This window comes from Osmerus mordax, chromosome 4 (genome assembly GCF_038355195.1).
Source record: "Osmerus mordax isolate fOsmMor3 chromosome 4, fOsmMor3.pri, whole genome shotgun sequence".
NCBI lineage: Eukaryota > Metazoa > Chordata > Actinopteri > Osmeriformes > Osmeridae > Osmerus > Osmerus mordax.
Genome location: NC_090053.1, coordinates 11,008,796 through 11,148,011, shown reverse-complemented (window position 1 = coordinate 11,148,011; position 139,216 = coordinate 11,008,796). Strand labels below are relative to the sequence as shown.

At 47.0% G+C, this 139,216-nt stretch overlaps 9 protein-coding genes and 1 pseudogene across 13 annotated transcripts in view; 5 read left to right on the top strand and 5 right to left on the bottom strand.

The window, feature by feature from the left end:
- Window positions 1-2,624: 2,624 nt before the first annotated feature.
- On the top strand, window positions 2,625-3,939 carry LOC136941699 (putative nuclease HARBI1). The gene is made up of 4 exons (XM_067234250.1): window positions 2,625-3,057; window positions 3,149-3,258; window positions 3,382-3,493; window positions 3,566-3,939. The coding sequence occupies exons 1-4, from the start codon at window positions 2,625-2,627 to the stop codon at window positions 3,937-3,939; spliced, it is 1,029 nt and encodes a 342-aa protein (XP_067090351.1).
- Window positions 3,940-24,841: 20,902 nt separating this feature from the next.
- Window positions 24,842-28,571, bottom strand: cers3b (ceramide synthase 3b). Of its 4 annotated transcripts, XM_067234462.1 has the most exons (12): window positions 28,543-28,569; window positions 28,258-28,306; window positions 27,586-27,774; window positions 27,368-27,485; window positions 27,027-27,145; window positions 26,875-26,932; window positions 26,534-26,584; window positions 26,296-26,388; window positions 26,013-26,141; window positions 25,798-25,904; window positions 25,347-25,500; window positions 24,842-25,241 (listed from the first exon to the last, which is right to left on the bottom strand). In XM_067234462.1, the coding sequence occupies exons 3-12, from the start codon at window positions 27,756-27,758 to the stop codon at window positions 25,125-25,127; spliced, it is 1,119 nt and encodes a 372-aa protein (XP_067090563.1). In that variant the 5' UTR covers window positions 27,759-27,774; window positions 28,258-28,306; window positions 28,543-28,569; the 3' UTR covers window positions 24,842-25,124. The 4 variants fall into 4 exon arrangements, with proteins under 4 accessions (XP_067090563.1, XP_067090564.1, XP_067090562.1 ...); XM_067234463.1 differs by lacking the exon at window positions 28,258-28,306 and having other exon boundaries at window positions 28,543-28,571; XM_067234461.1 differs by lacking the exons at window positions 28,258-28,306; window positions 28,543-28,569 and having other exon boundaries at window positions 27,586-27,894.
- Window positions 28,572-29,649: 1,078 nt separating this feature from the next.
- Window positions 29,650-30,764, bottom strand: LOC136942510 (erythroblast NAD(P)(+)--arginine ADP-ribosyltransferase-like; annotated as a pseudogene).
- Window positions 30,765-32,872: 2,108 nt separating this feature from the next.
- On the bottom strand, window positions 32,873-46,982 carry ano2a (anoctamin 2a). The gene is made up of 29 exons (XM_067234249.1): window positions 46,929-46,982; window positions 45,042-45,214; window positions 44,172-44,483; window positions 42,912-43,010; window positions 42,500-42,672; window positions 42,331-42,385; window positions 42,148-42,199; window positions 41,387-41,442; window positions 41,213-41,260; window positions 41,028-41,092; window positions 40,312-40,446; window positions 39,995-40,155; window positions 39,723-39,805; window positions 39,290-39,301; window positions 39,018-39,095; window positions 38,875-38,922; window positions 38,170-38,244; window positions 37,860-38,061; window positions 37,662-37,773; window positions 37,336-37,393; window positions 37,047-37,147; window positions 36,716-36,867; window positions 36,367-36,519; window positions 35,852-35,904; window positions 35,375-35,553; window positions 35,040-35,145; window positions 34,432-34,867; window positions 34,246-34,389; window positions 32,873-34,126 (listed from the first exon to the last, which is right to left on the bottom strand). Exons 1-29 carry the CDS (start codon window positions 46,957-46,959, stop codon window positions 33,492-33,494), a joined length of 3,987 nt encoding a protein of 1,328 aa, XP_067090350.1. The 5' UTR covers window positions 46,960-46,982; the 3' UTR covers window positions 32,873-33,491.
- Window positions 46,983-47,350: 368 nt separating this feature from the next.
- On the bottom strand, window positions 47,351-70,713 carry vwf (von Willebrand factor). Its single transcript, XM_067233902.1, has 52 exons — window positions 70,579-70,713; window positions 70,415-70,466; window positions 70,096-70,239; window positions 69,407-69,509; window positions 69,049-69,257; window positions 68,536-68,657; window positions 68,155-68,374; window positions 67,200-67,322; window positions 66,950-67,061; window positions 66,815-66,861; window positions 65,775-65,911; window positions 65,288-65,426; window positions 64,952-65,052; window positions 64,659-64,854; window positions 64,228-64,443; window positions 63,893-64,139; window positions 63,472-63,572; window positions 63,202-63,353; window positions 62,919-63,022; window positions 62,692-62,830; window positions 62,437-62,571; window positions 62,209-62,355; window positions 61,852-61,992; window positions 61,404-61,659; window positions 57,558-57,725; window positions 57,327-57,462; window positions 56,883-57,192; window positions 55,554-56,721; window positions 55,284-55,400; window positions 55,010-55,153; window positions 54,768-54,911; window positions 54,424-54,588; window positions 54,291-54,337; window positions 53,787-53,964; window positions 53,299-53,540; window positions 52,895-53,084; window positions 52,427-52,768; window positions 51,992-52,230; window positions 51,727-51,829; window positions 51,316-51,387; window positions 51,062-51,166; window positions 50,737-50,942; window positions 50,488-50,637; window positions 50,253-50,369; window positions 49,740-49,920; window positions 49,310-49,350; window positions 49,092-49,208; window positions 48,741-48,839; window positions 48,533-48,661; window positions 48,399-48,438; window positions 48,134-48,231; window positions 47,351-47,718 (listed from the first exon to the last, which is right to left on the bottom strand). The coding sequence occupies exons 1-52, from the start codon at window positions 70,582-70,584 to the stop codon at window positions 47,518-47,520; spliced, it is 8,598 nt and encodes a 2,865-aa protein (XP_067090003.1). The 5' UTR covers window positions 70,585-70,713; the 3' UTR covers window positions 47,351-47,517.
- A 1,138-nt stretch (window positions 70,714-71,851) lies between these two features.
- On the top strand, window positions 71,852-82,190 carry cd9a (CD9 molecule a). 2 transcript variants are annotated; one of them, XM_067233900.1, is made up of 8 exons: window positions 71,852-72,046; window positions 77,894-77,996; window positions 79,267-79,364; window positions 79,929-80,003; window positions 80,106-80,207; window positions 80,735-80,824; window positions 81,376-81,459; window positions 81,715-82,190. In XM_067233900.1, the coding sequence occupies exons 1-8, from the start codon at window positions 71,978-71,980 to the stop codon at window positions 81,778-81,780; spliced, it is 687 nt and encodes a 228-aa protein (XP_067090001.1). In that variant the 5' UTR covers window positions 71,852-71,977; the 3' UTR covers window positions 81,781-82,190. The 2 variants fall into 2 exon arrangements, with proteins under 2 accessions (XP_067090001.1, XP_067090002.1); XM_067233901.1 differs by lacking the exon at window positions 71,852-72,046 and adding an exon at window positions 73,379-73,523.
- A 1,213-nt stretch (window positions 82,191-83,403) lies between these two features.
- Window positions 83,404-85,785, bottom strand: bbs10 (Bardet-Biedl syndrome 10). Its single transcript, XM_067235299.1, has 3 exons — window positions 85,595-85,785; window positions 84,561-85,463; window positions 83,404-84,415 (listed from the first exon to the last, which is right to left on the bottom strand). Exons 1-3 carry the CDS (start codon window positions 85,783-85,785, stop codon window positions 83,617-83,619), a joined length of 1,893 nt encoding a protein of 630 aa, XP_067091400.1. The 3' UTR covers window positions 83,404-83,616.
- Window positions 85,786-88,811: 3,026 nt separating this feature from the next.
- On the top strand, window positions 88,812-91,661 carry syt1b (synaptotagmin Ib). Its single transcript, XM_067234523.1, has 8 exons — window positions 88,812-88,965; window positions 89,163-89,341; window positions 89,731-89,856; window positions 90,120-90,287; window positions 90,402-90,569; window positions 90,753-90,870; window positions 91,105-91,238; window positions 91,334-91,661. Exons 1-8 carry the CDS (start codon window positions 88,812-88,814, stop codon window positions 91,538-91,540), a joined length of 1,254 nt encoding a protein of 417 aa, XP_067090624.1. The 3' UTR covers window positions 91,541-91,661.
- Window positions 91,662-92,364: 703 nt separating this feature from the next.
- LOC136942035 (otogelin-like protein) lies at window positions 92,365-116,678 on the top strand. The gene is given in 61 exon segments (XM_067234775.1): window positions 92,365-92,437; window positions 92,761-92,803; window positions 93,075-93,153; window positions 93,326-93,404; window positions 93,484-93,576; window positions 95,062-95,216; window positions 95,812-95,829; window positions 95,831-95,887; window positions 95,889-95,935; window positions 96,042-96,112; window positions 96,115-96,246; window positions 97,062-97,109; window positions 97,112-97,185; window positions 97,447-97,553; window positions 97,683-97,789; window positions 97,876-98,001; window positions 98,155-98,263; window positions 98,355-98,401; window positions 98,895-99,040; window positions 99,222-99,348; window positions 99,538-99,715; window positions 99,814-99,938; window positions 100,119-100,328; window positions 100,915-101,083; window positions 101,273-101,347; window positions 101,532-101,575; window positions 101,833-101,992; window positions 102,166-102,273; window positions 102,405-102,543; window positions 103,192-103,326; window positions 103,476-103,622; window positions 103,747-103,866; window positions 104,058-104,174; window positions 105,234-105,390; window positions 105,726-105,752; window positions 105,932-106,111; window positions 106,197-106,475; window positions 106,588-106,705; window positions 106,884-106,963; window positions 107,246-108,135; window positions 108,564-108,741; window positions 108,946-109,088; window positions 109,675-109,698; window positions 109,805-109,897; window positions 110,179-110,368; window positions 110,594-110,811; window positions 111,067-111,208; window positions 111,348-111,533; window positions 111,687-111,899; window positions 112,048-112,152; window positions 112,295-112,402; window positions 112,528-112,629; window positions 112,724-112,828; window positions 113,212-113,252; window positions 113,370-113,433; window positions 113,581-113,759; window positions 114,033-114,137; window positions 114,264-114,383; window positions 114,484-114,529; window positions 116,233-116,312; window positions 116,478-116,678. Coding segments are annotated over 61 exon segments (7,839 nt in total).
- Window positions 116,679-118,765: 2,087 nt separating this feature from the next.
- The window catches only part of LOC136941697 (phosphatidylinositol phosphatase PTPRQ-like), a 30,642-nt gene continuing 10,191 nt past the window's right edge, over window positions 118,766-139,216 (top strand). The window contains exons 1-37 of the mRNA XM_067234248.1: window positions 118,766-118,772; window positions 119,150-119,196; window positions 119,311-119,455; window positions 119,599-119,874; window positions 120,175-120,392; window positions 120,753-120,933; window positions 121,080-121,409; window positions 121,532-121,840; window positions 121,949-122,245; window positions 122,349-122,654; window positions 122,745-122,875; window positions 122,992-123,121; window positions 123,250-123,403; window positions 124,476-124,573; window positions 125,353-125,450; window positions 126,040-126,205; window positions 126,285-126,545; window positions 126,656-126,816; window positions 127,875-127,986; window positions 130,122-130,230; window positions 130,365-130,479; window positions 131,049-131,118; window positions 131,590-131,789; window positions 131,959-132,187; window positions 132,498-132,626; window positions 132,726-132,872; window positions 133,244-133,407; window positions 133,615-134,143; window positions 134,522-134,683; window positions 135,001-135,180; window positions 135,426-135,533; window positions 135,628-135,909; window positions 136,071-136,352; window positions 136,776-136,896; window positions 137,054-137,208; window positions 138,644-138,789; window positions 139,024-139,192. Coding sequence (XP_067090349.1) covers window positions 118,766-118,772; window positions 119,150-119,196; window positions 119,311-119,455; window positions 119,599-119,874; window positions 120,175-120,392; window positions 120,753-120,933; window positions 121,080-121,409; window positions 121,532-121,840; window positions 121,949-122,245; window positions 122,349-122,654; window positions 122,745-122,875; window positions 122,992-123,121; window positions 123,250-123,403; window positions 124,476-124,573; window positions 125,353-125,450; window positions 126,040-126,205; window positions 126,285-126,545; window positions 126,656-126,816; window positions 127,875-127,986; window positions 130,122-130,230; window positions 130,365-130,479; window positions 131,049-131,118; window positions 131,590-131,789; window positions 131,959-132,187; window positions 132,498-132,626; window positions 132,726-132,872; window positions 133,244-133,407; window positions 133,615-134,143; window positions 134,522-134,683; window positions 135,001-135,180; window positions 135,426-135,533; window positions 135,628-135,909; window positions 136,071-136,352; window positions 136,776-136,896; window positions 137,054-137,208; window positions 138,644-138,789; window positions 139,024-139,192 — 6,724 coding nt within the window. The remainder of the gene's footprint in view (window positions 118,773-119,149; window positions 119,197-119,310; window positions 119,456-119,598; window positions 119,875-120,174; window positions 120,393-120,752; window positions 120,934-121,079; window positions 121,410-121,531; window positions 121,841-121,948; window positions 122,246-122,348; window positions 122,655-122,744; window positions 122,876-122,991; window positions 123,122-123,249; window positions 123,404-124,475; window positions 124,574-125,352; window positions 125,451-126,039; window positions 126,206-126,284; window positions 126,546-126,655; window positions 126,817-127,874; window positions 127,987-130,121; window positions 130,231-130,364; window positions 130,480-131,048; window positions 131,119-131,589; window positions 131,790-131,958; window positions 132,188-132,497; window positions 132,627-132,725; window positions 132,873-133,243; window positions 133,408-133,614; window positions 134,144-134,521; window positions 134,684-135,000; window positions 135,181-135,425; window positions 135,534-135,627; window positions 135,910-136,070; window positions 136,353-136,775; window positions 136,897-137,053; window positions 137,209-138,643; window positions 138,790-139,023; window positions 139,193-139,216) is intronic.

The following is a 139,216-nucleotide window of genomic DNA, read 5'->3' as shown; positions in this document are numbered from 1 at the left end:
GCACAACTCCTAAATATCTGTGGCATAAATAACAAGAGCACATGAAAAAGGTACTTACAGATTCAGGATAGCAGTCTTCTGCTTGTAAATGTGTCAGTACAGATCGCGGTAGAAATCTATAAAAGTCATGCACAAACATTCAACTGTAACCCAAGCTATCTGCTATGATGATGTCATCGTGGACCCCCATTGTGACATCATCAAACATAGGCAGGAGCAGAGCCATATATTTTTCTATGGCTCTGGGCAGGAGGAAGAAACAGAAATCCTTCACACTGAAACTGTCAATCAATGGTCCAATAGTACAATATAATTATTGGGTGTGCTTGGCCTTCGGCAAGGGCACAACCTTTGTTCTCTCACATATATATTATTGGGTGTGCTTTGCCTTCGGCAAGGGCACAACCTTTGTTCTCTCACATATATATTAGTATTGGGTGTGCTTTGCCTTCGTCAAGGGCACAACCTTTGTTCTCTCACATATATTTATTTATTTTTATTATTCTTTATTTTCGCTCCCCTAAGGATCAGTCAATATTTGGACTACATACACAACGGCCGTGTCAAAAGGTTCGTCTTGGTAGCGATTGCGTTGGTTGTATTTTTATTTACGTTCCGTTGCATGGTTTAAGTAGAAATTGCGTTTTTGTGGTGAAAAGTGAAGCTAACGGTGGCTAATTTGCTAGCCACAGTCACTGACGTTACTAACGTCACTAACGTCACGAAAACACGCGTGACTACCTGTAGCAGAACATTCGTTTCACGTCTGTTAACTTGGGGGATAGCTAGGCTAACTATAGCTTTACTGCAAGGCAGCTGCAGAAACGCCACAAGCAAAGAGGCCAGGGTGATAACTATTTACTCATTTTACTTTGTGATGTGAAACACAATTATGAAATGTAATGTACAATATTAGCTGATATTATTAAGGAAGTAGACCCACATCTACTTTTGGAAACGGTAGTCTACTATTTCACTGAAGCATTAGCATCATGACATTAGCCTCTGTTGCCCGGGCAACACATACTACAGTGGTCTATGATGCATCTGTTTTCAATCTTTAAAATAAACATTCCTCACAAATACATTTTCGTTTTAGGATTTATTATGACATTACATTACTAGTAAACGATTTGTGGGTGAAATTATCATTACCTGTGGTTTCAAACCAGTGTTGCTCACTGCTGTAGCTTACGCGAGACACTACAAAAACATCTACACAGCTGTTTAGGAAGTCAAACGGTGACAGAACATGTTCGGCACTCCCCTTACTTAAATCAAAAGTCTATCTAACTACTAACCTGAACTTCATCGCCACAGCCTAAACGTTGTCAATCTGTTCATGAAAATAATTAATTTCAGCTTAAACCGTACAACGGAACGTTAAATCCAATTCAACCAACGCAATAGCTACCAAGACGAACACAGCAGTAGTCTAGTACTGTACCGTAGTAGTACAATTTACCGGGGCAGCTTCTCCACACAGGGCTATATCGCATTTTGCGTTGTTACTGACAATGATCGCTACCAGTGAGCTTTTTATGAATGAGCGATTTTCCACTAAATAAATGTCAAGCTTATTTACGTTTTGGGGGGCATATTTTCAGTTAGCAGATGGTACTGTTTGAATCGCGATTCCATCTTCTACTGCCGGGTAACGTCGTAGAATAATCTTCAAAGGGGGTTCTTTATTAATGAATGAATGCAATGAGTAGGCTAAATGCCTGAAAATATCATGAGAAGGGAAACACTTAAAATGACGTTTAAGTCATAGAGATTAGGTCAATTTTTACACCGGTCTGCCAAATTTATTCGTTTTGATTCAACGATGAGGCTGCCTCTTGCAGGGGAAATGAGAAGACATCTATTTCATTCTACACTTCACTCGTATTTTCAGTTGTAAATGAGCAGCAAAAAAAAAAAAATCATTCAAAAACGGACCCCTGTGCAACCGACGCAAGCAAGCACACCCTACAATTTCCCCAGAAATTGTACCCTCTCTAGTTGTATTTATAATGCACTTTATATTCAGCTCTCAAAGTGCTACAGGTTAAAAAAAAGGGTGCGAATAGTGACAGTTTTCCACTCAGCCGACTTTCTTATGTTGCTAATACCTGATGACAGGCCGACAAACAGGAGAAATGTTCTCGCCTCCACCTCTGTTGTTAGAACCTTGATCAAACAGTCTGTGATTTTTCGTGTTGTTTCGTGTTTAGCCATTTTAATTCAGACAAAGAAATGAACTCAGGAGCGCATTTATAGGCCATCTGCACAGAACCTGGCGTATACCGGTTTTATGCATGTGAATATTTCTGTGCGTAGGTACTTTTTAAGTTTTGGCCACAGCCATCTTCTGGTATGAAAGCTGCGCAATCTTTTATACATGAGGCCCCTGGGACCTGTACTACGAATCAAGATTTGGCGTTAGCGAGGTAACTTCAGGTTCAACCCAGGGTTTTCTGTACTATGACGGTGGATCACTTGTTACCGGGGTATATCGCCATGGTAACACAGGCTGAACGGCTAACCTGGTCGGGAGCAGGTTAAGTTGGAGATCAGAGATCAACCGGTATAAAAACCCCGCCCACTAACTCATTGCCCACTAACTCATTCTTGAGAGGATAATGGCGTTACCGTTCGTAGAAGACCCCGTGGAGCTTGGTGCGCGGAAAGTGAGAGGTGAGCTCAGAAGAGCCAGAACTTTTAGAGACCGACAAAACCCGTTGGCATTCCATGATGACCATCTTTATGAAAGATATCGATTCTCAGCTGAGGGAATGACTTATCTTTGCCAGCTTCTTGAGCCGTATGTTGCCAATGCGACACATCATAGCAGTGCGCTCACAGTCCCACAGACTGTATGCGTAGCGTTGCGTTATTTTGCTACGGGAACTTTCATGTACAGTATGGGTGATGCGGAGAACCTGAGCAAGAACACGGTCTGCTGCGCAATTCGCAAGGTGGTGCTTGCTTTAACACATCTCTTGAACACATTTGTTGTGTTCCCAGGGCACCTGCCCATGAAGGCAATTAAAGAGGGATTTTATGAAATAGCAGGTAAATATTCACATACATTTTAACTTCTTCTATAAATAATCTAGGCCCCATGATGTTCACAGTTGCATATGAAATTCATCATACTCCTTAGGCTTCCCGAGGGTGATTGGTGCCATCGATTGCACCTATATTTCTGCATCGCTGGGGGAGAATGAAGTCGATTACATTAATCGCAGGTCATTCCACAGCATCAATGTTCATGTAAAGCTTAAAAGCTACACATCTTTGGTCATACTGGTAAAGGAGTCCTTCTAATGCACATTGATGTATCCCTCACGTTAATGCTGTTATGTGGATGGATTTTAACACAAGATTATTTTGCAGATGACTTGTGACCATCAATGCTTGGTTACCAGTGTTGAGGCAAAGTGGCCTGGGTCAGTTCATGACTCCCGGATCTTTAGAGAGTCTGCACTGTGCCACAGACTAGAGCAAGGTATGGCAATTGTAAGTAACATTTTGTATTGCATTTTGTTATACTGATTATGCTAATATTAATTTTCTTCAGGGCTCTTCAGTGGATTGCTGGTAGGGGACCGAGGGTACGCCTGCCAGCCCTGTTTGATGACCCCCTATCCTGACCCCAACACACGGCCACAGACTGCTTTTAATGTGGCCCTGAACAGAACAAGGGTCAAGATAGAGATGACCGTTGGCATCATCAAGGCACACTTTAACTGCCTGCGTGGCCTCCGAGTGACCCCAGACCGGGCTTGTCAAGTCGTGACAGCCTGTGTCGTGCTCCACAATGTGGCCTCCATAAGAAAGGAGAGAGCCCCACCTGTCAGCCAGCAACCCCCAGATGTGGTAGACACCATCACCCTTGACTACCCTACTGGCAGGGCCGTGAGAGACGCTATAACGCAGCAGTTTTTTGTTTAAGGGAACACAGGCTAAGCCATTATTCTTTACATTTAGTCATTTAGAGACATTCTTTACTTTTTACTTGGGCTATTTTGGTTCCATAGCATTTGAGCTATATATATTTTATTTGTGTCCTTGGACAAGGCACTTCACCATACTTGTCCTGGGGGAATGTCCCTGTATTTTAAGTCACTCTGGATAAGAGCGTCTGCTAAATGACTAAATATAAATGTATTTAATGGCTGTTGCCACCGTATTCTGATTATGGAGTGATGAAAGATATCCAAAGTGCCTTCGGTAGAAACTTTGGACTCTAACATGTTGACAAAATGAAACAAGGATTTGCATTCTGTCTGCATCCAATGTTCTGATTTCCATTCTGGAAATGTATGCAAATTTTATAATATTTACTTAACTTATTGCATCATTTGCTCATTGAAACATACTAGTATTGAAAACAATATTTGACCTAATATTAGTTATCAACTGGAGAGGTTTCACTGGGGTGTCTCCCCTTAACCCCTTCTGTTTGTCCTTGGGTTGCTTTGACCCATTTTCTAATCATTTCCATATCAGATATTTGGGTTTCCTTCAACCAAAACATTTAAAAACAAAAAGAACGTGTATGGTACCGTGCAATGCTATTCACAAGTTAAATAAATGATAATTTCACTACTTAATTGAATTTGGATGTTTTCACATTTCAATTTTCAAAAACAATAAATAGAACATTGAAAGAAACAAATGTTGAAAACCCCCTCAAAAGACTAAGGCACAAAAGAAATCTTTGGGACAAGCCACAAAAAGGTATAAAAAGACCAAAACATAGAAAAGAAAATACATCCTCCTCATGCGTTCTCCCTTTCCTAGGAACACAGAAAAAGAATGTCAGTGTAATTGTAAGTTTATTGTAGTTCATTCATACATTCAGTCATGTACTACCTTCTCATATTGAAGTTTCTCTATCTCCAGCCTTGTTTTCTTTATTAACAGCCTCTTATGCTCAAAATCAAGCTCCAGGGTCCTTTTGTAGAGAGCCCTCAATTTTTTCTGCTCCAACATGAAACAAATAAAGAACATTGTCCCTTTGCAAGGCACACTTGGAGAAAGTTGAAGGTGTCCATTTGACTGTGTTTCAAGGTTCATTGCTTACCCCATGTCTTGACTTGGCCTTGAGGTGGAGACCCTAGGCTCAGGGGGAGGAAGTAGTTCCTCTTCCTGCTGAGTTTAACACCATAGCAATTTAATCAATTGAGTAGGGCTGAACGATTTCGGCAAATAAGATAAATGCGATTAATTTGCAATTGCGATTTAATATGCAATTATTATGATGCATAATTAATATGGCTAGCTACCGTTTCGGAAAAATAACTTGCGCTGTGGAAACGGAAATATTTAGAACTGACGCATCTAAAGGTTAAATCTTAAAAGAAAAAGAGACACTGGGTGTGTCTATTACCGAACAATTTACGAAGTGCGCTGCAATACAGTGCGCTGCAATACAGTGCGCTGCAATACAGTGCGCTGCAATACAGTGCGCTGCAATACAGTGCGCTGCAATACAGTGCGCTGCAATACAGTGCGCTGCAATACAGTGCGCTGCAATACAGTGCGCTGCAATACAGTGCGCTGCAATACAGTGCGCTGCAATACAGTGCGCTGCAATACAGTGCGCTGCAATACAGTGCGCTGCAATACAGTGCGCTGCAATACAGTGCGCTGCAATACAGTGCGCTGCAATACAGTGCGCTGCAATACAGTGCGCTGCAATACAGTGCGCTGCAATACAGTGCGCTGCAATACAGTGCGCTGCAATACAGTGCGCTGCAATACAGTGCGCTGCAATACAGTGCGCTGCAATACAGTGCGCTTACATCTGTAGTGCACTCCGTCGCTGATTAGTGCTGTCTCAAATGGAACACTTACGTTAAAGATCCTGTAAAGTCAATTCCATGAAGACACTGGGTCTTCAGAGGCTCGGATGAAGGAAGATCATCTCCCATGGCTTCTCCTACCACTGCTACGCTGACGACACGCAGCTGTACCTGTCGTTCCCCCCGACCGATCCGGGGATCTCAGCTAGGATTGAGGCCTGCCTCACAGACATCTCCGCCTGGATGACCGAGCACCACCTCCAGCTGAACCTCGCCAAAACAGAACTTCTCATCATCCCGGCTAAACCCTCCATCTCCCACGATCTCTCAATCACCCTGGGATCTGCGACGGTGACCCTTTCATCCTCTGCCAGGAACCTTGGGGTTACCATGGACGACGAGCTCTCCCTCACGGCCCACATTGCTGCGGTCTTCCGGTCGTGTAGATTCACCCTCTTCAACATCCGGAAACCCAGCTGCTAGTCCAAGCACTTGTCCTCTCCAAGTTGGACTATTGCAACTCGCTGCTCGCTGGTCTCCCAGCATGTGCAACCCGCCCTCTTCAGAGGATTCAGAACGCAGCGGCCCGCCTGGTCTACAATCTACCCAGACGCTCCCATGTTACCCCGCTCCTCATCTCTCTCCACTGGCTACCTATCATGGCCCGTATCAGATTCAAGACCCTGGTATTGACCTTCCGAGCAGTGAACGGGACTGCACCCGTCTACATCAAGTCTCTCCTGCAGCCTTACACCCCCACCCGTCACCTACGGTCTTCTTCAGACAACCGCCTGGTGGTCCCACCGCTCAAGACCGCCCGGTCCCAACACAAGCTCTTCTCCTGTCTGGCCCCCCAGTGGTGGAATCAACTCCCCACCTCCATCAGAGACACTGACTGTCTCTCCACCTTCAAGAAAAGGCTCAAGACGCACTTGTTCCGGGAGTACAACGGTACTTAGAAATGGTTCGCTTGACCCGATGTTAGTTTCCTCAAGGATCACAATGACTCTTGCTCAGAGACTTGTTGCTCTTGTGGTTAGTGGTAACTGATTTAAAATTGTTTGTACTGGCTGTGATATATTGTTTTTATTAGTGTTGCTTTTTTTTTTTTCACAGCACTTGGACTTATAGCAGTTCATGTTGTTTAATTGTAACTTGTTTAACTACATGCTCTTATGGTTCTTCCCTTTGGCACTTACTTTGGTTGTTCACAATGTGTGCTTCATGTTTTGGCTACTCGCAATGTTTTGTGGCTATCTTGTTGTTATGATCAGTGACCTATGCACTTTGTAAAGCTCTCTCTTGGAAGTCGCTTTGGATAAAAGCGTCTGCTAAATGAATAAATGTAAGTATGTGTGTGAATACATGCTGTAACATGAGTGTTGTACACTTCTTTGTTATTTGGATAACCGTTCTGCTGTTGGTGTTATGGCGCGCGCGATATCCGCCTTTCCCTTCATTGAAATGACAGTGTGTACCTCTGCAAACCAGGGTTATCAGATTAGAATGGGCAAATTCGAGGCATCTCACAGCAACGGGGCTACAGCCATTGCGATACATCCATTGTAAACATTAGCGCATGGTGCCGCCCCTCCGCTCCTCATTAGCATTTAAAGCTACAGACACCATAACAGCACGTTCTGAGGAAGGAGGAAGGAAGGAATTTCGGGAAAGAGACTTCTGATACAGTATTAGGGGACCACTAAGGCCTATATAAAAGCATCCAAAAACAGCATGTCATGTCAACTTAAAGGAAAGTACTGCAAAACAATCTGTGCTTTCACGTAAGAGTCTCTAAAACACCAGCAAGTCTCCAACTATAGTGGAAAAGTCGCTAAATTTGTCGCTAGTCACTTTTGACAATAAAAGTCGCCAGGAGTGTTTGGAAAGTCGCCAGAGCTAGCCCGAAAGTCACTATATTGGCAACACTCCCCTGCCTCCACCCCTTTCCCTGATTGTGGGTCCCTCAGCTCAACCCGGTAGTGATGTGTCGTTCGTGAACGATTCGTTCATTTTGAACGAATCCTTACAAGGACTCGGGAGTCACGAGTCCTCTCAAAGAGTGATTCGTTCATTTTCTCGTGGCCGCGCATCGGGACTGTTGCATAGGCTCTTCCAAGTAAACAGAAATTATTTGTTCATTTCCCGACTCGGTCTTCGGGTACGATTCTTTGGATCATTTTTCCCGTGACCTGCATAGGCTCTGTAGTGGTAGCAAGAGGAAACGAACGATTCGTTCATTTACCGACTCGGTCTTTCTACGAGTCTTTGGATCATTTTTCACGTGACCTGCATAGGCTCTGTAGTGGTAGCTAGAGGAAACGAACAATTCGTTCATTTCCCGACTCGGTCTTTCTACGAGTCTTTGGATACTTTTTTCACGTGGCCCGCATTGTATTTTTTAGTAGAGGAAACAGTTTCCTCATTCCCTTTCGCGTGGCCGCTTTTTTAGTAAGACGTGAATGATATTCGCTCAAGTCATCATACTGACTGGTTTTGTTATTTTCACTTTACATTTACACTTACAGTTTAGTGCAGTGTAATTGTTTGCCGTGATAATTAAATGCTAGTGTGATAATAAATGACCAAATCATACAAACTGTCATGATACATTATTTTAATGCAGGAATTTCTTTTAAAATAGTATCTGCTGGTGCACAAGTCTTGAACTAACCTACATGAGAATATGATACGTGTTTGCAGTGGACGGATAGCCCCCCCCCCCCCCCCCCCCCGTTGAAATGAACGAATGACTCGAAAAAAGATTTGTTCATCTTACTGAACGAGATTCAAAGAACCGAATCAGTAAAATGATCCGAACTTCCCATCACTAGAAGAAATGAAGTCATGAACTACCTGAGGTCAGCCTATGACCTTCAGATTCTGCATCAGTTTTCAAACAAAGAAAATGTTCTTGAAGTATAACACTCCAACCCCATCAAGTGCTCCTGTGGAGCGAGTTTTCAGTCTGGGAGGTTTGCTGCTCACTCCTAGAAGAAATAGACTTTCTGACAAGAAGTTTGAGAAGCTTCTGTTAATGAGGTACAACCACTGGTTTACTCACCCCACTCAACTGTTTCACTCATAACATGCAGTTTTACAGTGTTGACAGTTAAATAAGTCAGGTCGATAAAGACTGTCTTTATTTTATTTTAGAAAAACTAGTATTTATTTTAGAAAAACAAGTATTTATGTTAAGTGAAGTCAAGAAAGGCTGTCTTTAATCTATTTTTTATTTTTTTATTAAAAAATACAAGTATTTATGTTAAGTGAAGTCAAGAAAGACTGTCATTTAAAAAATAAAAAATAAAGTATTTATGTTAAGAGTAGTCAAGAAAGACTTTATTTTATACATTTTTGTTGTGTACATTACTGAATAAAATGCACTGAACTGAAAGTGCACTACACAGGCTACTTTACAGTATTCAAAAGTAAACCTCAAATACACTAAGTGTACTTTAAAGTGTACTAAATGACCTAAAAAGTGGGCCCATTAAGTTTACTTCGAAAAAAAAAAAAAGTATATAAATAAGTACACTGCTAGTATACTTTGAGTACCATCATAATAGTATACTTTTTATACTTATGTATACTTAGAAATTAAACTTGAAGTATACTTCTTTTTCGTAAGGGCTACCATTGTCATAATTCTCTTAACCCTCGTGCTGCCTTCGGGTCACATGACCCAAAGGTTCATAACGAACCATCGTTGTGTTTACCCAATTTTACCCAATACAAAAAAATAAAAAATAAAAATTATTTTAACCTTCGCAATGTGGGGGGTCTGAGACAGCCCAACAGTTAAAAGAAAATGCTTCACTTTGTTTTTGTATGCGGTAAAGTTGTCGCAATACGACGGTGGGTCACAATGACTGATGGGTCAGAACGACCCGAAGATAACACAAGGGTTAAATGGTCTAGTTGCAAAAGCTAAATCGTCTTTAGGACTTCGAAGCACATCCAGGAGTATTAATTATGGTTCCTCAATATACATTTAACATATTACAATGTAGGCTGTGTTACAGCAGTAATTTTGGTGTCCCCCTCAGGAATGGGGGGACAAAATTGTCCCCCCCCAAAGTTGATAGCAGATTTTCGCCACTGCGCAAACCTACCAGGAAGCTATAACATCAACCAAATCAAGACAATGTAAGAATGCTATGAATAAAGAAATGCGATCACAGAAGAAAACAAGAACTTCACACTCACTCACTTGCCACCAGGAAAACAACCAGTCGGGGGCAGATGGGTTTAAACACTTAAAAGAGACTTTGATGGAACAGAGAAATACAAGCCAAGATTCGTTGCAAAAGGCTACAGTCAGAAATCAGGGACTGACTGGGATAAAACATTCTCACCCACAGCAGATATGACCAGTGTGAGAGTGGTTATGCAGAAGGCGACACAAGAAAATTTGACCTGGCATCACCGGGAATCGAACTGGCAACCTTCGGATTACTAGCCCGATTCCCTCACCGCTCAGCCATCTGACTCCCTATCTAGGGACCACAGCATGCTGCAATTTACCAATCAAAGTCATGCATTGCGGAGGGTTGTGTAACAATGTACCTTAGCTAATGGTCATGCATACAATATGTCAGAATAAGTGAAACCTAGCTTTAAAAGTCAAATTTACCTGTTGTATACATCGTGCGGACCTCCCACCGGTCCCAGTCAAGGCTAGGAGCCATTAGGTTCTTGACGGCCTGGTGGAGGGCCATGCCCCTCAAGTTTGGCCAACCACACTGGCCATTCTCCTCCCAAATTGCTGGGACCAGCTCCACCTCATGAGTTTCCAAAAACTCAACTATTTTAAACATTCTGTTTGAAACAAATCTTAGTTATTGCAGGTAGGTATGGTACCAACACAAATAACTGACAACATCTGACCAACGTGAAAACAAACTATTTACAACCTCAAGTAAACAAAATAGCTGTGCTTGAGTATACAGATCTCAGCATACATGCAGCCCCCTTAACAAAGTAGCACTTGTGTAATGACCGGCTTGTTTGATGTTTGTGGGCTTTTTACGTCATCACGTAGGTGCGTGCAGCTGTAAAATGCTAAATGACTTGAATGGAAAGAAGTTCAATGCAGACGTTATGAAAAGAAGCAGCATTTCGTTTATAAATAATCGTGTTTGGTGAACAGAATAATGCTACATTTGGTTTCCCTTTGGAAAGCGGAGCGAGGTAATATGTATATGCGTTGAACTTGTCAAACTTGTCTTATTCTCATTCCTTTGTAATATTTTACCTCCGCACATGCTATGTATGTAATTGCTAGCAGCACACGTTCGAGACATAATTCCTTTGTGCTATAACCTGTGTGTATTTACATTGTTGTATTTGTGCATTCTTTTGTATAGTTTTACGGTGTCTACGTGTACGATGTATCTTGATGCAAAGAAATCAACGTCGAACGGCGATAGCTAAGACATCAGTGAGAACCCTCTGCCCCCTCGTGCTTCCACCAAGGGGTTGCTAACAACTAATGTTAACCACAAACCGAGGCTATCCAAAATCCAAGCACCAGAAGTCCACATGATATTAACTTTAGCATCAACCAGTCAACGGCAAAACAACCTCCCAAATTCCAGGGAGTCTCCAATCAAATTCTTGGCTAGCCTCTATATTTTACAACCAGGCTCAAGACATCAAGCTTGTAAAGGTAATTATGCAGCAGAGGTAAAAAGATAGTGGAGATGCTACTGGCTTTTATATCCTGCTCAGTAGAATGGTGAAGAGATTGCAGACTACAACATTCCTATCTATGCGTTTTTTGGTGCTACATAAACAACTGACTCTACAGAGAACCAAATGGGGAAAGGACTGTCTTTATCCTGCTGAAAGGGCTAAATTAAATCACTGACACAAGTGCAGTAGTGGCACTGCAACAAATTTGTCTTTTTTTGGTAACCTCACATATTTCTCAACATGGGCAAATAACTCAGTGATTTTCAGGGTTGATGAAATGTTGCCAACCAGGAAGATACCCAACTTACAAGAATTCAGAGGATACTCAAAAAATGGTTCGATTACTTCATATTCCCTATGAAGTACAATATGTATCTTATCCTGACACTAAAGGATGTTGTCAACCAAAACAATGCAACCACCAATCTTAACGCATCTGTCTCCTTCACTTGATACATTAATTTTGGTACCACCTATGAAAAGCTCCTGGAACTGAAGTACTGGCAGGCCCACTATAGAGGGTGGAACTGGGCCACGGTCATGCTCCTTCTGCAACTTTCTCTTTCAAATGTGAAGCTTCATCATTCACTGTAAAAGGGGCCATTTCTGAGATCCGACGAATAACCTGGGCTAGTGGATGATGCGGGGTTCTTACCATCTTTTTGATTTGACCTAAATAATCCTCAAACGGAAATCCCGATATAAGGTCCAGATTGCCGTGTATCCTAACATCCTCGGAAAGATGGGTTAGCCCATGAACATTGTAAGTAACAAATTCAGTACCATACAATTCACCAAAATGTGTCACAAATTAAACAAGTAATGTGTGTGCAAAGTCATGAAGATTTGCTGACAATGAAGGACTAGCAAGGATGAAAATGGCAACCGATAACAACATGAAATTATTGTAGACTGAAGCTGACAACACATTTCGGAGAACCACTGGACCTGTGTACAACAAGAACTGTCGCAACTCTGTGGCTTTCCACCTGAGCCTCTCTGAAAGCTGTCTGGGTTTACGAGCAAAATCCATGGGAATGAAGCTTCTTAAGCCTACAAGTTCGTTTGAGATAAGCTGCATCTGATGAGAAGACAAGCGGCAGAGTAAGGGCCCTGATGCAATCCACAAATCCAACAGTCTATGTACTACCCCAAGACAGACGAGATGCATGTAATCATGAGGAAAAGAAGACACCATGCCTATGCCTGCATCAACTAATGGTGACTTCCTCATATGATGCTCATCATCAGACATCATTTCAAACGACAGATCAGTTCGGACTGGGCTATTGACTTCTGGAAATGTCATCCTATGTTTAAGATAAACGCCTGTTTGGAAACACTTGTCACAACCTGAGTAACCAGTGTGAGATTTTGTTCCTTTAATGTAAGCTCTTGCTGGGGCATCACAGATGACAGAAGTGACCTTAAGGAAGCATTGTTTCCCCTTAATAATGAATCCTTTGCTCAGCCCTTGTAACTCACTGACAAGATCTTTTAGATACTCAACCAGACAACGTGGCTTTGAGTTGCCACAAAACAGAGCAATGACAACTGGCTTTTTGACAACACCCTTTATCAAGCCAAGGATTGGCCAGAACTGGACTGAGGAACTCTTAAACAGAGGTAATCCATCAACATTCAGCTGCAATTTGAATTCATGTCTGTTAGGAATGTGACACCAGATTCTTTCAAAGCTTTTTGCAAAAGCTTTTAAAATGCCAATGTAGTGGTAAGTACCACCAGCAACAACTTGGATGGTGTTGGAGGTAACCGTATTAAGTAGAGTTCTGGCATCCTTTGGTAGAAAAGGATGATACACTCTCAAGATGGCCAGAAGTGCAGTCAAAGCTACTAAAGACACCCTGAAATGAACTGCCCAGTCACATAGAGAATCAGTAAGGGATGGACTAACATTTTCCATGTCATCATCATCCTGGGAATCATCTTCGCTGTCATATTTTAGTCCCTCATCAGCCTGATCCTGGTATTCCTCTGAATTACTAGCATTATCTGCAGGTCCACAGGCCTGTGGACCTGTGGAGGCTAGATCCACAGCTGCAGACTCACCAGGAAAGGAAGAAAATGTAGAACTCACCCTTTTAACTGCTCGTTTTCTAAGACTACGCCTATCCATGTTTTACCTGAGTTGTTTTTCTTTCTTTCTACTTTCGTTTTCTTTCTCCAACCTGAGGAAACAAACAAGTGAGAAATCAACATGATGGTGTTGCAGTATAAACATGTATTTTTCTGTTTATATTATAAAATACAGCATGTGGTAATCAATTAAATATAGATAGATATAAAACACTCAAAATATTGAAAACAAATGAGTTAATGGTTTATAAAAGTTGTTTAAAATCTAAGCAGAACATAGTGAATGGCATATTCAAAATGTCAATTTATTAAACGACAAACATGACATGATTTACTGATGACTTATTTGTAGAAATGTTGCCATTACGTTACGTCCATTCATATTTCTGTTATGAAAAACTTCTCCCATGCCGCCTTTTCCATACTCTAGCGCTCTACGTTGATCAAATTACTGTAGCATTCTGAAATCTGACACAAACTACTACACAAACTTACTGTAGTCTTAGAGAGAAAATTATTGATCAATACATTGAATTCCAACTTTATTTAATGACCCCATTCTAATTTAGTCATACATAAATCGAAATTACTATGATTTGTATAGCTGGGATATATATATACTTCTAGTGCTTTAAAAAAAAAAAGACAATTTACTAACGCCGCTAGATGGCGCAACACTTGCCGCCGTTTTGAACCAACAAGTGCATGCGCGCTAAATCGAAGTAGAAGTCTTAGTGAGTTTGATAGTATCGTTGACATCGTTGGTCTCCATTATTACCAAGATGCCTCAGGAACATGGCAAATTACCCATAGCATTGGATTTACTGATTAAATACAAGTTTTTAAAGGGTTGTGAGTAGCCTATCAACATCAAAACGTTTAGTAGCTCTAAATTACTTCTAGACAAAAATGCATGACCACATTTCTGTAAAACTTGCTAAATAAACATTATTTACCAACACTATATAGGCTACCTTTTAAGCTATGCTAAATATCTTGTTTAGCCAGTGGTCGATTGTGAAAAGAAGATACTGTAGACTACCTACTAACGCTAGCTACTGTAGAGCTAATGCTAGCTATTTTTTAATTTGTGGAAATTCTGTTCTTTACCTCCTATAATCACTGGATGGTCATACCTTTTAAACAATAGATTATATTTGTAATCTGTCCGCTATTCTACATTGCTGACAAAATAATGTAGGCTATATTTCACACACTATCTAGCTAGTTAAAATGTGTTAATAATTAAAGGGTTAATCAAGGCTTCACTTACCGGTTCTGAATTCGAAAGTGAGCAGTTTCGCGCTCTGCAGTGCGGGATGGTCAGTAACACACAACAGTAAGTGTATTTTTAACTCTAAATCGTGTTACTCCCTTACTCTGTAAGTGTTAATTTAATTCGTTCAGTGTTATTTTATGACACTTTAAATAGTATTTTTAACTCTAAATCGTGTTACTCCCTTACTCTGAAAGTGTTCATTTAAATCATTCAGTGTTATTATAACACTTTAAAGTGTATTCATGACAGTTGTGTTACATTCAATGTTCTGAAAATGTTTTTTTCACTACAGGAAAAAATAAACATACAATGAATTCGTCTTTTTTAATGAAGACAACAATATCCAAGCACCATACAACTTAAGTCTATGCACATGTACAGAGAAAATAATGGTACAATATAAAGGCTATCATCACCACCATAAGCACTTTGTAAGTCAAAAGGCTTATACATTTGAATAGTCTGCTTTCACCACATCTTTTTCATCACTTTCAAACACATTGTCGGCATGAAAGTGCTCACTGAAATGGTCAACCATAAGCTTGTTCACCATGAAGTAGATCACACTGTTAACTAAAAGTATTTTTTTAATTCTGCAAAACAAAGGTATTTCGTGTTCCGTGCCACTGCAAATGACTAACCCGGCTCTGTACTCGACCCCACTGATCCTTACCCAGTTAGTAGAGAAGATGTCTTTTGCTACAGCGGGCAGGGCTTGGGTGAACATTTCACCATTTTCATCATTGTCCACATTAAATGTTTTCAAAGGTGAAGAAAAGTGTAGAAATGGACCAGGGACTCATCATAAGACAAGTTGAAGATGTAGTGGGATTTAAACAGTTCATCAAAAGCACCCAATGAGCTGGTGGCTTGGCAGAGGATGAGCTGTTTGTCAACGACGATGTAGAAGGTATCAACTGCCTTCTGGGTTCGGCCAATGGCAAGGATGTATGGTTGTTTACCCTCTCTTTCCTGAAGATATTCATTGATGCTGCAGCATGACTACAAGAAAAAATATATATTGTAAATGTGTACACCTTCAAGTGAATCTGGTATTTGCTGGTCCATGTTAATGTAATACACTGTGTATACTGCCCCTGTGATTTGAGATAATTTGCTTCACTGGAAAAACATTCCTCCCAAATAATTGGGACACACTGGCCTGTAATACCCATTTATTTGGAAGGAACGCACTTAAAAGCAACATATGGACAGGAAAAGCAAGCAAGTGCATAAAACAAAAAAATTGTCTTGTGGAATTTTGGCATATAATGTACCTTATGAAAGAGCACCACTTTGTCCACTGCATCACTTGGACTTATTTTGGTCCTCTTCCGTCCAGCTGTGGGTGGCAAGAGATTGAGAAGCAGCAGCATGGAAGCGATGTCACTGTCCCAGTCTATCAGGAGAAAAAAAACAAGACATTAATGTCTAATAGGAAAAGATAAAACTAGCTAACTAATTTGTAATATGAACCATGCATGCTGTGTAGCTTACCCGTTTCATCGTTCTCTGTGAGTTTCTCAGCAGCTTTTAGAAGTCGGCACAGCTCAGTTGTCTGAGTCAGTTGTTTGACTATAAAAGAGGGAATGTAACCAGATAAAGTCAACTTGAGCAAATTGTATATCATCCTGCTTAACTTTGTATTTCCTTATCTTGTAAATGTTAAACAAAAAGAATCTGCAGCAAAACGTATACTGCCATGTACTACTAATGTTGATGATTCCACTATGTACTGTCATTAAAAGTAAAGCCCTAAAATTAAACTAAAATTTGATACATTTTAATAACATAATAACAACATATTTTGTTGGGACTTTAAAGGATAGCTATTTACCTTCCCTGATGAATACTGAATAGGTGAAGCCTGAGTGCAATTTGATGTACTTCTTGATACTACGGTATTTCACCTTCAGCAACATGGTACATCCTGAAACTGCACCTAGTGAAGAAGAAAAAACAACAAGCAGTGAGATGTTAGCTTATATTTAAGTGGAAACCAACAACAGTGAAGATTGCTTATCATATGCAGGAAAAAAATCTAGTAATCTACAGCAGCGCAATTAAACATGGACGCAAACGGCGCGAAGCGAATATGGCCAGAGTGAAGACGCCAAACGCCTTGTGCAGGCCATCATCACAAACACTACCACCATTAAAAAAAAGCCGCCTGCTTCACTGCACGCGGACGTGCACAAAGCATTTTGAACCTTACAACGACGACGCCACATTAAATGACTTTCATAAACGTTAGCTACGGTAGTGTAAAACACTGACTAGACCAGAGATTTTCTTAAACATCGTTAGCTCTAAACACATGTTTTAACGTTATATTAAAACATGCTAACCTCATTTTACCGTTTTACAGTTGCTGTACTAACTTAACTTAGACAGTTAGGTAAAGACATTCTTTATCATTTGATAAATGATATTTGATAAATGATATTTGATTTGATAAATGTGGTTCTCACCCTTTAAACCGAGTATTCCTGACAGAAATGTTCTCACCCACCAACCGTAAATTTGTCGCAATACGACGGTGGGTCACAATGACTGATGGGTCAGAATGACCCGAAGATAACACAAGGGTTAACCCATTATACAACAGTTCAGGGACGCAAGTTTGATATCAGCTTTGGCAGGGACATCAATGAGAGCGCACACATTTTTTCTCATTCATTTGAGCCCAAATACTGTTTTTTTTTAGCTTCATGTAATAATGTTTTTATGTTTCAGTCAAAATAAGATGATCAGGCATCTCATTTAGAAACTATCTTTAGTTTTGTAATGTTTTCTTACCTATTCTGACTTGTGTGCCGAGTCTTCTGTGTGCGTGCTGCAGTGGCTATTTGGCAAGCTCAGAAGAGCGCGCTGACATGGAATTCGGTTTGTTTTCGGTTAAACACTTTTACAAGCGTTGATTGGGATACTGCGTATTTTTCCCCGGAATTATCAATCTAAATTAATGCACTGACTAATAAAGTAAATTGTTAAAACTCAAACTTTAGATTTTACTGGGGCACAGCAGATTTATACTGGGGCACGTGCCCCAGTTAAAAGGGTCTAACGACGCCCATGAGCCCCATAGTTATGACCACTTCTTTTCAACTCAAAGCTCTGACAAGTTTTGGATTTTGGACTCAACTGTATGAGTTTTCGAAAATGAAACCTGCATTCATTCAATGGTTGACTGCCAGATGTGTTGATTGAACTTGGGTATGTAAGTTAAAAGTTGAAGAAAAAAAACTTGCGGGGATGGGAGCAAGATTTTTTTTTTGCCGCCTCTTTTGAATTGAGGGAGCAACCATCCTCAGTTCTACTTTATGAGCGGAGTGCGTTAGGGCTGAACTGCAGTGTGCATGGAGGTGAGTTCACATATCTTAAATCAAATATTTCCATTTAACTTAGGCATAGTAATGTAATAACATTGAGAACATAATATAGGCCTACGTCTGCTTTTTAACGGCCTGGAAAGGCTAAATTCGTGGCCTTGATGTTAGCTAGCCCCACACACACACATTTTCAGACATCTTTTTCATCAGTCATGCTTTGGATTAAAAGTAGCCTAACGTTATATTATGAACATAAAGGTAGTGCCAATTGGTTTAGTTTTGAACGTGACCGCAATATTCGTTTTTTATTTACTACGCCACAGAAACTAACAGAGTCCGTCTGTCCAATCAGGAGGGTCCGTCTTCTGCTAGATAGACCCTACCTTTTCCGTCAGAAGTTAATGTCGTTGTGTTTTCCTATTTGCCGTTGTGTTTTCCTATTTGCCGTTGTGTTTTTCTATTTGCCGTTGTGTTTTGCACTTTAGGGCCACCGTACATATCTGTGGAGTCCTTCCGCTTCCTGGGCACTATCCTCTCCCAGGACCTCAAGTGGGAACTGAACATCAGCTCCCTCATCAAGAAAGCACAACAGAGGATGTACTTCCTTCGGCAGCTGAAGAAGTTCAACCTGCCAAAGACAATGATGGTGCACTTCTACTCAGCCATCATTGAGTCCATCCTCACCTCCTCCATCACCGTCTGGTACGCTGCTGCCACTGCCAAGGACAAGAGCAGACTGCAGCGTATCATCCGTACTGCTGAGAAGGTGATTGGCTGCAATCTGCCTACCCTCGAGGACCTGCACACCTCGAGGACCCTGAGGCGAGCGAGGAAGATTGTGGCCGACTCCTCCCACCCTGGACACTCCCTGTTTCAGTCACTCCCCTCCGGCAGAAGGCTGCGGTCTATCAGGACCAATACCTCACGCCACAAAAACTGTTTCTTCCCCTCTGCTGTTGGCCTCTTCAACAAGGCCAAGGGACCACACTGACTCAAATGACTTATTGCTTAAAACACTCTGCTTTTGCACTGCACCACAACATGGTATCTTGTACATTTGTACATTTGTATTTTTTGTAATATTTATATTTTTATATTGTAATTTACGGCAACTTATATTTATTCCACTTAGTACTGCTAGTCTATGTACCCTTAGTATAGTTAGTCCACATATTTAAATTTTAGGTATATGTTTATTGTATGCACCTTCCTGCCAAAGCAAATTCCTTGTCTGTGCAAACTTTCATGGCGAATAAATCCCTTTCTGATTCTGATTCTGTCCTTCAATCAGCACAGGAACCATCGACATCAACGTGTCAATGTTTATGATGTAGCCCAGGACAGAGAGGAACCTTCAAAAGCAAATATTGCATCACTATGATGATTCTGCCAAAACAGGACACAAGAAAGCAGGGATGCAAACTTACAGGACAGAGCATCTTATGAACTCGATGCAGACAGGAGGATAGAGCATCTGAACTCGATGAAGAAGATACTATATAAACAAGAGAACAGAGCATCTGTTGAACTTGTATCATGGACTTAAGGGATGCACTGAAACCGGTAGAGTTATACCTTAGATAATTTAATGATTTGTAAATTGACTACTTGTATACATCTAACGAAGAATAAAATATACCCTTATTTTCTAAATCAGCAGTCTCATTCTGATAATTTAATTATAATTAAGAATTTGTACTGGGTATTGGCGACTACAAATGGTGTCAGTGCATCACTAATTGAATAGTCACTATTTTAAAAGACCTCTTTGTTCGGTAAAGGGGTTTGCCATCCTCCATCTTCAAAGTGAGCAAGTACCCCCTGGCTTTTATCAAGAACTCCTTGGTGCTTGTGTTACGGTGTGGTACAGAGTGGATCCAAACACAGCACAAATACAATTAGGTGATTAATTGGGTGTAGTCCTGAGTTGTGGTCTTGTTTGGTGAATCAGCGGGTCGGCTGGCAGGGACTGGGTTCACGGATGATGATCCTGGGCACAAAGAAAACAGGTTTACAGAAGGCAAGTGAATCAAGCAATGCTTGAGGGTCAAAAGCGCATACTACCACAGTAGCTGTGACAACGATCTGACGAGGAGTGGTTGGAAATCCGGGTTGAAGTATGCAGGATGATGAGGTAATGGGCGGCAAGTGTGTAGGGTCTAGGCAGGATGATACAGGAGAACCAGCAGGGGGTGTAAAAGGGACAGGGACCAGGTCGTGGCCGTAACAGCTTGTCCAATTCCTAGAACCAAAGTGGGCTTTGAACCCTTTGGCTCTGGGATTGCGACTGTTCAAGATGTCAAACAGCCTGTCTGTTATCTATAAAAAAAAATATCTAAATGAACTGAAAGCACTGAAAAATATCACTTTAACTTAGTGTCAACAGGTATCAGATAGTAAACACCCAAGTATGAGGCATAGTTTGATTTCTCTCCATTTCCTCTCCATTTCCTCTGTGGCTATGCTTTTTAAAATTAAATTGCTGCATTGCTTTAAACCTGTAAACCTCGTTTTGGGGTAGCTGACCAACAGATCAACTTCAACGGGAGGGTGGGTGTTAAAGGGTTAAAGGTGTTAAAGCAATTAATCACTCAAATGTTGGTACGAACAGTAGAATGTTGGGAAATGTTTTTGGTCAATGATGCAAAACCCTAGCTGCATTACCTTAATTAATTCTGAAGTAGCCTCACAATCTTTGAACTCTGCATAGCCCATGTCCTGCAAAGTGCGGAGCGCCACTGCCACAGAGTCACTCAAAGTCTGAGCAGCCAGGGAGACCTTGATTGAGTTTATTAGGAGAAATGAAGAGCACATGAAGAGCGCTACAAGATACAAAAATCATCAAAAAGTATAAAAAATAATAAAGCCTTAGAGCCCATTTCTATTGCGGCCCTCTATACATAAATCATCATGCAACTATACCATCATCTTCTGATTAGCAAAGTTCACATGCTTATCTGTGACTCGGTTGGCAGCATGTAGTCCACTTTTCTTTTGGACATTGTTCAGCTGAACTATGTACTTCCAATTGATACTGCCAGTTATGCTTCTAATTGGGCTGTATGCCTGCAGAATCAGATTTTTTTTTTCACTGCACACGTCAACTGTACAGCACCATAATCTGCACAATTATGTAAATACAATCAAAATGTATAAAAACAGTCAACCAGAGCAGATAGGCAATAATGAGCATGTACCTGCAACATTGCGTGTCAGCTTCAGCATGTGGCAAGCGTCCATCATAACAAAAACATTGTCATGGGTTACTGGATGTGGGAAATGGGTCTTCAAGGGCTCACAGGGGTCTGCTTTTAGATCGCACCCAAGTTGGGAGCACATACTGACATTTGATGCATGACCATCCATAGTCATGCACACCACCCTTATCTGACGATGATGCAGCTCTTCTAATGCATCTTCTACCAACACTTTCTGTGATTCTGGTGTGAGGGACTTGGTCAAATAATATGCGATTGGAGCTTTCCAATAACCTTGAAGCCCAACCACCATAAACACAAGAACCTCGGGAGCTATGTCAGTCTCATTCAAGCGATCCCCCATGTCCACATAATCCAAACATTGTTTGTGTCTGAGGATCATGTTGAACGTGTTTTTTGATGAACATGGCATCCAGCATCAGAGTGACACATCCGTATTTGACGTGAGGACATCAAAATAGTGGACCAGTGAAGCTATGGAGGATCTGCGGGCGTGCTTGGACTGCACTGACTGGGACATGTTCACGACTGCTACCAATAGTCTGGATGAGCTCACAGAGGCTGTGACATCATACATCAGCTTCTGTGAGGACTGCTGTATACCAACACGCACCAGGGTAAGCTACAACAACGACAAACCCTGGTTTACAGCTAAACTCAGAAGGTTGAGGTCAGAGAAAGAGGCCGCGTTTAGGAGTGGGGACAAAGACAGTTTCAAGGAGTCGAAGAACAGGTTTAGCAAGGCGGTGAGGGAGGCTAAACGACTGTACTCAGAGAGGCTAAAACACCAATTCTCTGCAAACGACTCTGCTTCTGTCTGGAGAGGGCTCAGGCAAATTACCAACTACAAGCCCAGAGCCCCCCACTCCACTAACGACTCCCGCCTGGCCAACGACCTGAATGAGTTCTACTGCAGATTTGAAAGACAATTGGACAGTCTTGAACTACCCCTTCCCACCCAGGAGGCCTCCCACCTCCCCCCCTCTACAGTGACAACTCTCTCCATTCAGGAGGGTGAAGTTAACAGACTTTTCAAGAGGCAGAATCCCCGCAAAGCAGCTGGGCCGGACTCTGTCTCTCCAGCCACCCTCAAGCACTGCGCTGACCAGCTGTCTCCGGTGTTTACCTACATCTTTAACACCTCCCTTGAGACATGCCATGTGCCAGCCTGTCTCAAGTCCTCCACCATCATCCCTGTGCCCAAAAAGCCAAGGCCAACAGGACATAATGACTACAGACCCGTCGCCCTGACCTCTGTGGTAATGAAGTCTTTCGAGCGCCTGGTGCTGGCACACCTTAAATCCATCACTGACCCTCTACTGGACCCCCTGCAGTTTGCCTACAGAGCCAACAGGTCTGTGGACGATGCAGTTAACATGGCCCTCCATTTCACCCTACAGCACCTGGACTCCCCAGCATCCTATGCCAGGATCCTGTTTGTGGAGTTCAGCTCTGCCTTCAATACCATCATCCCCGCCCTGCTTCAGGACAAGCTCTCCCAGCTGAACGTGCCTGATTCCACCTGCAGGTGGATCACAGACTTCCTGTCTGACAGGAAGCAGTGCGTTAAGCTGGGAACACAAGTCTCTGACTCCCGGTCCATCAGCACCGGATCACCTCAGGGCTGCGTCCTTTCTCCTCTGCTCTTCTCCCTGTACACCAACAGTTGCACCTCCAGTCATCCGTCCGTCAAACTCCTGAAGTTTGCGGACGACACCACCCTTATTGGGCTCATCTCTGGTGGAGACGAGTCTGATTATAGGTGGGAAGCGGCCAACCTGGTGACTTGGTGCAGCCAGAACAACTTAGAGCTCAATGCTCTTAAGACAGTGGAGATGGTTGTGGACTTCAGGAGGAACACAGCCCCACTCACCCCCATCACCCTGTGTGACTCCCCAGTCAACACTGTGGAGTCCTTCCGCTTCCTGGGCACTATCCTCTCCCAGGACGTCAAGTGGGAACTGAACATCAGCTCCCTCATCAAGAAAGCACAACAGAGGATGTACTTCCTTCGGCAGCTGAAGACGTTCAACCTGCCAAAGACAATGATGGTGCACTTCTACTCAGCCATCATTGAGTCCATCCTCACCTCCTCCATCACCGTCTGGTACGCTGCTGCCACTGCCAAGGACAAGAGCAGACTGCAGCGTATCATCCGCACTGCTGAGAAGGTGATTGGCTGCAATCTGCCTACCCTTGAGGACCTGCACACCTCGAGGACCCTGAGGCGAGTGAGGAAGATTGTGGCCGACTCCTCCCACCCTGGACACTCCCTGTTTCAGTCACTCCCCTCCGGCAGAAGGCTGCGGTCCATCAGGACCAATACCTCACGCCACAAAAACTGTTTCTTCCCTTCCGCTGTTGGCCTCTTCAACAAGGCCAAGGGACCACACTGACTCTAATGACTTCTTGCTTAAAACACACTGCTTTTTGCACTGCATTACAATAATGGTATCTTGTACATTTGTATTTTTAGTAATATTTGTATTTTTGTATTTTTATATTGTAATTTACGGCAACTTATATTTTATTTTATTGTATATTTAATTCTATTCTAATCCCACTTAGTACTGCTAGTTTATGTACCCTTAGTATAGATAGTCCACATATAAAAATTTTAGGTATATGTTTATTGTATGCACCTTCCTGCCAAAGCAAATTCCTTGTCTGTGCAAACTTTCATGGCGAATAAATCCCATTCTGATTCTGAAGAGCGAGTGGGGGTGTTAAAGTATTACGCTCTTACTCATTGTATAACGGTAACAGGTGAATTACCTATTGTTTTATTTGAAGGTAATACGGTTCTGACGTAATGACGTTACGCTGTGACCTAATTGTATCGCCACATGGTACTGAGCTCATGTTGATGCTTGTTGGAAATGGTTCTGTTGAATGAAGCTATAAAAGAGAAGAATAAACTCTGAGTAACATTTTTGTTGTTTTCAACTATGTGAGTGATGGTGAATTGCGCACCTGAATTCAACAAACATTCAAAAAGCATTGATTTGGATAGTGAGCTTATTTTTTCTGGGATTATCAATCTAAATGATTGTACTGACTAATAAAGAAAATTGTTAAAACTGAAACTTTTGATTTTACTGGGGCACAGCAGATTTAAACTGGGGCATGTGCCCCAGTAAAAAGGGTCTAACAACGCCCCTGCTGTCAACGTTTGGGTACAAAAATCTGGGTACTGCTGATGTTTCTCATTGGCTGGCAGGTGGCATTGAACTCTGAACTCGAGACAGTTATCAACTTGGCAAAAAACCTTCCCCCATATGCCTGCGCCTTTGTCCATTAATTGTTTATAGCCTAGTGGGACAAGTTATCCCTTACTTATTAGCGTGACAAATACAAGGTTATGTATTGTGACCTTTAATTTTTTGTGAGCGTGTGAGAAATGCTTGAAATGCATTTGCCGTGAGACCTGAGAGCCCTGATTATCATCACCTTCTTCTCTTTTCCAACTAGGCAACGGAACCTTGTTTTATTTGTAATTTTCATTTATTATAATTGAAGATTTTTGACTATACTCATAACTCACAATCTTCATGCTACTACACTGCCACCCTGAATTCACTGAACCCAAACAACTCTTGTGCTTTGTCCTTCATGTTTTGCTTGAAAATCAGGTTTCCTGCTTGACCCCCCTGGGCTAGGTCTGAGTGTTTGGGCTCTCCATATCTATGGGTGGTGCTTCGCTGTTCTATCTTAGTGCCTGGTGACTGGCTCCAGGGTCATTAGTGTGTCTTTTGTGGTTGTCCTTCTCAGAGGTATCTGTTGAGTCTTCTTCCTCTTGATCACTTCTGTCATCCCCATTAAACTGCAGGAGAGAGAAACAGAGAGATGGGATGTGAAAGAAGCTCAGTAAGAAAGGAAGTCACACATGGAAACGCCTTCACATAGAAACACACACACACAAACATACGCTGTTGGTGAGTAACTTGTAGAACATGTGTACTATCAGTGCGGCCCAGTAGAGATGTAGCATTTGCAGCAGCAGCAGCATGGCATTGAAGAAGTAGTAGCCAAAGAATGGGGGGTAAAGCTCCACAGGATACACCCAAGTGCAGTGGATCACCCTTGGACAGGAAAACACACAAGCGTGAATAGGAGTTCAACTCAACTGAGGTTGCGAAGGAGAGGACCACACCATAACTCCAATCTGCCACCTCATCTAATGCAACTGACCGCCATACCAACAACACACCTCATCCAATGAGTAAATCAGGACTGGTGAATGCAACTGTAGTCAGTTAAAGTTGCCATTTGACCACAAACTTATTGTCCTGTCCAAGCTCATTAGTGAAGAGTTGGTTTATGGTGTGGTTCTTGCTAAGTCATGGCTGGGTTAAGATTGAGTCATGGTTTATACTTACCAGAATGGCAGGATGATGAGTCGTGTCACCATGAAGACTGTAGTGAACAGCACAAACACAATGTTGCAGGTCCACTCCCACTTGGCATAGTTAAACATCTTACCTACCTGTGAGAGTGGGAGAAAAGTAAGCAGACATTGGAAAATTACTGTCAGTGGTTCAGCCTACTACCTGAGCGTGACACATACACCAGCCAATAGCATCAAGGGACTGACCTCCAGCAGCCAATCAGAGGAATCGTGCAGCACCATGACAACAGTTCCAACGCGGATATAGTTTGAACTCCAGGAGAATGCCAACAGAGTCAACGTGGCTATATGATGAATGACCTGCTCTCTGAAGTCCTACACACATACATACATACACGCCAAATTGGGGTCACCAACACACACTCAAACATGCCTTCAGGGTGGGCCTGGGAGGCAGGATTTTAACACACGAACCCCTCAAAAATCTGAATATCTCAATCTAAAGACATACCAACCAACACAAACTTACCTTACGTTTAACATCGAATGTGAGGCTGAGAAGAAGAGAAAAGTAGAAACCAATCTCCACCATGTAATACCGATACTGAGATGTCAGCATTGACTACACATACACACATATACACAAACACACATACAGAAATACATACAAGTTTTCATGTTTCTCTGGTTAGCCATAGAGGTTTAGACTGACAGATTGTATTTCTTGTTTGTGTGTGTGTGTGTGCGTTTGTGTCCGTGTCAGTTACCTGTTTAGGGAAACCAGCCCAAACCTCCCTTAGGTCATAAAACCATGGTTTCTAAAAAAAAAAGACAGAGACAAGTTAAAAAGTGGAAGTGATAGAAAAATTATTGAAGGACTATACAAGGGGGTAACTGTAACAATCCATGCATGTCTATGAAGGCAGTTCTGCAGTAGAGCACATGGGGAAAGTCTGGTGAAACCCTGGGAGGTGGGGTCTAGAAAACAAGAACAGGAGAGGGAGACAGAGAGACCTTGACACAGCCACAGCCTACATTATGTGGTCACATGCAACAACAAAAAAAGTGACGTGTGCGCTTGGGCACAGAACCAAGGAGCCATACTCACATCATATAAAGACAACAGTCCTCCTACAAACGCACTCAGGTAAAACACAAACCTCCAGCTGGGGAGAGACAGCCACAACACACCATAACCATACAGATACACACAGAAGAAAACCATGCTCAAACACACATATGCGCACAGTGGTGTCTCACCTGGCTTCACAGAACTTCTTGCAGAGGCCTGGTCGGTCCTGGTTCCTCCTCCTCCTGAACCAAATGTTGACACGCCTCTCGGACCACCCAGTCTTCTTACACAGAGCCCTCACATTCCCCTGGGGGGTGGAGGGGGGGTCTGTATCATACATTCTCATATAATGTTCTCTCTGATAGTAGCAGGTCTAGCTCTAACTAATATGTTGACATCTGAAATAGGTACTACTAATCCAAAATGGATCAATAATACAAAAATATGTTGTTTTAAAATGACCACGGTGTCCCCCTTTCATGTAGGAGAACCTCTTTGGTCAGAGTAGGGCTGCAGGCGGGTCCTGTACCTGTGTCGGGGTTCGTGATTGGGTGAGGAAGTAGTGTTGAAGGAGGAGGTTGTGTTCTGCTGTGAGATGTAGCCTATCCCTGAGCCCCAACAGTCCAGCCAGAGGGATGGCTATGTACCTGAAACACCACACGGCCAATGGGGAACATCACCAGGCAATGAGGCTAAAGGAAATTAAGAAGAGACAAAGACTAACACACATGAGTAAACAGCACACACCTTTCAAACAGGTATCTGATGATGAGCAGGACAAAAGCATAGGGTAGGGCAGCGTGCAGGTGCGAGGGTTTGGCGTAAACCCTACCATCTCTGTCCTCCAGGTCTGACCAGCTCAGGTTAGCTGGGAGCCACAGGCGTTCCCACCACAACCACTCACTGATGCTCTGGACCATGGTATAGGGAAACAGCCTGTGGACACAATGAACCCCCAAACACATCCTGCAGGTTAGTGCAACACTGTCAGAACAAACCAGAGTTATAAAGATAAATGATCCAGCACCGGAGATATGCAGAGGGAAGGGAAGGGTGAGTGATATGGGGAAGGACACACAGATAATGAAGAGATAAAGCACGAGAGGTATGGGCCATAAAGGGAACTAAAGATAGAATGGAGATACAAGTATTGGCTTTCTTGGACTCTTGGACTATTGATGAATGAATGAGATGAAAGCCAGCTTGGTGAAGCTGGCATGTCTGGACTGGACAGTATGTGGCGTGAGCTGTGGACCAGACAACAGATGGACAGACAAAAATACAGAGTGGGAGAGGAAAGAGAGGAGGGCGGAGAGAGAGAAAAGTACATTAACTGTCAAGTTTTTCAAGTGAAATGTCACTGAAATTGGACGCAGGAACACACACTAACATGATGGTTAAAGAAAAACAGATACATACCTCCCAATGGTCTAGTGTGTGGAATACTGTGTTTGCTCCGTAAAAGGCCCTGTAAAACAGTCTGTCAAACACCTCCACCCGATCGTAGTGAAAATATGTTTCTCTTGCCTTTGGTCAGAGTGTTGGTTAATGAGCACGCAACAAGGAAACATGTAACACACCAAAGGTCTCCCTTGAAGTCCAACACAGAATAGAGTAATGACAATCCTCGGAGTATGTATTTATCAATGTTGGTGTGGGTGCATCCATGTGTCTGTTTGAATGTGCTTGTCGCTGGAAACTCACCTAGTAAGCCGGGCTGGGATACAGTTCTCTTGGTATCACGTTCTCCCTCTAACTCCACTATCCCACATTACACATGTTCACGCCCAACTAGAAGCCTGTCATAGGCTAGCTGTCTCTGGAGTTAACCTGTCACAAAGCTTTGTGGCTTTCACAAGGCAGGCTTGCATGAACTTGTTAGCCTTCGTACTTTCCGGGGGGGACCAGAGAACGGGAAACCTTCTTGCAAAAACCCACAGACACCAACACCTCCAAAGTTGTCTTCTCACCCTTTTACTAAGCCATTGCTAAGTGTTTTCATCTTGTTATGACCAAACGTTTAGAGCTACAGATCAAACAGATGTTCCAAGATTCTATGTAAGCTTTGTGAACATTTGAAAGTATGCCCATTCAAACTGCCAGGACAAGGAGATTTGTATTTATTTATTATTAGTTTGACCCAATTTGGTGCTTCTCAAACATTTGAGGGATTGACAAGGCATGCCCTTTTGACACCACTTGGTAGAGAAAAAAGTAATCATACTTTGGATGTATTCCAAGCCCTTTTGATTTGAACTGGTCAACTGTTCAGCTCTTACTGTCTGTGGGCCTCAATTCAAACTGTGAAAGGCAAATAACATAAAGCTGTTCATTGAATAGGTGAGCAACCATTTTCCCCTCAGAGATTTTTGAAAATGTTCATTTGGGGACAGTACATTTCATTTACAGATAAGACTAGTGGTTTCCGAACTTGTCTCCAATGATGCTGGGTCACAGCAGACATAAAAGCATAAATTAAGAGAGGTTAAGAGATGTTTTTAGTAGGAACAGTCTACAGGTTAAGAATCGATGATCATGTATCCATCAAGTATTCATGTTTTTCTTTTATTGCTTCAAACAAAACATGCAGTAGAGTGTACATAACATAGTAGACAGGAAATGTAGGTACTGCACACAGTACTTTTTTTTGTCAATAAAATCTAAAGTAATCAAAGTAACAAGCAGTACTGTGCTCAATGTACTGAGTACTATGCACAACAAACTGTGACTTGTGTACAATATATTGTGTTCTGTGTACAATGCATCTAAAACTGATGTTCTTCTGTGAAGTATTACAGCAAAGCAGAAGATTTAATTTTGGATTCTTTCAATAAGTTTGGCTACTTGGCAACGTAGCTAACTTTTTTTGTCATAGCTTTTCAGTGTATACACAACTTTACATGGGAGGCTGGACCCTTCTTTTGTCTTCATCACCTTTGTGATTTTAAACACCTCAAAAGGCGGTATCAGAACCTCTTCCTCATGCGGAAGTATAGAGTATCTTCCAAGGGCTGCACCATAGAGGGTTCGAATGTCAAAGCAAGTCACATTCCCAAAACGCACAGCTGATATTTTGTTTTTTGAACTTGAAGTAAACTGGCCAAATCGAATCTTGGTCCCTATTTCGCCTTCGAATTCATCTTTGGTTCCACGGAAGGTATTCTGCTTAATCTTAAACCATTTTTTTATATTTCTCTTGTTCAGCTTTTTTAAGGCTCTGGTTAGGAGGAAGTGGAGGGAGTGGTACTGGTACTCAGACATGTAGTTTGCCTTGCCATAGAGGGTTGCGTTATTGAAGGTTTTGTAGACATTCTGGAATGGGTTGACATACACACGAATGGCCATGGCCTCCATTTTATCAAGGGGACCAGACGGATTTTCATTTTAGTAATTCTCAGCTTCCTTCCAAGCTGTACTGAAATTCAAGCACATATTCATCTCTTTAGGTAGGTATTTCTGCTGGACTTTCAGGAGCATCTGTCTCTCACAGCCCTGATAGTCGTCGTCTACAGATTTGTTGGCCATGTCCAGAGGGTATATGGAGACAAGATTGGAGCTGGCTTCACGAAGAATGTGCTGCACTTCAAGAAGAATCAGGAAGAGAACCCATTGTACATCAGACAAGGGTTCAGACATTTGCGAGCAGTCTAGAATACAGTCTAGAAGTTTGTGAGCAGTCTAAAATACAGTCTAGAATTTTATGAGCAGTCTAGAATACAGTCTAGAAGTTTGTGAGCAGTTAGAATACAGTTGAAGTTTGGGATTTATCTAGAGTAAAGCTTAAATGTTGGTGATCATCTAGTATACAGTCTAGACATTTGTCATCAAGATCAAATAGTCAAACTTACCCTTTCTAAGTCTCCGTTTGCTGTCCAAACACCCAAGACATACAACATGCCAAAGAGCAGCTTCTTTTTTGTCGCCATGACAACGATAAAAGCATAAAACTGCAATACAACGAAATCCTTTGGGATTTTAAGTAATTTAAGAATTTAAGTCAAAGCAGAGAAAATACTTCACTGGTAGGGATATATTTTAGTCAGTATAGTTTGTTTCTGTCTTAATCTGCATTCTAAATGGGCCTATATACACCATTGATGGGGCCACATATCACAGCCCCGCCTCCTAATTTCTGAAGAAATGCTCTATAATTAGTAACATTCACTCCAACCACTACTTGTACACATATGCACAAACACGCAATGAAGAATATTTTCTGTATGCTTAAAATGTTTTGGATGATCAGAATTTGCAACAACATGACATAGACACGTTTGGCTTCTAATTGCTAATTGTGCCTTCAATTTCAGAGACATAATCATAGATTCATTTGATTTTGATATTGACAGTTACTTTTAACACATACACAAGCCAAACACACTAACAGGAAACAGAAAACTTCTGTGTGAGAGGCAAATGCCATACTCTATTCTTGAAACATCGTTTGATTGCAATTTGTAGGTGAATCATTTTTGCCCATCAGTGCATGCACTAATACTGTATAAAAACACACTGCAATGGTTGTAAGAATGACTGACCTGCAGCCTGGCTTGTGTAATGTTAGTACAGGCTTTAACTGTGGGTTTGGATGTTGGGCTCTCATGTGGTTCTTATTTGATCTCATAGAAAAAAGAGAATAGGACATACAGTATGCTCTTTGACACACTCACTCAAAGTCATGTCATTTGGGTGACAGTTTATTCATATATTTTCCTAACACAGAAAATATTGCAAATATAGTTTAGCCTATTCTAGGAAATTTCCAATGAACACAATATAGTAAGCTGCTACATATTTCTGTATGTATGTGACTGATTTGAGTGGAAAATGGTCACACCCATCAATGCATTGAACCATTCAATTAGGCTTGTCTCTGCACTGCAGTCGCAATCCCAAACTGAGATTACAACATCCTTCTGACTTGATGGATAGGAAATTATAATGGTCTTAAACTGATCCGTTTCAGCACCAGTTATAGTAAAAATATCAAAAGATGGAATCAATACATTTCCTTTTTTATAAACCGAAACAAATGTGTTGGTGGAGTTTAATTGAAACTATGTGTAAGTCACTGAGACCATCTTTCCCCGCTTCCATTGAAGGTGCAGTCAATAACGGTCGGCAGGAAATTCAAGGCATGGAGGACAGTGGTGCGAGTTATATCATCCGCATGTATACAGACATACAGCCTCGATATTATCTTCACTCACTTTGTATTTTACTTTTTTTATTGTAATCTACTACCTTGGTGTTATATTTGATCTACACTACAAAAAGCCATAGCAGTATAAACCAGATTATGTTCTTCTTAGTGAGGTTAGGTAGATCCATCTGCAGCTTGTTCGGACGGCTTTCAAGTCCCGAACTCTCAAGCTTGTAGACTTCATCCGACCTAAATGTGTATCTTCTACACATTGATACAGTTATTTTGAATAATATTATTGTCAATATTATTGTCTCGAAGCAAAACATCTCCAAATCAGGTAAGCTGATTGGCAGGAACAAGTAGTTAAGTTGTAAAAAAAAAAAGAAAAGTTGATTTCTTTTGATATATGGTACATCATAAGGGCTTGATTCCACACTACATACATGCTAGTGATTCACTGACATAACATCGGACTTACACACACACATAATACAGACACACACACACACACCTGGATCGTTAGTATAGTTTAGAATAGTATAGTTTCCAGGATGACAATGTGACGACAGAAGTACTGAACTATTACCTTTTCGGTCAAGGCCTTGGTAAACCCAGACTGATTGCGAGGCTTCATACAGTGATTTGGCACAGTCCTATTGCAAACCAGGTGGTGGCTCCACATAGGTTTGCACACCATGCTCTTTGCTGGATTTACTGAAACATTTAAACAAACATCAGCCATTAATATTCTGGCAAGATTATTCACTGTGTCAGAGAGTGGATTTAAATACCCCAACATATTCCGATTTCTAAAGCACATACTATCCCTTCCTCTGCATTTTACAAGAAAAACAAATAGCAAAAAAGTGTTTTTATTTCATTGTGTTTTTCTTATGAATAAAAGTAGTTGTTTTCATATGATCAAAATACATCATCTTAATAAATACAACTACAAGCATATCTGTATTTTTCAACTAGGTTATGCTGTAAATATGTCATACTTCTTCTGGCCTACAGGGAGCAGTGTTTTGCGTGGGGCTGAGTAGCAGAGCAGCAGTGACTAGGGTGATGGCTGTGGACAGAAACAGTAGAAAAAGTCTTTGTTTCGGTCTGAGAGATCTGCAGTCATGGCAAAGAGAGTTCCAGGGCTGTTCTAAGGTGTCAATCGCACAACTTTATCCAGCAGGCCATTCCTAACCCATTCGACTGGTGTCAATAAAGGAAAATATCTAGAACTTTCCTATCGAAAACTGGAAGCCCTTAGTGGCAAGGTATCAATGTTGCACCTGTCACTTCTCCAACAATGGAGTGATAGGGGGTGGGGAGTTAGACAGCTCAGTTGCTCTGGCTGGGGAGTCCAGTTTTACAGAGATGGAGGGGGGGAAGGCTGCAGGGGAGGAGACGGGGTGATGCTCCAGGCACACGGGAGACTCAGCTGGACCATCATCCTCTACTCTCCACCCACCATCATCCTCCACCCCTTCCTTGCTCTCCTCCTCTCCTTCCTTCACACTGGCGTGTCCCGCTTCAGTTCGCTGGGGGATGGGGGGACACAGTCTCCCAGCTTGGTAAAGCTTGTGGATTGGCTGGGCTTGGCAGAGCTGTCCCCAGCCTCAGGGCCTCTCGGGCGGGCAGGCAGAGTGGAACAGCGACCCTTAGCTCTTGAGCCTGCCTCTCTCCCCGGTGGCCCCTTGAGCATGAACAGTTCACTGGGGGAGAGAGGCTTGGGCAGTGTGGTCGGAGGGTTGGCAGGAGGGGACTGGAGTACATGTGTGGGGGAAAGGGGAGTGTTTGAGAAAGACAGGGGCTTGGATGTAGAAGGAGCCAGAGAAATGTGTAGAGGGATCAGAGAGCCCTGTGCGGACATCTGCTGAAACCTGGTTAGACTGGTGGAGTGGCTGGGACGGGGTAGGCTGTGCCCAGATTCAGGGCCTCTCTGGCGAGGAGGCAGTGTGGAGCTGCGGGCTTTGGACCTCGAGGCTGGGTCTGTGGGAGGAAGGCCTTTAAGGGAGAACATTGTGATGTTCTGAGCCATGCCTGCTGGTTCTGAGCTTGACTGGAGACTGTGGAGCGAGCCTGCCTTGGACAAGGGGGCTTGACAGACCTTCTGGGAGTCTGTGGTAGGCAACTCCATGTCTGAATCTGCATCCAGACAAAAAAGATTAAAACACTTTGCATTAGTGCATATATACTAAAAGGATTGATGAAATACTTGATAAAATATTGAAGTCAAGAGAAAGCGTGGTCAACTCTCAACTTACCTAACAGGCCAAGCTGATCCATGAAAGCATCCAGATCCAAACTGACAGGCAGCTCTTCCTCTGGCTTCAGTTCCAAATCTTTGCCCTCTTCTCCTCCTCCTTCCTCTCCTCCTCCTCCTTCCTCTCCTCCTCCTCCTTCCTCTCCTCCTCCTCCCTTCTCCACCCCTTCCTCTTTGTCTTTCTCACCTCCTTCATGAACACTTTTCTCTTCCCCTCCTCCTCCTCCTCCTGTATTTCCTTCCTCTAACACGTCTCGGTCTCCTTCTTCTCCTTTATCTCCTCTGTCTTCTGCCTCCTTTCCTGCCTCCTCCCCTCTCTCGGCTCCGAAGTTCCCAGCAGTCTCCAGGCTGTCGCATCTCTGCCGATAGAGTCTGTCCACTTCTAGCTCGTCCTCCTCCTCCCTCTCCATCTCCTCCGGAGCTTCCACCACGATGTCGATGGTGGGCGGGAAGCGTGGGGCGGCGCACTCGGGGGAGCGGCCTCTGGGACGCCCGGCATCCTGCTCGCCGCTCAGCAGCAGCTCCATCAGCAGCATGTTCTCCTTCTTCAGCTGCTCCCTCAGCGAGCGCGGCACATCCGGGATCAGCCACGCCACCAGCATGCTCAGGAACATGGCCAGGTTCTGCAAAGACATGGCACAGTCAAGAACAGACCGGATTCTCCAGCCGTAACCGTTCTAGATTCCTTCTAGAAGGGTTGGAGGAGGAGATATGTCAGAGTTCATGGAGGTTCTCTCTAAGGTTATTTCCCCTTTTAGAAAGGTGACACAATTCAGCACTTGTCCCTTTGTCTACCTGGAAGAAGATGACGAAGGCCAATCTGGCAGCTAGGACAGACCAGTACTGCTTTGAAAAGGTGTATGCATCTGATGCCCATGGAGGATCCCTGTAGTCTTTATACCTGGGGGCACAAGGAGAGAGGGAGTGGACAGGAAAAGGGGTAAGGGGAGAGGCATCATTAGTCTATAAAATAAACTGTCTCCAACACAAGTTCCTGAATCCTTTGATGTGACAAAGGAATGACTTGACCAAGTGTGAAGTAATTTCTCTCTGAACATAAGCACAAGATCTAGGAAGGTTCAGAGGATGGAGGGTGGTGGTGGTGGGGGGGAGGCTGCCTGACGTCCAACCTGCAGATGGAGACTCCCTTCAGGAGGGTGGAGGTGGGCGCCGTGCCCGGAGAGAAGTTACTGATGTTGAAGTAGGCGAGAGAGTGCTCCGTGTAACCGTTCATGTTGCCGTTCTGGCTGTACATGAACTGGTAGACCATCCTGGGGATGAACTCAGACGTGAAGGAGATGACAAACGCCTGAGGGGAGAACCAGGTGGAATAAGGAACAACCGTGGCTCGAGTCCTGAACAACCTCCTCATATAGTCCATAACACTGCTTGGTCTATAGTTCTCCGTCAGACGGGTCTCTATCTTGAGCATGTCAGTATATATCAGAAACTGTAGAGTTACACTCCTCACCCCTGTTGGCCTACAGCTATGGGCAAATCCAACACACCTGCTCGGCAGCTTCAGGAAGTCAATAAGTTTAGGACAAACACATTCTGTTGGCCCGACCAACTGTGGATACTTTGTCAGTCTCCTCTTTTCCACTTACATTTGTAATGACAGAGAACTTGCTGATTCCACACAGAATGTTGTACCAAATCCCTGGAGAAAGCATGCGCACAAGAGAGAAGAAAAGGGGAAGGATGACGAGTGTGCATGAAAAGAGAGAACAACAGAGAAGTGTGTGAAAGAAAGTGAGCATTCGCATGCACGCACGTGTGCCAGGTTGAGCCATAAAGAGGAGAGGAAGGAGTTGAAGAGTGTAAGAGAAAATGAGGGTGTGTGTAGGAAAGGGAAGGCACAGAGACAGAGGGTGAGTTGAAGTACTAGGAAAGTTGTTCACATATACACACTTCTGTACACAGTGTGTTAGTGTGTGTAGTCTATGATGTGCACATAGTCCTGCACTGGGTCAGTCGGTGTGTCATGGTTGTATTTTGGTTGTAGTTTTGACTTGGCATAACATGCGTAGGTAAAAGGAAAAAGTTGGTTTTATATCGTATGAGAGAAGAATTGTAGGTGGTTGTGTTGTGGTTGTGCTGCGGTTGTGTTGTGGGTCAGCACCTATGTCTTTGCAGCGCACAGCATCCGGTCTTCGGATCTCAGTGACAAACTTGGCAGCGTCGAGGCGAATCTCAATGACATTGTTGAGCAGAGCAAATACAGGAGCCAGAGGGAAGGACGCGACAAATAGAGAGACAAATCCGTACTGGATTACTGTGGACACACACACAAACAAACAGATGAACAAACACACACTTTAATACACACTCGGTGCGTGAGTGACTAATAATGTGAGTGAGAGAGTGAGTGAGCGAGTATGTGGTGAATGATGAGAGAGAGAGAGAGAGAGAGAGAGAGAGAGAGAGAGAGAGAGAGAGAGAGAGAGAGAGAGAGACAGAGCAAGACTCACTCATCTCCATGTACTCAGGGCTCAGGCCTTCAAAGGGCTCCAGGGCGTGATCTTTGTCCCACTGCTGCTTGGGTCTCTTCTCCTCCTCCTCTTCTTCCTCTCCTTTGGCTTTATCCTTCTCTTTCATGGTTCTGTACATCTTTTTCAGCTTTCTGCAGAGAAGCAAAAGAAGATGAGCACATGCTGGGAGAGTGTTAAAGATAACATGTAAGGAATCACAGCTGGAGCTGTAGTTGTGTGTGTGTGTGTGTGTGTGTGTGTGTGTGTGTGTGTGTGTGTGTGTGTGTGTGTGTGTGTGTGTGCATTACAAGATGGGGAAGTTCAAACTCACGGTATAACTATTTCAAAGACGTTGTTTTGGATGAGCTGTTTCCCCAGCATGATCATACTGAGCTGGATACAGAGCTCAATAAGACAGCCTGGAGGGGCACACTGCAGAGACACACACGTTGCATCTTTCACAAACACACGTACTCTGGAACAGTTGTGTCAAACGTAAGTGTTTGCATTCCCCAACCCCTTTTTCCCCATTGTAAAGCGAATTGTATTTCCTCCTGGTATGAAATGCGCTATATAAATAAAGTTTGACAGTGGAGTGGTGTGTGGTGTGGTGAACTTACCTCCTCCATGCGGAAGTCTCCGAAGATATAAACATAGTCCCCTGGTCGCCCGGAAAACCTGCACAAAGGGAGACCATGGGAGGATGGAGAGGAAACAATGGAGACATTTTTGGAAGGACAGACAGGCAGGCAGGCAGACAGGAAAGGTGGGTGGACAGATGGAAGTGCAGGTGGACTGTAGGACCCACAGACTGACAGACATACAGACACACAGACCGAAGGGCAGACAGACAGACAAGAAAGTGGATGGACAGGTGGGCAAGCAGACAGACAGGCAGACAGACAGAGAGACAGAGAGAGAAGGGTAGACAGATAAACAGACAGACCTGCCCTTGAAGAAGGCCACATAGAAGATAGGTGCAAAGGCGTTCATGGACTTGAGGAAAAAAGCCTTCAGGATCAAGCGCTCCTCGAACTCGGCCTCCGTTTTAGGGATTTCTGACGGACAGCAGACACAACCACGCACATCACAAGACAGATCCACAACCACGCCAGTCAGAGGATGTTAAATAGAATAGCATTACCCAGTTCAGTTAGCCAGACAGCAATGGCTCCATAGATCTCATCCAGCACCAACACCACCAGCAAGTTGATGATGATGGCTGTGGTGGTGACGGTCATCCTCACACTAGCCTTGGCCTCAGGGTCAGGGTTCATAGACCAGCTAGCCAACGTGGAGATACGATACATGATCACACCAAACACTGCTGAGAACGTTACTCCAATCTGGTACCACACAAATAGAGACAGGTAAGGAAAGGGCCGTTAGAGAGAACAGCTATGGTATGACGAGATGTCTAATATAATAGAAATATATACATGTATTAATATTACCATAAGCAAAATAGTGGAGATATTGATAAGGTAACCAGGGAGACGATCCTCAATAGTCAGAGACTCTGGCTCTCTCTGACGGAAGAAACACACATATTACTTGAGAACACACATATTGAGAGACTGTTCTGGATCATGTTTCTCTCATAAACATAAAACATCAAACAATCCCTGCAGACATAAATGAACTGTGCTGAATGTGCTCAAATCTAGGCTACGACAGACAAAGAAATACATCTTCAAATGAATGTCCTCCTGTCATAATGTGATTAGTGTTTACATAACAAGTAGCGTATTTAAATAGTAGACTATCATTTAGAGAAAAGGACAGCAATAACCTCCTCTGTAAGCAGCTCTCCCACACCTCCCTCCCTCTCTCTCTCTCTCTCCCTCTGTAATCTGGGCTAATCTGAGGCAGGTAAGCAGCTTTGGGCTCAACCACCCGGAGAAGAAGAAGGGGGTTTCCTCTTCATAAATAAACACAGCCACACATAAGACTTCCTTCCTTCATACCTCGAACATGACATTTTGAGGGTTTATTTGGCCATAGCTACACTAAGCATGAGCAGAGTCAAATGTGTTCTGGTGGGTTGGTCTGGAGACATTTCATGTGTTACAGGCTTACTCTAACCCTCTATTAAGCAACTCCCCTCTTCCACTTCTCCCCCCCCCCTTTCCCCCCATGCTCCCTGTATGCAGTTGTACCTGTGAGGCCAGCATCTTGTCTCTCTCTCCGCCACCTCCTACTTCCTCCTGCTGCACGGAGAAACCATGTTACTCTCTCTCTTTCACACACACACACAGACACCCCCCCAAATCTTATGAAAGACAAAGTAACAAATCCATACATTGCTCTTCCTCTTTTTTGTTTTCATCTTCTGTTTCTTCTCCTGTAGAACGGTTTCATACTCAGGCCTCGGCTCGTCCTGAAACACACACACTCTCTCTTACACGAGTATTCCATTAACGTAGGTTAAAACACAGGACCTTTGTGGTGTTATTGAAACTGAACAGAATTGAGTGTGTGTGTGTTAAGATGTCTGGACTGTAGCAAGGAGATCTAGACATCTACAGTATAAAGTATGTTACACTCAATGTAAATACAGTAGAAATCCCCTACCTGCACTCTCTCCTTCATGCAGCAGGAGAGCAACAGAACAACAGAGACAGACATCAACATGAGTCATCACATTCTCCTGACCAGGACTGTGTGTGGGGTGAGTGCTGGCACATGTGTATGCCCTCATCGTGTGCTGTGTGCTGTGACCCCACAATCTGAGCCTCATCCAGTTAGCTCACTGCTTTAAGAACATTCCAATCTCATTATAGGCATGTGCTGTCAGCGGTGTCAGTGTGTGTGTGTTGGTGGAAGGGGGGGAGGGGAGTGTTTGAGCTGGGAGGATTATTTTGAGACCACCACAACTTTGCACTTTTGACCCGAGCTGTCCCCTGCCCTTGCCTGTCATATGGTCAGGATGAGAGAGCAGGATTAAGAGCGAGAGAGAGAGAGAGAGATAGAGAGAAAGAGGGAGATGGTGTGTGTGTGTTTGTACCTCCTCATCCTCCAAGCTGGTAAGGTCCCAACTGTGTTTCAAGCACATCTGCCGCCTCTTCCAGTGTTCAAGAAACAGGGCAGCTACACACACAGGAACACACACACAGAACATGACACATTACACACACATGACCCCACCGTACACAGACACAATACTTAGCACCAGAGATTATTGTTATCACATGAACAGAGGGACTACAGGGACACAGTTAAAGAACAGAAGGGATTTTAGTGAGGGATGTGTCCACTTAGATCCAATTCTATCTTTACCCCAGAGGGACATGAAAATCGCAAAGAGGACTGTGGCTCCGTTGTCAAACAGGTAGGAGGCCCTGGCCAGTGAACACACTGAGCTCAGACGCCAGTAATCACACACTCCGTCACACAAGGGACACATGGTGAAGTTTAGACCGTCATCACATGTCTCTTGACTGCAATAGAGATGCACACACAAACACACACACACAGATGATGGAACAAGAGAATGTTAATGATGAAAGGTCAGTGTTGCGTTTCCAATGTACCGTTTATGTGTATGTGTGTGTCTGACAGAGAGACCATGCACATGTTCGGGTGCCTGTGTGTACCTGGGCACGTTGGTGTCGACCGTGAAGCAGCCATAAAGGAAGACGATGACCCCCAGGACAGAGGGGGGGATGAGGAGCTGGGTGTAGACCCCCAGCCAGGCGAAATACAAACCTATCTGCTCCCCAAAGTACTTCCTGTGGAGAAGGGTTTAATCCAGAGTTAATACAGTCGGGGCCATAAGTTTTGGCAATGGCAAATGTAGTGTTTCGCAAATTTTGCTGGTTCAGTATTTGAGGAAATTTTTTTCACGTTTCTACAGAATACAACAAGGCCCATTTCGTATTTTTTAAAGCTTTTTGAGGGCGAACATTTTCAATTTATGCAAATAGTCCCATTTTTTACAGCAGTCAATCTGTTCTTAAAATCCAATCAGAATGACAGTGATTTCACCTGGCTAGAACTAGTTCACACTTTCCCCTGTGCTGATGATATGACTTACTGAAATTATGTTAGCAGTCATTTTATGCCAAGACCCAGCAAGCTTTGCAAACACAAAATGTATGTCACTCCCAATACTTTTGGCCACGGCTGTACAATCTTACGGTACATGAACTGGGTTATCTCCCTGTGTTGCCTAGGGCACAGAGACTTCCACTTCTGTTTACTCAATGTTCGGCGGATTGCGTTGTGTAAAGAAGCAGCTAATTCTATCCGTAGCTAATTAGTGATAGTGGTCATTATCAGGAGCACACAGAGAGCGCTGTCTGGTTCATACCTGATCAAGTCCACAGGCTGGTACTTGTGCATGACTCCATAGTTGGCCCATTCCTCATGGAGGAGCTGAAACACACAAACACGGACTCGGATTAACAATTAGTAGAATTAAAGAGCAACTATGTTTCTGTACTGTTGGAGTGTGCTAACCGATAACCCCTGCTCAGCCCCAGATAGGAAGTTCACCTGTCGATCATTGCGTTGATCTTTCCCGCCTTTCCTCGTGAATGATCCCTGAGGAGAGAGAGGCCAGATTGTCACACCTATGACATCTAATCCTCTAAGTCTGACCTTCAAGTCCTGATCTGACATTGGTTTCTAGAAAAGGAGGCATGATGATGATGGTGTGATTGTACTCACATCATGTAGAGGGAAGGCAGAATCGTAGACACCATTAGCCAGTAATGCTGTGATGCCTGTGAAGGAGGGTTAAACACGGTTAGACAGGCCTGATGCTCCTACTGCTTTGACCCATGATATCATGTAGACAGTAGAGGTGCTGAAACTATCAGATCCAAAACACTCAAATGAGAATGTAGGAAGCATATATGATCAAACATAAGACACTCTACTTGCTCCCTGATATTTAATACAGTGGAACATGTATTGTCATGTTCCACCAGAACATGACTGTCATCTTCTTGTTGTTCCGGGATTACAACGGTACTTAGGAATGATTGGCTGGACCTGATTTTTCCTCCAAGATCACAATGACTCTTATTGAGAGACTTGTTGCTCTTGATGGTTAGTTGTAACTGACTTAAAACTTTTGTACTTGCGGTGTAATATATTTTTGTTGTTTGCTTTTTTTCCCACAGGTACACCCTTGCACTTTTTGAGGTTCATGTTGTTTAATTGTTTAACTGTAACTTGTTCAACTACATGCTCTCATGGTTCTTCCCTCTGGGATTTATTTCGTTTTCACAATGTATGCTTCATGTTTTGGCTACCCGCAATGTTTGGGGCTATCTCGTTGTTATGATCAGTGACCTATGCACATTTGTAATGCTCTCTTTTGGAAGTCGCTTTGGATAAAAGCGTCTGCTAAATGCATAAATGTAAATGGAATGGAACAACTTTTGGATCTTATACATGTCATCATTTGGATCTGAGAGACTCACCAGTGGTTTGGCAAATTTGTGTGCAGGTAATACGTGACAATATCTCAGCAACCTAGACATGGTCACAGGCACAAATGGAAGACAGTGTATAAAAAGAGTGTGAGACTGTCACTGTAGTTGTCTGTGTGGCTCTCATGCTTCTGAACATGGTGTGTATTTGTGGCTGTATTTATTGTTCCTTACTATTCTGCAGCGTGTGGCACTGTCAAATAGGGTATCTGTCGACTCAATGTCAAACCTGCACAGAACAAAAGTAAGCAGAGTGAGATTTGTGTGTGTGTGTGGGGGGATGTAAATATGTGTGTGTATATTGTGTGTGTGCGTGTGTGTATGAGCATGTCCAGGTATTTACAGGTGTAGTTTTTCTCGGAGGAATGGGTGTGTGAGCGTCTTGGAGCGTGTCTTGGTCTGTGTGTTGGTGTTGTTCTGTGGGTCAGGGACGTCGGGTTGGAAGGGCTGGTTCAGCATGGTCCACAAGGAGATCAGAGACCCGGCAATGCCCGTTCGCTCCCGCAGCTCGTAACTCTGACGAATCAAACAGCATGTCACATGATCAAATCCGTCCAATGATCCCACCAAACCCAAAATAAACAGCCTGTGAGAGCACTTTCTATTCTCTTTTCAGTATTCATTGGGTGTACTGTGGTATTCAGCCATGAACTAATACAATTCTATTTTGTGATTTAGACATATTTGAAATCTCATTGACTGGTGTTTTAGGGTGAGTGAACTTCACAGTTAACATGGGTCAAGTACAAACTCACCTTCTTTACCGGCACTTTGATCTTCTGAAGCTCCGCCTCTCGGCTGAGTGTAGGCCAGGGAACGTGCAGCCGAATAAAACCTATTCCTTGTGACTTAGTCTAGACACACACACAGACACACACACACAGACGGAGTCATGATATGGACATATCCATGATAGCCAGGAATTTAAGATAGCCAATGAGATCTATGACCTTGATCTGTTTTGGCACAAGGTTCCAGTTTTGCACATACGTACACACTTGGCCAACTAATGTAAGAAATAGAGTAGAAAAGGCATCTAAAACAAATAGTGAAATATCAAGGATAGCATTTGTTACATACATGTTTGTATAAAAGGTTGCCTGTTCCCTTGTTCTGTTGGGAACTTGTGAAAACATATTTAGAGGAATGAAATACTAATTATGCAAGTATATTCATTTTCCTAACATAGATAATTAACTGAACAAATGTGCTTTCGGAAAAGTAGGCCAGGGCCCACTAATACAAATGATTAGCTGTACGGCTAATAATTTGGCATCCTCACACTTACTCAATACCAAATTCCCCCCTGCCAACCTCCACGCGCTTGCTCACACTCACACACACACTTCCAAGTACTGGATCATTCTCTAATGAGGTTCTATAATCTGGCGTTTGACTCTATACTAACTGTCAACAGTCTTAATCCCCAACCAAAACAGCACATGATTTCCCATGTAACCTTTACAACATATACACTGTACATAAGCCACACTATCTAGGCGAAGCATGGAATTGTATTTTAGTCCCAGTGTGGAGTCTCCACTCTGGTGGAAGCCCTGTTATTTTTAGTAAGCAACATGGGTAGTTGTCAGTGATTAAATCCAACCAGGAACTGCTTTGTCAGACAAAGGCAAAGGAGGATCCATAGTCCTCACGGCAACAATTCAACCTCTGGCTCTGTTGAGTCTCTGTGAATAATCACAGAGACAGTGGCTAATTGGTCTGATGGGGGAGACATGACCCTTGCTTAGGCGATAATTAGAATCGTAAATGACCACTCCACATAGCTCCTTAAGAGTTGTTCTGGTAGTGGCCATGATGATAAAGAAAGCACAGTCCATGTAACCCACACTTACAGAGATCCTAGCTGATCAAACAAACGCACACAGGTAAACACACGCGCACACACACAGGTAAACACACACACACAGGTAAACACACACGTAAACACACACACTCACACACAGGTAAACACACACAGGTAAACACACACACAGGTAAACACACACACAAACCTCTTTATCTCGTTCAATCTGTAGTCCAGCCTCCAACAGTCCATATTCAAACTCTTCCCTGATGAGGGCCTTTTCTTCCTGACTCATTTTAGACTCCTCCCCCGATCCATCCGGCCCCACCCCTTGCCCCTCCCCCAGCTCGGCATGTGCATCAGATCTCACAGCTGCTGGCATTGGCAGACTCCCATTGGACACAATGGAAAGGCGTGGTTGGGAAGTCCGCCTCTTCTTGTAATGATAGGCCAGAACGTAGTCCACCTTCCTGCGTCCATCGGAGAAGAACAGTCCACGGCCAAGCTCTATATTGGACTCCTGCAACATCACAAAGATGACCCCTTCTGGATGATCTTGTTGTGGAATGGTGAGACTCAGGGTTCAGGGTAATGTGTGCCAGAGGGAGAGGTTAAGGCAGGGATAGGCAGAGCTACAGACTGTCAGTGTGGAGGGGCCAGTACACACACCCATACGGTGATGGCCGTCTCTGTGGCTGGAGGAAGAGTTTAGGAGGGAGAGCTTACTGGGCGAACTGGAGGTTTTGGGAATGTGGGAGTGGAATATGGGTGAGAGAATAGGAAAAGGTTTTGGGGAGGTGTGAGGAGTGTAGGGAGAGAGCCTATGTGGAGAGGTGTAAGAAGTAGAGAGGGGAGGTTTTGGGGAGGGGTGAGGAGTTCAGCGGTGAGGTTAATGGGGGAGGTTTGGGGAAGTGTACGAGGAGTGCAGGGTGAGATGCTGTGTAGAGATGTGTGGGGAGCAGAGAGGGGTGAGTTTATAGTGTGAGGTTTGTGAAGGAAGGCGTGAGGAGTGGAAGAGAGGCTATGTGGACAGGTACAGAGGTGTGTAGGGGGTTAGGGTTGGGGTATAATGTCGTACCATAGGGAGCTGGTCTCCTTCAGAGTTGGGGTTGGCATTCGGGTTTCCATTGGCTGTGTCCGCCCCCAACTCTGAGAGTGAGCGGGCGAGTGAGAGCAGCTTCTCGGACTGGATGGATGACGACTCACTCATCCCTGTGGCAACACGCATTCGCTCTGTCCCGTTCCATGCTTCTGTAAGAAGGGACACACACACAAACATACACATTATATACTATAGATTGCGGTACAATGATTCAGTTGGGGCAAATTATATCTAAATGTTTTTGCATTCAGAATACATTTTTATAATAGTGCAACCTTGCCTCAGACTTGCCGTTACTTTATCTTATATGTTATATTTTATTGCATACTGTACAGTTTTGTTAGTATTTTGAAGTATATTGTTATAAATATCGTACTTTCTTTTTTAACATTTCGTACTTTTTATAAAATTGTTAGGATGTTGTCTTTGTTGTTTTGTTTTTTTTTATACATTTGTTCAAGTCCAGCTCATCTGAACAAGATCTTTTTCTAAGTTTACGGGAAAGTTTCAAATGGCAGGGAAAGTTGATAGATTAAATCAACACACCATCTTCTCCACCCTTTCTCCTTCCTCTCTTTTCCCCATTCTTTCTTTCCAGAACCTGGACCAGTAGTCATGCATGGCGTCCATGAGAACATAGCTAGTTGATCCAAATAACTCAGAGATCTTGTTTTCCTAACCAAACAACCTTTTAAATAATGTAACCTCTGGCCATGGTGGTATTCCACTGAAAACACATGGTGTCCATTACCTAACCAGACACACACCCAAACAGACACATCTGCCTGTGGTGGCTGGTTTAAGCAAATTGTGCCTGCGCACACACACACACACACACACACACACACACACACAACACACACAACACACACAACACACACCCGCTGATCCAGGTTTATCAGTTAGTCAGCAAACACAAGCCCCACACATAAATAGTCAATAACTAAAGGAGAGGTTAAGAGGTCAATCAAGTCTAAACGTCAATCCTCATTTGAGACGTAAGATGGGACTCAGCCATAAGTAACACAAACCTATCTACTTAACTAGGCAGTCGGAGAAAACAAACATATCATGCCAATGTGTTTCTGGTCCTTGTAAGCGTCTTTTCACTGTCCTTCCCATAGACGTGACCTAATGGACGCGGTGAGGTCAGCAAACAAACCCTTCTGCACTCAAGCCACACATGCATTCACACACTCACGCGTTAATACAGACACACGCATACAAATACCTGCTCTGACAGGTGCATGCACACACATGTGCTCTCACACACCACACATTAACCTTTTACTCCCTCCTGTAAAGAGGTACAAAAGATATAGGGCAAGAAGAAAGGGGACTCCTGGAATAGATCAGATTACACAAACACTGCTCCAAACTACTAGCTCGATCACAACACTTTATAAACAAAATATAGCTCACTCAACTCCAGTGTGATTTATTAAAAAATTAATCGTGTCTGTTCGGAGAATAATCCAGACATTGACCCTGTTCTGCCCTATTGAACTTCAGTTTAGCAACGAAATAGCTTCTGGATTTAATGACATGTGGGTAACTAAGTATGTGTAGTTGGCTAGCATTCACCAAAACAATGCAAATCTTTTATTTAAAGCCGCAGAACACAACAACACGCTCTATAAATACGTCTTTAATTAAACGCTCAGGGGCGCAACAGTTGTCTGCACGCAGATGGTCGGATCAACAACCCCACGAGCACCTGGCGCATACCACAGTGTGAGTCACCGCGGGTAAGGATTTAAATTTTAGCCATAATAAAGACATTTATCGTCAATTCTCCTCATTTTCTTCGTTAAACATGCCAAATAGAGGAGAGAGAGCGAGATAGAAAAGGTGCGTACTCACCAGTGCCACTGGAGAATCTGTTCATCGCCATGGAGTTGGAGAGAGAAGCGCGAGGCGCAGCGCTGAGATGGTTGAAAATCCGCGCGCGTTCCCGCACCAGGCTTAACGCGCGCGAGCAGGGTGGCTAATTCCCTTACAATTCGAGGGATGGAGGGGAATTATAAAGGTGTGTTACTGTGGATGGAGTGTGCAATGGCACAAATGAGCTGTTGTATGTGTACCATACCGAACCTTATGTCCTCTCCCCAGTGCTTGAGGTGATGCCAACTAAGTTCCCAAGTAAAACCAAATCAAAGCAGGTCATGCACCCCTGCAGCAGCTTCATCTTTCTTTCTTATATAAACACACAACATACACACACACAAAGAGACACGCACACACAAAAAAGAAAAGAAAGAAAAGAAAGCACCAGACAAATGGCATCGCGCATAAAAAATACTTGAGAATCTATGTCATCTTTATAGTTTTTCTGCAAGAATATTTATTTGGTTATACAAATACACACACAGATACACAGTGCAGACATACAATATACACACACTAGATAGAGTACACGCATACTGTATAAACACTTGAAATTATTTCATGTCTACATGATATTTGTCTCGGTGCAGTGTTGAGAGTGACAGTCACAGCGAGTGACGGACAGGACGGTGTGCAGGCTCTGGGTTCCGTTGGCACAGCGCAGGGGAACACTCACAGGCTCTGTCTCCATGGCAGAACAGCACACACACTCCTGTTCCACTCCGCTCCTCTCCAGAGAATACATGGACTTACTCCGACACTTACCCTGTCAGGCAGGAAGGTAAGGGAAGGAGCAGAAGGTGAGAGAGCGCGAGAGAGAGTGAGAGAGAGCGAGAGAGAGAGAGAGAGAGAGAGCAAGAGAGAGAGAGAGAGAGAGAGAGAGAGAGAGAGAGAGAGAGAGAGAGAGAGAGAGGGAGAGAGAGCGAGAGAGAGAGAGAGAGAGTGAGAGAGAGAGAGAGAGAGAGAGCGAGAGAGAGAGAGAGAGAGAGAGAGAGAGAGAGAGAGAGAGAGAGAGGGAGAGAACGGCCGAGGGAGAGAGAGCGAAAAGTGGTTTCATGAAGCTCTGTATAATCCAGTCCAGCTGTGTAGAATGTTTAATCTTTATTGATCGTCATGTTCTGTGTGGCCAGACTGTGTGTGTGTGTCTGTGTTTGTGTCTCAGCGTGTGCATGTGGCTTCACCTCGCAATAGTGCAGTTCTATCTGGTGCTCGGACTGGCAGTCATCCACCTTGATGAAGTTCAACATCCCCACAGTCCTTCTACACTCTGGCTCTGTACCTGCACACAGATAACCAAAACATTTAGTCCACACACACACACACACACACACAAACACACACAAACACACGCAAGCACACAGACATATGCAGACTCTTAAACACGCACGCACGCACACACACCCACACACACCCACAGATTTCGCACCGCCTAAAGGTCAAACTCACACATCTCACAGCAGCTGGTGCCGAGCTGGCTGACTTTCCCCTGGAAAGCAATCAAAGAGAGGGTGAGTGTCACAGAGCTGGACGGGCAGGGTACAGAGCTTTGGTTTGAGCTGAAGGAGGTGGTGTGGTCCTACCCCTTCATCCAGGCAAAGCTGGCGGTTCAAGGGGGGGCAGGTGGTCACTTTCGTCTGTAGAACCAGGTCTCCCTTCTGGTTCACTCCACAGGAGTAAACACTACAGCCATCCTCCCGAGTGCTGTTCACCTAGAGACAGAGAGTGAGTGTGTGTTTGTGGTGGGAGGACGGGGGGGGGAATGTTTACGTGGGTGCTTGTAGGTTTCACCTCCACAGACACCACCTTGCCATCTGGGCGCTGGATGATGCAGATGGTGGGGACACACCGACCGCAGCAGGAGTCGGGCTGTTGCTCTAGAACGTAGCCCTGCAGTGCACACACACACACACACACCAAGACATGTCAACCAATAGACTTGAATGTGATAATAATGGTGTTGAAGATGAGGATGATGAAGATGATGGCGATGAGGAGGATGGCAAGGGAGATGACAATGACGATGACGATGGAGATGACAACAAGGACAATGGAGAGGACAACCACGATGAAGAGGACGCTACGGACGATGTCCAAGACAAAAAAGGGGATGAGGATGGTGAGGGTGAAGAGGATGAATACCTCAGGGCAGATGGGGCAGCTGATCCTCCTGCAGGCCAGTCTGTATTTCTTAACTGCTCCTTTGTCCACCGAGCACTCACAATGAGTACACACATCCACCATGAGTCTCTCCCCTGCCTAAACACACACACACGTTTCGCAGTGTTACATAAGAAATGGTTACCTACATAAGTATGTATGGGAAGTCATCAATATGTGTAAGGCGGTAGAACTCTTACTCCTATGACAGTGTGGTTCAGCACACACGCGTCCAGGGGAGCTGAGAAGAGAAGGACAAAAACACAGTGATTTATCTGGCTAGGGTGCTCGGATTCTGTTGTCTTCTGGGAAATCAGATGATCCTGTCTGGCTCTGGAACATTCTTTATTCATGTTGATCTGTAATAGGGTCCTTTGGCTTTCCAGCATTGCCAATGCATCTAAGGTCGTTAATCCCTGACCTCTATCTACACCCTAAACTGTGCCCACTGCAGTGCTTATCCCTGCTCAGTATAACCTTGAGGATAAACTGGGTTATTAGTCAGTCTGGGAGTATTGTCCCAGAGTGCCCTCTGCTGGTCATAGACTGCAGTTGCATTCTGGGACTTCCAACACCACAGATCGTCTTTTCGGTGTGTGTGTGTGTGTGTGTGTGAGTGTGTGTGTTTACCACAGTAGCAGCGTGGGCAGCACTCCTGGTTGTCACAGCGGAGCTCAGATCCCAGAGGGCAGGATGGAGTGTCCATCAGAGGACAGCTGACGTTGGAGCTGGACACAAACACCTCACCGCCCATCTTCACACACTGATGCTGCACACACCTCTCCCCTGGGGAGGGCCACACCTCCCCTACCTAGTGGGGGGGGGTGGAGAGAGAGAGAGAGAGGAAGGCAGGAGTATTGGTGTATGAGATACAAAGACAGAAAGAGGAACGAGTATTGGTGTATGAGATACAGACTGAGAGAGGAAGAGAGAGAGAGAGTATTGGTGTATGACATACAGAGAGAGAGGAAGAGAGAGAGAGAGTATTGGTGTATGAGATACAGAGAGAGAAAGAGAGAGAGTATTGGTGTATGAGATACAGAGAGAGAGAGAGAGTATTGGTGTATGAGATACAGAGAAAGAGAGAGAGTATTAGTGTATGAGATACAGAGAGAGAATGGAGGTGTGGTTCCTCTCCTGTACCTGTCTGGTCAGCACCGCCATAAGTGAGTCCCCGAGCATTTCTCCCTCTGTCTCCACACAGCTGGTCCTCTGGCACTTTCCACAGCACTCCCCCTCTGAGGCGGTATACGAGGAGCCCTGTACACATAGACACACACACACACACAAATACACATACACAAACACACACAGATTTCGTATTTCGGGGGGTTACTTTTGACTGTATGATAATTGATCAGCAGAGAGTATGTCTCACCTGGGGACAGCTTTGGTCACAGACAGGTGGCGTACACTGGGCGATGTGCAGGTGTGTGTGTGGGTCCTGCTGCTGGGTGCAGGTACACCTCTCACACGACTCCTCCCATTGGCTACCCACCGGATACACCACGCCCCCTATGACACACACCTGGGAAGAACAATATTTGAACTGCATTAGGAAGAAACGACAGGAACCCGAGACATCGGCCCATCACACACACACACACACACACAGAAACACACACACCTTATCAGGCTGACATGTGGTCTCTGTGCAGCCACAGTCGTTGGTGGACGAGGAAGTGATGTAACCCGGTGGGCAGGAGTGGGAGGAGTTACGGCAGTCGCACGCACACTCAAACACATCACAGCACAGCGTCTTTTTGACTGACAGCCTGCGGTGGGACGGGCAGGTGGGCGGAGCTTGGAGAGCACACTCGTCCTTTTTGCAGACTTAGGAAGAGCCAGGGGGAGGGAGAGAGGAAGGAGGAGAGGGTTACGGCCTGTTTGGGATGGAGCAACGCGTGGGAGGACGTGTGTGTTGCTGTGTGCTGGACTGTGCTGGAACTCACCACACTGGTGTATGGGCTGACACTCTCCAGGGTTCTGCAGCACAACAGACTGGCCGTCTTCACAACGGGGCACCTCAGGAAGCTCACAGTTCACCGAATCACACACTGTAACACACACATACACACACACACACACACACGTACGTTCATTCCCGAGACAAATGAAGATGTTCAGTCGCTGAATGCAAAAAATGGCAAAGAATGATGGTTACTTGTATTAAACTGCTTAGGGTATAGGGTGTATTAGTACATACCACACTCGTATTCAGGACAGCATTTGGAGTCCCTCCTCTCTCTAACAACCTCACATGATCCACACTCTGGAGCTGCACACACACACACACACACACACACACACACACACACACACAGTTAAACTGATACACTGCAAAAAGGCTTTACATTGCATTATTTCTTTATATATTGCCTTCCTTTTGGGACAGTGACAGTTAGAGACAGACATGACATGTATGGCAGAGAGAGAGAGGGGAAGACATGCAGAAATGGCCCGAACCGGAATCAAACCCAGGCCACTGCGGGTGGGCCTCATCCCACATGGTACACGCTCTACCCAGTGAGATACCGGGGCACCCCTCATATTCGCTTCTTAACCAGAGACTGTCTTGGTGTTATGTGGTATGTGTTATTTGTGTGTGTGTGCTTACGTTTGGCATCAGTACAGGGCCTAGCGGTACAGTTGATGCGTTGTTGGTCCAGACACATACAGATCTGACATGGGTTATCATCAGGTGTCCAGGTATGGAAGTACTGTTCACAACATAACAGAGACACACATTAGCATGGCACAACCGCATCTGCATTGCATTGGTGGGAAGGAATGTACGATTCATTCATAGTGAATTTGTCGGTTACTTGACTGCCACTAGAGGGCAGTCAAGCCCTCAGGCTCCAGGTGTCCCAGGGTCTCACCGGGTGTGTGTATCCGTGCCGGTCCACACACTGGCTGCAGGCCTCTGGCGACACACAGCGCCCCTTATGCAACACAGTTCCTCCCTGGCAGAAGCAGCCCTCCGTGGGTGTGTCCATACACAGGGACTGATTGGTCCTGGGAGCGCCCCAATCACCGGGGGAGGAGCCAATACTGCTGCAGTCCTCCACGCACCCTGTCCGACACCCATCGTACTCCATAGAGCTGGGACACTGCATGGCTGCAACACATGCACACGCGCACACACACACACACACACACTGTTACTACAGACTGATACAAATAGCTAAATGTTGAAAATGCTCTCTTTTTTTCATTTGGATGGTTTTGCCGATCTGTGATCTGTGAGATCAGGTCGTATACCAAGACACACACACACACACATATACATACACACACGTACACACTCAACTCACGGCAGAGATGAGGGCTCCTCCATTCCAAACACACTCCTGCCTGTCGGCAGAGCTGTGTGTAGGTGGAGATGAGCTCGCACACGTCCGTCTCCTGACAGGCCTGCTCCTCACACCGGGCCAGGAACAGCTGGATGGGGACGAGAGGGTGACAAGCGGCAAACACCTCCGAACGCAGGGCCTGACAGCCCAGCGTGGCCCCAGACACACACACCGCCTTCTGCCTCGGCACGCACACGCCTCCCGCCCCGGCCGCCGTCCAATCGGAGACGAACCCGGCTTGGTCGCTCGTGGAGGTGCCGTTGCGGAGCGACAGCTGGTCAACCTTTTCCTCCTCGCAGGAACCTGAGGGAGGGAGAGGGAGGGAGAGGGAGGGAGGGTTTGTGAGGGTGTGTGTGTGTGTGTGTGTGTGAGAGAGCACTTGTGCTCTGCTGTGATGGCTGTGGGAGGTCCCAGGGTGAGTGTATCTACCACAGAGCCCCAGGGTGGGGTGTTTCAGGGCGGAGGTGTGGAGGGTGACGGTGAACTCGTTGCTCTGCGGTGTGAAGGTCAGTACGTAGCCACGGTCTGAAGCCAGGTGCAGCATCACTCCTCCATAGCTCACCACCTCCAGACCCCCAGACCTCCACGGCAGACGGAGCACTTCGCTGTCCATGGTTACCTACACAAACAAACACACGCATGCAGAACCACACACATACATACATACATGCAGACACACACACCCAGTAATGAATTGCCATGCTCCACACCATTTACATAAACAATTAATTAATAAACACACCACCGGTAAGCAACAAACAACAGAAAACACGTACAAACATGTTTGTGTACATCCACACCTACAGAAACACACACACTCACACACAGATTACCGTCATGTCATCCTTCAGCAGCAGTGTGCTGGCTCCGTGCGACACCTCCATAGCTCTCATGCAGATCTGGTCGTGATTGGCCGATCCTTGACAGGGCCCACTGTGCAGCTTGACCTCTGACCCTGTCCCTGTCCCGTTGGCAACGGCAAGCAGCGTGTAGGAGCAGAGACCCTCCTCGTCAAGCCTCAGGGCCATGCCATCAAACCTGACCACATGATGGCTGGCACCGCCCATGCACATACCTACAAACACAACCCACTCAGCAAATAATCCACTCAGTACATGCTTAGTACACACAACATACTCGTGAAAACAATACACTCAGTACGAATCATCCCTACACTCTGAATAGCAGCTGCTAACAGGTGGTAACATCCTAGACAGACACACCACAGGGGAGTGAAGCCCAGAAAGCAGGCAGCAGGCAAAAAAGAAATAAATTGTGATGTGTTTGTATCGCCGGGCCCCTTGCGGGGGGGTCCACTCACAGGGACACTCCCAGTGGCAGCCGCAGGTCTCCTGGACTCTGACCGGAGGCAGGTTGTTCCTGCAGACTGGGGGCTCCAGCCTGTCACAGTTCACCTTGTGGCTCTGGACCGTGACCGCTCCGCTGGGGTGGCACCGCACCGAGTGGCAGCCGTCCTCCAACAGCCACGACTCGCCAGGCTAAACACACACACATTTACATTTAGCAGACGCTCTTATCCAGAGCGACTTACAATAAGTGAAGGGACCTTTCCCCCGAGGCAAGTAGGGTGAAATGCCTTGCCCAAGGACACAAGGTCATTTTTCACTGCCGGGAATCAAACCAGCAACCTTCTGATTAATAGCCCGATTCTCCAACCTCTCAGCCATCTGACCCCCCATCTGACACGCATGTACACGCATGCACAAATACACACACGTACAGTGTACATACATGCATAAGGTAAGCCAAATATCATGGGGATATTATTATTATTTAGGAGCCCTTATAGGAGCACATGGCTCACCTTCCTCTCCTTCCCCTCATCATCCACACACACTCCTGGAGGACCGGCTGTAGAGGAACACACAACATCCCTTTCATCATCCTCCTCCTCTTCCTCATTATTAGTGTGTGTGTGTCTGTGTGTGTGTGTATACCTCTACAGAGTCGCTCTGTAAAACCATGGTCTAGGCTCAGCAGCATCAGTAGCTGTTCCATACTGTTCAGATGCATGGTGTTGTGGTGGTTGCCATGACCGCCAAGCACGCTCAGTTCGGTCCTGTCATAGTTGGGGCCGATCCCAATAGGGAACACGGATACCCCTGGTAGCAGGGGAGAGAAAGAGAGAGAGAGAGAAAGAGAGAGAGAGAGAAAGAAAGAAAGAGAGATAGATAGAAGCTGAGTACAACGTTATCTTAAGTTACAAACTCTTGAAGTGGAGAAGCTTGATTCTTCTATGAACAGTGAGGCACACGTGATTTTGGGATGATGTAACACGTACCTGCAGTCAGTGCCTCATTAGAGGCTTCCTGGACGTCATCAGATGACTTGTCAATCACCAACATGACCACCACCTTGGCCACACCCACTCGCCCCCCACTCGCTGGGGAAATGGCCGTCTGAACAGCGAATCGCAAGCCAGCCCCTGAACGACAACCAAGGACCTTATTTTGGTAACCAGCTTTGTATAAATATTTGTGTGTATAAGTGTATATGTGTGAGTGTATATGTGAGCGTATTTACCCAGTGCAGGGGCAGTGGTTGTCTTCCTGGGTAGTTTGTCGACCAGGTCCAGTAGATGTGTTCTGCTCTGCTCCTCCTTCCAAGACACCCCCACAGTGCTGCTCTTCCCATACAGCACCACACCCACCTGGGTGTCGTTCTGACCTGCACACACACACACACACAGAAAACAGTCACCAGCAGCTTCAAGAACGGCGGCAGCCGTCTGCACCCTGAATTCAGCTCATTGAACATGCGAGTGTGTACATAGATGTGTTCAGAAGTGTCTGTGTACCGATGTTGGCACTGTTAACGAAGCCTTTCACAAACGTCTTCATGTCCTCAAACTGTCCGTCCCCCTGAGGCCCGCCCCTCAGCAGGAACAGCACGTCCATGGGCGCCGTGCATGGCACTTAGGTCAAAGAGCACAGAGCATCAGCCAATATAGGAACCTATAGGAACCACAGCTGATTCACATTATATATTGTAAACGTGTCAGTCTTATATAGGTCGTCTGACATCAACCTACCATATTTTTTTTCACACAGGTGTGTGTGTCGTTTACCTGAGGGGGGCAGGGTGGTCTGGGGGCCCAGTGTGGGGAGGAGGGGCGGAGGCAGCGTGGGGGAGCGAGGTGTGTATTTGGTGTGTGTGATGTTGATGACTCGCTGGACCAGGGTCCTCAGTTGGCTGTAGTCATCCACCATCAGGGGGCGCTCCGGAGCGCTGAGGGGCAGAAGGTCGACCTCGCGCAGGCGTGGCCCCACCCCGATGGGGTACACGCATGTCTGCGTGTGGGTGGACGGGGGGCGCATCACAGTGTCGGTGGGGGGGTTCTCTGTCACCAGGAACACCAGCTGGGGTGGGGTGGAAGGGGATCTGGGCTGTTCTGTAGCCACTTCCTGGTAGACCGAGGTAACGGCGGCGCCCGTGTTAGTCGCGGCCCCGCCCCGCCAACGGATCTCCCGCAGTCGCTGTAGCAACGCTTGCCTCTGCCTACGCACCTCCCAGCGCTTGATCTCCACGGTGACCGTGACTGAGTACTGGATAACGGTGATGCGAATGGACTCCTCCTTCTCGGTCAGCTGTGAGATCACTTCCTCCAGGAAGTGTAGAGACTGGTTGAAACCCGTCTCACCGACCGTGTCGGAGCCCTCCAAGATGAAGGTCACGTCTTTAGAGATGGGGGTGGAGGTGGTGGTCACAGGGGCCAGCCCACCAGGTCTGGTAGGGGTCAGGGTGCTGGGGGAGTGATGTGTGGGGACCGGCTCCAGGAGGGGGGGCTGAGTGGTGGTGGTGGTGCCCAGGCTAGGCTTAGCGGCGGTGGGCTTCGGCGGGGGAGGCTTGGCCCCCTCGGGCTCCATCCCCAGGGTGCAGAGGTGGTCGGAGACCTCCAGGAGGCGTGAGGGCAGCTCGGCTGTGCTGCTCAGGATGTAGGCCCGGCTGTCCGGGCTGGACTTGGTGATCTCGCTCACCTGGGCCATGTCCGCCTCAGGCCCCAGCGCCAGGGTCAGGGTGGTGATGCTCTTCTTGCGGAGCAGCTTGGTGGTGGAGCGGAGGGAGCGAGGGTTCTTACTGGCCGTCAGAATGATGGCCACCCGGCCGGCGTTATCGCGCTTGTTCTTGTCGTAGATGTTGATGGCCAGGTACTTAATAGCCTCATCCAGGAAGGCTGCATCTCCCCCGCTGTAATGCAACTCTCTCACGGTCTTCTTAAACAGCCACTTCTGGACCTGTAGCAAGGCAAAGAGAAGGACAGAGGAGTTTGGGGTGAGGGCCAGAAATGGGTAATGTGTCCGTGTTTTAACATACTGTGCCTGTGTGTGTGTGTGTACACGCTGTTCTGCACAGTACGTATGTTGACGTGTGCGTGTACCGCTTCGTGTGTGTGTACCTGCATGTCATAGGTCTTGACCCCGGAGTGATATAGCAGCACAGTGGCGCGAGTGTGAGCGGAGCCCATGCGGAAGCGATCCACCACACCCAGAATGAACAGCTTCAGCGCCTCAAAGTCTTCCTCGCTCAGCGCCGTGGAGCCGTCCAATAGGAAGGCCAGGTCCATGGCGCGATCGCAGTTGTTCTCGGGCATCACCGTGGAGAGGAGCAGGGCGCTGGGCGTAGTCAGGCCAGGGGTGGGGGCCGGCGTGGTGAGAAAGTCCAGGGGGGGGCAACCCTCACAGCTCAAGGTATTGTTCTCACAGTGGCTGCAACACACACACACACACGTGTCCAAACAGAGTTTCATGGAATTTTCCTTCCACTACAGAGAGAGATATCATGAACACATCCAATGAAAGTGAGTTACAGGGTGTTCAGATGTTCAACATTGTGTTGTTACCATATCTGACAGTGCTGGGGGTCATTGTGGTTTAGGATGACCTTGTTGCCATGGGAGATTCTCTGCCCCTCATGGACACACATCTGGCACTGGGAGGGGTTAACACAGCGCATGGTCACCTCATCCAGTAGCTGACCTGCATGGTACGAGGGGCGGGAGTTAGAGCTAGCTTCACCTGGTGTCTGGAGGTTACACTCTTCATGAATATCCAGGGAGTCTGTTACACGTCACCTGGGGGACAGTTGGCATGGCAACCTTCCACACAGGTGAAGGGGCAGTGGAGGGGGTCCGGGTGCTGGCAGGTGATTGAACAGGCAGAACCGCAGGTGTTATACCTCCACTGGCATAGCTCCTCCCCCACACCAGGCCCTGCCTCATTCAGAGCCTCACAGCTCATAGCTGAAACACAAATACACACTCTCTCTCTCAACACTACTGACAGGCAGCAAACACAGTACCACAGCATGGAAGCAAGTCATCCCCTGGTCGAACTAGACCAGTGGTTCTCAACCCTGGTCCTCAGGGACCCCCTGTCCTGCATGTTGTAGATGCTTCCCTGCTCCAACAAACCTGAACCAGAACCACTGGACTAGGGGAAGTTGTGAGTTGTGCTTGCAGCCCCTGCTGCAGCGGCTGCAAGCACAACTCACAACTTCCCCTAGTTTTTTTTTTTTTTTTTACTATATCACCTCCTAACCTATTATTTAAACTAATATCAACTGCCAAACATTTTGAAAAAGACACGTTTTCATAGGTGTACTTTTTCAACAATTTTCTATATATGAAACTATGTCTGTATATGAATAAAAGTATGCATACTCATGAGAGGCCGTATAGGACTTAATTCATACTTGATCTCACATACACGCCATGACCTCACATATATACCATTATACTCTCACATATATACCATTATACTCTCACATATATACCATTATACTCTCACATATATACCATTATACTCTCACGTATACACCATTATACTCTCACGTATACACCATTATACTCTCACATACACACCATGACCTCACATATATACCATTATACTCTCACATATATACCATTATACTCTCACATATACACCATTATACTCTCACATATACACTATTATACTCTCACATATACACCATTATACTCTCACATATACACTATTATACTCTCACATATACACCATTATACTCTTGCACATAAACTGGCATACTCTCTTACACACACAAAAATACCGTCTTATATGCACCATCATACTAAAGTATGACAATATATGTAAGAGACAAATAGTATGTGTGAAACAGAATGTTACTATATGTAAGAGAATAACAGGATGTGTAAGAGAGAATACTTGTCTATGTGAGAGAGTATATTTGTCTATGTGAGAGAGAATACTTGTCTATGTGAGAGAGTATATTTGTCTATGTGAGAGAGAATACTTGTCTATATGAGAGAGAATACTTGTCTATGTGAGAGAGTTTGATTGAAACGGAAGGCAGTTTGATTGAAAAGGAAGTAGTACTGAATTCTCAGTTCCTGATTATCTTACAAATGAAGAAGAAGGATTTGGGGTAGATGTAGCTAACGCCCACCTTCCCTATCAAGACGAGACTGAGTGACATGGCAAGATGGCAGAGAGTGGGCGGCTTAATGAAGCCATTAGACTTATTAATAACATTTTGAATACTCCAAATGCTGCGGCGTTATTGTAGGGAGGACAGACCCGTTCCTGAAATACGTTTTTACAGTTATTCCTGGGGAAATTATGGAATTAAATTACATATTAACTATACTAAAATAATTGTGCACAATAATATTGGCTAAATGTAGACGTTTTTAAAGGTTTAATTTTACCTCGAAGCTTTTTGTGAAAATGAGGCTAGTTTCACGACGGCGACTTTGGATGTAGACTAGGCTACTTTAACATGTTAGCTGATTAGCCAGTATGAGTGAGATATGTATACAGTCACATTAACAAACCTCTTCTTTGTAAACTATTTCGTCTTAAATACGATGGGAACACATCACATTAACAATTCCAAAACGCACCACACGCCAAACACATTTTTTGTCAAGCGTCTCTAAGCTCAGATTCCGAGTCGGATCCATGAAGCTATTTCGTTGCAGTGAATGGGTGCGGGCACTCATCGTGCATAGGGGCCTACACTCAAATAGGATCCTAAAAGTCCCAACTGGAAAATGTGAACAGATTTACATCAAATTCAGGTTGTGGCATTGAAGCTTAGGTTAGTAGCCAAGGGTGTAAAGACCACTCGACTAATTAAAAACGTCAACGGTTAAAACCCCAGTGCCACGGGACGGTATTCACACAGGCATTTAATTTAAATGATGGTTTGTTTCATCAATTGAAAAACTGATCTAGGACTTTTGACTCAAGTAGTGGGGGTCGGTATAGCTTCCTAAACAACTATGTAATTCTACATTTGAGTTTTTTTGTGGATTTGCTTGAATCGTTGTCAGAAATGTTGGAATCAAAGACGACAGCCATCCACAGTGGCTATTTCTGACGCTAACGATGAAATGCGCCTGCTCTTCAGACCTCGATCAGGTGCATCACGGAGCGGCAGCAGCACTCTGTCAGGAGTTAGTCTTAACCGAAATACTGCGGAGTTTGATATTGGGTTTGCGCCATCACTTGGCTGGCATTAAGACTAGCTCCTGACAGAGTGCTGCTGCCGCTCCTTGATGCACCTGATCCAGGTCTGAAGAGCCGGCGCATTTCATTGTCAACGTTAGCGTTAGAAACAGCCCCCGTGTATGGCTGTCGTCTTTGATACAACATTTCTGACAATGACGCCGCAGGATTTGGAGTATGCAAAATGTTATTAATGAATCCATCTTGTCACGTCACTCAGTCTCGTCTTGATAGGGAAGGTGGGCGTTAGCTACATCTACCCCAAATCCTTCTTCATGTGTAAGCCAATCAGGAACTGAGAATTCAGTACTACTTCCTTTTCAATCAAACTCTCTCACATAGACAAGTATTCTCTCTCATATAGACAAGTATTCTCTCTCACAAAGACAAGTATTCTCTGTCACAAAGACAAGTATTCTCTCTCACATAGACAAGTATTCTCTCTCACATAGACAAGTATTCTCTCTCACATAGACAAGTATTCTCTCTTACATAGACAAGTATTCTCTCTTACATAGACAAGTATTCTCTCTTACACATCCTGTTATTCTCGTACATATACTAACATTCTGTTTCACACATACTATTTGTCTCTTGCATATATTGTCATACTTTAGTATGATGGTGCATATAAGAGGGTATTTTTGTGTGTGTAAGAGAGTATGCCAGTTTATGTGCAAGAGTATAATGGTGTATATGTGAGAGTATAATAGTGTATATGTGAGAGTATAATGGTGTATATGTGAGAGTATAATGGTGTATATGTGAGAGTATAATGGTGTATATGTGAGAGTATAATAGTGTTTATGTGAGAGTATAATGGTACATATGTGAGAGTATAATGGTATATATGTGAGAGTATAATGGTATATATGTGAGGTTATGGTGTTGTATGTGAGACCAAGTAGTTTATGTGCAAGAGTATAATGGTATATATGTGAGAGTATAATGGTATATATGTGAGAGTATAATGGTATATATGTGAGGTCATGGCGTGTATGTGAGACCAAGTATGAATTATGGCCTATACGGCCTCTCATACATACTATTTACTATTGACAGCATTTGTTGGTGCTCATTTACACCTCAAAATACAAAAAGTGAAAGTATAGAATGAAACAGGGTTCTCTTATTTTACAGATTCTGTTACTGAATCTGTCACTCTGGCAGTATCTTAGCTGGAATTGTGATTCAAAAAGAACCATCTGTTAACTGAAAATATGCCTCCAAAAACATAAATAAGCTTAACATTTATTTTTGAAAAACTTGTTTGATAAATACGGTTTGAAGCATGTCCAATTGAACTGTTGACTAGAAAAATAATAATAATAAATAAATAAACAAACAAATAAATATACATGAGAGAGAATATAGGTTGAGCCTTGCCAAAGGCAGACACACACAACAAAACCGGCAAGTAACGTTCAACTCACGACAAAGCTCATTGGACCTCCAGCTGATGGCCACGCCCCTCTCGGAACAGGCCTGAGCATAGGCCGCGATGACGTCACAGAAGCAGGCGCAGTCTCCGACGGAGGGGCAGGAGCAAGCGGCCTCCACACACATCTCCATGAAGGGCTCAGGGTCCACCTGGCTGTTACAGTCCCTGAACAGAGGCCCTGTCAGCACGCGACACGACTGCTCCACTGTCATCAGCTTCACTATATTGTCACTGCAGGGAGAGGCCGGCTGCATAAACACACACACACCGTACATGCACACACGCACACACACACACACACACACACAGGTTGACATGTATGGGGTCAAAAAGGCAAGAAACTCATCGCTGAGAACATCCCTGTCTGTTCCTGTTTCGGGGAGTCGGAAACGTGACAGGAATGTGCGGTACGCTCCGTTTCTATGGGGACCGTAGGCTACCTGCGTGGCGTCTGCACAGCTGGGCTTGACCTTCCAGGAGTTTCCAAAGTGAGCGGAGGCGACCTCCAGCTGATTGTTACTGCCCAGGAGATCGTTGTTGACATTGCCGTCGAAATTACCACACAGACCACACACCCGGTCCTGCACACACATTCACACACACACCACCACGGTAACACACATATTAATTTATAAAGTATTTTAATATAAATAATTCAAACAATATTACTGTTACCTATTACTATATAGTACTATTGCAAAGACATGGTTTAAAGTTAGCATTGCAGCCTTGCAACTACTGTGGCAGCAAGCGTACAGTAGTAGTGTGCTAGTTCAGAATGACAGAGGTAGTGTTACCCTGTAGGAGGCAGACAGGTGGACCACTAGACGTGTGCCCCGGTCCCAGATGATAGAGATGTGTTTCCCCAGCAGCAGGATGTAGAACAGGCCAGAGCGAACAATCTCGACTTCTGACCCCTGCAACACCGCTCTCCGCATCCTCACCTGGACACACATGGGCATGAGAGGGTGTCTCTGTGTGTGTGTGTGTGTGTGTGTGTCAGTGTGTGTGTGTGTGTGTGTTACCTCCCCGTGCTGCATAGTGATCAATCCTCCCTGGTAGTAGACTGTGACTGCTTTGGCGCAGCGTTGACCCACAATTCCACACGCCTCGTTTTCGACCAGCACGCGGAAGGAGCCCTCCTCCCCATGACACATGTCCTAGAGAAGATTCCGGGGGGAGGGGGGCGAGGCACAGGGAAAAGGGGGAGGGGGAAAGTCGTTAAAACACAAGCACAAGTTTCCGCGTTCGATGATCATCAGAGTTGCAGGCTCCCTCACCTGGACCAGGACATACTGGCACAGTCCAGGGTAGGAGTACTTCAGGCCGTCAAAGGTGACATAGTGCCCCTCGCCCACGGTGCGACACACCCCATCACACACCCTCTCCGTACAGCGCCACTTCCGGTTCTCGCACACGCTGCGGAGTACAGCCTTCGTCAGACACACACGTCCACCCTCGCCAACGCACAGAAACACACACCCGCAGACACAAACCAGCTCTTTACCAGGTGTTACAGTCCATGGAGATGGTCTCTCCCGAGCTAAAGGCTTTGTTGTTATGGTAACAGGGGCACTGTTCCGGGGCGATGCATGCTCTACGATGGCTCACCTGATCAGTCAAGAAAAGTGATAACAACACTATATTAGAACAAATACACACACGCATAGTTACACACTGACACACAGACACAGTTACACACAAACACACATATAAAGGTACACACACACATACATATACACACACACACTCAGTAACACACACACACACACACACACACAGGTACACACCGTGCCAGGGGGGCAGAGGCAGCCAGGGATGCAGGCCAGACTGAGGCAGGGGAGGTCCAGGTTCTGACAGGTACGAGCACACTCCAGACCCTCCTCCCCCCCCTCACACTCCACACGCTTCAGAGGGGGGGGGCAGGGGGCCGACCGACGTTCTACACACACACACACACACACGCACACACACAGTAGTCACCATATAGTAGTGCTAGTGCCACAAAAACATCACACATCCGCCATTTAGAGAAACACACACACAGACGCAAGCTGTACCTCTGGAGGGCGGGAGATTGTCGTCGTCGTAGAAGAGGTCCGACAGCATGGTGTTGCTCATCTCATTAGAGCTGCAGTGCATGGAGCCGTTCTCACAGTAGCTGCACACACACCACCGACACAGCGATACACACACATCACCAACACAACGATAAACACACGTCACTGACACAACCATGCACACACATCCCCAATCCAGTAAGACACACATACATAACTAACACAATAATACAGACACACATTATCCAAAACAACAAAATGCACACATAACCAACATGATACACACGCAGAGATCGCCAACACAATAACACACACACATTATCCCAATGGAAGTCAACCATTATAACCACAATAGATCACCCCCTTCTATCCTCCCCTCTCTCTGTGCCTCCCACACACACTTCAAGACGTGCTAACCGACCAGATAGTGTTGTGGTCAGCGTAGACGTCGTTGGGCTGGTACATCTGTCCGTCATGAAGGCAGGGACACTGGTCAGCTGTCACACACTCTCCAGAGTGGCTGAGGTACTGTCCGGGGGGGCAGAAGCAGCCCTCCTCGCACGCAGCCTCTCCCCCACAGCCTGACTCAGCCCCAGAGAGAGACCGGCAGGACCCCTCACATACACTCCCACAGGCCTCGTACACCTGGCCGTTAGAGCAGCCCAGATCTGCAATGAACACGACATCTCAGTGTGTGTTTGTGTGTGTTTGCATGTGTGTGTGTGTTTGCATGCCTGTGAGTGTGTGTGTGCGTACCACACAGTGAGGGTGTCCTCCAGTGCAGCAGCACTCCCCTGGCGGCGCAGGCGGCGGCGTAGGAGGCGAGGGCGGAGCACAGACACTCCTCGCTGCTGGAGCACGCGCACACGTCATACCTGCAGAACCGCAGGAAGGGGCCCGGGTTCACCAGAAAGTGACACGGCCCAAACGCCTCAGACATCAGCACGGAACACGACTCCTCAGCAAAACGCACTGACAAAGAAGAGAAGGAATGTGTGAAGAGAGAGAGAGGGACAGAGAGATAAAGAGAGAGAGAGACAAAGAGGGAGAGGGAGAGAGAGAGAGAGAGAGAGAGAGAGAGAGAGAGAGAGAGAGAGAGAGAGAGAGAGAGAGAGAGAGAGAGAGAGAGAGAGAGAGAGAGAGAGAGAGAGAAGGGGGGGCTGGTATATTCTCCTAAGAAAACCAACCTCTTTTAGGGTTAAGAGCACAAGGGTCAGTTTCTGGTCTATGTGGGGGATCACAATCTCCGCTGGTCCTCCACGATTGGCCAAACGCCTGCGGGCTCGCCTCCACCAGCCCCGCCTCAGACAGGAAGTCATCACCTTGGTTACCGTTGTAGTTCCCACAGAGACCACAGGTTTTCCCCGCCCACACGGGATGCAGCTACAGCAGACGGAACACGTGGTTAACCATGGTTTCGAATGCACTACCTGTGTGACGCTCAGGGAAACAGATGTCAGTGGTGGCTCTGTCTGCACACCTTCAACAGCACACGGCCCCGTCCGTCCCAGTCCAGATGGAGATTCTCTCCAAACCTGACGCGCACCGCGGACTGGACCGATCTCTGGATGCGCAGGCGACCTACACAAACACACAACGCTGTGTGAGTGTGTGTGTTTGCGTGTGTGTGCCTGTTTGTTCTCTGTGTGTGTATGTGTCTGCATGCAAATGTGTGTGCGCGTGTGTCCGTGTGTGTATGCTGTATGTGTATGTGCGTGCGCGAGTGTCGGTGTGTGTCCATGCATGTACGTGTGCGTGTGTGAGTCTGTGTGTGGGGTGTATTTTTGTGAGGGTGCGTGTGTGTGTGTGCCGGTACCGTGGTTGAGAGGTGTCTGGATGTCCATGCCGTTGACAGACACCCCTCCTCCATGTTTCAGCTTCACCGTCATGTTCTCCAGGGAGGGCAGGCTGAGAGTCAATGAGCGTGTGCACACAGAATCCTGCTCGTCTGCACACTGACCCGACACAGGTGGAGAGAGCATGGGTCACAAGGTACAGAAATACAATACACCAGTACTAGAGCAGTAGAAGCACTTGGAGATTATTATTATTTTATTATTTAACCAGGAAAGACTCTTGAGATTACAAATCTCTATTTCAAGGGCGTCCAGGCCAAGATATAGGCAGGAAGCCAAGTCATTACATAGTTAATAACACAACAACACAACATAACATAAAACACTAGTTAAAAACATTGACAGGACATTGACAGGACATTGACAGGACAGGACAAGCAATCAGTCTCAAAAGCTTTCATCAATGACTTAAAAAACATTCCCTGAACTCTATGGAAACATATTTACCTGCACAGTGTCAATAATGACAGAGAACTGGCCTTCAGCACAGTCACTGGCCAGCAGGTACTGGCACTGGCCGGTGAAGGTGAAGAACTTGTTATCAAATGTCTTGAAGTGAGACTGACCCATCACCAGGCACTCCCCTGTAGAGCAACACACACAGTTGTGAGTAGAGATTGTGGAGCTGGAGAAGGGGAATTCAAGGATTTCCTAAGTTGATCACAGTCAGTAGATCAGCTACTGCCTTATTGTTTGATCATACATGAGTTCTTCTTAGCTCCCTCAAGTTCAAAAGGAGGCCAACGTTCACAAACTCGTCGAAATAGTCAGTATCCTGTTTGTTTTCTTAAAATATTTTTACATTATGATACATTACATTGAAGTATCTGATTGAACCATAATCTCAATTAAGGCCCCCAATTTAATTTTTATATACTTGGGTGTTTTGCCAAGAATTGGTGGCAGGCAGTGACACCTGACTGGCTTCCCCAGGCCACTACACATACTGTATGTGTTCCTGTTGTAACATGTTGGTTACTGATGACAGTCATGTTTAGACCAGTTATTAGTAGTTAGGCCGGAAATACATTCTATAGGCTGAGAGAGAGCCTTTTATGGGCCGGTTGGAGACTGGCGGGCCAAAGGAAACATTCGAGCTGACCTTAGCATTCCAGGAAATTCAGGAGTCCTGAAATGGTAAGCTGTCCTGAAACACCAAGGCTGTTGTGTCTATAATTATTTGTCTGCACGTGTGTAAAACAAACACCTGTTGTCTATTTGTTATTTTTGTCTTTCTCTATTCACTGCGAATTCTGTCCTCTGACCTTCATGCCTCAGAGAGTTTTTGCTAGTGCCACTGTGTGTGTGATTTGGTCATTATTCTTGTTGAGGTGTGAGTTTAGTCTCTCTCCAATAAGCTTGTTGTCTAATACTTATAAACTCAGAACCTGAACCGTTGCAATGGACTACAGTTTCTTCTACAGTGGCCAGTTTCTGGAGCAATAATATCTGTGTCTTTGACTGTTCAGATCAGTCAGTTGTCTCACCAGGACAGCCCTCATTGGTGCATTCCCAGGAGCCATGGCGACACACACTGTGGAAATAACGGACGAGATCTGAGTGTGTGTGTGTGTATGGGTTTGTGCATTCGTGCTTGTGTGTGTGTGTGTGTGTATACTCACCAGACGTTGCAATCCTGAGAGATGCTGGAACCTGGAGGGAAGTGTCGTCCCATGTGCACACAGGAACACTGAGACACCTCCACACAGCGTTCCCCATCCAAAACCTTGCCCACTGACACACACGCAAACACACACACAGTTCATAGTAACACACAGTGATAGTAGCGAGAGATTTTACAAAAGGGGTATCGTGAAAGGAGATGAAACACATTAAGTAAAAGAAAAAGAGCTCCCGGAAGCCTTGTTTTACCAGGACATGAGCACCCGTCCACACACTCCTCCTTGCAGACCTCCTGGATGTTGAGGCTCTGGCAGGTTGTAGAGCAGGACTTGCTGCACTCACTGTACTGCATCCCTATGGGGCACCTAGGGGCTACTCACAAACACACATACCAACAGAAAAGACTCAACTGGCAAATAACCACAGAACAAGTGCTTAAAGTGAACCAGCTACAGTGTCTTTTTTTTGGTTGACAGTCTCTCCCTGTGAGATTAAGCACGGCTAGACCTTAGAAGGTAAGACAGGGATGATGTACATCTTAAGAACTGTATTTAAGGGACTACCCAAAATCTAGTTCAAGAAATGTCCTTCATATAGTGAATTGAAAGGCAATATGGTTGGTTGACGTTGATTCTTCTAAGATGCCCTCACAAACTGTGTTAAAACATTCAAGCAAATGCGATTTTAAGAGTGTTGAGTGTAAGTGTTTCATATCATCTATTTCAGGTTTGCTATTGTCTAGGAAACCCTGTAGGGACACATTGAATCCCTATACAAAACTAGTTCAGTTCCTGAACAAATGGCCTTTTTAACATTCAGTTGACCTGTAACAATGAGGCTTCCTGACAATGTACTTGTATAGCAAAGTTAAATTGGGTAAGAGAAGTTAATGCTGGTTTCTACCATTGAGAAAAGAGGAACCTGTCCACAGACCAAACATTGATTTAGTAAGAAGTAGAAAGTCCCTGGCATCAAGGCGATGGCCCGGGTTCCATCTCTCCCTCTCTCTCTCCCCCCTACATTTCCTGTCTATCTATACAGGAACTGAAAGGCTGTGACCTGACTCTGAACCTTTGTGTGTGCCCGTTTAACGCAAAATCAAAGTTTGACCCGAGTATTCACTTTGTGCCCCCAAGCCATTCCCAGCCTCTGCCCTCACTTCTGTTCAATCAACACCCCCTCTCACTCCCTCTCTCAGACTTACAACACTGGCTCTCCTCCAACCATCCATTTAGCAGTACACCGTGGGCGTGGCAGGTCCGGGCGTACTCCAATAGGACTCCGCAGTGACAGTCTGGCCCCTTCCCCTGTCCACAGTGACACGCCTCCTCCTCACACAGGGTCAGGAAGGCCTCGGGAGAAACCACGTGGGCACAGTGCAGAAAAACACTGGAGGTCCGTAACACACTGCATCTGGACAACACCTGCACACACATTCACACACATACACACTCAATACCAGCACAAGCACTGTAGAGAGATCACATTGAAAGTTAGGCCAACTGAGATTCTCTTTGGAATGGGATACAAAGGTGCAAGACTGGGAAAAGGTGCTGAATCGGTTGAATCCTATTGGCCCCCTCACCATTGGAGTATTTTCTGTGCTGTTACAGGATTGGCTGGGAGGTGAGACACGATGACATGGTTCTCCTGCCCCTTTCACAGCCCAGGAGTTTGCAAAGTCATAACTGTCCTCTGTCAGGAAGCCTGAAGTTACAGAGGCACACAAACTAACATTCAGAAAACACACACTCACAGGCTATATGAAAGCTACATTGTCAACACAAAGGGTTTCTTGTTTTAAGAATTCACCTAGTATCCTTAGGAGAATATACCAGCCCCCCCTTCTCTCTCTCTCTCTCTCTCTCTCTCTCTCTCTCTCTCTCTCTCTCTCTCTCTCTCTCTCTCTCTCTTCTCTCTCTCTCTCTCTGTCTCTCTGTTTCTCTGTCTCTCTGTCTCTCGCACTCTCCTTTGTTATCTCTTCCTGTTCTGGACCTGTTCTGGATCACTCGTCTTCCTGCCGCCGCATGGTGACTCAAAACCATTTCCTGCATTCCAGTAATCCCACGCTCACACATTTTGACAGTGACAAACATACCCTCCTGTGCCGTGTAATCATCGTCAGGAGCACTGTTGAAGTTGCCACACAGACCGCAGGTGTGGTTGGCATGGTGTTTGGTCATGGTCACCCCGATGTTGGCTGCATTGTCAATGGTAACGGAGAAGCCAAACTCATCGCTCCAGAGCTTGTAGAAGCCCAGCTCAGTACCCACGAAGACAGCATGAGATGCATAGGGCAAGGCCAGGCTACACACAAACACACACACGGATACAACTGTATGGCAGAAAGGATGTTGATCACATAGATAAGAATGTCTCTTCAGCATACAATACATGCACAGATATACAAACATTCGCTAAAATATTGGATAGGAAACAGCCCACACATACGCTACCTTTTCTCTCCCTGGGAGAGGCGTCCATCGACAGACAGATGTAGCTCAAAGACCTCCCCCAGAAACAGAGTCACACCGGTCCTCTTCCCTTGGACAAAATCACCTGGGGATCACACACCCGAGCATACACATGCATACAAACAAACAGACACACACACAGACACACACCCATACATACATGCATACAAAAAACATACACACACATACATGGACACACATGCATACAAGCAAACATTCACATGCACACGCACAGAGGCACGCACACATACACACATACATACACACATACATATATACGATATACACGTATATACGCATGCATGCATACATGCATACGCACACAATACCACACACATGTAAAAAGAAAAAAAAGAAAAAGGTTTTACAAAATGTGAATCATGAAGGTCTACACAAAAGTTGGTAACACTTTATAATAAGTCAACGCTTTTTGGCATTTACAAAGTGTTAACTAATAGTTAGTTAATCCTTTATAAAACATTTTGAAACATTAACAATACATTCTTAAATATTGAATAAGCTCATTATTAAACACTATGTTGATCATTAATAAACACAGAGAATGATGAATTTGATTCATAATACAATTCATAAGGTGTTTGATAACTGCATCACCATACTTTATAGACAGCTTGTTAATGAGTCTGTGTGTGTGTGTGTGTAGGTCATACCTAACAGAGTGAAGGAGCGATGGCGACAGTCTCCTGCCAGTAGATAGCTACAGTCTCCAGGGAACTCATAGACCACTCCGTCAAAGGTGTGGACATGATGGCGACCAAACAGACTGCAGCGTCCAGACAGTCCAACCACACATGCTACACACACACCATGGCTTGTTACGGACCATACAGAAAACTCATGAGAGCTGAATATCATTCTGAGTGGCTGGCAGCTAAGGGAACTGTAAGTCAAGTAGGAGGCTCAGGTATGCTTCTCATTAGTCTGAACTGGGTTCTTTTGGTTTGGTTCAGCTAGGAGGGGACAACTCACCAAGCAGGTTTAGGAGGACCAAGATCTCTCTCCACCCTGTGCACCTATTAACCTGAAACAATCACACACACACACCATGATCATCAACATACAACACACACAATTTAGTTTGTCTCCTGCCACGATATCCAACAGCGGAGAAGCCATGTATCAGTCCAGCCTACCTCCATATCTCATATATTCAGCTGATGCTCTCAGTTGGTCCTGTCTGTGCAAATTGCCCAGAGAAAAACCATGGATCCACAATAAATCCCAACTTGAATGCTGAAGTTTAAGCCTAGTCAAGTTCTAAGTTCATTTTTCTCCTTGCCTTTCTCACACACACATTCGAACTCAAACCGAGTGACCAAGGAAGAGCTCATTCCATACAAGACAAACTGGGGGGGGACTGGTTTTATAGCATAGGAAGCCCCCCTCCCCTATCTAATGACTGTGTGTGTGTTTGTGTGTGTGCATCATGTGTGTGTGTGCAGAAATGTGTCCTCCCATCGTTCTACTAGTCACCACCAACCCTGCCCCTCCATCCCTGATAGTGCCAATACAGAGAGAATATTAAATACACAATCTGTGCCCTGCTGACAAACCTTCCCGTGCTATAGGCACCAAGACAATGCCCGGATGTACCAGTTGATCGCCCAGCTGAGTGATTAGTCTACACACACACACATCGATGCCAACCCAAACATCTTAGGCAGAAAACATGTTCACTCACCGCACATATCTCACACAATAACAGGACTCCAAAAGACCAGTGACTCACCACTTAAAACAGCCTACTCTAATCGAATTGTGCTCCAGACATAACAGGTGAGGCATTGAGTTTCATGTGAAAATCTTTTATAATTCACGATTGGTGCACAAAATCAAGAAATATCGGATTAGGAGCGTTCATAATTTATTTAATAGTTTTTAAGCAGGGAACTCGAATTGGCAGCAAACCACGGTTCTGTTTGATTGATTGGGGGGGTCATCTCTGCCTTTCTATGACTTGATCTTCCTCGCTGAAAGGGATGACGTCATGCACGTTATCTAACGTATGGAGTCTAGCAAATCCAACAACGGTGAATTATAGATAGGTCCGACATACAAATGCAAATATAGCTCACAAAATGTACCAAACAATTCGGACACACAGGGGTTTCTAACTGAAAGAAAGGTAAGAAAGCTAGAAAGGAAGAAAGGAAGAATGCTAAGAAAGAAAGAAGGAAAGAAAGAAAGAAAGAAGGAAAGAAGGAAAGAAAGAAGGAAAGAAAGAAGGAAAGAAAGAAAAAGAAAGAAAAGAAAAAAAAGAAAGAGTGCTGTGTACCAGATGGACAGACAAACCGAACCACTGAGATACAGACAGAAAGCAATTGCTATGCAGCCCATGATTTTCTCGCTCGTAGTGTGGACCGCTACACGCGCACCTTCATTGCAGAGCAAGAGGCGCGCAGCGGCAGTAGGAAGCGTTGCGTGTGGCGCGGAGGGAAACAGTCTTTTTACATTTTTATACGAGAAGGTTTCTTGTCTCCCTTTCCCAAACAGTTTTGACGCTCATTCAGGATCTATCTCAGAAGTATTGGTATGGCTGCGCTGTCGGGAGGAGAGATGTGCGTCAAATATCTGATGTTCGCGTTTAATTTGATTTTCTGGGTAAGCATTGCTTGTGCAACGTATTGCATTAGCAAATCTGTAGGCTAGTGTAATGCATATTATTGTTTAAAGCGATACACGTGTGTGTGTGTGTGTGTGTGTGTGTGTGTGTGTGTGTGTGTGTGTGTGTGTGTGTGTGTGTGTGTGTGTGTGTGTGTGTGTGTGTGTGTGTGTGCATGCATCTGCATTCTGCCGTGAAGGACACAAACGTAGGCAATAGGCTATATCCCAGGTGGGACAGCGGACTGTGACTATTGTTCAACCATAGAACGATAGGTTGCGAAGCAGCTGTTCGTGGGGCATTGGTGTCGGTTAACAACAAGTAGCCTATTTATATTTAGGCTATAAGTCTATATTTTAAGATCATTATTTCACATTTCAGATCATTGAGCGGTCGCAGTCTTCTTGGAACTAGTGGACTAATCCCCAGTGGCCGAGTGACCCAGTTCCAACGCCTGCCGTAGAGTTTGTTCTCTCGGCCTTTCATTAGTTCAGACCAGGACAGGGGGTTGGGGGAAGAAGGTGGATTCAAGCGGAGTACATTGTAAATAATTTCGGAGGTCTGTTCTGAGTCACGTGACGTGAAGAGGCGCGTTGTCGTGACTAAACGCAGCAGTCAGTCGTAATAAATAACCTCCTTAGCTTTCATGGATGGTGTAGCCTATATTTAATGCCCGCAGGGGAGTGGCGTCCTGGGTGTGTGAATGAGCGTGTTTGAGTGGGTCTATAATCTGAACACTGAGCAGCTATAGATAGATCGGTAATCCAGGGGCAAACAGTCGATTACAAGGCAGCCCAGAATCTACAGGGGGGTTGTGTGCGTGCATGAATGTACGTGTGGATGTTTGTGTAAATTTATAGAGCACTGGCCAGTTTCACAGTGATAACTGAGAACAGCAGGTCAAACCATCTTGATTCGATTTACCAGGCTAACCTAATTTCCCTCAATCACACAGGATCTGTAGGCTAACCAAATCACAGTCACTCCGATCCACTCAGAACATCTTCAGTTCACCAACCCACAGAGCCATGTTGGGCAGCACCAACTCAACTGGTTCCATCAGGTTTAGATTATTATGATCTGCATGTCCCAACATGATCCAGTCGAGCACTAATGGTTGAACTGCTCTAGCACACACACACACATGTACACGCGTGCACACACACACTACATTCAACAGTTCACCTAGATGTGTGTTGTGGGTTCTAATTACAGCGCGTTCTACCTGTGGTGAGGTGTGGTGTGTCAGGTGACTTTATTGAGGCGTGTCATTGTACTCTATGAGACTTTCCTTTTCTACAGCTATTATCACTTCCTCCTTCTCTCCGTTTTGCAATAGGAGACAACTGTGTTACTCAGTTACCGCTAGTTGCCGTTAAATTTCTCACACACGAACGGTCGGTTGCTAATATGGCGATTGGTGGAGGAATCAAGTGTGTGAAGTATTTAATGATTATCTTCAACGTACTGTTCTGGGTAGGTGTGAATGCTTTTTTTTCTCTGTGTGTGTGGAGAGAGGGAGTGAGAAGGAGAGAGAGAAACTAATCTTTTCTGTAAACGGGCCATATTCTCTTTCTGTGATTAGGAAAGACTGCCTTGCACTCTGCTACTATTGGGCAATGTGTGGTCGGGTCTGTTTTGCGACAGTATGTTACCTTAACAATGGAACGTAAACACACAGAATAGCTTGAATGCCTGCGCACACTCATCCACACATAAACACATACTTTCACACAATCAATCACCCACCCCTCTGTGGTGCTCTCACTTTGGGTTAATGATTTATTGGTCTGCCTAGACAGCTTGTTTAGTATACGTGTGTGTGTGTGTGAGTGGGTGAGTTGGTGTGTATGTGTGACCATATCAGTGTGAGAATTTGTGTGCGTGAGTAGGTGTGCCTGTGTGTGTGTGTGATTGGGTGCGTATGTGTGAGTGTGGCTGAGTGAGTGCCAATGTTGCAGCATGCATCCGAGGACTGTGATTAAAGATCCTGTAAAGTAAATTCCATGTTTTGCTTCTAAGTACATTATATACGTGTGAAATGAGTTCCTGAAAGCATGTGCAAAGCACTAAAACTTTGTCGCACTGAATTGTGGAGTTAGACCGAAGAACAGTTTCTATTCCGTTTTCAGATCAGGTTTTAATGGGCGGAGCCAAAAAATGCCCTATCTACGTCATTTCGCCCTATCTACGTCAGATCACTGAATGGCTCCTCCTGCTGTACTGTTATAGTAGCCTACATCAGAATCAGAATCAGAAAGGGATTTATTCGCCATGAAAGTTTGCACAGACAAGGAATTTGCTTTGGCAGGAAGGTGCATACAATAAACATATACCTAAAATTTAAATATGTGGACTAACTATACTAAGGGTACATAAACTAGCAGTACTAAGTGGGATAAATATAAGTTGCCGTAAATTACAATATAAAAATACAAAAATTACAAAAAATACAAATGTACAAGATACCATGTTGTGGTGCAGTGCAAAAGCAGTGTGTTTTAAGCAATAAGTCATTTGAGTCAGTGTGGTCCCTTGGCCTTGTTGAAGAGGCCAACAGCGGAAGGGAAGAAACTGTTTTTGTGGCGTGAGGTATTGGTCCTGATAGACCGCAGCCTTCTGCCGGAGGGGAGTGACTGAAACAGGGAGTGTCCAGGGTGGGAGGAGTCGGCCACAATCTTCCTCGCTCGCCTCAGGGTCCTCGAGGTGTGCAGGTCCTCGAGGGTAGGCAGATTGCAGCCAATCACCTTCTCAGCAGTACGGATGATACGCTGCAGTCTGCTCTTGTCCTTGGCAGTGGCAGCAGCGTACCAGACGGTGATGGAGGAGGTGAGGATGGACTCAATGATGGCTGAGTAGAAGTGCACCATCATTGACTTTGGCAGGTTGAACTTCTTCAGCTGCCGAAGGAAGTACATCCTCTGTTGTGCTTTCTTGATGAGGGAGCTGATGTTCAGTTCCCACTTGAGGTCCTGGGAGAGGATAGTGCCCAGGAAGCGGAAGGACTCCACAGTGTTGACTGGGGAGTCACACAGGGTGATGGGGGTGAGTGGGGCTGTGTTCCTCCTGAAGTCCACAACCATCTCCACTGTCTTAAGAGCATTGAGCTCTAAGTTGTTCTGGCTGCACCAGGTCACCAGGTTGGCCGCTTCCCACCTATAATCAGACTCGTCTCCACCAGAGATGAGCCCAATAAGGGTGGTGTCGTCCGCAAACTTCAGGAGTTTGACGGACGGATGACTGGAGGTGCAACTGTTGGTGTACAGGGAGAAGAGCAGAGGAGAAAGGACGCAGCCCTGAGGTGATCCGGTGCTGATGGACCGGGAGTCAGAGACTTGTGTTCCCAGCTTAACGCACTGCTTCCTGTCAGACAGGAAGTCTGTGATCCACCTGCAGGTGGAATCAGGCACGTTCAGCTGGGAGAGCTTGTCCTGAAGCAGGGCGGGGATGATGGTGTTGAAGGCAGAGCTGAAGTCCACAAACAGGATCCTGAAGACATCCTGAAGCTAGCTAGCTAGCTTCAGGATGTCTCCCACCAACCGCAACTGCATATTCCCTGGATGCAAGAACTCCAGTGCGCTGCATCGCCATTTAAGTTCCCTATTGATAATGAAAGGAAAAATAGGTGGATAGATTTTGTGAAGAGCCACGCTGATGGAAAGCTTCGGATAAACTCCAACAGACGCCTCTGCAGTGGATAAGAGAGTCTGCTAAATGACTAAATGCAGTGACCATTTCACAGCGGATAGTTTTAACATGGACCAGAGACAGACGGGGTTCGCGGACACACGGCTTCTCTTGTAGCGCGGAGCCGTACCGAGCATCGCCCTCCCGGCCGTTCCTCCTCCGGTCGCACCTGGACAATCCACCGCTACCCGCAGTTCATCACTCTGTTCTGTGTGCTTGTTATAATTATACTAGATAACTTTTCCAGAGGTATCTCTGCTAAATTGATATTAGGCTACTCAGTGTAGAATGATGGTATTTTGGTGAAATGGTAGCTAATGTGTTAGAAGTAGCCTAGTTGGAGAGCTCACTGTCTGCTGTCTCTGGTGTCCATTTTTACTGTTACAGCTCAGGGGAACATTTAATTTATATGCATTTGTATGTTTCACTCATTGAACAAATACATTCTAATTCTATTTGGTTTTGTTCGGCTTGACATAGCGTCTATTATCTGGGTCGGAGGTAGGCACTAGGCAGTGAGGGGCGGAGCTTCAGCTCCTTCAGGTGACACGCCCCCCCAGTCTCAAGCAGAGAAGACTGCTGATTCTTTCACGATTTCAAAGCCTAATTTAACATACTTGTCGGTGTTATTTTTTCATTCGAATTTGGATGGGTAGTTAATAACACATTATTCTGTGGTGTGGCGAACTTAAAACTGGTTTTCAGGTCCACTTTACAGGATCTTTAATTGTACGTGGAACAATTATAATATGAATATACAATATGGGAGAAAGCTATGGTATAGAACATTGCTCAGTCATGTTCATCGGAATGTGATGCAGAATGAATGACTTGTAACATGAACAAATGACCAGAGCTGAGTGCCTCGCTTCTCTCTCCTCTTGTCCTCATCTAATCCCCCTATCCAGTTTTAATAGAGAGGACTACGCTCATCACAGGCCTGGCCAGTAGATCCTTACATCATCCCCTTCCCCCATTCCCTGTTACAGCCTGAGGTTGTGGGAGTGGCTAGTTGTAATCAGGCCTATTCTCTGACCGGTTCTAATACACTAATGCTTTTTATTACAATTAACCTCAAGTTTGTGACGAGTCCATGGACTACCTTCCTGTCTCGTCTTCATACTGTGTTTCTGCTCTGCGTTTGTCATGTTGCTGAACATGTGTGGGGGGAAATGGAAGGACTAACTATTTGTATACGGTCACCCTTATCAGAATCAGAATTCGGTTTATTCGCCATGTATGTTATACAAACACAGAATTTACTGTGGCAGGGAGGTGCAAAACACTAAACATATATGATCTTAAATTAAGTAAAAGTACAAAAGTTTAACTATTTCTAAGAACTAAACAATCTAAGAATACAACAATTTAAATATAAAATAAAATATATATCAAAATAAGAATGAGCAGCGTGGTCAACATAGTGCAATCGGATACAACATTAGTATGATCTTATGTCATATTATTCATTGTACTTTCAATGCAGGTCAAACTTACATGTATGTCACCTTATACCCAGTGGGCTCCCCATTTCCTGTGCAGATATAGAGACTAGGTATAGCCAGCTCAGAGATGAGGTGCCTAGGTCACTAGATATGACCCACATCTGGTGTCTAAACCAATGATTAACCTGATACAATATACAAAGACTGTCTTTACTTGAGATTGAGAGCCTGCCTTATTGGCGATGCAGCATTTTCTTGATAAAAATCCATGCCTCAGAAAGACATGCAACAGACTGTGTTTTTGATCTAGCCATTCTTTTCTGGTTATTACTTCTCTCGACTGACTGACTGACAAATAATATATACATCCCAGAACCTCAATCGAAGCCACAAAGTTTAGTGGAGATCGACCATTTTTTCCAAACGTCCTGTGAACTGCACCTGCATGGTTAGCTCGCTAAACTGAAGATAGCTCATGGAGCTATGCCAGTACTCGGTATGACAGTGCTCAGTACTTCAAGGAGACGTCTTACGTGATTATGAGGTTGAGCCTGCCTGAAGACCTCAGTTCCAGACTCAGTCCGATTGTTGATGTCTTGACCCAGACCACCCAGCTGATGTCACAGTGTAGCGCCATGACTCCTGTAGACCTGTGCATGCCCCAGGAAGCCATATGACCAATAATCATGTGTGTGTGTGTGTATGTGTTCTTAGCTTACAGGTACCGCAGTGCTGGCCATAGGGTTGTGGCTGAGATTTGACCCAAAGACCAAAGGCTTGTTTGAAGGAGCAGACTTTCCCTATGTCTTCTTCACAGGTACGGCCTGATCTTCACCCTTGGTGTGTGTATTACAATGTATTGTTGTAAGCTAAGCTGTTTAGTAGTGCTGTCAGTTAAACGCGTTATTAACGTCGTTAACGCAAACCCATTTTAACGGCGTCCATTTTGTATCGCGAGATTAACGTTCTTTTTGGCCTAGCAAACTTTTTAGTTTATTTTCACATGCTGTTGCACCCATAGATATATATATATAAACACCTATGGTTGCACCAACCAGTGACGTTAGAAAAACTACAACACCACACCGGATCTAGCTATACCGGGAAAAAAACAACAGGCACGCCGCACACACTTGTTTGGGCTTGCGAGCCGGCTAAAGAGTGGTAGGCTCAGGGCTGCCAACTTTTCAACCCCCCCCCCCCTCCCCCCTCCGAGGCAAGCTTTCGCGAGCTTCACTCACCCCCAGGCGAGTTTACATGGCTGTTTGCGCGTCAATGCTGCTTCACTCCGTTAACCTGCGCCTCGTCCGTTACTGTTTCACAACGTTAGCTTGGGTACTTGTTTGGCGTTGCCTTTTCAGCGTGAGATATACAAGTTAAAATGCGTGTGTCACACGGCGAAACCGTGAGAGTTTGCAGCTATGTAGATAACGTTACGTTTTGAGTGGATGGCGAGCGCGAGACGCCAAAATGGATGCCAATAAGATTCTGAATGGAAAGTTTACTTTCAAAAAGTTGCCAAATAGTTCCGTTGACAAGACCAAAGTGATCTGTGTGTTTTGTCGTTGTAAACTGAGCTATCAATCGCAGCACGTCCAGTCTGAAATGCCAAGTTGATGGCAAACACACAGCTGATTCGAATTCTCCGCCCCCTCCTCAAAGCCAGGCGATTGCAATGTTGTTTTCAATAAAAATAAAAAAAACATTTGCACTAAGGAAGCCGATCCACTTTTGCATTTTGATAAGAGCATTAAAATGAGAAAAAATGATGGGACAAAAAGAAATCAAGGGACAGTTAGAATAGATAAAAATGTGCTATTAATTGCGATTAATTCCGAGTTAACTATGACATTAATGGGATTTATCGCGATTAAATAGGCTATTTTAATCGTTGACAGCACTACTATTTAGCTATTAAACATTTAGTGAAGGTTAAATCAACTGACTGTGTGTGTGTGTGTGTGTGTGTGTGTGTGTGTGTGTGTGTGTGTGTGTGTGTGTGTGTGTGTGTGTGTGTGTGTGTGTGTGTGTGTGTGTGTGTGTGTGTGTGTGTGTGTGTGTGTGTGCGTGCGTGCGTGTGTTTCTAGGAGTGTATATTCTGATTGCAGCAGGAGCCTTGATGATGGTGGTAGGCTTCTTGGGATGCTGTGGGGCTATCCAGGAGTCTCCTTGCATGCTGGGGCTGGTGAGAACATTAAATACACTTTTTAATAAAGGAATTAATTTAAGTTATACAGTATATATCTAAATTGGGCCAGGTCTGTCCCTAATCCTTATAGCACCAACCAGGTTGAACAAAGCCCATTCATAAACTGAGAACCAGTTAAACAGCAGTGATGGGGAAATTATAAGTTACTGAAATGTGTCAAGGCTGGAGGAGCCTGCATTCCTCACACACCAACAAGTAATTCTGAACCCAGCCACAAACCTGTGATCTGAGCCCACAGAAGTATATAGACATCTGCAGTGGGAGTCTGTTTTATCTGTGACTGAACGACTCAAGGCTAGAGATGTGTCTCTCGTCTCTCATCCCATCCCCTCCCCTCTGGCTGCCTGTCATTATGTCTCTCTCTCTCTGTCTGTTTTTCCTCCCTACTGCCCTCTCTAATCCTCTCGTCCTCAATCTCTCTGGGAAGCGGGACCTTTGAAAATGGGGTTAGCTGTGTTTAAATGATCATCAAATGATCTCTCTCACACACACACACACACTCACAAACCCAGGTTAATATGCTGTACCTCTCTTCTACAGTTCTTCGCCTTCCTGCTCATCATCTTTGCCATTGAAGTCGCTGCTGGAATCTGGGGCTTCTCAAACCAAAGCAAGGTCCCACAACTACCAATACTCTCAAGTTGTGTTCTCTTACATGTCCCCTTCTGTAGGCCACGTCACATTACAATCCCTTCCATCCCCTGTGTTCTCGTGTAGGTGGTTGACGACATCACTCAGTTCTACATGGACACATACAAAAACTACGAGAAAACAGGAGAGAACACCCTGAAGGAGACCCTGCGACTGATTCAGACTGGGGTGAGTCCAGGGATTCACACTCAGATGGGTCGACCTACCAATTAATCTTAAGGCTGTAGAAACCCTAATTGGACAGTCACGTTGGTAACCCTGGGAAACCCAGAAACATACTACTCTTAAATTGACATAGGGGAAACTGTTGGTTTACTATTTTGATAACCGATGTCATATCAAACAATAACTTCTGTGATGGTCATCAAAGCAATTTAGTGTTACATTTACATTTAGTCATTTAGCAGACGCTCTTATCCAGAGCGACTTACAGTAAGTACAGGGACATTCCCCCGAAGCAAGTAGGGTGAAGTGCCTTGCCCAAGGACACAACGTCATTTTGCACGGCTGGGAATCGAACTGGCAACCTTCATATTACTAGCCCGACTCCCTCACCACTCAGCCATCTGACTCCCCTCTATACTATAGTGTTAACTATAGTATGTAGTAGGATTGTGGTGTCAAGTCAAGAAGTGCATGGTGAGGTAAATGTGAGAACAGAAGTATGAGAATGTGTATGTGTGTGTGTGTTTCAGTTGGACTGCTGTGGTCCAACCGGCACTGTTGGGGACTTTGCGAAGGACACCTGTCCCCCGAGAGATGGCCTGGAGCAACTGATCACCAAGGTATGGAATGACCCTCCCACACCATCTCCTAACATTGTCACCACATGCAAATAATCCCAGCAATCATCAGCGTAGGTTCTATAGACTTGATTTACACATATGACTGGACATCTGGCTTTTCTCTATTGGTCCAAACCCAGTCTGTATCTCTGCTGACCCATAATACCTCACTCATCCCCACCCCATCTGCCATCCTTACCCCCTGTCTACCATCCATCCATTCATAACCCCTGTCTACCATCCATCCATTCATAACCCCTGTCTACCATCCATCCATTCATAACCCCTGTCTACCATCCATCCATCCTCCTATGCTATCTAGTCTAAAATTCCACTGCAGACAGGCTCTGCTCTATCAGCTCAGCAGCCACACAACAAGTTACTATGGCAACACTGCATTATTAAAGCCAGCGAAAGCTCATGGCAGTTTCCCTGTGTGTCCGTATGAATGTGCATTTAGTGGATTGTTGTTAAGTGCTTGGCACAAACGGCGTGTCTGCTGAATTTGTTAACTTATTAAGTGACCCCATTGAACCGTGTGTGTTTTTCAGAGCTGCCCTGATGCAATTGATGAAGTGTTTGACTCCAAGCTACACATCATTGGAGGAGTGGGTATCGCCATCGGGGTTGTCATGGTGAGCTTTTAACAGTCAACAAAGAATCATGTCCAAGGCACACACTAGCAGGCAGGTAGAGCAACAGCCACACTCACACTCCCCCATCTCCCTCCTCCCCATCTCTCTCTTCCTCTCTCTCCTCCCTCCCCACTCTCTCTCTTCGTCTCTCCTTCTCTCTCCTCCCTCCCCCCTCTCGCTCTCTTTGTCGCTCTCTCCTCCCTCCCCCCCCCCTCTCTCTCTTTGTCTCTCTCCTCCCTCCCCGTTCTCCTCCAGGTGTTAGGGATGATCTTCAGCATGCTGCTGTGCTGTGCCATCAGGAAGTCTCGGGAGGTGGTTTGATGACCACCCTACGGCCGCACACACCTCCCACTCTTTATGTTGCATGATGTCATTGCTAGAGTCACATGACTCTCCCCAGCCAATGGAGACTTTGCTTGTTCTGGAGGGTGGAGCCGTGCCGATAACCTGATCTTTGTTACTATGCTCCGGCCAGTGGTGAAAGAGGTGAGCATGATTGACAGATCAGGTGATCTCCACTGCATCAAGGCCCGCCCTCCTGATCAAGCAGGATGGTGTTGATTGGCCCGTAGAGAGCCTGAATTGCACCTGTCAACTCCTCTTAGCAGGAGATTAGGTCACGATCATCCAATCTGTATGAATAAATAGCATTGATGTTGTATGATTAACACAAACTGTCCAAAACTTGAATTGTCCAACGATGATGTGAGTGTATTACAGTATTTACACCAAATAACAGTACATCTCTACTGAGATTCAGATTAGACAGGAGAATCTTGGCTAAGGTCAGAACACACTCTACTTGGCCAGTGGAATTCCTTAAACAAAACTAATGGAAACAAACCACGGTGACTAAAAGCCAATAGGATGTCAGGATGTAAACAGTGGTGAACAGTGGTGAACAGTGGTGTGTGGTAGAGGAGCAGCCTGGTCGCTCCAGTAGTTACACCTTTCTTCCTTTTCTACCTCTTAATTCCTACTTCTCTCTTCTCTTTCTCTTACTGCCGTTGTAAAAAAAAAATGCCTTGAAACCTCTGACTCCTTTTGTATAACTTTATTTTGATTTTTTGTTAAAGATTTCTAAATAACGAGTTGTAGGTTGTTAATGGTGCATTTGGTTTGTTCTAGTAAGCTGAATGATGTCCACTTTTATAATGTCCTGTTCATCTCACACTTTGGGTCGATTTGTTTGTTGCACAGAAGCAAGGTTGTAATGAACGTTGTAACAGCCAAATAAATTGTAATCTCCAAACCTCTCATTGTGGTTGTCTTGGGTTGGCAGTATGAGGGTTGTGAGTGTGCGTGCATGAGAATAAAAATGTCCTAGGCCTGGAAAGGACTCTAAACAACCTTTCACTGACTTTTCTTTCACTTGCTGGAAAATAACAACCTGACCTCTCTTTTACCCTGCTCTCTCTCTCTCTCTCTCTCACACACAAACACATTCTCTTGCTTTGAGTCACTATGTCTTAAAAGATTTCTTTTGAACGGCATGACTCACAAGGACCAAAGGTAAGGATTGTTATCTCCAGACATTTCCCTTTAGGTATAAACCCATATCACATCCAAGGGAACAAACTGTGTGCGTGTTTAACGCAAATAACTCACCTTTCATGTTCAGAGTTGTTTATGTGAGGAATTTAGTGATTGGGTGGATCTTGTGGCCATTTGAGTTGAGAGCAGGAAGTGTGCTGTGATTGGAGTGCGGACAGCTGGGTGTTACCCTCCCTGCCATCCCCTTCTCTTGACCCGATAACAGTGATTACAGCAGTGTGAGGATGTGTGTGTGTATTTGGGTTGTGTGTAACATGGTGTGTGTTATTGAAACTGGGCAGGAGGTCAGTGATAAGACAGAGGAATGCTGATAACATTAGAGCTATGATGAGAAGTCCAACACAAGCAGCCAACAAAAACAAACCCTTCCTCACTACACCGATCCTGCATGGTTTCCTTTATACATTGTGTCCTTGACACAAATATCATAGGACCTCAAACATGAACCGTTATCACGTGATAAGACATTAAACACTGCAATCAGATGCTTACCACCAAAAATATGGATTGGATACAAGCTTGTTAAAATTGGTAGAAAAATACTCACAAAGTTAGTTACTAATAAAGGCGACTGTGTTGGGGTCAGCGTATCTTTATTCAGACTCAGTCCTCTTCCTCCGAATCCTGCTGGGGTGTGTTTGAATGTCTGTGTGAGTGTGCGTGTGAAGGTGTGTGCGTGTGGAGTATGGCGTCCGTACGTAGCAGGCTCCTCACACACTGCAGCACGGCCAGTATCAGACGGTATTTACAGGCCACTGACTCCAGACCACAACCAAACACAGAACCAGAACTCGTCTCTCTTGGCCCCAACTCCGTCTTGACCGTTCTAGAACCATCCATGGTGCGACCGCCATCGTGCAAGCACCTCAGAGCCTGCGTCTGTGCCTGTAGGTAGCAATGAGGGCTGTGAGAGTAGATCTGTCTGGGCACGCTCAGAAGAGCCTCCGCCAGTATCCTGCTATGGGCATGGCTACCTATGTTTGTGTGTGTAGGAGTGTGGGAATCTGAGAGAGTGCGTGACTGGGTGTGTGCATCAAAGAGAGTGTGGGTGTCTGAGAGAGTGTGTGACTGGGCGTGCAGGAGTGCGTGATGTAACAGCCACTCAAAGGTCCCTCCTACGGTGATGACACGGCCAGATACCAACACACCCTCCCCGGGTGGCTCCCTGAGTGTGTGCGTGTCTTTGTTCGTGTTCCTGGTGCGGTGTGTGTGTAGGGTTCTCCCCCTATTACTGGTGCCCGTCCCGCGTATGGGCTCCAAGGTTGTCAGCAGCATGCGGAAAGCATCTCGCAGTGCACACACACACTGGTCAGTCTGCCCCTCTTCTGCACCACACACAACCAGACTGGGGGGCTGGATATTACCCTCATCTGTGGACCTAGGATATTCCACATGGACAAACCTGTGGAGGAGAAGCAAAAGTCCATGATGACATGGAACGCGCAGAAAGCCCTGTCAGTCTTGGTACGTGTGTGTGTGTGTTGCAGCGTGTTTGTATGTGTGTGTGTATGTGTGTTGCAGTGTGTGTTTGGGTGTGGCTGTCGTACCTGTGAGCTCCCAGCAAGATCGGTTGGCAGAAGGTCAGCGCTGCAACGTTCTGCCGGCCAATCAGACTCCAGTCGGACACAGGCTCCGCCCCACTGAGCCGAGCGAAGAGAGAAAGCTCGTCCTCAGGTACACATTCTACTACAGACATCCCAGCTCGCCGAGCTAAAGCCAGGGTCGCATCTGACTGTTTCACCGAGGAGAGGAGCAGAGTGACGCCTAAACTCTGCAGGCCCCCAAACACACACTTTAACCTGTTCTGCGCCCAGGCAAAGACTCCGCCTACTCCTGTACCCCCTCCACCAATCCTGTCTAGCTCCAGCACAGTTCCTCCATTCAGGATCTCCGGCTCCAGAGGCTCGGTCACCATCAGCGCTTTGATTGGCCGGTGGTCGCCAGGTGGGTGGGGAGTGGAGAAGTCCCTGTGTATCACCTGCCCCTCGATAACACGCGAGGAACCAATGGGGAAGCCCGATATAGCCGTGTGCAGTGCAGGGAAATGTGCGTCAATAAACCTGAGTGACGTAACAAGGAGGTTGTCGTGACAAGTGCACTGAGACAGCATCTCAGAGGTTAGCCGCTGGATGATTTCACAGTGGCCTCGTCCGAGACGGGTGTGAAAGAATCCTCCCACCAGACTCTGCAGAGTGTTTGTGTCTGTAGCGTCTTTCCTCTCAGAGAGGCCTGAGCAATACGGGCTCACTCGTACGTCAATGACGTCAGCCAGCTCATCCAGCCCAAACGCCAGCAGCTCCTCAGCCAGTCGCTTGGCGGCGGCGCCAGCCCCCGGTCCTTGGGAAGTGTGCGTGTGTATCTTCCGGAGCAAGGCCTTCAGCAACAGGATGAAGGTCTTTGAGCCGTCTCCTGTAGCAGCACTGTGCTTCCACACACACTCCACCACCATCCTAAAGCACAAACAGCCAAACACGCAGGTCGAACCTATTTGGAACTGGCATTCAAATCATTGGTGTTGATGTATGAAGCCAAATGTTAGCGTGCTGAGGGTGTGTGTGTGTGTGCGCGCGCTAGTCGGTACCTGGCTAGCGGGTGCTCCAACCGTAGAGCCGTGAGGATGCGTGTTCCGTGGCGTGTCAGCATCACCTGTCCGCTGTCGCGTGTGAACAGAAGCTGTCCTCCGTCTGGCCCGAAGCTGCGGAGGATTACCGCCTCCAGGACCGACACGGTCTGCAGCACATGCTGCAGATGGAGACTTTCTGCCGGTAGCATTTCCAGCACCAGCAGAGGCCAGCAGAGACCAGAGAGTCTACACAGACAGATGCAGACATATTATACAGGCAGATAGACATGGTTTATCCATCGCACAGTGGTTCACACAGTGTAGAACTCAAGACGAAGCTGGGTATGGTGAATGGCTAATGAGTAGCAAATGTATCTCACAGATGACTAGTTTGAAAAAAGGCATATCATTTAATCAGCTTCAGTTCAGTTTTTTTTAAATAGTTCCACAGTGTCAAGTTTATGTAGCTACTTAGCTACTGTAACTTGCAAATAGAAAAAAGAGTGAACTAATAGCTACGGCTAGGTTAGTTAACATGCTTCAGTACAGTACTGTAGTCTGTCTACCTAGTAGTAGTTACATAGCCATCTTGGCTAACTCAACTAGTGACGCGTTGCAGTCTACTGGAAAGGTGACATTTTATTTTGAATGATGAGGACGATCTTTATACCACAAATGAGAAGTAACACAGACATATATTGTTCTGTCACTTGCAATACCCTTGTTGTTACATTCATAAACTCACCTGTTGTTCACGTAAAAAACTCAACCACTCTGTATCCTAGAAACGTAGAAACGAGCGTCCCTCTCTTCTTCGTATGGAGCTGGTCACAACATGTATGTTGTATTATCGCCCTCTAGTGTGAAGGCGTGATACCTCTCTTATACAGTGAGATAATAATAGGACCCACCACAACTTCATGATCACAGTCTTGTGTGTGTATTTGTGTATGCGTCTTTGCGTGTATGGGGTGTGGTCTTTGGACTGCTCTCTCTCTCTCTCTCTCTCTCTCTCTCTCTCTCTCTCTCTCTCTCTCTCTCTCTCTCTCTCTCTCTCTCTCTCTCTCTCTCTCTCCCCCATCACTGTATCTATCTCTGTCTGCCTGTTCACTATCTCTCTGGTCAAGGTGAAATAGAGGGGGGGTGGGTGGGGTCGGAACATGATCCCTGTGTTGCTGCGGAAACCACATCCGAAAGTTCTAATTTTGGCAACAGCATCTATATGAGACATGTCTGCAGTCACACATACACTCACACAGAGAGAGAGAGAGAGAGAGAGAGAGAGAGAGAGAGAGAGAGAGAGAGAGAGAGAGAGAGAGAGAGAGAGAGAGAGAGAGAGAGAGAGAGAGAGAGAGAGAGAATGAAAGAAACACAGAGAGAGAGAAACAGAGAGTCCTGCCTGAATGTAAATGCTTTACCCTGCTGAAGTCTCACTATGCTAACGAGCCCATAAAAAGCTATGTCACCAAATTCATGAATATTCATCTTTGTCCCAAAGAGGGTGACCTATAGGAATGAAGTAGAGGTCACAAGAGGTGGGTGGGGCATTGAGGAATGGAGCTCAACCATCCCTGGAGATCTGTAAGTGGACAGATAAAGGCATCACATCAGGACACACACACACAAAGCACAAACACTCACACGCATACTCACCAAAGCGGGTGCACAAACACCAAACTATTAGGTGCCTATATTGTGATGCTACCCCAATCATCCTCTCTCTGTCTGTTTCACACCCCTCTCCCCCTCCCTCTCTCTGTGTCAAGCTCCCACACCTGTGCTCCTTGTCTTCATGTCTATGCCGAACACGGGACGCAAACAATGGACAAGAGAGACTGCCACTCCTCCTTACCTCGCCCTCTTTCCTCCTCTCCTGCCCTCTCCACTTCTGTCATCTCTCCTCCTCCCCTCCCCCACCCCTTCCTCCTTCCCTCCAGCCTGAAGAGTACCTGGGAGGCATCCTTCTCTCCTGCCCTACAGCCCTGAGAGCCAGTTCTGAGACCAGGGACACACAAACACAGGTACGTCTCTTTCTCTCTATTCTACCTCCATCTCTTCAGCTGCCCTCTGTCTTTATTGTCTTTGTAAACTGTAAACTCTGTCTAGGGTGTGTGGTCTGTTTGGAGCAGGGTGTGGGTAGGGGATAGTCATTATTAGTGAGTCAGTGAATATTGGCTTTTAATTTAGTTTTAGGGAGATTCGTTGTCAGCAATTATGTTCATTATCTTATCAGTTATCTTACCAACCAATATTGTCAATATTAAAATAGAGTTTAGCTGACAAAGATTCTACGTCATTTTGCTTTGAAAGCTTTGTAATATTTTACAGAAATGTATGTATAGTTACATTAAAACATACCTGACAGAAATGAACATTGCAGGGAAACTTTATGACACTGTTCTGTTGAAATGTTTTGTAACAAATAAACAACACAGAGCTAAATGACTGAATATGGCAGGATCGGTGGCTATTGAATCAATGTGGGCAGCATGTGTGTGTTGGTGTGTATGTTTGTGTGCATGTGTATGTGTGTGTGCTTGTGCTTGTGTGTGTGCTTGTGCGTGTATGTATGTGTGTGTGTTTGTGTGCATGTGCGTACATGCCTGCATGTGTGCGTATGTACCAACCTGCAGATGAAGTATCAGCATCATCGCTGGGGTGAGGTTCATTGTGACAAAACATACAGTGTCTGAAAGGGCTTAGACACATTCACATCGTGACTCTCCCTTAGCTACCCCCCGATGCCTCCGTTATGCTGTCCACGGAACATGACCTCTGAGGGAACACGGAACATCAGAATGCTAGAAAGCAGACCAAGACATGATGCCCTCTCCGTCCTCACCCCCCCCCCATCCCCCCTCCTCTGTCAGCAGGTTGAGGGGAGGGAGCAGGGTTGTGTGTCCTGTGTTCAGGCAGTAATGCCCGAGCAGCAGAAACAGGAGAGGCCACCTGATACCATCAGTCATATACCATCTTTAGCCACATCATATTTACTATATCAGATGCATTGGGATCATTAGCATCCCTGGAAACTGTGTGTTTCCCTTGGCCCATGTGTATGTATTTTAATGTGTGTGTGTGTGAGTGTACGTTTGTAGGTTTGAAGAAGCACTAGTGATCCAGTAGTACAGTCCTAACCCCAAAATTATGCACTATCCAACCTCACATCCATACAGGCACCGGTTTTGTGAACTGATCCCTCTGTGTTTCTGTGTGTATTGACAGGCGGTAAGGGATGACAGGCAATCGTCGTGCAGCTCCGGCTGTGCCCAGCCCCTTCACGACACCCATACTGCCCACCAATGGCACCGCAACCCCCGAATCTGGGAGGGTCCAGCCAGGAGGACAGGACCACAGGAAGTTCATGAGTGAGATACAACACCTCCACTGTGAGTACAGGGCACCAGCAATCAGAATAGACCCATGACTGGGGTTAGATCGTTTTGGTGAGTGAATGAATGGATGGATGGATCGATAGATGGATGGATGGATGATAGAAGATGACAAAGAAATGGAAGATATGCGATTCTACTAGATTCTGTCAAGTAGAACCATACACTGTATTCAATCTTGTGTGTGCTGGCAGTGCCATCATGGGCTGTGGCTGCTCTCTGTCTGGTGAGCGTGTGTGTGGTGCTGTCATGCTGTGCGTGTGTGTGGAGGAAATGCTTGAAGAAGAAGGACAAGGACAAGGAGAAGAAGGGAAGAGAGAAGGGCAAGAGTGGCATTGACATGGACACTGAAATGGAGGGAGGCCAGACTGAGGTAGTACACGCTCAATCTCACACACACACACGCGCGCACACACACACACAAACTCCCTGCAGATGCATTGCCCTTGCAATGTATCAAAGTCCCGACACATGGGTCGTACGGGATGGGTAAAGCTGTCAGTGTGTGTTAAGAGTAATGGACCTTGTTCATTCTCTCCTGTACTGTAGGTTTCTAGGGCTCTTTCAAACCAAAAAATACTCGTAAACAAAACATGCTGGTCACCTTCAAACGAGAACAGATAAATGACCAGAGCCTGTGACAACTGTGAAGACATAACAAGACTGTGGGTAGTGGGTGTGTCTCATGAGTCGTGATTTATCCGTTTGGAGCCAATTGTGTGTGTGTCTGTGTGTGTGCGTGTGTGTGCCCGCCTGCTCTAGCCTCTGAAGGATGAGGGGGACAGAGAGACAGGATTAACTAAGAGTGATAAAGAAGAAGAGCCCAAAGAGGAGGAAAAGCTGGGGAAATTGGAATTCTCACTGGATTACAACTTCACAGAGAACACGGTAACACACACACACATACAGTACTGTACACACGAAGTTGAGTCAAATTGATGCCCTTCCGACGGCAGCGGATGTGAATGGTCCTCTTTTCTTTGTTCTCGCTCCCTCTCTCTCCCTCTTTCTCTTCTCCTCCGTCTCTCTCCCTCTCTTTCCCTCTCCTCCCTCTCCTCCCTCCCTCCCTCTCTCTCCCTCTCCTCCCTCTCTCTCCCTCTCCTCCCTCTTCTCCCTCCCTCTCTCTCCCTCTCCTCCCTCTCTCTAATTAGTTGGCAGTAGGGATTCTGCAGGCATGTGACCTCCCAGCCATGGACATGGGAGGCAGCTCTGACCCCTACGTTAAACTGTGCCTGCTACCAGACAGGAAGAGGAAGTTTGAGACCAAAGTCCACAGGAAGACCCTCAACCCCACCTTCAATGAGAACTTCACATTTAAGGTTATTATCCCTTTCCTGACCCTTGAGCGGGAAACCTAACCTTTAAAAGGCAGTATTCCTAGATGCCGTAATTACATTTCCGTATGTGGATGTGTGTGTGTTCCTTTTGTGTAGGTACCCTACTCCGAGCTAGGTGGCAGGACTCTGGTGATGACCGTGTATGACTTTGACCGTTTCTCCAAACATGACGCGATTGGTGCGGTGAGGGTACCAATGAGCAGTGTGGACTTCAGCCACATGACCCAAGAATGGAGAGACGTGCAGAAAGCTGAGAAGGAGGAGGTGAGAGTGGGTGTCAATCAAATGGTGAACACACGCAAGGAAGGTGGTCACGTGACAAGATCAGCAAACCAAACACTGGTCATGGTCATGGTCTCTCTCTCACTTTCTCTCACACTTTTTCTCTTTCTTTCTCTCTCTCTTTCCCTCCCTCTCTCTCTCTCTCTCTCTCTCTCCCTCTCTCAGAGTGAGCGTTTAGGTGACATCTGCCTGTCTTTAAGGTATGTTCCTACAGCAGGCAAGCTGACCGTCGTCGTGCTGGAGGCTAAAAACCTGAAGAAGATGGATGTGGGCGGGCTGTCAGGTGAGCCATGGAACAGGTTCACTGTACATTGCTTCCAAACTGATAGAACGTACAAGTAATAAGCACCTCCAGAATTAGCTGGGCTGGGCTGGGCTGGATCAGGGCTGTGCTAAGCTGGGCAGAGCATAGCTGGGCTGGGCTGGATAGATCAGGGCTGTGCTAGGCTGGGCTGGACTGGGTTATTCCAGGCAGAGCCATGCTAAGGCATTCTGATGTGTGTGTGTTCTGTTTCAGATCCATACGTGAAGATCCACCTGCTGCAGAATGGGAAGAGACTGAAGAAGAAGAAAACGAGCACCAAGAAGAACACTCTGAACCCTTATTACAACGAGTCCTTCAGCTTTGAGGTGACATTAGAACAGATGCCGGTAAGAACACACACACACGCACACACACACACAGCATCATGTGGTTAATGTGTGTCGTAGTGTATGACAATAGGCATGTTTTTGTATGTTTCTAGAAAGTACAAGTAGCAGTGACGGTGTTGGACTATGATAAGATTGGGAAGAACGACGCCATAGGGAAGGTTTTTCTGGGGAGTACCAGCACTGGGACTGAGCTACGCCATTGGTCGGACATGCTGGACAACCCCCGAAGGCCTATTGCCCAATGGCATGTCTTGAAATCTGAGGACGAAGTCAATGCTGAACTGTCCAACAAGAAATAACCCTCTAACTCTACACCTGCACCCCATTAAGGAATCCATAAATCCCAAACTGCCCAAAATGATTCCATGACTTTTGCTCTTCTATCTTCCACTCCCCCCTTAGAACATGCCCATGTGCTCTGACGGGGCCACAGACTCACACACACACACATTGGTGAAACTGATATGTGAAGTATAAATGTGTATGTCATGCTAATAAACAATAATCCATTTTTCCCCTGTGGAGGTTGGTTATCTTACAAATCTGTTGTCCTTGGTCATTGATGGAGCCTGTGTCTAGATTGAAGTTAACAGCACTGACCAGCAGAGAGAGACATATCACACCATGACCACAACAACAGCCCAAGATATACTTTTCAAATCCCCTGGTCAATTTCTACTGGTCAATATAGTTAAGTAGACACACCAGTCCAGCTGGTCAGGTGAAGGAATAACATATAGTTTCTTTGGAACTGCTAGTTACTAATGATAATAGACTTTTCACTTATTTTTTTACTTTGACTTTTTGTAATTTTTTCCAATAAAACTTGTAGCTACTACTACCAATTTAGGCTGAGCAGACAATAAACAATCTGGATACAGCACACGCACTTCTCTCAAATCTGATAAAACTGTCGTAGGCTTCACCGGAACCCACTTGTTCGCAGGTGAACTGCACTCGTCATCCACCCAAGAGGCTATCGCGACCACATAGTCTACCTGTGAGCGCTGGGATCTGAGCAGCGGGAAGATCGGTCAAAGATAGAGACATCCTCCTCCTCCACCTCCCTGGTCCTCTGCAATGCACCGTTAATGTTTCGGTGGGACTCCGTCTGGACTCTGAGATGAACGTAAAGCGGATAGAACAACAGTTTCTTCTTCTATCGTTATCAATACTTCAACTGCTTATAAGAGAGGGTAAGTCTGTCCAGTAGTATACAAGATTGAGTTTATGCAGGGTAAACAGCGCCACAATAAAAGTAACGCGTTATTCCATTCCACTGACTTTATGAATATTACTTTTATTGCTCTGACGAAGAAATGTCTTTTATGAAGAAAAGACTGTTTTGACTTTGACTCAGATTATTTATTTGATGTGAATAGTTTACCCTTTAATTTAACAACCTAGCCAAATTACCCGCTACATAATCATAAAATAAAAATATTTTGACCCCAGCGTTAAAACTGTTAGGCCAAAATCGGCGATGTGTAATATTGGGGAAAGTATCTGTTTTGTTCAGGAGCTCACAGCCAGCTATCAGAGGCAGAGGCAAGACTGCAAAGGTGAGAGTGAAAACCATCTCCATTATTCCTGATGTAATCCTGAATGTCCTGAATTATTCTGCTAGTTTCACATAATAAGATTTTTTTTAAACAATTAATGTCTGACCAGGAGTCATCATCCTGTGTATATGTCTGCCCCTGTGCGTGTATGTGTGTGTGTGCGCACATGTGCAAATGTGATAGTGTGCACGTATGCTGCTAAATGGTGTAAAGTGCACTTAACTCTCCCCCTGAGTTGTTATCCCCCTAATGTGTGTGTTTGTGACTGCAGAAGGGCTAATGCACTTCGGAGGAAACGGGATCTCCTTGGGGAGGAGGTTGGTACACTATACCTAAGAGAACTAGTGGAGGTCAGGGCACCCTCATACACACAACACCAGAGGCAGCACAAAGCCCTCTTTGAAGAGCCTACACGCAGACAACCATGAACACGCAGAACCAGGTCCACACACGTCACGCCACAAGATGGATGGTGAGACTACAGTTTGATCTCGGTCATTTTCGTCATTGGTTTTTCTCCAGACTTTTAGGCCTCTTCTGTCGGAAGCGACGTTTCCTCGCGGTGTTCTTCACAACTACACAGCCAGAGACGCCTCCTCAGGTACGCACACACACACACACACACGCACACACCCCACACAATGTCCGCAGATAAAGTCATCAGTGTGTGTTTGTCCCAGAGTACTGTGGATGTCTCAACGGAGGCTGGTGTCAGGAGGACGGAGTGTGTGACTGTGCCCAGTTTCAGGCCCTGGGAGATCGTTGCCAGATCAGTAAGTAACAGACACACACACACATACAGACATCCTCTTCATCTTCTTTCAAAGTGCACATGTGTCACAAAAGGTCACATGTACTGTAGTTGAACCGTGTTGTCTGGGAATGATGTGTGTGGGTGTCTGGGGGGGGGGGGGGGCTGTTAGTAATTCTATGAGGTTGGTCAGACTATCACATCAGTCAGCAAATGTTAATAAACTACTCACACAGATATATACACGCACTGTGCACACAAACACAAACACACACACTCCACACACAGGTTCCCCTTCAACCTATAAGTTAGATGTAGCGTCTGTGACTAAGCCAGTAGGATTAGAAGGTAGCTGGTTTCTAGTTTCTGTTGACTACAGAGTCCTTATACATCAGATGTCTACTTCCTGCTCCTAGACAGTTAGGCACTGTACAGGTTATACCCCACTTCCACTTTACATTTTGTGGCCACAGACAATCCATATAGTTTTTCCTGTATCCAGCAAGTTCTGTATGTGTTCAAACTCTATACATCCTTGTATTTATGTAAAGATATGGGACAGAGCTAGTGGCATGGTTGTGTGTGTGTGTGTGTGTGTGTGGGGGGGGGGGGGGCATGCTGGGAAGCTGGGCTATGAGGCAGTGCAGTCTTGGCTTGGCGTGCTAGGGATGAGGGAGTTTCCTGAAACCGAGCTGCTTTTAGACAGTTGGCACCCTCCCACATGCCCACCCACACAGGCATGGACGTAGGGTTTAGGATGGGACAGGAGATGAAAGAGTCCGTTAGGATGTTTATGGTAGAAGTGTCCATTTGAGGATTTACTATTAAGGATGCTGTAAAGTGGAATTGAAAATGAGTTTTAAGTTCATCTCATCACAGAAGAATGTGTTGTTAACTATCCATCTAAATTCGAATGAAAAAGAAACAGACAAGTATGTTAAATTAGGCTTTGAAATTGTGAGAAAATCAGCAGTCTTCTCTGTTTGGGAGTGGGGGTGGCGTGTCGCCTGAAGGAGCTGAGCTCCGCCCCCTAGAATTTATTGAATTTAGCAGCAACAGCTACACTAGCTAAATCTATTGCAGATATCAGAACAGACCTACCTGCAGTCTCTGAGTGTTTTTATGTGTTAATTACTTTGCATCATACCAGCTGAGTAACAGAATGCAACCGTCTGTGATCTGACGTAGATAGGTAGCTGTGACGTAAATGGGTTGGGTTTTTGCCCCGCCTATACAAAACCTCAGCTGAAAACGGAAGAGAAACTGTTCAAACGGTCTAACTCCACATTTCAGTGTGATAAAGTTTTCCGCGCTTTGCACATGCTTTCTGGAATTCATTTCACACGTATATAATGTACTGAGAAGCAAATCATGGAATTTGCTTTATAGCATCTTTAAAAAGAAATTATGTTTATTTTTTGTCATTCATTTGATTTGAACGCAGTTGTGCACAGTCTGTCATCTCTATTTATTAGTGATAGGATGTGTCTCTGTCATGGCTGCCTAGTCCCTAACCAGGGTCAGGACAGGGATGGCATCTGCAGGTCTTGGGGACAGCACCACTATGAAACGTTTGATGGCATCTACTTCTACTACCCTGGAAGATGCTCCTACATCCTGGCCCAAGACTGCCACTCTGCTACGCCTCAGTACACTGTCTGGGTAAGAGGACTTGGAGCCGCTTCACAACACCCACGTCTCTAAGGTTGGCTGGCAGGTGTACTGTACTCAGTGCTTCTCCATATGCCGTGGTTCTGTTAAAGGGCTCTGGGACAGGATTTCAGTTTTTGGTTTTTGTAACGACTACACACGCAGGCTCATCTTTATCACCGAAATGAATCCTAACCCTCTCTCTCTCTCTCTTTCCTTCTCTCTCTCTCTCTCCCTCTCTCTCTCTCTCTCTCTCTCTCTCTTTCCTTCTCTCTCCCTCGCTCTCTCTTTCTCTTTCTCATCCCTCTCTCTCTCTCTCTCTCTCTCTCTCTCTCTCTCTCTCCCTCCCTCTCTCTCTCTCTCTCTCTCTCTCTCTCACTCTCTCTCTCTCTCTCTCTCTCCCCTCTCTCTCTCTCGCTCTCTCTCTCTCTCTCTCTCTCCCTTTCTACCTCTCTCTCTCTCTCTCTCTCCCACTCTCTCTCTATCTCCCTCTCTTTCTTTCTTTCTTTCTTTCTTTTTCTGTCTCAATTTCTCTGTCTCTCTGTCTCTCTCTCTCTCTCTCTCTCTCTGTCTGTCTGTCTGTCTGTCTGTCTGTCATCTCTCTCAGGTCCATAACAGTAGGGTCTTGTCGGGGAAGTGTGTATTCATGTCCTCGGGCTCTCAGTCTGTTCTTCCCCAACGAGGGAGGAGATCCACATCTCAGGGTACCAGGTCCACCAAGGAGGCCGCAGGTATTTGTGAGGGGGGCTGTTGGTGTTCTAGCCTTTCCCCCCTCATATTTTCATGTTGTTCCAATAAGGGTGTGCGTACGTGACGTGTGTGTGTGTGTGTGTGTAGGCTGAGTCTGCCCCAGACCGTGGGTGGTGTGTTCATTGAGCGCCTGGCTGACTACCTCCTGGTGAAGAGTGTGTTGGCTTCTCGCTGGCGTGGGACGGTAGCTCCGGAGTGTATGTGAAGATGAGTGAGGAGCACCAGGGCGCCCCCTGTGGCCTGTGTGGGAACTTCAACCACCTGGCCAGCGATGACCTCACCACTCCCCGTGGTAGGACCAGCCTGACCGGCCACTCCCCCTCTTATCCAGTCCCTCCTCACCTAATCACTCACAATTATTATTATTATACTCTCAACACCACATCAAGACAATTATGGCGGCGGTGGCACTGGGAGGACCCAGGGGAGGGACGGGTAGGGGAGACAGCCCAAGCTGATAGGCTGTCTTTGTCAAGCTGTAAGGAGCAGGAATTCTCCCCCAGGTCCTGTAACCTGACCCAGGGCTGTAGGTCTGAGAAGAAGAGAGAAGGGGTGTAGAGGAGAGGAGATGAGGAGAGGAGAGGAGGAGAGAGGAGGGGAGGGGAGGAGAGGAGAGGAGGAGAGGAGAGGAAAGAGGACGGGGGGAGGGTAGACAAGGCGAAGAGGAGAGGAGGAGAGGAGAGAGGAGAGGAGGATAAGAGATGAGTCTTGTGTGGGAGGGAGGAGCGAGTAAATATCGTTTTCTGTAAACCTGTCTATCTCTGGCGATATACACACCGTAACACACACTCTAACACACACAACTGCAATCATAGTCCATTGTTACAACTCACTAACTCAGCTTTGATATTCATGTTGTTTTTTCTTGCTGTAGCTTGCATTGCACAGACAGATAAATGTGTGTCTGTGTGGGAAGGATAGGAGCTAAGGTTAGGTTTAGGGTTCAGGTTAGGTTTGTGGGTTACAGTTAAGGTTAAGGTTATGTCAAGGTTAGGATTAGGGTTAAAGTTAGGGTGAGGGTTAGGGAAAACAGATTTTTGAATTTTGAATCCCCACAAGCAAATCTGTACCCAATATTTGTGTGTGTGTGCGTATGTGTGTGTGCAGGTGTGCTGACAGAGGAGCCGGTGGTGTTTGGTAACAGCTGGTCCCTGGACCTCCCCATGAGAGAGCCTGTCCCTCAGTAGACCTGGACTTCAGCGGTCCCTGCCAGTCAGAGTCCGACATGGACGTAAGATCTACAGCACACACCCCTGCTGCTGACCACTGCTTTAGATCTGGTGTGTGTTCAACTCCTTGATGGGTTGTGTGCTTCTGTGTATGTGTATGTGTTCTTCTGAGTGTGTGTGTGTGTGTGTGTGTGCTTGTGTGGGTATATATGTGTGTGTCTGTATGTGTGTATGTGTGTGAGTATATGTGTGTATACATGTGTGTGTGTCTCTATGTGTTTGTGTGTGTGTGTGTATGTGTCTGCATGTGTGTCTGTTTGCAGGACGCCATAGAGAAGTGCAGCGCTCTGCTCTTCTTCCCCTTCCTGTCCTGCCATGAGAACATCGACCCCAACCCCTTCGTGGCGAGCTGTGTCTCTGACCTGTGTGTGTAAGTCAACACACTCCAGGGTGTCACTCTCTTTCAGAACCTGTCTCAACTGCTCTCTCTGTGGTCTTAACAGTGAAGTACGTGTTTGTGTGTGCATGTTGGCTGGCGTGCGTGCGTGTGTGTGTTCAGCTCAGATGATGAGGAGACCTTTTGTCGAGTGTTGGTTGAGTACACGCGTGCCTGCTCTCATGTGGGCTACCCCGTCAGAGAGTGGAGAGACAGCTTCCCCTCCTGCAGTAAGAACCCCCACACGGCATACACACCTCTCCATGTCTCACGCTGATTGCTTAGTCATTATGTGTGTGTGTGTGTGTGTGTGCAGATGATGGCTGTGAGGAGAGTTTTGTCCATAGAGACTGTATCAGTTGCTGCCCTCCCACCTGCACCTTTGAGAAGGAGTGTCTTGGAACCAACCTGCATTGCCTGGACGGCTGTTACTGCCCTGATGGTACACACACACACACACACACACACACACACACACAAAAGTACACGTGTACAAACATTTGAGCCTTTCATGTCTTTCTTTCCATTGCTCTGTCATTCCGTTGCTTACTCCATCAGCTTAGCTCCAGGTCTCTGTTGTTGATTCTCTCTCCAGGTCTGATCCTCCAGAACGGGACGTGTATCGCTGTGTCTCAGTGCCCCTGTGTGTACCATGGCACCTCATACACACAAGGACATGTACTGGAGCAGGGCTGCAGTGTGTGGTGAGTGTGTATGTGTGTATGAGTGTACAGTATCTCCCTCTCGACACTGGTCTTTGACTGTGCTGACCGAAAGCTGTGTTGTTTTTTGCAGTGTGTGTATGGGGGGAGTGTGGAACTGCACTGGGAGCAACTGTACAGGTGAGCCACCCTGAGCTACCAGAGATGGTACAGTATCTCTGCTGAATCTGTAGCGGCCCCAGCCCAGCTCTATAGCAGCAGAATTAGGGTGGAAAGCTGGTAAAGTGTCTCATAGCTGGGTGTCACTGAGTCAGCTCTTTTCTTTTCACCTCCCTCACTCTCTCTCTTTCACGGTTTCTTTCTTTCTCTCGCTCTCTCACTGTCCCTCTCCCTTTGTCTCACTCTCACTGTCCTCGCCCACTTTGTTTTTTAATATCTCCCTCACTCTTCTCTCTCTCTTTCTCTTTCTCTCTGGGACTCGGCCTCAATCTCCCTCTCTCTCTCCCTCTCTCTTTCTCCCTCTCTCTCTTTCCCTCTCTTTCGCCACCCACCCACCCACCCCTCTCTCCTTCTCTCTCCCTCTCCCCTCTCTCTCCCTCTCTCCCCCCCCCTCCCTTCTCTCTCTCTCTCTCTCTCTCTCTCTCTCTCTCTCTCTGTCTTTCCCTCTCTCCAGGAGAGTGTTCTGTGGTGGGTCACGTGTTTGTGACGTCGTTTGACGGCAGGATGTTCCTGCAGCCAGGAGCATGTCAGTACGTCCTGGCCAAGAGCCGCGGCAGCAGTAGATTCACCGTCACACTGCAGTACACCACCTGTGCAGAGGTACAGACGCACACACACACACCACCTGCCTAGAGGTAACCTTTCCTCCTGTGTGTGACCTTCTGTGCAGAGATGCTCCCCCATCTCTCTCTCTCTCTTTCTTTCTCTCTCTCTCTATCTTTATCTCTCTCACACACACACACCCTGCTTGGAGGTGACCTTGTCTTATGTGTGTGAGCAGCAGCAGGTGTGTATCCAGTCGGTGACGGTGGTGTTGGACGAGGACGTGAGTCGTCAGGTGACTCTGACCCGGGATGGGGAGGTGCTCATAGGGGTCAACCCCTCCCCTGTGCTGCCCTACGCTGACGGTAGGACACACTCAGGGTCAAGCTGCACTGATCTCTACAGGATTCACATAGGCAACAGCAGAAACAGAACTTGAAGGAAAAGCTTTTGGTGGTAAACAGTGTGTTTGATGTGAATTCCTGTGTGTCGGTGTGTGTCTGTGTGTTTCTGTGTGTGTGTGTCTGTGTGTGCGTGCATGTGTGTGTGTGCAGATGCTGTCAAGGTGCATCGGCTGACGTCTGTGTTCGTGCAGCTGAAGGCGTCTCTCGGGCTGCGCCTGCAGTTCGGCGGCCACGGGGGGCGGGTCTACCTGCAGCTGGACAGCCAATGGCGGGGCTCCACGCTCGGCCTGTGCGGGACCTTCAACGGCAACCTGCGCGATGACTTCCTGTGAGGAGACCTGCCGTTTCCTGTTGTCTCCCTGACAGCGTTGCCAGGTTAGAGAGTGTTGACGTTGAGCCAGGCTGATGATGGTGTTCTCTCCCCAGGTCCCCTGCTGGGATGATAGAAGGGACGCCCCAGCTACATGCTAACGCCTGGAGGGTCTCCTCTGCCTGCTCTGCTCCTGTCAACCTACCCATCATCGACCCCTGTGAGATGAACCAGCACAACGGTAAATGCCAACCTGGCAACCCCCTCGCCCTTAACCCCCCTTCCGCTGACACATGTGAAAAGCTGCGTGTGTTTATGTGCGTGCGTGACGTCCAAACTGGCAACACCTCACCCTTAACCCTTCTGTCTCTAACAGACACACATTGAAAACAGCGTGTGTGTGCTTGTGTGTGTGTACCAGCGTTCTACGCCTCCCTGTGTGAGGTGCTTCTGGGCAGTGTGTTTGCTCCATGCCACGGCTACATCAGTCCCTCAGTGTACCAACAGCAGTGTCGCTACCAGGCCTGCAGCTGTGGCAACGCCTGCCTGTGCACGGCCCTCGCCCACTACGCCTACCTCTGCTCCAAACACGGCGTCTCCATCAACTTCAGAGCACACGTGTCCGAGTGTGGTAGGTCCCTGAACGAGGGGGGTGGGGTTGGGGGGTGGGGTGGGAGTGGGGGGGTTGTTTGTGGGGGGCGTGGGGGTCCAGAAGGAGTGGCTTCAGACGTAAACGTAGCTCATAGCCTAGTGTCTGTCCTGTATGTTCAGTGTTTCCCCTAGGTTTACAGCTTTGGGGGGAGGACGAGAGACAGAAAGGACATGCCGTTGTGTAAATAAGATAAATAGCATAAGGCCATTTAGTTTGTTTAATAAAAGAGCAAGCTATAGACCGGTTTTATAGGAAAGGTAACCTTAAATGACTTATTTTGTGATCTAGCGCTATATAAAAAATAATATATATATATAATTTTTTTTACTAAATCAAGTTGACCTTCCAGGGGTGGCGGGGGGGGGTTCCATTGCGGGGGCAGGGCGCCCCCCTAATATAATGGTAGGGGAAACACTGATGTTACTGTGATTAATGTGTGTGTGTCTTGGGGAGGGCGGAAGTTGTGTACTGTACCTCAAAACGTGTGAACTGTGTATGTGGCTGTGTGTGGTGTGTGTACGTGTGTATGTGTGTTGTATGTGTGTGTGTGTGTGTGTGTGTGTAGGCGTGGTGTGTCTAGGAGGGATGCTGTACCACTCCTGCACGTCCTCCTGCGGCCGCTCCTGCCGCTCCCTCTCCCACGCCGAGACGTGTAACCGCGACGACTGTGCGGAGGGGTGTGGCTGCTCCGACAACACATACTACGATGACGCACGGCAGCGCTGCGTGCAGCCGTGAGCCTTCCCCTGACACAAACACATCACATACACACACACACACGTTATCATGCCTCGTACATGAATCATCTCTGCAAGGTCCAGAGAGGCGGATGTGAGTGTTGACTTGGTGTCAGAGGCAGACTGACAGGTGGAGCGATGGTGATCGGTCACATGTCCTGTGCTGTGTCCCCCACTCCCCCCCAGGTCCCAGTGCCACTGCTACTCCATGGGAGGGGTGTTCCAGCCGGGGGAGGTGTCCTTCAGCGCCTCTGGCCCCTGGTGAGTCAGCATCCATGCTCAGGGAAGGAGGAGGTGGGGGGGGGACGGGGGGGGGGGACAGTGACTCTCATGTTCTACATCTTTCTGGAGGATGAAAAGACGTGTCAAGCCTTACTTTGTAACAGCATCGCACTCTCCTCCCTCGGCCTCTCTCTCCTTCTCCCCTTCGCTCCCTCCTCGACAGCCTGTGCAGGAACGGGAAGATGGAGTGTGTGCCAGAGGAGAGAGGTAAACCATACCTTCCGTCCTTCCTCCTCTCCTTCCCCGTTACCCTGCGGCAACAAAGGGCCGTTTCAAGCTCTGTTCTTACTGATATTCATAGCTCTGTGTCTAGAGTCAGAGCTCATTTCCCACGCCTGTTCAGACTCACTTCTCAAAGGCTTTCCCAGACTCACTTGTCAAAGGCTTTCCCAGACCAGACTGTGTATTTGTGTGTGTACATGTCTGTGTATACATTCGTGCGTGTTCGTGCGTGTGTGTCTCAGAGGAGCCACAGCGAGGGGAGTGTCCTGAGGGGAAGGTATACCACAGCTGTACCGACCAGCGAGGAGGCATGGCCTGTGAGGTCACCTGTCGCAACCTGATGTTGAACCTGACCTGTCCTCCGAACACACCCTGCGTCTCTGGCTGTGTCTGCCCCCCAGGGTAAGACCCTCTAGATGTGCCGCTGTAACACACGACACGCACCTGTTTAAACGGGTTTGATTGTTTTATCCCGGCTCTCTGTCGCCCCCTGTCTGTCGCATGAATGGGGCAAGTTCTAGATCTTGTTCTTCTGTTCTGAGGATTTGTTACTGTGTGTGTGTGTGTGTGTGTAGGCTGGTTCTGCACCATGGGGAGTGTTACTACCCAGATAACTGTCCATGTGCCTGGCTGGGTCTGGAGTATCTGCCTGGGGAGACAGTGGATACGCCCTGCTACAGATGGTACCTGCACACACCCCCCCCAACCCCCAACCAAGCCCCTCTTCAACACACATGTTTGTGTAGTATCCTGGTCCCTCTAACCCCCCCCCCCCCCCCCCCCCCCCCACCACCTCCTCTCTTTGTCTCCTCAGTGTGTGTCACAGGGGCTACTTCAACTGCAGCTACTCTCCCTGCCCGGCAGTGTGTACCGTCTACAGCGACAGACACTACCACACCTTCGATGGTCTGGAATATGACTACTACTCAGACTGCCAGGTGTACCTGCTGAAGGTCAGAGTGTGTGTGTGTGTGTGTGTGCATGACAGGAGTGTTGTGTGTGAGGAATGTAGTGTGTCGATGTGCATGCGGGTGAGCGTACGTGTGTGAATGCGTGTGTGTTTGTGTGTATGGACGTGTGTGTGTGTTGCGTGTGTGAGGAGGGTTGTGTGTTGATGTGTGTGTGTTGCGTGCGGGAGGAGTGTATCTGTGGGTGGGGAAGGCCGAGGGGAAGAGCCTATCTACCGCTTCCTGACTGCATCTGATTGGGATCTAGGAAAGCGGATCCGACGGACTCTCCTTTTCTAATCTCGGGGGGGAAAGAGTGGTTTTTAATTAGAGCCGTGTGAGGTGTGTGTGTGTGCGTGTGTGTGCATGCGTGTCCCCCGCGCATGTGTGTGCATCCGCGTGGTTTGAGGGGACGCCAGCGGACGCAGTGCAAGGCTGTAGAGGCACAAAGAGAGCAGTGTTGAGCCCAAACCCCAGGGCTTCGGAGCTCTCAGGGATCTTAGAATAAGAATTAGCCGACATTCCACTTCAAACCACCGCTGTGTGGCCTGCCTGCTCACCGGCGGCCATCTTGGTCCCCCTGGAGGAACGAGGCAGCAGAATGGCTCTGTGCTGACGTCAGCTCTTTTGTGTGGTTCCTTCCTGGGACTTTAGAGCGTCGGGGAAGCGGACGTGTCTATCGTAGCCCAGAACAAAGACTGCTACGAGAGTGGCATCGTCTGTATGAAGATGCTCGTCATCCATGTGGGCCTCACCAAGATCTACTTCAGTGACAACTCCGGCAACCCTGTACGCCACACACACCCACACACACGTAAACACACACGCACACCTTCCTCGCTTGTGTCGACTCGCAAAGGGACTCGTGAGGTGATTGGGAGGCCTGTTTGGTGTTCCTGACCCTTGTGGTGACCTGGTGTCTCTGTCCGCTGTTCCAGAGCCCTGCCACGGTGGTAGGGAGAGGGTCTGAGTTTGAGCTGTGGAAGGCAGGCTACTACACTGTGGTCCACTTCTCCAACCAGGACCTGACCGTGCTCTGGGACCGCAAAACGACCGTTCACATCAGAGCCGGGCCGCAATGGAAGGTCAGGAGGTCTACTTCTCGGAAAGAGTTTGAGTTTAAAACTCTTGGTTTCAACCGGATACAACCTCAGTTTGACCATGTCTGCGTGTTTGTCTTTGTGCGTGTGTGTGCGTGTGTACGCCCAGGGTCTCCTCAACGGGCTGTGTGGGAACTTTGACAGCGTGACAGTGAATGACATGACCACCTCCAGCCACATGGAGGTGAACAACGCACAGAGCTTCGGGGACAGCTGGGCCCTGGGACAGGTAGGCCCAGCAGGTACAGTAGCAGCACTGATACCTGGATGCATCTCTTTACCCCACCCACCCCCCACCTCCCAGACTTACCTCACCCTGCCCAGTCCCCATCTGCCTAGCCTTCCCTGGGGTCTGCCGTGATATTTAAGAGAAAGCAGACACTCTCTCTCCCTCTGTGTCTGTGTGTGTGCGTGTGTCAGTGTGAGAGTGACTATGTGGTGAAGCGGCCGTGCGAAGGGGACCTAGGCAGACAGCCGTACGCCAAGAGAGAGTGCGCTCTGCTCTACAGCGACGTCTTTGCCCCCTGTCACAATGTGGTGAGTACACACACACACTCGTACTGTACTGCATACACACCCGCAACACAAACGAACGCACCCGCGGACTCACGCACGCCGCTATCTCACACACACACACAAACGAACACACACGCCAGTGTGGTAGGAGTGTTTAGCAGCTGCGTAAAGGTTATCTTTCTCACAGTGGGGGAGGTTGGGTTGGCGGGGGGCTATGGGAACGATTCTTATCTGATCCCGGTGTGTGAGCTCTATTCCTCAGAGATAAACACCAAATACCACAGACATCTAATACTTTACACACATACACGGACACACACAGACACACACTCACACACACATTTCAAACTCACACACAATTACACACACACCAGTGCACGCGCATTTGAAAATCCAGAGTGGGCACGCCTCGTATTGTTTGGGGGGGGGTTTAAACAGCATTATTGTGCCGTTCTCTGTGTGTCCAGTAGATGGCGCTGTAGGTTTGCCTGAGTCCGATCGGGCAAGTGCAGTCAACAGTGTCTGTACCGTCCGTCTTATAACGGAGGTATGCTCTCCCAGTCATCCTGCCCGTGTCAGCCATTTAGGGCAGGTGCAAGCTATGTGGGAGGGTTTAAACAGAGACAGCTTTCATATCTCCAGTTCCTAGGGTGAAGACCGGGTCAGATCATCTGCTCCGCGCTGTATAAATGGATTCTTTTCATAGCTGAAATAACTGAGTGTGGAATTACAATCTGTGCCAATAATAACGATGGTTCATCAGGATGTGCTTTCTTAGAACAAATAACGCAGACCTTAGACCGACGCACGCACACACATTTCTCTGCATCCCTTTGAATGAGGAGCTCATTATTGATGTGAAGTGTGTGCGTGTGTGTGTGTGTGTGTGTGTGACAGCGCTCATCCGATCCCCTTGAGTGTGACCCATATCTCATTGTGCTGTTGTCTCCGCGCTCATCCTCCATCTGCATTATTGATCATCACTACCTCCCAATGACCTCCCCATGTCCCCCACCCGCCTACTGAACAATGACCTGCCATTCCCACAGTGTGTGTGTGTGTGTGTGTCACCCAACCCAGGTGGATGTGGCCTGGTTCTATAGGAACTGTCTGACGGACACCTGCAACTGTAACCGCGGGGGGGACTGCGAGTGTCTGTGTACGTCCATCGCTGCTTACGCACACAAATGCTGCCAGCAGGGGATCACTGTCCATTGGAGGTCCCCCTCGGTCTGCCGTGAGTACACACATACCCACACACACACACACACACTCAGCCTGGTATCCAGCAGCTATCGCTCCACTGTGCGCCCCCTTTCCTCTCATATCCCTCTCTATGTCTGTCACCACATCGTTTGTTGCCACCCGACGCCCTGAATACAGCCACACACAATCCCAGCCACACACGCACGTCTTTCTGGGCGTGGGGTGGACATACACTACACAAACGCACATTCTCAAACACTAGTTTGAGAACACTCAAAACATTCTAGTATTCTCTTCTCCTCCACTGATTTATCAGCCTTGTTTAACACTGCAGTTCTAACCTATGATTGTTGTCCCGTCTTCCAGCCTATGACTGTGAATACTATAACCAGGGTACGTATGAGAGCATAGACTTGTATAAGACATAATAACAATCATTCTGAGGACCATCCTCAGTCCCTCCTGTCTCTCACTTTCTCTCCCTCCTCTCTCCATCTCCGTCTCTCGCTCCCTCTTGCTTTCTCTCTCCCTCTTCCTCTCTCTCTCTCTCTCCTCCTTTGTCTCCCGTGTAGAGTTGGGTGAAGGGCCGTTCTCCCTGGTCAGTGCTGGCTACAACGACACCATGCTGGGGGTGAATCGCAGCAGTGGCTCGGTGTTCCCGCTGGTCAGAGAGAGCTCCAGGGGTCTACCTCCTCCAGGACTTCTCTTCAATTTCATGATCACCTCAGGACTGCTGAAAGACCGCGCGTCACGTGGGCACCGCACACACACACACGCACTCACACACACACACATGTGCCTCACCAACGTCTCACCCCATCCCACGTTCTCCCTCAGGTCTCCCAGTGGTCTCTCTGGAGTCTGCAGAGCGGCCAAACTACTTCCTGGTTGTCTCTGGGCGTGGACGGCTCCAATTGGAGCATTGGAGCCGTGAGGAGGAGTTTGGTCGCAAGGCTTCCTTCATCCAGCACCAGGGGTTGTTCCTGCCTCGCCACGCCTCCTACGAGCTGATTGGCCAGCCGGGAATGTTCCTGACACTGACTCGTGTTACTGCACGTGCTCAGAGATACGACAACTCAGAGGCCTTTAAGACAAGCAGCAGCTTCACACTGGAGGGTCAGACACACACAGACACACACACACATCTGAAGCATGGAGATTTATACTCTATGCTGGTAACACCAAGTATCCTGTGGTGATACTCCCTTTGTCTCCCTCCATCCTGCAGAGAGCAGCTTTGTCATCCCGTACCGTATGATGTGTGAGTGGCGCTATCAAGCCTGCGCCAGTCCCTGCGTCCGCACATGCAGCGACCCTGACGCCACGCGCTGCCTCTTCTTGCCCCCGTAAGAGCCCCGCCCTGCACCCCCACCTCCGCACCCCTGCACACACAAGATGTGTGTGTAAACATGCGAGTGCCTGTTTGTATGTGTGCATGTGAATTTGTATGGACGTGTGGTTGTTGATGTGTGGGTGGTTGGGTGTGTGTGTGTGTGTATGTGTGTGTGTGTGTGTGCGTTGCAGGGTGGAAGGCTGTTTCCCACGCTGCCCCAAAAACATGGTCCTGGATGAGGTGACGAGGAGGTGTGTCTACACAGAGGACTGTAAGTCCACACAGAAAGTGTACACTCCTGTATGAATCACACCTGGGCAATATTTTACTACTATTCAATCAATCGATCAATTTATGATTAATAGAGCACTATTAAAAACAACTACAGGGTTAGGGTTTGACCAAAGTGCTGCACATGAAAACATGAATGATTACAATCAGACAGGTACAAAGTGACACATGAGCAAAAACAGAGCATATTCAGTAAAGGATTACAGGCTTAATGTTGCAGGTTCAGTACTGCCCCTGTTTGAGTTCAGTTCTTTCTCTTTAGGTGCCACTCTCCCGCCCACTCCAACCCCCTTTGCGTTCGTGACGCGGTCTAACCGAACCACCGCCGTCACAACCACAACCACAACTCCAGTCCCCACCACCCCCACCACGACCGTGACTACGACCACAACCTCAACCACAGTCACTACCAGTACCGCTCCCCCTACCACATCTAGCACCGCAACCACAACCGCACGGTCCACCAGTGCTCCCACTACGCCCAGTACAGCCCCAGTCACTGAGCGTGTCACCCCCACTCTCACCACCTCTCCCTTCACTCCTTCTCCTCCTCCGCCACCCTCCCCCTCCACCACCCCGGCCCCGCCAACAGCTTCACCCACTCCCCCCACCCCTCCCGTACACACCAGCACCACAGAGGCACCCACGACAACCGTGACCACGGTAACCACAGGCATCACGGAAACCCCGACCACGGAGGCCACCTCTGTCCCCTCCACCCCTCCTCCGCCCTCCTCCCCTGCCCCTCCGTCCACCCTGACCCCCTCCACCACTTCCAGCCCCACACCCACCCCCCTCGTCACCACCCCAGCCCCCGCCACCTCCTCCACCCAGCCCCCTCCTCCCCTCCCCTCCACACCGCCCACCACGGCCTGGACCACCACCTTCACACACACTCCGACCCCGGTCACCACCACCACCCCTGTCACTCTCCCTCCCCGGACCACCGTCGCCCCAGAGACCACCTCTGTCTCCACGGCGGTAGACACAACTGTAGTTGTGACTACCACGACGTCGCCTCCTGAGACCCCAGAGTCCACGTTCGTAACCACGGAGACAGCCACCAGTCCTGAAACTCCCACTCCCACACCTGAAGAAGTCAGCACAACAACCTTGCTTCCTCCCTTCCTCCTGCCCACATCCCCCTGTACAGTAAGTCTGTTTGTGTGTGTTTGTTTGTTTGTTTGTTTGTTTGTTTGTTTGTGCGTGTGTGTGTGTGTCCTATGGGAATTTCAAACTGTGGGCTTTGGTATGGGCTAAACTGGCATTATAATGCATGCACACACACACACACACACCTGGGCTGTAAATCTGTGGGACAGACAGGTCCTGGTCTCGTATCTGACCCTGAACTCCCACTACATTCCTCCAGTGAGAAGGCTCTGTCTAACCACATGTATCTATTCCTGCACCGACATGTTTCCTATTAGGTGTGTGTGCCTGTACATACATTCATTTTGTGTGTTTATGTCTGTGTGTGTGTGTGTGTGCGTACGTGTTTATGCCTGTGCGTGTGGGTGTGAACGTATGCATATATTTCTGTCTGTCTGTCTGTCTGTGTGTGTGTGTGCCCTCCCCAGCCCCCCTACTCCTACAGGATAGATGAGTGTGCCGAGCTGATCTGCTTCAACGGAGAGCTGCTCCTCCACAACGCGTCAGCCCTCTGTCGCTTCAGCACCACGGCCCCACACTGTAGCCTGCTGGGCCTGCCCATCCTCACCAACACTGACCCCTGCTGCCCCCAGTGGCAGTGCCCCTGTGAGCGCCGCCCTCACACACACGCTCGCACACACAAACTCGCACACAGACCCGCGCGCTCACATTGAGTGAACACACATAAGCGTTCACGCTGACACGTCCACACACACACGAACACACGCTCTCACACAGAAACGCACACACACACGACGCGCACACCGTGAGGCTTCATCTCCAGTGTGTGTTATCCTGTGTGTGGGCCAGGTCGTTGTTCGGTGATGTCGGACCTGCGTGTGATCACGTTTGATGGGAACAACGTGGCTCTCTATGATAACGGCTCCTACATCCTGGTTCATCTTCCCAGAGAGAACATCATAGGAACCGTGGACAAGTGCCCTACCAGCCAGGTACACACACACACACAGACATAACAGCCATGTACACACACATACCAGCCAGGTACACACACACACCTAACAGCCATGTACACACACACACACACACACACACACACACATACCAGCCAGGTACACAAACACTTATACACCTGCCAGGTACACACATACATTTACATACCAGCCAGGTACACGTACACTGATATACCAGCCAGCTACACACACACACTTATACACCAGCCAGGTACACACACACACATACACTTTCATACCAGCCAGCTACACACACACACTTATACACCAGCCAGGTACACACACACATACACTTACATACCAGCCAGCTACACAAACACTTATACACCTGCCAGGTACACACACATACACTTACATACCAGCCAGCTACACAAACACTGACTGCTGTGTGTACAGCACGTGAGCTGCAGGATCAAATCAAATAAACATTGTTTAGCCCTTACAAGCAATGTCACAGAGGGATTCACATATGCCCATAGATCTGCACCTAAACCAACCTAGTCAGACAACAGAGTCTAATGTGATGGTTAATCACAGATGTGTGTTTCCTGTGCTTCCTCTACAGAGTGTCAACTCTATCAGACGGCCTGTAAGTCAACCTTTTTTCTCTGGTTCACTCTTTCTCAGGAGCTCTGAGTGAAACGTGTATACCATCTTCTGAGTCTCCTCAATCTTCTTTATTGCTTCCTTTCAAGAGCCCAACGGGTGGTACCTCCGGCCTGTGTTTTAAGAAGCTGAACATAACCACTTCCTCCTACAGGATCATCCTCAACCGCCTTGACCGCAAGGTGAGCCCCCCCACGCTGAATCATACCGACCTAACTCCTCAATGGCATATGCGGTCGTTTTGTGCGTTTGCGTGTGGTACGTGTGTGTTCATGTTTGTGTGCATGCGTGTTGTGTGTCTGTCTCGGCGCATGTGTGTGTGTGTGTTTGTCTGCCTGTGTCTGTGTGTGTGTGTGTGTGTCTACATGTGTCTATGTGTGTGTTTGTCTGCATGTCTCTCTCTCTGTGTGTGTGTGTGTGTGTGTGTGTGTCTGCATGCGTCTGTCCCTGCGTGTGTGTCCAGGTGTCCGTGAACCACATAGCGGCTCGCCTGCCGTTCTCCCGCCAGTCTCTGCACGTGGACGACACCGGGAGCATGTACCTGATCCAGACCCCTGGTGGGGTCAGCATCCAGTGGTACCACAGCACAGGCATCATGGTGCTGCAGTACACCGCTCCTAGCAACATGTCTACTCCTACGCGAGGCCTCTGTGGTGAGCACGCCCACATGCGCAAATATATGCATGTATGCGCACACACACACGCACACACAGGTTTATACACACACAGCCCCACTCTCTGTCATGCGCACGCACATTCTCACGCCCTCCAACACACACACACACACAGCCATGGATACAAACCCTTCCGCAGCGTGTAGCAGCGTAGTGCGTGAACGTGGCTGGACCGGTGACGTCTCTCTCCCCCCGGGGTGTCAGGTTGCTGCGACGGAAACCCAGCGGACGACCTGAAGCTGCCCAACGGCACGGTGGTGCGGGAGGTGGGCGACATGGGGCTGTTCCTGCAGGCCTGGAGGGTCCACACCTCGGAGGAGACGGAGCACACGCGCCGGATAGGAGACAACTGCACCACGGGGGACTGCTCCCCCTGCATCTCCATGCTGCGCCAGAGGGCCTTCTCACCCTGCCACAGCAAGGTCCACACACACACGCTGGCGCCCATAAGGACCCACACGCATGTTCACATGCACGCGCGTTTGTACACAGCCCACACACGCATAGTAAAGACACAACCGCATTTCTACATTCTACTTACAGACACATAAACACAGACACATACACGCACATGCACACACACATAGGGACCCGCACACACGATTCAAAAACCATTGACGTAATCTGGTAACTCACTGCCTTTTGCGTCGCTTGTGTTGGGTGTGTGTGTGTTCCAGGTGTCTCCAGAGCAGTTCTGTGACGTGATGTGGGCAGGGGACCTGCATTACAAGGACCACCAGTGTGATTTCCTGGCAGCCTATGTAGCTGTCTGCTACACACACCAAGTCTGCATCAGCTGGAGACGAAACAACTTCTGCCGTAAGGCTCCCCACACACGCACGCACACACGTACACACACACAACCTGTCTGGATGGGCGGAAACTTTATCCCATTTCCTGTACTACACACTAAATCCCCGACTCTGTGTAAGCCTTGTTGGTTCCGTCGTCCCCCAAGCCCTGCACTGCCCTGCCGGTAAGGAGTACCGTCCTTGTGTGAGCACCTGCACCAGCCGGACCTGCCAGAACAGAGAGTACTACGAGGAGACCACCTGCTCCTACATCAGGGAGGAGTGTGTGTGTCGCAGCGGGACCATCCTGCACCGGGCTGACTCGCCCTACTGTGTCACAGAGGAGCAGTGTGGTAAGAGTGTGTGTTTCTGCGTGTGTGCTAGTGTGTTACCGAGGAGCCGTAGTGTCTGCTACTGTGTCACCAACGAGCAGTGCGGTAAGAGCGTGTGTGTGTTACCCCGTGTGTGTGTTGTGAACTCCCGGCTGGCATTTCTGGTGTCTTCAGTGTGTACGGACAACGAGGGTTCCCCCCGTTCCCCGGGCGAGGTGTGGAATGGTTCGGCGCGTGGCTGCTGTCTGTACCGCTGCATGGAGAACGGCTCGGTGGTGGCGGTGGAACCGGACTGCAGCTCCAGCCCCGCTCCTCTCTGCGAGAGGGAGGGGGAGTACGTCCTAGACGTCCTGGAGGAGGGAGCCTGCTGTCCCAAGAAGATCTGTGGTGAGTCGAGACAGCGTGGATTTGCTGCTGGGATTCGAACCCGCAACCTTCTGGATCCGTGGTGAGACTGTGGCTGAGTCTGTCCACTGTGTGGTCAGTATAACGGCCTTGTGCCTTCTCTCTCTGTCTCTCTTTCTTTCCCTCTTAGAGTGCAATCTGACCATCTGTGAGAGCGAGGTTCCGCCGTGTGACAATGGAAACCACCTTGTGATTGGTTACAGCGCCCTCTCCTGTTGTCCAGAGTACAGATGTGGTGAGCCCCGGGGCTGTGTGTGTGCGAGTGTGTCTACTGTGCATGCGTGAGTGTGTGTGTGTCACTGATGGTCTGAATTGCTTCAGACACATCACGATCGGCGATCCTCTCATTTTACTGTCCTGTGATTGGTCCGTCCCAGAGTGCAACCCCATGGCGTGTCCCCCGGTCGTCGCCCCTGACTGCAGGGAAGATCAGTTCCTAGTGGAGGTGCGGGAGGACAAGTCCTGCTGCTATTCGTTCTTGTGTGGTAGGGTCCCACTGCTTCCTGTCACTTGTCTACTGGCACATACAGTATACTGCTGCTAAGGCCCGATACTAACTGTGTGAGTGTATGTGTGTGCGTGTGTACGTGTGTGTGTTGTCTCTCTGCAGTGTGTGAGTCGTGTATAGAACCCGTCCCTTCCTGCGCTCACGGAGAGATTCTGGCTGTGGACCTCAACACTACCAACAGCTGCTGTCCCCAGTACCACTGTGGTAAACTAGTAGCTCTGGAGGTCCTGTGTGTGTGTCTGGACTGGGAGTACTCTCGCTGACAACTGTGTGTGTGTGTGTGTGTGTGTCTTACCAGTGTGTGATGTCAACATGTGTCCTGAGTCATCTCTGAGCTGTGCCCCTGGGCTGACCGTGGTCCAAACCACCATGCCCGGACACTGCTGCCCACAGCGCCACTGTGGTATAGTACACACACACACACATACACACACACTGTCTCTTAAACACACACACACACTGTCTCTTACACACACACACACACACACACTGTATCTTAAACACACACACACACACTGTCTCTTGAACACACACACACACTGTGTCTTACACACAAACATACTATCTCTTACACACACACTGTCTCTTAAACACACACACTGTCTCTTGAACACACACACACTGTGTCTTACACACACACTGTCTCTTAAACACAAACACACTGTTTTACACACACACACACACACACACACTGTCTCTTACAAACTCTCACTCACACACCGTTTCATGGCTCTTTACTGTAAGCTGTTTGCATTCTGTATGAACCTTGATGTTGGTCTCTCTTAGAGTGCCAGTGTGAGGACAGCTCTCTCCCTGTGTGCCTGATGGTAAGTAAACAGCCTCCAGGAACCCTTCAGACAGAACGAACGTCTGTCCATCCATCGCCATCTGGACGGGAGGACAGCGTGATAGCATGGCTTAGTGACTCTGTCATCCTCTCTCAGGGGGAGGTGCAGATGGAGGTGCCTGACAGTAGCAGTCAGTGTGGATGTCCCCGTTACACCTGCCGTAAGTGCTTTGTAGACACACACACAGTCACACTCGCCCTCTGTAAAATATTTGTCACCCTCACAATTAGAAATGTGGCTTTTGTAAGTGTGTGTGTGTGTGTGTGTTTGTTTGTGTGTGTGTTTGTGTGTGCGCTTGTGTGTGTAGAGAAGAAGGAGGTGTGTGTTTTTCAGGGTGTGACGGTGTTGGGTCCAGGCCAGTCCCTGGTTCAGTCCTATGAGGGAGAACTGTGCTACACTGTGAACTGTCTGACCCACAAAGACTCTCAAACTGGCTTCTATGCCATGGACATCTCTTTTGTCAACTGCTCCCAGAAGTGCGGATCGGTACGGCCTGAGAGTTTCATATGCTGGAAATTCTGAACGATGAACCTCAAGATATCTAATGAGGTCATTCTCTCCTCCTTCCTCCTCCTCTTCCTCCTCTTCCTCTCCTCCTCTTCCTCTCCCTCTCCTCCTCCTCTTCCTCTCCTCCTCTTCCTCTCCCTCTCTTCCTTCCTCTTCCTCTCCTCCTCCTCCTCTTCCTCTCCTATTCCTCTTCCTCTCCTCTTCCTCTCCTCCTTCTCCTCTTCCGCTCCTCCTTCCTCTTCCTCTCCACAGCACCAGGTGTATGTGGTGTCCTCGGACCCACAGGTGTGCTGTGGCTCCTGCAAGAACGTCTCCTGCACGTTCACCAATGACAACGGAACCACAGAGCTCTTCGCTGTGAGACAACCACACACACGCACACCTTTGCCATACCACCAAGATGTGCTTTGAGATGACAATACTTTTCTCTGCCACATTATGCCTCTCTCCCCCTCTATCTCTTATCTCTCTCTCCCTCCTCAGTCGGGTAGTTCCTGGGTGGATAACTGCACGAGGTACGACTGTATGGAGACAGCAATTGGAGCCGTGGTTCTGGCCTCAGGGGTCGTCTGCCCCCCCTTCAATGACACAGAGTGCCTGCAGGTCTGTAGCCCCCGGCGGTTTGGCCTGGCCTGGGGACCATGTCTCTGCTCCCCCCCCCTCACCTGCCCTCTAACTGTTCCTCTCTGTGCTGTCGTTGCAGAATGGAGGAGTGGTGCAGAGCTACGTGGACGGCTGCTGCAGGACATGTGAGTCAGCAGTCCTATTCGCTTCTGGCTTCTGTCAATCAGATGGGTGGCCGCATTGTTGCCTGGCAGTGGATGGGCTTATTGGCTGAGTGTTTTTTGGGGGTGGCCTTAGCAGCAGAGGGTGGAGTTAAAGCCTGTGGTCGGCCTAACTCCCAGAATTCCATGCTTGAGTGGTGGCTCCATAGATGTGTGTATAGCCAAAACTGTAACATGTAGTCAAGCCCCAGGTCTCAAGTGGGCTATGACAGACACACGTTTAGGGATAGAAGATAATGTTTTAAACAGAAGGATAAAAATATTGTCATACTGAGGTTATACTGAGAATCAAATAATAAAATATGTCAATATTACCAGTCTTAACCATCAATTAAATGCATCGATAAACATAGAAACATCATTGCTACCAAGTCTTCTTCTCGTGGCGTTGGCTCTGCTTGCCTGCTTTATGGGTGACTGCGCGGTTTGGCCAATTGGGATGCTCCATGGTTAGAGTCTGGCCAATGAGAATGTGCGATGGGGCAGGGATGTCCCCTGCTGAGCTGCTGTGTAGAGTTTTCCCCTAAGTGACCGGTCGTCTGGCTGCCCGAGGCAGGGTTTAAAATCACGTGCATGCCAACTGCACTGGTGTCAATGGTCTGTGTGTTTATGTATGTAACCATTCATCTGTGTGTCCTAAAGCAAGCGTAACCCTGTGTGTTCTCCTAACGTTCTCTTAACCGGCCAACCTCGTTCCTGACGGTTCCTCACAGGTTCTGGAGTGGGTCTTTTACCGTTTACCGTTAACCCCATAACCCCCACTGGTAGTACTAACTGTGACACAGGTACTGCCACCTTCCACCTCTCAGCCTCACGCTGTGTCCTGACACTGAGACACACCCTCCCAACTGTGGAGGGTTATCTCTCTGTCTGTGTATGTGTCTGTCTCCCTCTCTCTCCCTCTCTCTCCCTTTCTCTCCCTCTCTCTCCCTCTCTGTCTCTGTCTCTCTTTCTCTCTCCCTCTCTCGCTCTGTCTGTCTCTGGAACCCTCTATCTTTCTCCTTGTATGTCTGTCTCTCTCTCTCTCTGTGTCTGTCTCCCTCTCTCTCTTAATATCCCTCTCTCTCTTATTGTTTCTTGCTCATTTGAGCTCTCTATGTCTGTCTGTCTCTCTCTCTGTCATTCTCTATTTCCCCCTCTCCACCTGTGTTTCTGTAAACCACTGTAAATCACATTGTAACCCACATGTAAACAATCACATAATATGTTTATTCTTTTCAACAGAATATAATTGAAAAGTCTCACAAAAGATAGGATAAAAGGTGGAAAAATCCCACTGGAGTACCGCAGAGTAAAATTGAGATTATGTTCAACTCTAGCTCAATGCCATGCTACTGCCTCTAAACATGGTTCTGCCTTCAGACATTCCATTCATCCTGGGCACCCCTTTGTGTCAAACACTGATTGGTTAGAATGTAAGGTCAAGTTCAGGTCAGTAGCCAATGGGAAAGCTGGATCTCTGGCGTGAGAGCTGCCCCCTGGTCATCCAACTGTCAATCAAAGTGAGCCCCCACTGCTGGGCAACAATGAACCCTGTTCAATAGGCCTTTGAGTGTGTGAGACGGGCAGGGCCCTGTGGATAAAAGCTTTGAGTGTGTATGTGTGTGTCTGTGTTTCTTTGTATGTTAGTTAGCATATTCTCTCTATGTCAATCTTTCTATGTGCAGGTAAAGAAGATGGTAAGACATGTAAGCGTGTTGCCATCCGCACCACCATCAGAAAGGATGACTGCAGGAGCAACGCCCCGGTGAGAGGACACAACAGAGGAACCAGAGAGAACTCACAGCTTGGCTTGAATTACACCTGTATGTTATTTTTTGTCTCCCAACCTCTCTCTTTCTCCCTCTCTCCCTCTCTTTCTCTCTCTCTCTCTCTCTCTCTCTCTCTCTCTCTCTCTCTCACTCTCTCTCAGGTGACAGTGTATTCATGTGATGGAAAGTGTCCTTCTGCAACCATATTTAACTTCAACATCAACAGCCACGCACGGTTCTGTAAATGTTGCAGAGAAAGCGGACTACAAACGCGCTCTGTCACTTTATACTGCTCACGCAACTCCACACTCGTGGAGTACAACTTCCAGGAGCCCCTGGACTGCTCATGCCAGTGGAACTAGAGAGAATAAAAATAGGGAGAAATGTGCAGCTTGGAGCTTGGGGCTTATTTTAGATAAAATAGTAATAAAGTGAGAGCAGAGGGGCCAGAAATGTATAATGTTGATACGTGTCCCAGTCTTAGCTCTAGAGATCACGACCTGTGTGTATCTAGACTAGCTGTAACAAAGAGACAAAGGAACATAGGAGAGAGTTGACAGTTGGACATGTACAGTAACCTAGCCAGCACTGTAGCCTTCAGTATCACACAGTCTGCTGTGGCAACACAGGCAGCTGTCTAGTGCCTTAGAATGACACAAACTCTGTATAGAACCTGGTAGGGTCATATCTTAAGTCTAACAGTTTATAAACAGTTAACCACATCAGTTGAGGTTATTGATGCATTTAATGTTAATAAATAAGTTCCGAAATTAAATGATTGTATGCTGTTGATAAAATTTGCTGTAGGAAAGCAAAGGACTGAATGTGTACCATAGGTGTGCCCCCTGATTTGATCAAAAACGGTTTATGGTTTCCTTTAGGAAAGTCTAATCAATTACTAATGTGATTAGCTTACAATTCAATCTGCATTTCTAAGTTATATAACCCAATAAAATACTGAAAAGTGTCTCATTCTGTCTCCATTTGTCCTGCAAAACCAACCCTCTCTGAGTTAGCTGAGTGAGCCTCACCAGTATGGCTGACTCACACTTTACAGGATGTTTGTCACACACTGTCTCGTCCTCTGGCCAATCTTTTCCCTCTTCTCAAACCTGTAGTTTCAGATGATGGTCACTCAGTAGCCTGGACACACACACATTCACACTCCAGAAGCAGCCGTCACAGTGCTGACATCTGTTGTTCTTTCACTCCCAATGGGTTATTACTGTGTGGGAGTATCCCCCAGCTGTGTGTGTGTGTGTGTGTGTGTGTGTGTGTGTGTGTGTGTGTGTGTGTGTGTGTGTTTAAACGATATGACTGGATATTGGCTTTGTCTGCCCTCTCATGAATCCTGACCTCATTGCTCAGCAGTAGAACCATGCATCACTGTAGGCCCTCCACCTGTCAATCATTTCTCAGTTTCACATTCCCCACATTCCACCCAGACCACTAGCTCCACCACACCTCACACACTGCTCTCCGCCACCGTGCTCTCTCCCACGCACACAGGACGCATGCTTTGATCGATCACATGGAACAGACACATTCTCACACACACCTACACACACACACACACACACACACACACAGCAAGACTGGTGAGTAACTCATGAGTTTCAGCTCTGGAATGGACTTGGAGATTAGTGGACTGAAGTGTATTCTATAGGTGAGCCACTGATTGCTTTAACCCTTAATACAATCTGTAGATTTGTTTTGTAAAAGTATGTTAACCTCTCTTCCTCTCGATCACGCAATGTAAACACTGATTCAGTTCTGCTTCAGATTCACTGTCATCTTTCCCTTCATCCTTCATTTCCCGTTGCCTCCCTCTCTTCTCCTCAGGAGTCCCTCTCTGGAGTGGCTGTGTGCCTTGGTTGTCATGGTGACCTGCTCTTATCCCAACAAAGAGGAAAAGGCGGTAGAGCCAGAACAAATTGGACTGAGCACACAAACACACATACAGCCTAACTCAGCACAGAGCACACATTCTCATATGGTCTGTACAGCAAAGCATCCGCCTCCACACTAGCCTCCGCTTCTGGGAAAGATGCGGCGGGGCGCCGTCAATTAGGGCGCGCTCAATTCAAACTTGAGATGTTACGTGCGTTACGCGGAGTTACAGCTCTTATCTGGGAAACATTTAAGAGAGAGGCCTCATATTGTGTCTGAGCTGTCATCCACATGGAACTACAGACAGCAGCTGGTGGAGGCTGACTGTATCAACCCAGACAGGAGACTTTGCTGCGTTATTCTATCCAAAACGTTTACACACGAGGGTTAGTACCCTCTGTATGAAGACTGATACAGATACATGCCGGAACCAAATTTCGATCAAGTCTGTGCTCCCTGGAAACAACTAACTGACTTGGTGATACGAGTTGTTGTCTGATGATTTGACCACGTCATTCCAAATGGGGGACACGGCTCGTCTCTATTTATTTGCGGGGTTATGTCAGGTGAGAGTTATTACAGACATGAATTATGCAGTGTCGTCTCATTGTTTGCCATGTGTACATTAACCTTTCTTGATGTGGATGCAATCTCCATGTTCATGTATCGCTTCAGATGCACGTGAATTTTTGCTCGTTTTTGTTTTGTAGTGGCCTATAGTGAAGAGTAGTGTAGGATAATAGTCTACTATAGCTATATAGTCGATTTAAGTTTATAAAGTTTTAAACATACATTTAATTAGCATTTACAAATGTTTATCCTGAATGATATGAAAGGTGTATTTAATATCTCCTTCCCTGTCAGATGGTCTACCTGTCATGTTTGCAGTGGTCAGAGCCTGTTGTGGTTGAGGTTGTGTTTGGTCACTTCCCTTCCGGTCCAGATCCTGATGTCTACCTGGTCAACTTCAGGACCATGAGCAACCACACGGTTTGAACCCCAATAAAAAAATACAGAAATGTAGCAAGTTTGTTGTGAATAGGTATTGTGAATTGGGATTTAAAAGCTGGTTGTGACATCTTGACTTCTGTCCCTCCTTTCTAGGAGTGGTTGGAACCCGTGCATCACACATCATGTTCACCTGAATGCAGGACGTTTCTTCGATTGGCTGGGGACCCAGGAGGATATGACATCACTCTTACAGCCATCCGACACAATGCTTCAGTGGCGACCAAGACCTTCCACATTGGTAAGACTAACCTTCTACCAAGGTAGAAGTCCCAGGACCAAAAAGGACAACAAACCATAGTGATATTACAACCGTCTTGTACGTATGTAAACAAACTCTCCGTCCTACACCCTCTGTCTCCTGCTTCCTGTTTGTAAACCCAGCGCCCCTCCCCTCCCTGAAGGCAGACACCACCACCACCACCGCTCTGCTCACCTGCACGCTGCAGACAGGACACACACTCACCACGCTCAGTCTACATGACACCAGCTCCCAAACCAGCACACACACCTGTCAGACGCAACCCTCAGGAACACGCCGGTGCGCAGTGACAGGTTTACAGGCTGGGACGCGATATAGTGTCCAAGCGAGTGTGACCACCTTTCTTCCCGCCCTCAACATCACCTCAACACAGAGACTTCACGTCAACATCGAAACAGGTACAGCGCACAAACATCTGCCCGACTGTGTTCCGGTCACCCACTTTCACAACATCATATATGGGGAGTCAGGTGGCTGAGCGGTTAGAGAATCGGGCTAGTAATCAGAAGGTCGCTGGTTCGATTCCCGGCCATGAAAAAATGACGTTGTGTCCTTGGGCAAGGCACTTCACCCTACTTGCCTCGGGGGGAATGTCCCTGCATTTACTGTAAGTCGCTCTGGATAAGAGCGTCTGCTAACTGACTAAATTACTAAATGTAAATGTAAATATATGAGCTGTTCATCATTTCTCTCATCAGCCAAGTGTCCCATTGGCTGGCTGGCTAGCGGGCGGAGTTGCTACAGCATAAGGAGGAGGGGTTTGATGTGGGTTCACGCCCAGAGCGCGTGCAGGGGTGTGGCTGGAGGAGTTCACCTTGTTGACCTCAAAACCCAGGAGGACCTCCTCTTCATGTCCACACACCTGCTTACCCACAATTCACTGCTGCTGCTGTGGACTGCACTCAATGATCGAAAGGTAAACTTGTTTAATTCCACTCTATCCAGCAGATAAGGCTAAACTGCTGTAATCCGAAATGTTATTCACTGTGTTGTCATCAAGCTTGTACCTGCAGTGTTAAAGTCATTATAGGATTCAGAGAGTTACAATAAACTGCGTCAGCATGACGGTGTTTACTTTATAAACACATGAATCCCAGAGCCAGCATGTGTACTCACTCCTTAAAGAGGAGGTGTGTTTTTGGATCCGCTAAAGGGGATGACAATGGATGCTTGTTGCAAAATGAGTGTAATTAAGCACTGAGGACAGTTACAAGTTTCTAGAAGAATACAGGCAATGTGTTTTCGTTGTTGGTTATCATCACATTCTTCTTTACAGGAAGAGGGTGGCTCTCGCTGGTCCGATGGCTCCGTCTACAACCAGACCAACGAGGTGACATCATCACTGCTGTCCAATCAGACAGACTGCTTTGCCCTCCAGAGGAATGCCACAGGGCCAGGCTACTTCCTAACTCCATTCTTCTGTGGCATATCTCTCCCTTTCATCTGCCACCACCAGAGTAATTACACCCTGAGGTTACACCCTTATCAGTGTTCTCTTTGAGGATTTTATCATTCGAACCTTTCCTGCTGTAAACACCTGCTGTTTTGACAAAGGCTACATAGGATTTCAGATAAATACTGTGGCTGTGTCTCTCTTTTTCAGTCCCTCCAGTCCCTCCCTCGTTCTCCTTTGAGGTGGTGCAGGTGACCGAGAGAACGGTGGAGCTTGGCTGGGGTGACCTCTCTCCTCTGAATGCCAGCCTTCAGTCTGTCCCTCAGGTCTGCGTGCAGTATGAAGAGGAGGATGGGAAGGAGGGGACAGGGAGGAGTGTCAGCAGCAGGGTGGGAGGTATGCGGGTCCCTGTGTCTCTGTCAACCAGAGGGGCTAACATGACGGGTCTGTCCCCAGGGAGGCTCTACTCTGTCTCCCTCACAGCCTCGGATCCAGCTGGGGCCTCCTGGAGCCTCGGACGTATACACACAGTACACACCAGTACGTCTAGACACACACACACACACTCAACCACTCACTCACTCATGTACAAAATATATAGTTTTTTAAAGTTCTGTTGTTGAATTGCTGTGGTGATGTTTACACGTGTAAATCACCCGCAGGGCCCCTCCCTCCTCAGAACGTCTCTGTGGGAAACATCACAGCCAATCAGATCACGGTTCACTGGGTGGCCCCCGAGTCCCAGCATGCAGAGCATTGGAGGGTCATAGTTCGCTGGGTGGACATGTCCTCAGGACAGGAGAGGGTTGAGGGAGTCCACAACGTGTCCAGGAGATCTAGGATTGGTGGACGAGAGACATACTCTGCTGTGATTGGACAGCTGGAGTCGTTCAGGAAGTACAAGGTCGGAGTTCACACCGTCACAGAGGGCGGGGTGGAAAGCTGTGGAGATACATGTCTGATACGCACTGGTGAGAAAGGTTGTGTTTTGTTCATGCGTATACTGACGTATACAAAAATACCCAGTACCAGCTATCAGAGTGAAGCCATGTGTGACTTGTCGCATATCTGCCTATCAGCACTGAGGCCCCCAAGTCACCTGACTGTGTCAAGTCGAGATGGAAACCTCACCGTGTGCTGGACCCCCCCGCCAGACGAACAGCCTGATGGGTATGAAGTCAAGGCACAACCCGGCGACGGAATAGGTCCTAGCCCTCTCTGGGTCAACCACTCCAGCCCCGATGCACTGTGGGTACATGAGCCTGTGTGCGTGGTAGTCGTGGGCCCCCTCACCCCAGGTCAGACCTACGAGGTTGGGGTGGTGTCGTTGAGGGAGAGGAGCAGGAGCCTGGAGATCAGCACTCGTCACACCACAGGTAGGAGACGGTGTCTCTGTGTCTGTGTGTACTGCCCGAGATGGATGCTGGCGGCTTGATAAGGTCTGGGAGGAACGTTCTCCCCCCCTGTGTTTGTGTTCAGAGCCGTGTAGAGTGCCGCTAGCTGTACCTCTCTCCGTGGGCAGCGAGTCCGTGGTCGTGTTCGTACAGACGCCACACCTCGGCCTGTTTGACGGCGTCAAGGTTTGTGCGTGCGAAGGCAGGTGTGACGGGGGATGTGGGGGGAAAGTGTGTGACGAGGTGTGCGAGGGGTCTCCCTTCCCCCCGAACACACACAACGTAACCCTTGGCAACCTAAGTCCCGGAGTGGAGTACCGACTGAGTGTGTACACAACTAGCAAAGGCCGGATGAGCCCTCCCTACCACCTAACACACCCGATCAGGACATGTGAGTTACTGACAAGACACACTCGCTTACTAACCACATACGCATGGAGGATGATGTTTACGTGTGGTGTGTGTGTGTTTATGTGTGTAGGTTTAGCCCCTCCCAGCAGTGTGAGAGAGGGAGAGGTGACGGTGTCGTCTGTAGAGCTGCAGTGGGACCCAGCACCAGGACATGGCCACACCTATGAGGTCATCTGTTTGGACTGCGATCACACCTTCAAGGTGAGCTGTGGCCAATGAGAAGATGTCACATGTAACGAGAAGCTATTGCGTGCAGTATTTTATTTGGGGTATATTTTGTGCTTATTTTTGCTGTCCTGTGTGTCTGTGTGTTATAGGTGTTAAAAGTGTCAGGTCAGAGGGCAGTGTTTACAATTCTAACACCAGGCAGACTGTATCACTTCAGAGTACGGACAGAGAAGGAGAGATTTACAGACAGCCCTGCTGTTACCTTCAACATTACAGCAGGTACACACTCACACACACACCTTGGTAATTCCATACAACTTTACTCCCCCTTGCTTCCCCCAGTTCAGCTTCCCCCCTTCCCCCCTTCCCCCCTCCCCTCTTGTCCTCCCCCCTCCTCCTCCCCTCAGCCCCCAGTCCAGTGGAGGTGATGGTGCTCAGTAAAACGACAACTTCAGTGACGCTCGTCTGGGGGGCGGCCAGGGGAGTGGTCAGTGGATACATCCTGTCAATCAAAAACCAAACCTCCAATCAACAGCTAAACCTCACATCCCTGGAGCATAGGTAAATGGGGGGGGGGTGCTGGTGATGTTTTCTGATTGGCTTATGCTCAGTTTATAACTCAAGACAACGATCATCTCAGTATGCCTGTGCCTTGTCCATTAATTGTAAATAGCGGGACAAGTTATCCCTTATCTCTCAGCATGAGAAATTGTTAAAATGTGTGAGTCTCCTGGCGAATGCCCTGATCAAATGCAATATGCTAAAAAAAACACAAAGTAAAATGAGTAAATAGTTATCACCCTGGCCTCTTTGCTTGTGGCGTTTCTGCAGCTGCCTTGCAGTAAAGCTATAGTTAACCTAGCTATCCCCCAAGTTAACAGATGCAAAACGAATGTTCTGCCAAAGGTAGTCACGCGTGTTTTCGTGACGTTAGTGACGTAGTGACGTTAGTAACGTCAGTGACTGTGGCTAGCAAATTAGCCACCGTTAGCTTCACTTTTCGCCACAAAAACGTAATTTGAGCCTAAACCATGCAACGGAACGTAAATCCCAATAGAAGCAACTCAATCGCTACCAAGACGAAACTTTTGACACCTAGGTTGTCTATGTAGGCCAAATATTGACTGAGTTTTAGGGGGCGAAAATAAACAATAATAAATATATATGTGAGAGAACAAAGGTTGTGCTCTCGCCGAAGGCTTGAGCACACCCAATAATAATAATATATATGTGAGAGAACAAAGGTTGTGCCCTTGCCGAAGGCAAAGCACACCCAAATATATATGTGAGAGAACAAAGGTTGTGCCCTATCCGAAGGCAAAGCACATCCAATAAATAATATATATGTGAGAGAACAAAGGTTGTGCCCTTGCCGAAGGCAAAGCACACCCAATTAAGCAGCAACAAATGTATGTTGCTGGCTATGCTTTTCAACCTATGCAATCTTCTTCAATAGTGAGTATGCAAACAATAGGTTTGGACCTCACAATTTCCCCAGAAATGTTACCCTTTCTAGTTATTCACTACTGTTCATGAACATATAATTATTCCACAGTAACAAGGCTGTGGGTGTGTTCCTGAGCACTGTGGGCTGTCTGTGGTGACATGTTGGCCCTGTGTTCATGTCCCGCAGGTTTGAAGACCTGGCCCCTGGTAGCTACTACACTCTACAAGTCAGCAGCACCAATGGAGAGAGGAGGAGTAACCCTGCTACTGTCAACATCAGCACCAGTGAGTGGAGCAGAGCACAGACCTCATACACACACACATGCACAAAGGCATGAATATGCAACATTCTTTCCATTGCTGGCAGCAGTAGTAAGTTATTTGTCAAAGTCATGTGCTTGGAATGCATTCCAAAGTATGCTAGATTGTATCAGGAGCTTGAATAAGTTAAACCTCAATGCAATGTTTATTTAGGATGAAACATAAGCAAGATTGGGAAGCAAACTAGCAACCTTCTGATTACTAGCCCGATTCCCTAAGCGCTCAGCCATCTGACTCCCTATACACGTTGTCAGGGCGAGAGGTACTGTGAGAGGTGGGGTAGGACCCAAACGCAGGACAGTCGGCACAGGGGCGCATGGGAGCGCGGACACGGGGGCGCCTGGGAGCGCGGAAACAGGTGCACCTGGGAGCGCGGGGGCAGGGGCAGGCGGTGGCCAGACGTCCTCCTTGTCATTCTGTCAGGGCAAGAGGCACTGTCATGGCGGGAGGTGGGGTAGGACCCAAATGCAGGAGAGTCAGCAAACATGGCATCAACACAAAAGGTTTATTACTCAAAACAGGAACAGACAGGGTACTCACACCGGCAGGGGTAATGACAAGACAAAGACTGAACAGAAAAACAGAAACCTAAATACTCAGGTGAAGACAATAGGGCAGGGAAAAACCAAAACGGGGGGCACGACTGTGGCCGTTACACACGTTTGAAAAAGAGAAACCTAGGATGATTGTGGATTGGTTGAGACTGTATTAAATGGAAGCTGCTGATTGGTAGTTGTGTCCAGTTCCAGAAGTCCCTCAGGAAGTGATGCTGATTGAACAGGGCGTGACCTCTGTGTTTGTGAGCTGGAGGCCACCACCAGGGGAAGTGAAGGGGTACAAGGTAGGACTCCCCCATTCTCACTCAGAGATGGTACGACCCACAGACTATCACGCTCGTACAATTCTGACAATTGGCAGACTTGAACCATCCACACAAGGTTATGTTAAGCCATCCAATGGCATTTATGCTTGCATTGGAATTACCAGCAGTGGCAAATGTCTCAGCTTACTGCACGCAGAATGCTCTCTTTATACTGTACAAAACGCCACCCACACACACACACAGAATGAGTTCTTTATGAGAGGAAGCAGGCCGTGTGGGTCAGGTTCCACACTCACCTGTGGACGTCCAGCAAGCACACTCGCTGCTGGTCGCCTAGCAACTCTCATCAGTGCAGCACAGCTTTGGTTACTGGCCCTTTAAAGATGCATGACCCCCCAGAGTCATGGCCAGGAAGAATGACCAAGCACTATGCGCACACACACACACCAGTCATAAAAGACTAATTGATCGACAACAAAGAAAAAAGTTGAATAGATGGAGTCACTGTGAAGCAGTTACTGAGAGAAACGCTCACCAAATGACTCTAAATGTATTCACTCAGTGTGTATGTGTCTGTTGTATGTGTGTGTGTGTCTGTCCTCCTCAGCTGTCTTTTGGCCTGGTGGGGAACAGGATGTTGTGGCGTGAGTTGCTTGTCCAGGGTACCAGTTTAGAGATTGGGGATTTGACCCCAGGGTCAGACTATGGCCTCAGTGTTCAAACCCTACTGGGGTCAGACTCCAGCCAACCTGTCAGCAGAGACTTCTACACACGTAAGACACACACACACACTCTCCCTTCTGCATAAGGCTCCATGTGTTCGTACTAAAGTGTGTGTGTGTTGTGCTGCAGGTCCTGCAGGTGTGTGCTCCATCTCCCTTCTGCATGTTAACTCCTCGTGCGCCATGCTGAGTTGGGACACTGCTGTTGGTCACTTTGACTTCCACAGAGTGACCTTGGCCGAGGGCGCCGACACACGTGCGCTGAGCGTCTCCAAGGAGGAGACGGTCGCCACGTTGACTGCGTTGAGGGCCGGCTGTAGCTACAATGTGAGCGTGGAGCGAGTGAGGCGAGGAGTGGCAGGGGCCGCGGCCTCTCTGACCGTGACCACGAGTATGCGACCGCACATGAACCATCACGCCACGTAGCCACTCCCGTACCGACCCTCTGGTTCTCTCTCTCTCTCCACTTAGTTCCTCTCCTTGTCTCTCTCCTTCCCTCAGTTCCAGAGCGTCCACGAGGTGTCCGTGTGGTGAGTGTGTCGGCGCGGGCCTTCTCTCTGCGCTGGGAGAAGTCTGAGGGCTGTGTGGATCAGTACCACGTCAGCCTGCAGCCTAGCCAAGGAAGGGTTTCTGTGTACCCCACACCCTCGGGACACGTACAGGTATTCGATATTGGATAACAGTCCACTTTGCACACACATACATACACATACACACACACTCACACACCATTAAACATGTGATGTTATCAGCACCAGAGTAAACCAGAGAAGTACTTCAGCTACTGTTGACCTCCATGAGTTATGAAGATAATGATGCACACACCATCATACAGTAGATAACGACACACACACACAAACACAAGCTAAGTACTGGGCACACATGTACACACTCACTCCTCCTGTACTCTAAAGACCCGCCCCTTAGCTGCCCTCCCCGGCTGCCAGGTGTCCGATACCCCCCAACGTAACCTTACACACACACACATGCACAAACACACACACAAACACAAACATACACAGGGGTTGAGTAATAGAGCTCATTATTTATTAGGTAGGCCTCCTGAGCTCAAGTCTGAATGATTCATTTGCTGAAGCTGCTCTCTCTGGAGAGATAGGGGAGAGAGTTAGCCTTGTGCTAATGCAGGACCCATTGCCCTGCAATCTGCTAACTGTAACTGCTGAAATCTGGATTACTTTTGGGCCACAACAGCCTGACTCTAACTCTACCATCGCTAACTAGCTAAAGCCTGCTGGAACTGGATTTCATTCCATTGAAAAAAATTGGATTAACCCATACTTGGTTGACGTTACCCTGGAAGCACCCCGATCTCCAGGCCTCTATAACCCCAACCTGCTGCCTCAAACTCTGGCTAACACCCCTAGCACGGCTAACCAGCTAACACCAGCATGGCCCTTTTTCTCACCTTGCTCCTTACCGTCTGTCTGGGACACACATACATACAGGTAAGAGTATTCTCCACTATTCCACTCATTCTCTCTCTCTCTCTCTCTCTCTCTCTCTCTCTCTCTCTCTCTCTCATTCCTTCACACACACACTGAATAAATGCAATACACACTGTGTATTGTCTGTCTTGTTAAAAGAGAGGTTAGAATAGAATGTTAGCTCCATGGTCCTTTCCTTGACTTACCCTGTGGTCTTGTTTTGCCAGTGTGGTCATGTTGTTGACAGGGTGGTTGTGTTGTGTTTTCCACCCTAGGCCAACGTGGTCAGTGTAAGTCCTGGAACCCAGTTCACGGTCACAGTGACAGCAGACTCTTCCTCCAACATCGGCCCTCTCGTCAGTCGCATAGTGAACACCAACTTGACAGGTGAGACACAAACACTCACACACACACACACACATAAACATACAAACACACACACAAGATCTGCTCTGATCCTTACCCTATACACATTTGACCAGTGGGCAAGACTAGAGGGAAGTGACCATGGAGAACAGATAGATTCATGGATTTTGGTATACTGGAGAGGAAAGGCAAGTGAGGTTAAGGACAACTATTTTTTAGTCTATTCTATCCATGAGTGGGGCGTCACTGGTTTCGTTTTTGAGAGAAGATGAAAGAGGCTAAGAAAGATGAGGTCAGAGGCGGTGCAGACAACATGCTTTTCTAGGAATGTTCTCTATACTTTTCGAAGAACTGTGATAAACAAAAAAATACCCTATTCTGCCCCCTGCTGTATATAAAAAGTACTGTGTGTGTGTGTGTGGGGGGGGGGGGGGGGGGGGGGTGTTGCCTTCCTTTCTGTAAATCCTCTGAGGTAACCTAACCCCAGGCTTTTGAGCAGCAGGAAGAATGGTGCTGCAGTGAATGTCTGTTAAATGCCACTGCTGTGTTAGAACTTATTCACCTGGACCTGGTCTCTCTCTTTATCTCTCTGTCTCTCTGTCTTTCTATCTCAATGTCTGTCTCTGTCTCTCTCCTCTCCCTCTTGGTCTCTCTGCTCTCTCTTTTGGTTTCTCTCTCTCCTCTTTCTCACTTTCTTCTCTCTCTCCTCTCTCTCTTGGTTTCTCTCTCTCCTCTCTCTGTCTCTCTCCTCTCTCTCTCGGTTTCTCTCTCTCCTCTCTCTCTCCTCTCTTTCTCTCCACTCACTCACTTACTCACTCACTCACACTATCTCACACAGAATCAGAAGCAGACATCAGTTCTGCTTGGCCTCAACTGGGATTTCTGAAGTGATAGTACAACAGTAATATTCTGCTGGCCACTTTACTCAAACCCCCAATACGAAATTCTGAAAGTCTTTCTGTTAGATTGCCTCAGCTCTCCTTCCCTCCCATCTTCTCTGTTCTGTTACAGTTTTTTTCAAATGCTTACACATTTCTTTTACTTGTCCTCTTTTTTTCAAAACTTAACACACAAATCCAACAACTGCACACACAAAATGCAAAATGCCTCGCTTCTCTTGCTAAATGAAGCACTGCATTCAAAATATCAAAAACACTTCTAAAAAGCACACATTTGTCTCATGTTGCAAACACTTTTGCCATTATATTACATTTTTGGATATATCATATACACACAGTTATTAAAAACCTAAAGCTCTTCTTTCATGAGCTCCTTTGTAAATGTCTGTACAAGATTGAAAGTAAATGGCAGAGATGATGAAAAATTCATGGTAAACACAAAAACAAGATTGAAACCAAACTTATTTTTTTACTATAAGCATTTGTGGTTGTGAATACAGGATTACACAGTACAAAAGAAAGAGTGTAGTAGGACAGAAACCAAACCTAATTTTGAAAAAGGTGATTACGGAATGGTGTCTGTGTGTGCCATGAACTGTAGCATACAGTAATATATACTATTTTCTACAACATTGTCAGAATGTCTTCTTACAGTCACTGTACTGTTGCACGGTATGATACAGTAATCCACCAATCATGCAGTGCACTGCAGTCAATGGATGCATGGGTGCTAAAATATATGCTTGTGTATAGTATACCGTGTGTTGTGCTGAAACAGCTATTATGTGTACATTAGAACGTGTATATTGTTACATACCTGTTATCTTTTCTACAGTTAAGGTTCAAATTATACCCACCACTGTAAATCAACTCAAATTAGGCTATTTATAGGCCTATTCTAAAGCCATGATTGGTTGGTTTTGAGTAAAGCAATGAGTGTTTGCACATGTGAGGAGTTAGTGTAAGGCACTGATGAATTAGTGTGGCATTTTGATTGGTTGTGTTTGAAAAAGGAAATCAAGATGCTTCCTGTTAGAATTGTTGGTGTTACGTGGAGAATTGTGTGTTGTGTTTTGAAAAAAAGTGTTTTATGAAATTGAAAACTGAGCCCAAAATGTGCGTATGGTTTTGCAGATTTGAGGTGTGGTTCTGGTGTTTGAGTGTCAGGTATCAGAAATTGTGTGAAAAGTAAGGAATTTGTGAATAAGCATTTGAAAAAAACTGTAAACCTTCCTCCTTTGCTCCTCTCCTCTCTAGTTCCCGGTGCTCCATTTAGACTGGAGGGTAAGAGAGTGGGATCCAAAGGGCTTCTCCTGTCTTGGAGCATGCCTCCTGACACTGCCATCGTTGACGAATATGTCATCAGGTGATATTTGGAATGATGCCCAGAAGTGTGCATGCTTTACATAGGAGTCTGTTTCATAATCAAGCATTCCCCAGAACTTGTGCATCTTTCGGCCACAGCTCGTGTGATGTTAGTGATGGTTTTGTCTTCTTTAGGTACAAGGAGATGTGTCCACATCCTGACCCCAGCTTCACACAGGTGACCTCAGACGGGTATGTACCTGAGACCTTGCACTCCAGCTTCACTCCTGGGTCCACCTACAATATCCAGGTACGGTGTGCAGCCACACACACACACTCACACACACACACATCATCACATCCAGGACCTGCACAATAGAGTGTGTTTTGCATGACAGTGAGTGTGTGTGAGTCTAATCAAGGCAGATGCCACAGACAGGGACTTCATTCTCTTGATCTGGTTGAATTATTGATTTAATTGAATTATTGATCAGGTAAACAGATCTATGGAAGGCCCGTGGCTCTTTTTTTCCACTGACTGCTCTCCAATGTGACCACAGTTATTAGTTTTCGGAATTCATTAGCCATTGCTAATCATTTGCTAATCATTTGGCCATCATTGTGTAAAGATCAGAGAGTTGAGTGTGTTAGTCAGTCAGTACAGGATCCAGCCCTGATTGCTACCTGCGCTGAGAATAATGCATGTCACAATGTTTTGAGTCTGTTTCCGTGACTCTTTCCCCTTCCCTCTCTTGCTCTCTCTCTCTCTCTCTCTCTCTCTCTCTCTCTCGCTCTCTATCTCTGTGTCTCTCTCTCTGTCTCGCTCTCTATATCTGTGTCCCTCTCTCTCTGTCTTTCTCGCTTTCTTTATCTTTCCAGGTAGCAGGAAAAAACTCAGCAGGCGTTGGACCATTCAGCAAGTCTTTATACATAAAGACTGCTGAGGCCTGTGGGTATTCAAGCACAGCACGCTTCCAAATCCAGTTATGCACATGCTCAGACATTAGTATCAAAATACCCAGTGTGTGTGCGTGTGTGGGTGTGTGTACGTGCACAGAATGTGTGCAGTTCTTCTCTGCGTTGTCGAATGACTGATGGAGTACGAGTAAAAGATCTCTGTCTTTGTTATGGTGTGTGTGTGCGTGTGTGCTTGCATGTGTGTGTGTGCAGAAAGTGTTAGATTATTCTGTGCATTGTTAAATGACTGATGGGAACTGAGTAAAAAGATCTGTTTTTTTGTTATAGTTCCTGTGTGTGTGTCCACGCGCACGTGTGTGTGTGTACAAAATGTGCGCTTCTTCTCTGCATGGTTTTATGTCTGCTGGTGACAGAGACAAATATCTTAAATTTACATTTTAGGCTTCGTCTTAGCTCTCTATGTTTGTTATACAGTTTGTTTGTATGTGTTTGTGTCTGGCAGCCCCTGGCCTGGTGAACAGCTTAAGTGCCTTTGCTGAGAACCACACCTTCGTAGCAGTTACCTGGTACCTGCCCGAATTCATCAACGGTCTCATCACCAAGTTTGCGGTGAAAGCCAAACACGCTCGCACGGGTCAGACTGTCCGGACACTTGAGCTGAATGCTGAGGACATCATGACTGGAGCTCTACCGCACTGCAACGTACGTCTCTCTCTACCCTCTCTCTCTGTGTGTCTCTATCTCCTCTCTCTCTCGCTCTCGCTCTCCCTTACTTCTTTTAACCCTCCTGCCTCAGACTTCCTTTGTCTGCTTTCTCGGACATGTTTTGTTGTATGTGAATGCAGTCGGTGTGTGTGTGTGTGTCCCTCAGGATGCAGCAGATATCCTTTCTCGTGGGACCCCCAGTCCATCAGAGGTGACGGCCTCTTCTCCCCCCATCACCCTGTCGGCCGTGCCCCCCGCCGCAGCCTGGAGCGTCCCCATCTCTGTGGGGGTGGACAAGCTCCGCCCCTACACCGCCTACGTCTTCGAGGTGTCCGCCTTCACTTCTGAGGGGGAGGGACAGATCGCCTCCACCATGGTCCGCATGCCAGAATCAGGTGCACACTGCTGGAATGTTCTAAGACTAAGTCATAGGCCTGCCAACAGTGCTGGATACAGGGCATCCTGTTCATAGGAGTGAAGTTAGCGTTAGCAGGATGTGTTGAAGCTAGCTAGGGTAAACCTGTGGACAGAGATCAGCCTAAAGTTATATAGCCTATAGCCAGCTGCTTTAAGATGTTCTCTACCTGGTTGGCAATACCTAACTGGGCTGCTCCCATCTGAATATCTTCCTTTATAGCAACTCTGCAGGTTTGTCAACATTGGTCTGATTGAAATCCTTGGTCATAACGTGTGTGCGTGTTGCAGCCCCTGAGGACCCTCCTCAAAACCTCTCTGTGTGGAACGTGACATCCAGGTCCATCTCTCTGTCCTGGGACGCTCCCTCCATCATCACAGGGAGGTTCTCCTACGTCGTTTACCTCTATGGACCCATGGGTACGCGCACGCACACACACACACGCACAGAAACATACCGTCAAGAAATGTATGGAAATGTTACACACTGTGTACCTTTCCAATCCTGTGCGTTTCCAGGGTTAGTCTTTGAAAACAGTACGGGAGACTTGAGGTTCATCTACTCTGGTCTGACCCCCTACACCAGCTACAGAGTGGATGTCAGGGCCAAGTCTGCAGGGGAAGTAGGTCCTGAGACACACAGAGATGTACTCACACCTGCTGAGGGTAAGAATACACACACACAGGGCTGTTTCTGTAGTATCTTTCAATGGTCACTTAAGGATATGTGTGTTTGTGACTTTGTTTAATTACCAGAAAACCCCGCAAAGTTACTGTAATAAGCCCAACAAAAGATGTGCCTTGTGAGGACATTTTATTGGTATAAGGTTTAGGGTTAGCATTAGTGTGAGGGTTAGAATTGACATTAATAGTTGGTGTTGTAGGCTGACATTTAGGGTTCAGGTTAGGTTTCTTGATTAAGGGAAGGGTTCATGTTCAGATTAGGGGATAGGCATGACAGGATTTGTAATGGGACTGAACTCTGAGTTCCCACCAGGATAGCTGTACACAAGATGTGCATGTGCGTGTGCGCGTAGCCCCCAGTGCAGTGCAGGATCTGAAAGCAGTAGCGGAGGACTCGGTGTCTGTGCGTGTGAGCTGGAGGATCCCAGCCCAGCCCAACGGCCTCATCACCCACTACAGCCTCCTGGTGCTGTCAGCTGGGACCCTGCTCCAGGACATCACCCTGTACGGACAACAGGTACACCTGCTGCGCGATATGGCCTGCTACACCCGCTCATCTCATTGGAGATGACCTGGACAGTTAAATACTGAATTTCTCAAATTTCTCAAATGTGTTTAAATCTTCATTTAGACAGTCCAAAGTGTTCTTGTCAGTTGTGCTTGTTGTTATCCAGTGTTAAGGCAGAGTGCACAGTACTGTAGTAATACTGGGCTGGTTCCTCAGGACCTGAACGGGACTGGTCTCTATGGCAATGCGACACCACCTCTAAATGTCTACAACAACTCTCGACGGAGTAAGAGATCAGCTGACTTCAGCTTGACCTCCTCGCCTCCTGCCTTCACGGTCACGCTCTCCGACCGTGCGCCCCCGACCAGCATGGCAGTATCCAGCCTCACCCTCAGCGCTTCAATCATTCCTAACCACAGCCTCAGCCCCACCCCTGACCGCAGGGTCACTACAAGCTTCCTTCCCAGTGGTACCAGTCTGCCCAGTATGGCGGCCGGGACTGGGACCAGCCCTAACTCCGCCTTCCCTCCGACTAGAATCTCTGTGACCTCCCCTTTCTCTGTGACCTCGGCACCCAAAGCCACGCCCCCACCTTGGCTGACAAACCAACCACAGACCAGAGACATGACCTCATACCCCGTCAGCCCCGGCCAGCCACGCCTCTCCACTCGCGCTGCCGCCACAGGAAACGCAGACGTGCCGACACACCCCTCCACACAGGCTGCCTCCACTCTCTCCTCGGGAGGTACCACAGCACTGTCCCTGCTCTGACCTCTGACCTGTCACCTTTACCATCCGGCCTCTGACCTGTCACCTTTACCATCCGGCCTCTGACCGTTCACCTTTACCATCCGGCCTCTGACCGGTCACCTTTACCATCCGGCCTCTGACCTGTCACCTTTACCATCTGGCCTCTGACCTGTCACCTTTACCATCCGGCCTCTGACCTGTCACCTTTACCATCCGGCCTCTGACCTGTCACCTTTACCATCCGGCCTCTGACCTGTCACCTTTACCATCCCACCTCTCACTTTCCACCTGCTGTTGCTTTGCTTACTGATTACATGGGCGCTAGACGACTGTGCCCCTCTGGTATTGCATCATCTGTGTGTGTGTTCTCTAGGTGTGTTGCTGACAGAGAAACTGGGGGATATGTTGTTGGAGCAGCAGTCCCACCTGGTGACTGGACTGAGCCCCTTCACTGAGTACACCTTCACAGTGACCGCCGCTACTGTCATGGGGGAGGGTCCTTCCACAAACACCACCGCAAAGACCCGCGAGCAGGGTGGGCACACACGCACACACGCATGCTAACTCACACACACACACATGGTAAGTCACACACATACAAAGACATTCAAACTTACACACACACACACACGCTAACTCACACACGCACACACATGCTAACTCACTCACACACACGCATGCTAACTCTCACACACACACACTAACTCACTTTCACACTTGCACACACAAATACACACATATAGGAGATCATCCAGTAAGCCACATGTTATGTTTGTATCTCAATCATATATCTTTTATCAAAAGAAATCGGTGGTTGTGTGAGTGTGTAAGTGATTGTGTGTGCTGTTTTAGTACCCAGCTCAGTGGTGGGTGTGTCCTACCAGAACATTAGCTCCACCTCCATCCTGGTGCGATGGTCTCCACCTCAGAGCCCTAACGGACTGATCACACACTACACCCTCTACGGCCAGAAACTCTACATCAACCAGGCACTGCAGCGAGTCACACAAAACACCAGCATACTGCTCACAGGTAATGATGGATTCATTTAGCTTTTATCCAAAGCTATGTACGGGGGGATATTGAACCTGTAACTTCTTGTTCTGCAGTCAAATGCTTAACCGCAGCTCTATCACCTAATCCTAGCCAGGTTGTATTGTTAGAATGTAGAGCGAGACTTGGATTGAGACCTAAACACATTCTCAGTCACTTCAGATACACACGCGAATTCACACTTGAACACACACTCATGGGTTTTGTCTGTGTGTGTGCTCCAGGCCTGGAGAAGTACACTTGGTATAAATTAAGAGTGGCGGCGTCAACGGCAGTAGGAGAGAGCTCTTTGTCTGACAAAGACAACATCTTTGTGGTCACTCCAGAGGATGGTAAGACTTAAACACACACACATACACACCCTCCTCTGCATAGAAACACATGCTTGACGTTTCACCTCGGCCCCCCCTCCTCTCTCTGATACAGAGCCAGACTCCCCCCCTAGGAACCTGACCGTGGTAGAGACCACTCCCTCCACCGCCACTCTGGCCTGGTCCCCCCCAGTGAAGGCCAATGGGGTGATCCAACAGTACGAGGTCCTCTATGAGAACCAATCGTACTCTGCCATGCTGAACTCTTCCTCTGCCAGAGTGACTTTGAGCCAGCTGAAGCCGTCCTCCTACTACAACGTAACTGTCAAGGCATACACACGCCATGGACACGGGAACCAGACCTCCCTCCCCCTGCACATGCTGTCAGGGGAGGATGGTGAGTTCACACAAACACACACACAAACACACACAAGTTTCCTGTTATACACTTTACTGTGAAAACAAGAACAGTCATCAGCATGTGCAAATAGGTGAACATTGTTTAACACCTGTCTGTGTGTGTGTGTATAATCCCCCCCCCCCCCCGCCCCCCCCCAGTTCCAGGCAGTGCTCCATACGACCTCTCCTATGTATCCGTCAGTCCCAGTGAGGTGAACGTGACCTGGAGGCCTCCACTGGTACCCAACGGGGTCATCACACACTACAGCATGCAGCTGTGGAACTCCTCCCACTACCTCAACCTCACCTCCCCCACCAGCCACGCCACCATCACCCACCTGAGGAAGTACGCCCGCTACCGCCTCACCGTGCAGGCACACACTCGCGTCGGCCCCGGGAACCAGACCAGCGATCCACTCAACATCACCACCCTGGAGGATGGTGAGAGGGGGGTGATGAGGGAGGAGGGACTAGGGAGGAGAGACCCGGGGCTGGGCTCGGTTCTGAGGTTTCAGGTGCCTGGTGGATCTGGTTGACCTCTGGAGATTAGCTTCTCATCAGTCTCCATCTCTCCCCTCCACTACAGGATTCAGGCCAGGGTGCAGAGGTTCAGCACAGTGCTGGACCACCACCAATAACCTTCTGTCTCTCCAGGTCCTGCTAGACAATGCTGTGTATGTTACTGTCTCTCCTACAGGGGTGTCTGCTGTGTTGCATCATCTGAAAACGTTTGCAGTCTTCCTCACCAACTTATGCAGTCTTCCTCACCAACTAATTGTTTTCTGTGTGGTGCACACTACTGGCTGTGTGTTGAAGTGTTCTCTGAAACGACCAATAGGAAGTGTTTTTCCCCCTACATCTCAGTCCCAGACACGCCCCCTCAGTTTCTCCAGGCCAGGAAGTTGTCAGACTACCAGGTAGAGTTGTCGTGGGAAGCTCCTCTTGAGGCCAACTCAGATATACTCTACTACTTGGTCAGAGTCTGGTAAGAGACAGCACCTATCTGCTTGTGTGTGTGTGTGTGTGTGGGTGCGTCCGTATGTGTGTGTGTGTCTGCTGTTTTGGATATCTGTCTGCCAAAGATTGGTCCTAAACAACATGGATTCTGTGAAAGATAAGAGTATTGTGATGACTCGTGTCAGGAATGAGACGTCAGAGCAGTGGCAGAACGTGACAGAGACTGTGGTGGTGATCGATGTGGACTCAGAGAGCCGCTACAACGCCTCTGTATCCAGCTGGACCCGGCTGGGGGACGGAGGGGTGCTCGTATATATCAGCTTCACCACCACCGACACAGGTAACACACACACACACACATATACACATACAGTATATACACGCTAGTGCACAGTGCCCGTGATGCTGTCAGTGACACATACAGATTTCTGGAATTATAGATAGTGCAGTGCCCGTGATGCAGCTGGTGATTACTCATATTTTTATATTCTTAAGTTAATATTTTTAGACATGTATATTCCTTTATTTTCTATTTAGCTACTTTCTATTTGTATTTATATCCCTTATTCCTGATATGCTAAGTGTGCAAACGCAACACAAGAGCTTCCCCTCTGGGATCAATAAAGTATTACTGATTCTGATGAGTCACTCAGTGGCTTTGGTACCTACACTGCTCAGATCATAATTGAAATTCTCAAAAGTACTTGTTCAACCTCCATATCATCTAGTCACTTATGCACATCATAAAAGCAAGTCAACTTGTTCTTTTTTTACAAATTGCAAATGCTCTGGTACATTCATGCAAATGAATATGTAGCCTGCAATCGTCTGCTGTTTTCTGAATCATCAACAGTTGATGATCAACTGCTTCTGTCATTTATATTGGTTCTCTGTTAAATAGTCTTATTACCCCCACAAACATCTAGATATTTAGATCATTCCATACGTCATATAGCACAATGGTTGAGCCAGTTGTCATAATTGTAGGCCTAACTCACCATACAGCGCTGTATGTACAGTTCTGCCTGGGGGCTGTTTGCTATGTTTACATGAACATTTGTATTTAATTCCTTTGTGCTATGCATTGCTGTAAAATAGTCTTGTCTTCCTGCATTGCATCCACATAAATTAGACAACAACAACTGAAAGAACATTGTTCCTGTCGAATGCCTGTTTGCTCGCTATATCCATGTCTCTAGAAACTGACGAGGAGGCTAAAGGGGTAGGATTAGTGTTCTTGTCCTTGTACCGTTTGCGGCGTGTTTCATCACGGACAACCGGCCGAGGAGTACGTCTGAATCATCAAGTTTCCGACCCCTGGGCACAAATGTTTGATGGGCCCCTAGCCAACATGGTTTGGTGATCAGGCTTTTATTCTTTCTTTCATGAAATTAGTATGCTATGTCTTTTCAGACATAGCATACTGGACATATATATACTATATATACTATATGCTCTTATTCATATTGGAGGGCACTGTACCTCATTAGAAAATGAAAGGAACCATTGAAAGTAACCATTACAATACAACTTGACTAAAAGCCTCCAACTTTAAGACTGAAATTACGCCTGTTATTGTTAATGTACAGCCCTGTGCTAATACGGTAGCAAGGAATTAAAGGAAAATCTCTGCGTCATCTCTGCTCATACACGCACTTACAGATACACACACACAAATGCAGAACCGTAAACACAGTTATTAAATATCACTGTTTACTTTTTATGGACATTAATGTATGGTTACAACTGTTGTCCCTGTTTGTCGTCTCCCCCAGAGCCCTTTGACCCCCCTCAGAATGTGTCAGTGGTGAACGTGACCTCCTCTGCTGCCACTCTGCTGTGGAACCCCCCCACTCAGCCCAACGGCATCATCACTCACTACACCATACAATACATGGACAACACCACTGAGAAACAGCAGGTGAGCCTCACGCAGGACTGGACTGTGTGGTAATTATATTCAGCGGTAATGGAGTGATCCCTCTCACCCTCTCTCTCTCTCTCTCTCTCTCTCTCTCTCTCTCTCTCTCTCTCTCTCTCTCTCTCTCTCTCTCTCTCTCTCTCTCTCTCTCTCTCTCTCTCTCTCTCTCTCTCTCTCTCTCTCTCTCTCTCTCTCTCTCTCTCTCTCTCTCTCTCTCTCTCTCTCTCTCTGTAGAGAGCCCCAGTGTCTGTGCTGGCCCCTGGGCCCCTGGGCTGGCTGTATTCCTACCGCCTGTCTGGTCTGTTAGGGGGCAGTAACTACAGTCTGTGGATGACCTCCAGCACCATACAGGGAGACGGAGGGGTCAGGAGCGCCCCCCTGACCATGCTCACTCCTGAGAACGGTCAGTCTCTCTCCCTCACACACA

What these genes read in the sequence shown, in the direction of transcription:
- cers3b (XM_067234461.1), bottom strand. Translation starts at nt 27,803, where the DNA reads ATGTGTTTGGGGGTTCATTGTGTCCACAGGCTGTTTCCCTATACCATG. An exon ending in GACTGTTGTCTTTATATGAT is followed by an intron (nt 26,585 to 26,874) that starts GTGAGTATGGCT and finishes TTTTTTTTTTAG; the next exon opens with AAACCATGGTTTTATGACCT. An exon ending in GGGCTGGTTTCCCTAAACAG is followed by an intron (nt 26,389 to 26,533) that starts GTAACTGACACG and finishes GTGTATGTGTAG; the next exon opens with TCAATGCTGACATCTCAGTA.
- cd9a (XM_067233900.1), top strand. Translation starts at nt 71,978, where the DNA reads ATGGCTGCGCTGTCGGGAGGAGAGATGTGCGTCAAATATCTGATGTTC. An exon ending in CTCCTTGCATGCTGGGGCTG is followed by an intron (nt 79,365 to 79,928) that starts GTGAGAACATTA and finishes TCTCTTCTACAG; the next exon opens with TTCTTCGCCTTCCTGCTCAT. An exon ending in TGCGACTGATTCAGACTGGG is followed by an intron (nt 80,208 to 80,734) that starts GTGAGTCCAGGG and finishes TGTGTGTTTCAG; the next exon opens with TTGGACTGCTGTGGTCCAAC.
- LOC136941699 (XM_067234250.1), top strand. Translation starts at nt 2,625, where the DNA reads ATGGCGTTACCGTTCGTAGAAGACCCCGTGGAGCTTGGTGCGCGGAAA. An exon ending in GGGATTTTATGAAATAGCAG is followed by an intron (nt 3,058 to 3,148) that starts GTAAATATTCAC and finishes CATACTCCTTAG; the next exon opens with GCTTCCCGAGGGTGATTGGT. An exon ending in GTGCCACAGACTAGAGCAAG is followed by an intron (nt 3,494 to 3,565) that starts GTATGGCAATTG and finishes AATTTTCTTCAG; the next exon opens with GGCTCTTCAGTGGATTGCTG.
- bbs10 (XM_067235299.1), bottom strand. Translation starts at nt 85,785, where the DNA reads ATGCTACCGGCAGAAAGTCTCCATCTGCAGCATGTGCTGCAGACCGTG. An exon ending in TTGGAGCACCCGCTAGCCAG is followed by an intron (nt 85,464 to 85,594) that starts GTACCGACTAGC and finishes TTTGTGCTTTAG; the next exon opens with GATGGTGGTGGAGTGTGTGT. An exon ending in ATCTTGCTGGGAGCTCACAG is followed by an intron (nt 84,416 to 84,560) that starts GTACGACAGCCA and finishes TCTCCTCCACAG; the next exon opens with GTTTGTCCATGTGGAATATC.
- ano2a (XM_067234249.1), bottom strand. Translation starts at nt 46,959, where the DNA reads ATGGCGATGAACAGATTCTCCAGTGGCACTG. An exon ending in ACAAATTTGCCAAACCACTG is followed by an intron (nt 41,443 to 42,147) that starts GTGAGTCTCTCA and finishes CCTCCTTCACAG; the next exon opens with GCATCACAGCATTACTGGCT. An exon ending in CCTTCGTCATCTTCTTCCAG is followed by an intron (nt 34,868 to 35,039) that starts GTAGACAAAGGG and finishes ATGTCTTTGCAG; the next exon opens with AACCTGGCCATGTTCCTGAG.
- syt1b (XM_067234523.1), top strand. Translation starts at nt 88,812, where the DNA reads ATGACAGGCAATCGTCGTGCAGCTCCGGCTGTGCCCAGCCCCTTCACG. An exon ending in TGGAGGGAGGCCAGACTGAG is followed by an intron (nt 89,342 to 89,730) that starts GTAGTACACGCT and finishes CGCCTGCTCTAG; the next exon opens with CCTCTGAAGGATGAGGGGGA. An exon ending in ATGAGAACTTCACATTTAAG is followed by an intron (nt 90,288 to 90,401) that starts GTTATTATCCCT and finishes CCTTTTGTGTAG; the next exon opens with GTACCCTACTCCGAGCTAGG.
- vwf (XM_067233902.1), bottom strand. An exon ending in CAATCTCCCGCCCTCCAGAG is followed by an intron (nt 63,354 to 63,471) that starts GTACAGCTTGCG and finishes GTGTGTGTGTAG; the next exon opens with AACGTCGGTCGGCCCCCTGC. An exon ending in TCAGCCCATACACCAGTGTG is followed by an intron (nt 50,943 to 51,061) that starts GTGAGTTCCAGC and finishes GCTCTTCCTAAG; the next exon opens with TCTGCAAAAAGGACGAGTGT.